We start from the raw sequence: 144179 nt of genomic DNA, 5'->3' as shown, positions 1-144179 counted from the left end.
TAGGTGCAACATTAAGAGATAGACAGCGTGCAGGGTGGGCCAGAGAAATAACTCAAATTACTGACATTGTAGTGGAAATCAAGAAGAAGAAATGGGCATGGGCAGGACATGTAGTGCGAAGAGAGGATAACCGATGGTCGCTTAGGATAACAAACTGAATTCCAAGGGAATGAATGAGTAGCAGGGGGCGGCGGAAAGTTAAGTGGGCGGATGAGGTTAAGGAGTTCGCAGGGGTCACGTGGACGCAGCTAGCACAGGACCGGGCTAATTGGAGAAATATAGGAGAGGCCTTCGCCCTGCAGTGGTTATAGACCGGCTGATTATTATTATTATTATTATTATTATTATTGTTATTATTATTATTATTATTATTATTATTATTATTATTATTATTATTATTATTATTATTATTATTATTATTATTATTATTATGTCCAATGGAGATCGGTGGCACAACTTGTTTTGCTTTCTCCACTAGAACTACGGAAACCAGAAATTTTTCTAGCGATAACGCTAGGTCCACTGAAAAGGAGCAAGACTGCCAATGTTGAAAGTACGATCCTTTTGTCACGACTAGTTTTGCTTACCACGCACCGCCTGATCACTTAAAGTCGCTCCACAGGAGGAGGCATCAGTTGGATCGTGTGGAGCGCCCAAGGACCCAAGAGCCGCTGTGGTCCCCGCATAGCCCATCATGCATATTGGTACCTTAGAAATTTGCCTCCAATAAAGGCTCTATCATATGTAAAAATTTGAGGCGGTTCTATACGTGAGGCTGTACTCAGAAACAGCGTCCGCTCCCCGAAAAAGCTTATTCGGCATATTTCGCCTTTTTACAGTACGTAGCAGTGGCCATATTACAAATTTGGGCGGTTAGAGCGCCCGTTTCCTTTACTATAACCTATATGAACCTATTTTGGCACCACTGATGCTACCAAACCCGTCGATACGCGAGTTATGTGCTTATTCAAAATAAACCAGTTGTCCTACTGCTACCTATAAGTTATGTCGCGAGCCTTGTTCCAGTGTGAGTTATCGTTTTCAAGGGCGGAAGGTAAAGAAATGGCTGAGGAGCTTAAGATAGTGTTTGAAGATTTTAAACGTCAGATGAAACAGCAGTTTCGCGGGCTGAAAGAAATCTTCGAGCGAGAACTTAGGAAGGTCATTAGAGATAAATTAAGGCCGATATGACTTTCATAAACAGGTGCTGTGAAGAGGAGAGAGATTCCGTGAAAAAAAGTTGAAGTAGAAAACGTAGTTCTGAAAGAAAGCATAAAAACGTTACAGGAGGAACACAAAGCTCTGTATTCACAAGTAAGGAGGCAGAAACCTGGACTCATGCAGAATAAGCAACATTCACTGTGCCCAAACATTTAGGTGGACGGCGAAGACAACTACCCGCCGCGGTGGTGCCGAAGAAAGCGGGATCGAAACCCCGCTTTCGATGGAGGCGCCTGTGTGCTGTGCGATGTAATGTAACAGTATGCTACATCAAGTACATCCCCGTAACAATATGTTCGCCACCTGAAATGTCGACAGTTATTCCGAGCACTAGCAAGGATCAGCTATCCAAAGTTGCTTAAAATGTCGGAACTTGTTTACTGCAGGCACTGTAGAGCCTGCAGCTCATCAGAACACTTGATCTTTAAGAAAAAAAGAAAACGAAATGAGTGTTATGCTAGATGTCTTTGGAGTGTCTTTCACGATACTTATGTTTACGGAGTATGAGCTCGAAATGGCCGAATTTTACCCGCCTGTTTATCGGTGCTTCTATCGCAATCGCCAGGTCAAAAATGGCGGTGTTTCTATTCCGGTAAAAGATAACGTCGTGTGAAATAAAGAGCAGTTTTGTGCTCTCTCTCCTGATTTCGAAGTGCTTACTTTGCGGCACCTTGATAATTTGTTTAGTGTTTTATAGAGACTGCCAGCTGGTATTTTTTGGTCGATTTTTGAGTTTCCTAGAGGAACTTTTCGGATATATGTTACGTAGTAAAAAGTGCACATGTTTTTTGGTGGAGACATGAACGTTAACATGCTTGTACAGTCTCGTCCACTTCTAGCTATAACACGGTCACTGCTTTCAAAGCGTCATTGTGTCCGACCCGGCCATGCAATAAAGCTATGTGGCAGACCTTTGAAACAGCACGCCCGGCTCCCTGTGTGCTCACATCCCTTTTGCATCGATATGTGCCTGCGTCGGACACAATGTTACTTTGAAAGCAGTGACCGTGTTATAGCTAGAAGTGGTTGACCCTGTACATACTCCTAACCAGATAGACCTGAGTCTTACACGTACTATATATGACCTAACCAATGTAATCACCCACCTGACGCGGATTATACAACGATGTTCGACATTATTAGACGTATTCATTACCAACATTATAAAGACGCTATATTTGCTGAAACTATCTCCACTGGTATCAGTGAACATCTGGGGAATTCTTATTGGTAGACAACCCATTTGCCACAAATTGGAATAAACCGCAGCCCGCTTGTAGCCAAGTTATCACCTCTTCTCGTCTTGAATCATTCCGCCGCGCAGTTGTGAAAAACAGACATTGGACGCTGTCTATGAATTCAGTGATAGTAACAATGTGTACTGTAACTTTAAAAGTAGATAAAAAAAAGTATGATCAACATTTTCTAGTAGGGCAAGTAAAAGTAGCCAAGAAAAACACGGAAACCCTGGTCAACCTAGGATCATCTGAATATGACCAACCATAAAAGTGCGTTATTCGTGAAATTTGTAAGGAGTGACGATCTAAAAATACTTGCAGGATTTAAGGTCTACCAGAATAAACTTACGTTTTCGCTGAGACAGGCTAAGAATCTTTAGTGAAATATGTTCCATGCTGAATACACGCTGCTGCCAGATACAGTTTGGTGCCAGTTCAACAGCTAAGTGCGCCCGGGTAATCATACGCTTACACTTGGCGCCTTCAGACATGAGGAAAAAGAGCTCTCCGGCGCTTTATTGGCGGAAATTTTCAATCAGCTTTTTATTCAAGAAAGGAACGATAGTGAACTCGATGGGAGTACCATTAGAAGCTAAGCTTAGTACGTGCCAGGAAACGATAGCATGCTGCCGCTATTTTGACCGCCACTCAGAACCAATGGAATCTTTTGTTACATAAATAGGACGAAGAATAGCAATTTTCAGGACGCAAATGGTATGCAGATAGATATCACCCGTGAAGTACGTTCTTGGCATACTCTTGAAAGAACGTTTTGTTGGGCTAGTTGGTGACAGTTCATCGTAGATTCAGGGCGCGAAAACACACACATACACAAGAAAAGTATAGGCGCTATGTCCCAGTTACCCTTCCTGTGCCCGTGTGTGTTTTCGCACCTTGAACTTACAATGAGTTGGTATACTCTGCCATGTTATCACCTATATCTAAATTTAATTCTGTCTACTGCACTCATTACCACAACACCAAGATCTATGAATCGGTCCTTACGTCATAATTATCTCATCTTACTAAACAAATTAAGCCGTGACAATTTCAGTTTGGTTTAGGGTGTTTAACGTCCCAAAGCGACTCAGGCTATGAGAGACGCCGTAGTGGAGGGCTCCTGAAATTTCGACCACCTGGGGTTCTTTAACGTGCGACTATGTTGATATCTCCCATACTTCAAAACGCAGTATACTGTATAAGTGATTACTGCCGGGACTATTTTCTGCCTTTGAAAAAAAAAAAAAATATATATATATATATATATATATATATATATATATATATATATATATATATATATCTATATATATATATATATATATATATATATATATATATATATATATATATATATATATATATATATATATATATATATATATATATATATATATATATATATATATATATATATATATATATACGCGATGCAATCGCAAACCTCATTGACACCACTGGATGCAACATTGTCGTACTAACTGAAACCTGGTTAAATGAATAAATACACAATAACGAAGTACATCCCATATTTCCAAATTTTGATGTTTTCAGCTGCGACCGTGTTGGCAAACGAGGCGGGGGTGCCTTAGTAGCCACACACCGCAACCTTCAGTGCCACAACTTAAATGTTGAGTCCCCTGTGGAAATATTATTTATCTGCTCAAATGCCTCGTTTCCGTCAACAGTAATCTGCGCTTGCTACCGCCCCACCGATAGTGACATTTCTTTCGTCCCCAATTTCACAGTGCCCTTCACATAGCAACTTCGAAACTTTCACATGCTTCTATTTTCATACTAGGCGATTTTAAGGTCCCCGAAATAGACTTGTCTAACCCAACTCAGCATTCTTCAGAGTGTGTTTTTATCAACACGTGCCAGACATTTGCTTTACCTCAACTAATCACCACCCCTACAAGGCAAACTACACAATCGTCTAACATTCTAGATCTGATTCTAACTTCTCACCCAGAATCCCAATCGATGCTATCATATCTTCCGGGACTTAGCAATTTTTCGGTAATCTACGCCACGTTTCTTAGCCACCTGCCCAAACCAAAAAAAGCTACCAAAATAATAACACTTTATGATAAAGGCAATTACAAAAGCATTAACGATGAACTCGAAACATTCTCCACCAGTTTTTTAATCGACTTCGAACAACGCACACTCGAAACTAACTGGTCACTTTTTAAGGACAAAATGCGCGAACTTATTTCAATGTACATTCCCACAATCACAATAACTGAGTGCATTACTTCACCATGGTTTACTAACACTCTCAAGCGTCTCAACAACAAGAAAAAAAGGCTTTTCCGATCCGCCACAAGAACAAACAATCCCCCAACACATGGCAAAAATACCACGATGCCGAAAAATCTTACACCTCTGAAGTTTTCCAAGCCAAGCATTCATTTTACTCATCTACTCTGCCTAATATGCTTCGCACAAACCCTCGTAAATTCTGGAAACACATCAATCCCGCCTCCAACAATACCCTTACACTTTGCGACAATGACAGTAACCCTATCGCAGAACAAGACGTAGCTGAAGTTCTGAACTCAACCTTCAGTTCTGTCGTCACCCACGAACTTCACGGTGATCTCCCTAATTTTCCTTTCTTTGATTTCCCGATGCCTGCTATCAGATTTGACAAAAGGGTATTGTGAAACTAACGTCATCGGCAGGTACTGACGGCATTAATGCAAAGGTATTGAAAAGCACGAAGCATACTACTAGTGTCATACTGCCTCATATCTTTCCACAATCTCTTTCATCAGGTGTTGTACCACATGACTGGAAAGTGGGAAAAGCCACCCCAGTCCCAAAAAAAGGGTTCTTCATCTTCACGTCATAATTACCGACCCATATCTATCACTAGCATTCCTTCAAAGTTGATGGAACATGTCCTCTTTTCTCATATTATGAATTTCCTAGTATCGGTCAACTTTTTTCACCCCAGTCAACACGGCTTTCTCAAAGGTTTATCCTGCGACACTCAGTTAGCATTGTTCATTAACGACCTAAGCTCTAACATTGATCTTAACATTCCCGTTGACGCCCTGTCCCTAGACTTTGAAAAGGCATTCGACAAAGTTCCTCATAACCGGCTTTTGTTAAAACTTACCCGCCTGAACCTTAATTCTTTTGTTTTAAAATGGATTCGCAACTTCCTCACTAACCGGCAACAATTTGTTCTAGCTAATAAATATTCATCTTCACGTACATCTGTTATGTCCGGCGTTTCCCGGGGCACCGTCCTGGGGCCTCTGCTTTTTCTTATTTATATAAATAACTTACCATCTAACATACGCTCTAACATCTGGATGTTTGCAGATGACTGCGTTATTTACCGTCCTATAATTAATAGCAATGACTGCCAAACTCTTCAACTGGACATCGAAAGCGTAACAACCTGGTGCAATAATTGGTTAATGTCATTAAACACGAAGAAAACATCATTACTATCTTTCCATCGTCGTCGATCCCTGCCATCATCAAAATACTTTATCTCCAACACCGAAATCGTCGCTGTATCAACGTATAAATACCTAGGCATTTATTTAACCAGCGATCTAAATTGGTCCCATCATATAACGCAGGTAACTAACGATGCTAATCGCATGCTCGGCTTTTTTCGGCGAACACTGCGCGCAACTCCCCCATCAATTAAGTTACTAGCTTATCTAACATTTATTCGTCCCAAACTAGAGTATGCATGCGCTGTCTGGGATCCTTACCAAAATAACCTTTCCAGCATACTAGAAGCAACACAAAATCGCGCGGCAAGATACATATACTCGGCTTATTCCTATCATGTAAGTGTCACTGAACTAAAACAAAATGCTCACCTTACTAACTTAGCGCACAGACGCAAAATTGCTAGACTGCCTTTTTCACAAGTTTTACCATCACCCCCTGCTCAAGTCTGTCATCAGCCCCGCCCACCATACATCCAGCCGCACGCACCATGAAAAGACCGTTAACCCTCCACCTGCCCGGACATCTGCGCATGTGTCATCTTTTTTTGTTCGCACCCCACGGGACTGCAATGACTTGCCAAACACCGTCGTACTTCATTCCGACCCATCAACCTTCAGATCATAGATCGAATGATTTATGTACTCGTCAACCACTCCTCATGTAATACCCCTTAAATGGGGCCTTTGAGGTATCAATAAATAAATATATATATATATATATATATATATATATATATATATATATATATATATATATATATATATATATATATATATATATATATATATATATATATATATATATATATATATATACCTTCATCACGAGAAGTGCAAAATTTTGTGCCTATTGTTTTGTGACACTTACACTGCATGTTTTAAATAGTTACTTGAAGTAATTGGTCTCTCCGGCATGTGAGTTTCGTGTTTTGGGATTTTTCTCGTCGTGGTCTTCATGATGGTTTTTATGATGCACATTTTCGGCTTTTAAACTTGTATATTTGATTGCATCTTGAAACTTAAATATCTCTGCATCGCGCTTATTGTACGTTTAACTTTGTGAGCTCGTTCCTTTGCATTTACAATAAAGTATACTGGGAAATGTTGCAAAACTCTCGCCTTCTTTCTTCACTGATACTGTCTCAAGTAGTCTGGACCTTCAGTCGAAGTTGGCTTTTATCCACGGCTGCTCCTCTGTAAGAAAGGAAAAATAAAACTTGAACGCGATGTCTAAAAACGGACAGTTGCTAAGATGAGTCAGTTTATCGACGGCTGCGCCCGCACAGGTGTTCATGCTTACCGATGCGGGGAGAAGAAAACGAAGAAATGAACCGTGTCAGTCGATCTACACGCTCTAATTCTGATAAACGTTGCTCAAGTTACACATAGCCAAAATTTTATACACCGACATTACTGAAATTTGCAATGCACCGTATACTTTTTACGCGGGATGGTGCGACATTAACTTTACCGCTGGTTGCGATCGTAGCTCAAGGAAGTCGTGTCAGTAATTGTAATTTAGCGCATTTTCCGTAATAAGCCAGGAAACCATAGAAATTACCTCCTTTTATCCTGTCGTTTGGTTGCGCATTGACAGCGCAGCACAACGCAGTAAGCATAGTGTGGTTCAAATCAGATGTAGCAGAAAGTAAAATAGACGCTAATGTAACAATTCAGGAAAAGAGCCCCCCCCCCCCCCCCCCCCCCAAAAAAAAATATATATATATATATATATATACTGTAAAGTCACAGGAAGGAGCACTGCTTTTTTATTCCGGTCCCTTTACGGCAGTACACACCTTTCATTCGCATTATGAAAGCAACTTCCGCAGTTCTTGCCTTATCCGTCCTGCGAATGTCGTTAAATTACCAGCTAAAAGCCAGAAGTAAAACCAGGGTCGTAGAAAGCGCGTATAAACTTTCAATATGCTTGACTAGTTTTCATTGCAAGCCACATTGTACGCCACATCACATTCGGTCGTCTGGTCCTCCGGTTCCCTAACCATAGGTAATTTACCCTATAGCTCTAAGTATAGTATTAAACTGTAGCGGATATAAATAAAATTCATATAGTGCAGAAAATTAATGTGGTCGTAAACGAAAGTGCATTTTACTTTAACACGAGTGTAGATCTAAGTGCTGACTGTTACCAAAAGCACTATAAATAGATATGAGTGAATATGGGGTTAAAGCACATATGTATATCTACTTCGCGGCGAACTGCAATTTTAGAGCCACGCTGAAGCGTGGGATCGTGTAGGGCATAGCACTCAACACGCACGCGCACATTAATCCGTCAGACCGGTCGAATTACGCAAAGCAAAGGAATTAAAGGAACGAAGCCGCGCGCTGGCACGGTAATAGTGTCCACCCTGAGACACTGGACAAAGTAACTCTCGACGGCATGCAAATAAGTTAGTCGCTCGGGTAACATAGCCGGTTGTTCGTGCATGAGTCCTCCTCAGGACCATATAACGGGACAAGTTAAAAAAAAAAAAAAAAGAGCAATAGCAGTCTCGAAGCATCTGTATTGACAGCCTGCATGGGCGGCTGATATCCACGCGGAAACGTGCTTCGCAACCACAATTCTCAAGACACGAAAACCTTGAGCTTAATCTTAAAATGCGTAATGGCCGTTCACTGCGCGAAAAGGGATGAATGGTCGGCCCTAGAATGTTGTCTTTCGAGCGCATGAAGGACATTTCGGGAGCGTAGCGTGAATAGCAGCTTCGGAGCCCTGCGCATAGACGTAGCGCACAGTCGTAACAGCAGGGTTATAACAGAGACGCAGAGCACGAAGTGCGGTAGAACGCCAAAGCAAATAACCCTTCCGGGTGCTGCCCAAGCAAACACGAAACGTCAAACATGGCAGTGGCCGGCGAAGAGCAGACCAGCTTCTTCCCCGTATTTTAATTCTACAGAGGGTGGCTATGTCGAACTTTGACCTCAGAGACCAAAACATGTATCTTTCTTGTTCTGTTCTGTCCTTTTTATTTTTTTTTTTTTCATATGGCGGGGTGCACGATTATGCGTAACACGTGGGTGCACCTGGGAGGGAAAAAAGTAAGCTCCTTTTTCATGGTAAAGGAGCGACCGAGCCATTTAAAAGTTACCGAAAACGGACCATTTCAGTCTATAAGTTCGACTCAAGAAAGCCGGTTTACCGCATTATTAGAGCCCATTCTTCCGAATTAACATACAAATCGTCAGTTGAAACGTTTACACGGCCATGAATAAAGAAAGCATCGAAACAACTCTTGCTATAACAATTTTAAAGGATTGCTCCGGTGTGTAACTTTTATAGAAGTAGCTTTATACGTTACCAGGATTACAGTTCTAGTCATGCATCGTTCAGCAAAAGCAGGTAGGTATAATGAGCGCATAAGCTGCATGATCGCTAATAAGCTAGTGTAGAAACACATGGGCTCTGTGCCAGTGCAGTCGCGGTGGCAACAGGGAAGATTGAACGATGCTGTTCGCTCGATCTGTACTGTTCTGGCCACGCGCGCGCACATCCTCGCTGATGAGGTCGCTTCATGCGGATATCACGCATGCAATTGCTGGCCGAACGTGAGAGAAGATTCCTAAGACAAGGATTTCATTCATGTTCTGTCCCATTTATATTCCTCATTCTGTCACCAGTAGCCGAAGTTCACACCCTACCGCTGCAATCGGTGGCATATGCTAGTAGGCGCGGCGAATGGTAAAAGTGAAATAGAATAGAAAATAAATATAATCATTACATTATTTCGATTATCGGTGATAATGCATCACGCGTGTCAGCGAAGCTGGGCCTGAATGTTTCAATATAAGCTTGTTAGATACCAAGATGATTTCATCGGCATTGCAATAGCAGTGTTCTGACATCCAAAAACAGGTCAATCATGCTGACTATAGTAACGTGGTTAATTGATTTTGAATTTCTGACTTTTTCACTATTGCAGTGCGGGACTTGAAAGTAATTGGAGACTTGTAGTAGGAGGTCAGCCATCACCATATCGCTTTTTTAACTTTTTGTTGTTGTTTTTTTTTCGACAGCGCGAGTTCCCTCGGCGCTGTGGCTCAATAAATTTCATCCGCCATGAGCCTTATTTTCTTTCTTTTTTTCAAAAAGCGCGCGCTCTCGAGCAATGCCAGTCACTACACGTTACTCCATAGAATACCTGCGACATGTCCTATAAGCACGGAAATGAAAGGCAAATGAGGGACTCGTTATGAAACACGAATGAAAGAAGCCAACTGTCGGCGAGGTCAAGGAAAAAGTAGGGAATTAGGTAATTATAAAGAATAATAGATAATTGCACCTTTAATTTCTAACATATCGCAGAAACCAAAATTAAAAAAAAAGGAATATCCCCTACGCTTTCCTTGGCTTCGCCGACTATTGGCTTCTTTTATTCACGACGTAACCTGCACTTGTATAGTAACTGTCGTGCAGGTGGTGCTGGTCGCTGCAGCCAACATCAAATGCCCCCCCCCCCCCCCCCCCCCCCTAGGAGAGAGGCCACGTTATAGACGCGCCGAGGAGGGACGTGGAGGATCAATTTTATTATATAAATGACTGACGTCGTCTTGCGGCCACCGGAGAGGCGAGTTTTGAAAAAAGGTGTGTGGCGGCAAAAAATTTACTGAGCCGTGGCGCCCAGGGTAACCACATTTTCGAAATTCTAAATGTTGGTATAGCTTTACCGCCATATCTACGGCCGGCTAGAAATGTTCCATTGCAACCAGGTGCGTATAATTAAGATCGGCAAAACGTTTACTGCTAGACAGTTGCTAACCAACTTACTAGCCAGCATAATCCCTTGCTTGCATGTTCGTTCTTTTTTTCTGATCTCTGCCAATACTGCTATTACAGCTCTGCTGAAGGTATACCGTGATACCTCAATAAGCTTTTATTTTAAAATTCTGGTCCGCTTTGGCCGAAACACATGTACGGTAGTTTTCCAATTTCCGTGTTGCACTGCATTCTAAAGAAAAGCTTGTGAAAAAATCGGGGTGTAAATGTATACAATGACAAAGTACTCTTTCATTCTAAGGCCACGAAGGCGGGCTACGCCCATAAGTTCACGGAAGCATTCACTGAAACCACGTCGTTTAAAAAACTCGCTGAAAGGTCATAATGTGTAGGAAACAGACCGGACCCACACGCATTATTCGCGGGCGAAAAAAAGACCTGAAAGCCGCCAGGCAGGACGCACCATAGGCGCGTTTAAATGCACTTTGCTCCTGAGATTCAGTCAGAGTTAACGGTACTGAAAACCCAGGCAACGAGGGAAAAGCTTCTCCGCTTGTTTCCGTGAGGCTATAGGTGAAGCCACGCACCGTTTTGCTCGAATCAATCGCCGTATTGATCGCTATAGATTGCTTTCAACAGAGCAATTAATTTTTAACGCCCTTGCTCGTAACTGGCACGACATAGAGCAAGACTACAAGAAAGTAAAGACACCTCTTATAGTCCTTCGCACAGAAGCAATGTGAACCCGTCTCGTCTTCTTTCTTGTTTTAGTTTTTATTTTTTACTTCGGGAAAAGGTGATATTGTGGGCAAACCTTGAAATTTTATTCTCGGCAAAAGGAGGGGCAAATAACAAATTTCTCGATAAGGGTGGGAGCGAAACGCTCCTAAGAATTTGCATACTAGGCTCCAGAAGTGAAGTCGACGACAGTCGGCACCTTGCGTAAACGGAACACGCAACGACGAGCGCTAAAGCATTGTATTCCAGCCCTTGGTCAGTCGTCTCGTGTGAAGTTCCCATTCGTGCGGCCGGTTTCTGTTTCACGCAGGCCGTCAGCGGCGTTTTAGATCACGCATCCCTAAAAAGCAAACGCAAGGAAAAAAACGCTGGGATCCTCTTTCCTCCTATCAGTCCCCTTGGGGCTGGTGGCGTCACAATCAAGTTTTCCGCCGAAATGGTAGCGCCTATTGTGGCCGACACCACGTAGCCTCGAGTCACACCTCAGTGGGTGCTCGGCGCCTCCCATACAACCGACAAGCGCATGAGGCAACTACGCGGCACTCCCGGCATCGCCGCGTCTCCCTTGGCGGGCTGGGCTTAATTATGGGCGGCACGTACGCGCATATATGTGCTCAGCCGAGATCTCCTAGCTGTAATGGTGGTGGCCTCCTAACAGTGGACTGCGTCGAACAAAACGTCGGGTCGTGTTCACGCGACAGCCACTGTCGCAAGAGCAGAAATGCGAGCAGCTAGGGACATGTTCTTGGTCTCGTTTACTCTCCGATGTAATGCCAGAAAACCTTGATCCGGTGATAAAACCGCGCACAATTTGGCGATAGCACACATGTTCCCTGTTATTGGCTCTTCTTGATTTTTTGGCACGTTAAGCAGGCTCAAATTCCGAGAATCTAGCGATAGAAAACAATAACAGGTTGGAGGCACACTTGAGCTCCAACTTTAAGGGTATGACGCTTTAGGAAAGCGTTAATGACTCCGGTTAGCGACTTCCATTGTGGATCCTCGTCCGCGTATATTGCACTTCGCAGCACGCTTAATCACTGACCCATTAATTTGTAACTCTGTTATCTCACACATACACAGTAGTGCACAGTCGTAAACTGTGTATACCTCGTTATTGATTATCGAGCACCTGCATCGCATTGTAGGGCATTGCAGCAGAGGACTACGTAAGTTGAGTATGACGTGGCAAATTAGTTCAATATATGGCAGAAAGCATCATTCAATGGTGTTTACACAACGCTTTTCGGCAAATTGTTGCAATCTTGGGCGTTCTGACAAAAAAAAAAAAAAAAAAAAAAAAAGAACGAAAGACGTCACCTCTGCAAGAAAATTCCTTGACTTTCAAGTCGTAGTCCAATTGCTTCGATGTATAACTTGGTGCCTGAATACATTTTTCGGGGTTCATGTTGTCCTGGCATAGTAAATGTTACGAAAAATGTCAGTCTAACATTTTTTCTATGCTCCTTTGACTAAATTTGTGAAAGAACAGCGCGAAATAAACCAGGACGAAGAAACACGTGAACACGGACGGGCGCATCGCCCGTCCTATGTTCACCTGTTTCTTCGTCCTCATTTATTTCGCGCAGTTCTTTCACCATTTAGCCATGAACCAACTAGCCCAGGCAAAAGTCTTGATTCTCCTTTGACTCTCGTCCTTTAAGTTGACGTTTGCTCTCAGTTATGCTAGTTTCCAGCTGTGATTTTCTAGAACAAGCGTGGCTGCCCTAGTTTGAATTGTTTCTAATTCGCCTATAAGCTCAGCTTTGGAAGGATGCCAGCAAGCACATCTTATTCAAGTATTCGTCGAACATAATCGAAACATAGCTGTGTTTTTAAGCAACTTGGAAGATTAGTGAAATTCCACCTCCAAAAAGCGAGAACTATAGTTCTTCCCTATGCCCATAGTCAATATATAGGCCTAATCAATCCTATATCTCACCTCAAAAGGATGCCTGCATTTTTAAATTCCTTGTTTGTGCTTAAGGTAATGCCTTTTGATCTAGACTTACACGGATAGCTAGTGCGTTTTCTTGTAAAGGTGACGGGAAGTTTTACTTATAATTAATGACATATCTCAATGTGCACACGGACATGATATATAGTGTCTATATTGTCTTAGAAGAGTTGTGAATCAGAACTGACACTTATCATTCTACAGTCAACACAATCCTAAAAATCCTAAGTGAAGATCATATACGAATTGAGATATAATGCATGCATGACAAAAACGTAAGTGAAGTCAACACTGACCCTTGGTGTATTCATCCTTAATTTCATACCCTACTGATGCCCTGAGGTAATAAATATCAACAAAAAAAAAAACTGCTTCTCTCCGTAATGAGAAGTATTTGGAAATCTAGCGTATGGACTTTTAATCAATTTGGTAAGGGAGAGACTGTGAGTAGACTGTATCAAATGCTTTGCGATAATCTACGAAAACGTATTTAGCGACATATTGCTTCTCAATTACCAAGGCCAAGTTGTGGATAAACTCTACCAACTGTGTATTACAAGGTAAACCTTGCATAAGCCATGTTGGTTGAGCAATAGGAGACTATGTTTGGTTAAATGAGTCATGAGTAATGCCTCGTAATGCAGCTGTATATCATCTGCTATATAATTCTGCAGGTTATTCTAGTTATGTGAGCGGGTCTGTAGTTTTGAACAGAGTTGCGCATACCAGTCTTATATATGTGCGCAACTCGCCCTTATGAAAATCGAATTTTCCTTTTTACTTCCTTTGTTTTTCCTTTTTGCTTCCTGAACAGCCTTCCTATAGACTTTTCCTTTCTTTTGACTAAAGGAAGTTTCCTTTGAGCTCACCTTGTTGAGACTTTCCTTTCTTTTGACTAAAGGAAGTTTCCTTTGAGCTCACCTTGTTGAGACTTTCCTTTCTTTTGACAGAAGGAAGCTCATTTTTAAACTGGCTCTCTTTGGCAATATCAATAATGACCTTCCTTTGTTTTTCCTCAAGTAAAGAGAAAGTTCTCTTTACTCTTTATGCATCATACCTTCTTTTTTTTTGTTCGTAAGCGAAAACATACGAAGCTCATTTTTCTTTTCAGCTAGACTTCTCGTTTTTTTTCTTTCATTAGTATACCTTGCACTTTTTTAACTTCTGAACTTTTTTGAATAAACCAATTATACATTTATCAAAATATACGAAATCGCATTCGTTTCTTTGTTGTGCAAGTAAACATCATTTTAATTTTTTTTTTCATTTTATATTAAATCCCTGCTTTTTTTTTCACGCGCTAGATCTTACTTTTAGCGCAAGTTTCTTCTTAGTCGCCACACAAGGACCAATAATATTCACCACCTTCCTTCCTTTGTCCTTAAGTGTAAAGATAACTTTCTTTTCATTCATTTCTTGTGCTTATTTTTGTGTGTGTGGCATTACTTGGTCTATTTCTTGCCCCTCTGATTTTTTAAGATAAAATATAATACATTCAAGAATTTTCATACATGTTAAAGAATGCCAGGTGGTTCTAATTCATCGCTTTCGCAGCCCGCTGGTTCGATGGCGATGCATGCGCGAGACGGCATGTACATACATCCGTGACCGCTGCTTTACGCAACAAAGCTCGGCGCAGGGCTGGCAGGGTTCGTCAGTATTTGCGTCGGCATTGCAGCCTGGCAACTCTTAAAGTCCCTTGATAAAACGAAAGTAGCGACTTTCTGTGAACTGCCGCCGCTCCGCGCCCCCTCGCAGATCCTCCTCTCTCAACTCTCCCATCGGCGCTCTTCTCAACGGTGATTGGCTCCGCGGGCCGTCGCCGGGAAAAGCGCGCGAAAAGTTCGCTCTTTTTGTGTTTTCATTTTTAGCCGGCGCCATTTTTTAGGCAGCCGCTGTTTTGTAGGAGCGAGCTTCCTAGCATTCCGCGCTTGCACTTCGCGCTATTCGCGCTGTTTTAATGCAGCGCTATACCGAGCTGCGGCATACTTATTTGCACAAGCTGTCGTGAAAAAGGCTTCGTTCTTTTCGCAATTCCGAGCGGAAAGAAGGCCACCATTCGAATAAAAAAGTGGTTCAACAACATCGGCCGCAAGCACTTCACCCCGACGAAGACTAGTCACCTCTGCTGCTTCTGCGACGTACTGTGCATTTGTTCCAAGCGACATGAAACTGCTTGCAAGCGCATCATAAAGCTGATAATCTCACTTAATTCACTAATCATTTTGCGCCGTTATGCGCGTTATTGTTTTGACTTCATGGTTCTGCTCAACGTGCTATATAATAGCGAAAGCTGATGCATACAATGCGCATACAATAGCCGCTTTAATGTCTGAACTAAAGGTCTCGCTTTTCAGCGCTAACGCGTGCAATGAAGGAGATTGTTAATTCATTAATAGGTTTATGTCGCAGGAGAGTCTAGAGGACTCTTTCGCAGAACTTGTCCACATAGTGTATATATATCCGCACATCAAAATTTTGCCTCTTTAGACCCTCGTCATCCTAATCTGACGAAAATTGATGTCCTACCTAATTTGAATATTTACTGGTTACGTCCAAATTTCGGTGGGCCTCCCTCAGAATGTAGCCCCAGAAACCCCTTAAATTTGGCCACTTCAAAAGGTGGCAAAATTAATGACCAACCTCATTTGCGTAGTGCGAATTCAGGGATTACCTCCAAACTTAGGTGGGCCATTGCCAAAATTTAGCTCTCTGGACCCCCGAAGTTTGACCTCGTCCGATTTGACCAAAATTGGTGTCCAACCTAATTTGCGTATGACGAATTGAATGGTGGCCTCCAAACCTAGGTGGCCTATTCCCAAAAGTTAGCTCTCTGGACCCCCGAAATTTGTCCTCGCCTGAATCGGACCAGAATTAGTGTCCGACCTATTTGAGTGTGGGAAATTCAGTGGTAATCTACCCATCTAGGAGGGCCACCCCCGAAATGTGGCCCTCTGAATCCCCAAAATTTGACCTGGTCCGAGTCTGACTGGAAATTGGTGTTTATAACCTAATTTGCGTATGGCCAACTCAGTCTTTACTTCCAAATTTAGGTGGGCCTCCTTAATTATTTGCCTAGTTAACGGGCGTCATGTCCATTTTCGTAGCGTAGAGTAGCCGTCGGCCTTGGACCCGAGAGGTCTAGTGTGTACAAAGAAAACAATGCTGTTTGGTCTTGAGTTGACATAGCAGTATTTTGTACGTGCGCATCCTGTCGCAGTTATCGACATAAGGCCTGTACTTCTTCCACATTTTGCCACTAAAGAGTTGAAAGCATTGTGGGTCACGTTTCTTTAGTCTAGTCAAAGCAAAAGAAAAAGAAAATATTGGTCATACTAAAATTAGAGTTGACACCAATGTGGATGAACTTCCGACAAGGTGAAGTATCGGTGGTCGACAGGGCCAAATTTTGGGGTACGGATGACGGGAAATCGGTGCCCTGATCTTGGCTCTCGGTTTCGGCTCGACGTCACTTCAAGGCTGCCGACAGCAGGAGCTAGATCCGTTTCATTCTTAACAGAAAAAAGTTGATATTCGATCGTTTTCAAGCAGCCGCGAAAATTTTTAACTACGAAAACAACTAAGCAGCTGCATGTGCACTTCGCGGTACCAACCTCAGTCTAAACCTTATTGAAAAATTTTAGGATGACCATCAAAGCATTTGTTCCAGCCTCTTGTTAACAACTATCGCATTAATGAAACTCCGCTCGTTAACAACTGCATAAACTTTACTTCCGCTAAAATTAGTTTGAGGTGAAAATACATTTAACTCAGCATCAGTATGCTGAGAATATTCAAGAATGTTAAAATATATAGTAAATATTATGCTTAATATATTATGACGGGTTGAGACACACGGTAATGAAAAGTCAAAAGGAATGTGAGGTGTATGCAGCAAGCGGTTTTTGTTCATGCGGCAAGCGCTCGTAATTTGCACTTTCATTGCGCGTACGAGACGCTAATTTATGTGGCTCGCGGTACAGACAAGCAAGTCACATGTCTTATTCGTGTCTTTATTCAATAACAGAGCGTGGAAAAAGTGCAAACTTAAGAGCGCGCGCGCGTGCCAGCCAATTTCCCGGACGGCGAAGGAGCGCTGCCCAAAAAAGCGTGCCGTGTGCAGCGCGCGCAGGCGGCGGGCGAGGATATTCGAGGAGGAAAGTGCCGGAGTGGAGGAGAGTGTCGCTACTTTCAAATTATCGAGGGACTTTAGCAACTCTTGGCTCGCAGCGACGCCAAGGGCGACGCTGTTAGCAAGCGCGGCCTGCTTCCGTCGTGATTTAGTGCACTTCGGTACGGCGCGACGTTGACGTCGCGCAAGTACGCTTTTACCGTGGTGGCATTTCCAGTGCGTTCGACGGGTAGGCGGTTACCGCAGCACCATCGATAACGGCTTCAAAAGCCTGCAGTTAAATGCACTTCAAGATGTGCCTAGTACCGGATGTCACATTGTTCACGAAAGTCAAGCTCGTTTACCTCCTATCACAGTTTAAAGACCAGCAATTAATACGTCAGCGACGTCGGTACGCCGGTACCACCCCGCACAGAAGCCGCCGCAGCCGAGGTTACGAATACTGCCAGTAAAACCAACGTTCTCACGGCGAGTAAAACCAATGAAGATTGACATGCACCACAAGAATTCCGCAGCAAAAAAAAAGGGCGCTGCAACTGCTTGTGGCAATATTTTGCTTAAATTATTTTGTGTTTTGTTACGCATCACATATTACTACTAAAAAAACAAACGTTTAAGGTTGTTTATAAATTATAAGTTTTTATTTGAAAGTTTGTGAAGTTTGCAAAAATGCATTTAAAAGTTTGCAATGGCGCTTGAGACTCTAGCGCTATCGTTTTCGTGAAAACAGCCGGCGGCATGCTTCACTATGTGTTTCATGACCGTAGGAAGTTGATTGTTCGCGTTCGTTGTGTTCGTCCGTGAGTAGTGCAAATGGCCGATCATGTCTTGGTTAAATGGGCGACCGCTCAGAAGTGGGACGTAGAAACCTACAATCAAAAGAACTGCAGGCGAAACTGATGGATAATCCAAAATACTGGAAGATTATTCCAAACCAAGGAGTACTACATGCCCAGTGGAAGGAGGGGTCGTACTCTCCTACGTTCATTCTCGGAGTGGGTAAGTAGTCAAACGTCTCTTGTCTCTTTTCGTATTCGTGTCTTAATAATGTTTACCTGTGAAACACCTTCCTTTGCTACTCGCGGTGAGTCGTGTCGCGAAGTCGTTTACATGCCCGCATTACGACCGCATTGTGTTAACCGGCAGGTGACAGTAGTGCACATGGTGAAAGAGGTAGACAGTTGATTCCGGGAATTGCGTGAAATTAAAACAAAAATGCATAATGAACTGAATTTGCGGAAATAAGAAGTAGAATAAACGCGGCTGCTGTCGTTACGTGGACCTGATTCTCCCTGTTTACACAGCAAATGGCAATTCTCGGTGTTTCGTGATAACAGGAGTAGGCTTCCCAATTTGGGCTCTATATAAAAAAAAAAAAAAAAAAAAAAAAAAACACCCTGCCCGCATCGTCGTCTCGGAACGGTGCGGCATGGAGAATGGCAGCTCCTTGATTATTGAAGCTGATTTAGAACAAGTTTTAAAGATGCCCAGGGTGCTCCTTCCGAGACAATTGGTAGTGTAGCAGCGAAACGGACGCTTTCACAGCTGCAGGCGACTGAAGTTTAAGCAGATAAAAGCGCCTAACGTGTTGTCGCATTCATTTACTTTCATATTCATTTGTTTGTTGCTTTTTATTGAAGCGTCAAACATGCTTCCTTTCTTCGCTACCAGCCATTCCTCAGATTTCGCGCAGAGAGAGAAAACTTTACAAAAAAAAAGGGGAAAAAAAACTGTGTGTGGTGGGGAGGCAGTGTGTGGAGTCTCCATTCTAAGACTCCAGTGGCCTGGGCTGCCGCTTTTGCCTGAGTTACCAGCCTACGCTGGGTTGCTAGGCCAGAGCATAGCAAAGCAAGCAGTGATATCAGTTACCAACAGCATAATGCTGCAATGATTTTTAGCTGCCGATGTAAAAGTTGCTCCCAGTGCATGGGGTACGGCCAACAGGTGGAAGGGCACCGCTCTCTCCACTTCATTTTCAATGCTGCCGTTGCACTTTGCCACTACTTCTGGATGAGGCTATCTGCCACGGGATCGCATACTCCCTTTCATAAAGCTCACGACTGTACATGGGTACAATCCCAGCATTCATGGCCGCATTTCAGTGGAGGTGAAATGCAAGTTGACTGTGTACTGTATGATGTCATTTGCACATTAAAAAACCCCAGGTGAGCCCACCACTACGGCATCCCTCATCGCTATAGCTTAAGTCGCTTTGGGACATAAAACACCATGAACCTACCATAAAGCAGAGTGGCTATGTTTTACGGTATGCGTGGGAGCTCAAACTGTTTTTCTGGAAATGCATCCTTTGTTTTGTCCACTACTGCTCAAGTGGGCATTCTGCCCACTTGAGCAGTAGTGATGCTGGATGGTGTCAGCTCGCAGTTAAACATTACCATGTCCTTTTCTGTGCCAAGGTTTGCTCAAGGGCTAATGGTCCTCCTTAAGAAGTGTTGCTTTGAACCCTAAACAGTGTCCATGCTACGTTTCTCTTGTCAGTGGTCTTCATTTGGTCACTATTTTGCTAATCTCATGTGTGGAACCAGATATCTCCACAATGCGTTATACTGAATAATTTTGTATGATGCATTTGAGTGCAAATACAATTTAGTGAATAGACCTTGCCACATGTCGTTTTGCAGGAAAGCTGCAGCTGTGACAAAATGTCTAAGCCAACAGATGCAAAAAAGAGAGTCCTGGAGCTTGAGGATGAAGTGGGGTCTGCAAAAAAAAAGAATGAAGAAATATAAGGCCGCAAGAGATGAAGCACGTCAGATGCTTGGTATGTGATCGCTTTTTTCTGAAGCCATTGGAATCCTGATCTCCATTGCCATGATACTGAAATTATTTGCTATGTCACCAGATGCTACGTAAAGCATAACAAATTCAAGTGCTAACTCCTAAATGAATAAGACCTCTTGGTCTGTAGCACGTCCTAGTAAAAGCACCAGTAAGATTATGTTGCTGCAATAAGGTTCCCCCTACACTGAGGATTAGGATTGGTGTTCCTCCTGTAGTTGTCTTTGCGACACATTATAGGTGGTGTACAGTAGTGCTCAGCTACACCGTGGCGCTGCTGCATGACGCCACCAACCACCATGCTTGCAGTGCACGTAGCAGATGAACTGCTGCCACTCCTGCTCTGCAAGCATGCTTTGTTTGTGTTACAGTGACTTGCGTGTCACATGTCATTGCTTGGGATCGGCATGCATCTGAGATTGAGCCTGTTGTCGTATGTGATAGCTGCATGAAAATGCATGGTAAACAAATGCCACTCAAGGTGAGCACCTGTGCTGATTTGTGCTGCTCAAGCCGAGGCCGAAAAACGGGCGCGGGATTGGGTTCCTTTCTGTTCTGGAGCGGTCGGTTACAACAACGCTCCAGTGAACCCGGAGAGCTGCATTAGGTTCAAACACATTCACGGGGTATAAGTTGTAGCCAGATGGCTGTGGCAGGTCTGTGGTGCTCTTGCATTACTGTGGATGGCGTATCTGAATGGAACCCTTGATTCCCTCAGATTTTAACCTCAGAGTCTCCTGCATATGATGAGGTGCATCTAGAATGAGCGCAGGAGGGACAGCAAAAAATCTAAATTTGTATGAAATTATCATATGTGGCCTCGTCCTGTCTTGGACCTTGGAATCCTTATGGCATGTGCTTCATTTTCCTGTGCCATTTTGGTCACTTAGGTGGTGTTTTTTTTTTTTTTTCACAACAGGAAATTTATACTTGTCCAAGCTCGGCACCTGGCTCAGCAATCTGCCTAACTTAACTCGGTCACTACACCATGTTAGCAAATGTCGACACGAAAGACAGACACGAGATAGGTGAAGCATGGGCTATCGAGTATCAGCTACACACTCGAGTGTCAGCCTTTGTCCAAATGTATGGCGTATTGCTGCCGCCATACATGTATATTGCATGCTGACCTCTTCAAGGCCCTTACTACCGACAAACTGTTTCAGGGATGTGATCTGACTAACTTCTGTTAAAGCGCTCACAGCTATCTCGGCAGCATCATTCGCACCCATGAATTCATTCTAAGCAATAGCAGCACCCGTCAGTTGCACTGTAGTTACAACGTCCTCCGCAGTTAATTCAATCCAGGCATTTCCACAGCGAACAAAGAGATCAGAAGTGGGATGTCAGCATTGGCTTCATCAATTGCTATCAGCATCCCCTAGATTATGTACCGCTGATAGGGCGCCTTGAGTGCGTGAGTGATGCCAGTGTCTAGCAGCTAAATTTTGAATGGCGCATTTGGTGACAGAAAAGGGTTGGTCATGCAGTCAAGGGCAAAGAAAAGGCTTTTCTCCTGTGGTGAATGTTACATGGGCTGCTGCTGCTAGTGATGAAATAGTATGTTTTGTTCCGGCTTTCCTTTTTTGTTTTTTTTTTCAGATGTTGCTGAGCTGGTCAGTCAGCTGACGGAATCCGTTAATAATGCTGCGTGTACAACACAAGCAGTTGTGCTGCCAACCGAGGCTCAGGTTAGTTGCTTTAGTCTAGTGTCTGCATGGTTGTGCTCATTACTGCCTTTCTCGATGAAACTTTTTTAAGGGTCACACAAGAACTTGGTTCTAGCTTTATGATAGCACTGCCACAAGTCATGCACTTCCATTGAGAAGTGTGCAGGGATAGGGAAACGAGGAGCTCATTATCCATGTGAATGAAGTCAGCAGTCACTGAATTCAGAGATAGGCAAGAAGCAATGCTCTTTATGATTGGTTGGCTCTTAGGGTTTAATGTCCAAAGCGACTCAGGCTATGAGAGATACTGTAGTGCAAGGCTCTGGAAATTTCGACCACCTGGGGTGCTTTAACGTGCACCGACAACACAGAGCACACGGGCACCTTGCGTTTCGGCTCCACTGAAAAGCGGCTGCCCTGGCTGGGATGCTGTTTATGAGGCTGGGCTCACAGACTGCATAATTAGTAGCATAATGATATTTTTAAATGAATGTCAATTTGATAGAAACGACAAAAGACAGACAGTGCTATTTTCTTAAATTCGTCAAAACGACCATGAAAAAAAATCCCAACTGCTTCCTTTCATTTTAGTGACTGTTACTTCATTCGTGTGTATATTGATTTGGAAGAGTTTTTGTGAAAGCTGTAGTGATCGGAAGTGCAAGGTTACTCTTGTTTATGCTTCCTGTTGAGCATACTTCGCTTAGGCTATAGCAAAGCCCTTTTCATCAGAAAAGAGATTTCCATTAGCTTGTTTAATATTCAGCAATTTCTTAGGTTATCGATCTCGGAAGGCCATCTTTTTGCACTACAACTCGAATGACGCAGCTGGTGCTCCTCTAATCAGTCATTTTAGCGACTTGGGCCAGTCATCATGGTATTCAAGCTAATGTGCATATAATCCACTTGCACCTGACAGCCACCTGCAATGTCACTCTGGCAAGTCAAAGGCAATTAACCACCATGGTATTGCCAGGAGGGTCTCCTTTGAGAAGGAGTTGTGGCTTCTTAAGCTGATCCAACAATAATTCAATTTCACTTTAACCCCTTGAGCACTATTATTTCGAGATTTCTCGCTAAAATTGCTTAAAATTACGATATCGTTAAAGGCCCCATTACATGAAAATTTGTTGTCTGTGTTGTGAGTGAAACATCAAGAGCATGGCGCTGGCAAGTGGCATGGCCGAACACACATTCTTCGATGATTTGTGTGGCTTAACGAGACCACATGATATCCAAAAGTTAGGAGGAGCTGCTAACTCCGGTCGTTCATTTGAGGTGGGAAGGTGAAATACGAATCAACATTCCAGTGCTCTTCAATGCTGAGTCAGGCTTGCTACATCTAGGCTACGCAGACATGTTGATACAGCTTGGTTAAAGCAGGGCTTTATATGTTGGGTGGTAGCCTACACTGGTCGCATCATACCCTTAAAGGCGGAGCTTAAGTGTCCCTTTAGTTTTTATTTTTACTGCTGGTTTCTATTGGTAGTGTAATAAAAAAGGAGGTATCCGAGACAAAAATATTTGAACCAGAAACTAAGTCAAATGAGCGCAGTGAAGTTTATTGCTCATTACGTGAAAAATCAACTGCCCGCCAATAAGCAGCAATCTAGTCGAGTAACATAGAGCGAGGTAACTGGAAATGTTTTACAAGGGACGACCAAGAATGGAAGCCCAGGGGGCTTCATCGGAATGTTGTCAATTTTCATCCACTGACACAGAACTCGCAATAGTATCGTCTGAGCTGTCATCATCTTCGTCGGAAGAACTACTCATGTCATCACTGTCGTCTTCACTTCCCATAACAATGCAAAAATTGGTGTCTGAGCCATCTTCGCATGGCGAGGATGGCAACGAAGAAAAGCTTCTTTCCCGCGATGACGGGCCAACAGTGCATGCGTTGCCTCTACCAGGCACCATTTTTCTCATTAAGGCTGCTTAAAAGGCTTTCAAGCGGTAGAACAAAAAGCAGTTAACGTCAGTGGTGCCATTTGTCAAATGGCGCATGACCTAAGCCACAGAGGAGCGCTGTACTCACCTAAAACTCTCAGGGTGAGGATCTATCCTGCAAGGACAAGCACTCGTCCAAAATGGCTTGAGGGCATCTTTGCAAGGACGAGCTGCTTGTCCAAAGCACTTGAGGGGTTAAATTATGAAAGCTACCTGTGCAAGCTGGAAACTAAATGTTGCCTCAAAGTAGCACATACAGAGCAGGGAGTGCATGCTTTTGCTAAACCTTCATTGGCAGTTTTTTTTAATTGGTTGAGCTTCTGATGTACGAAAAGGATGTTAGTATTTTTAAACAGGAGATGACAATGTGGGCACTGTGCTCTGTCTAAACTGGCTTTTAATGGCCTTTGCAATGTTAATGATGAGTAAATCCCTTTATTTTCTGACTTAAAATCTGTTTTTTTTTTTTTGTTGAAATGCAAGCATAAATTAGGTCGTTAAAGAATCTCTTATTTCTTGTTTTTTCTTCTGCTATAGCAATGCACTATTAGCGCTCAATCCTTTGCGGGGCATTATGTGCCCTCTTTTTGGCTAGTTACTTTAAATACATATTACACAATTGTCAGGTTACACTAATAAAAATGTTAAAAGATGTTTGGCCTGACTCAAAATTAGATTAAAACACCGCTCGGGAAGGTGTCAAAAACATCCAATAGTTTTCGTATGCCTTCATTGTTGTACTTGTTAAAGTACGGCTTCTTGAATGTGTATTTTTACTTGCAAACAAATGACCTTAATTATGCATTTTGGGATTTCTTTGATTGTTCTTAAGCTGGTCTAAGTTTTTTGTTGTTTATAAAGCCCCTTCATTTTCTTATTGCATATCAAGGAATATTGTTGTATGTTACAATACTGGTCATAGTACTAATATTTGCTTTTTGTTCTAGCAGGTGCACATTGGCAGCAATATTATGGTAAATCAGCAGTTGATTGACCGCATGAAACTCAGTGCGGGCAATCAAGCAACAAAGTTTGCATGTAACTTGGTGCGGGTTGTGTTCTCACCCGAAGAACTGGAAGAAAGCTCACTCTATGGCCGTGTCTGCAATGCCCGCAAGGAACAAGCTCCAAAAAAGGCACTGGGCTGCCCAAAATTGGATGCTGTTATCTGTAAGTCCTCGAGCTCATAGCCTGTGCATGTGATGCAAGAGCATTCTGAAATATTGTCCAAACAGCTGACTTTTCAGTGATGGTCAGGGCCATAATGCTTGCCTTAATTCATAATGCTGTGGTGCCTGCATGGCGCACACACTGTCCGTGCTCTGTATATTTAATTTACAAAAGCTAAGGAAGGCTGGATAGACTCTAGCTTGTTTATTGCAGTCATGCTTCTAATGTTTTTTTTTTCTTTTTGCAGCCTACACCTGCTTGCTCAATGGAGTACTAGCCAAGGTGGTCACCGGCAATTGCGCAAGTTTGCACTGGGATTGTGGACAGTGATCCAATTTTTTGTCGCAGGGTCTTCGAAAGCAGGCCTAATTGCAAGGCCTAAACAGAGGAAGTACATCTATTCAAATAAATATAAGCTCATACAAACAAATGTTTCAGTCTGAACCTACTTCCTTCGAACATCCACCAAATATCCCATAGTCATGATTCCTTCGAACTTCCTTTGAACCAATAATTGGCCACTGCCTGTGAACTCAACTCAAACTGACAATGGTCTGTTCCCTGGGAGCTCAAAGGAAATTCACAGGAAATTCACAGGATGGTCAGAGAAAGTTAATTCACTGTGAATTCAAAATCAGTAGCCAATTCTCAGTTCAGAGGAAGTTGCTTCCTTCTGACTTTTTTGAGTTCACATTGAACTCAAAGGATGTTCCCATTTTTATAAGGGCGCGCTAACTTGCAATCACAGAGAAAGGCGATTTCATTGAAGGACTTTTGAAACAACTACGTTAATTAAAAGAATAACGAATTCCGCACGATTTCGTGTAATAATTGCGATGGGAATATTATTAGGAACACGCGCTTTCGCCTGGATCACGTCTTTGAATAAATTACGGACACCGCTAACACAAAAAGCGAATTCCAGCATGCCGTCTATTTCTACAAGCAGTGTAACACAAACTGAACGTTAACTGGTTGGTAGGAATACAGATGATAAATTGTGGCTAAAGCTTTCCACTTTCGACTCAGTGACATCGTTGATCATTTTTTAAAAAGGGTACAGAACATGGTGTCCTTTCTATTGAATTTCACATACTTCAAAATCCTTTGTTATCTCTCAAAAATATTTAGCCTGGGTGCAAAGCATAAACGTTCCTCGCAATGTGAGGCTTATTTCTGAATTTAGTTTTTATTGCTTTCAGCAAGGCCCCAGGAAAATTGGGCGCCTCGCATTTTTCATTCAATCGTGGCTGTTTTCAAACTAGACATGCAGCTCAGCGCTACAGCAGGGTTTGTCTCGAGCTCCGCTGGACAATGTAATTCTTGACGGATACTTAAAACCTTCTCGCAGATCAATCCACACGACCTGAGTATATATATACCACCGCTTTAACCAAGCCGTACACGACTGTGCCTGCGTGGATTAAGAGTAGCGTGTCAGACACGGAATCCTCGTACTGGTCTCGGATGGTTCGATCCTTATCTCGCCCTCCAATCTTAAAGGGGATGCCCAATTAGGCAGCTCCTGCCAGCTCGGTCGTAGTGATCTGGTCTTGTGACGTCACACAACCCGGCGACCAGTCAGTGCACCGCCATATCCCCTGCCAGAGACATGCTCATGATATTTAGCTCAGAACGCCGACAACGCACGATTTTACGCAGAAGGGGGACTTTTAACCCTAACGCGTTAAACAAAATGTTGCTTCGCGCAAAAACAATATTCACAGCCTCTTTAAAGTCGGTAACAAGTTGCTATGCTTTTATTTTACACAAGTAGTTTTACATGGGACTTTTTCTGGGACAAGCAACGCCTATTATTACTTCGTAACCACATTAGCCAAAAATCTCACGTTTCATGCTAGCCAATATGAAACTTACCTGGGCGGCTCTGGGCCACATACACGGTGTCCCGCCTAAGATGGACCAAGATCAAGCCTAAGCGTTCTTACAAAATGAAACCAGATTAATGCTGTTGGGATTTAGATAAGGTATAGGCTAGCACATTTTTTTTTTGTTCTGCTAACTTAACTAACATTAACTAATGAACCTTATTAAATGTGGCTTTTTAACGCTAAGCAGTACATAGGAGAATTGTCGAGAGCCACGAAAATGGTCCGAATAAGGTGCTTTTGACGACGTAGCCTTAGCGCAGTAGTTTTTATTCGGCAAATAATGAAGTCTGTAAGTTTAAAAAGTACCACACGACATCACGTTGCGTGCGCACAATTGTATAGCGATTACATTGCTCTCATCTGCGAGTGAGTGAAGCGCTGCCAGATTCTCTCCTGTGCTGTTCAAGACATACAGAGCATCGTTTTTGTCACTGAATGCGAGAGAGACGTCAACGGTTGCTGACAGCATGCTTTTCCGGCGCGTCGGCCAAGGTGAATAGACCTTGCGTCGACTGCAGCCGCTGGCATTTATCTCTGAGCGAGCACCACGTACAGCTCCATGTGGCAACGCAGAATTGGCACGAATCTAGCAGCACTTCATTAGGCAGCGGATGAGATCGCTGTTCTACCCTGACTTCGAACTCGAGTTGGTTCGTAGTGGCCAGGCAGTGGAAACCGGACCTTGCGACGTGCATGCTTCTTTATTCGCATGGACGAGTATCAATTCTTGTCCCCATGTACACGAAATTCTATAGCTAATCTGATCAAAACAAGGGAATGGCGAGCATGCCTCACAGGCTTGCGCAAGAGTTTTTGTGGAAGTGTCCTTCTGTCGCTTGGAGCGGCCTTTTTTATAAGCTCGGAGTTTTTAAGTTGTTAAAAGAACGCGAACACAGCTGTGGAGAGAGTTAACGCATATATGATGTTATCGACGCCTCCTATGCTGTTATTACTCCTCTCGTTAAAATTTTGCTGGCAAAAGCAGAGCTTTTCTACGTTTTAGAGGTCTGGCCTATATAAGCCGAAAAGAATGAGCGGAACTTCATTTACCAGGCCAACCTCTAAGCATATATCTTTGATATGCTTTTTTTTTTTTCAGCTTAACGACGGTGCATCTGAAAGTTGCTAGCACCTGTCTCAGTACGCTTTATTTATTTTAAGATACTGCAGACCAGTATTCCGGTCCTAGCAGGAGTGGTATACATATATACAGCGCACAAGAAACGCAATGAATCACACAAAGCACCTGCAAAACTAACAAACAGAGGCAACGTAATGACATGAAAAAATGTGTTGACCAACAGCCGGAGAGACAAAAAAGGAAAACATGAAAAACATTTGCGTGACATCAAAGTATACCAATACATGGCCTAAAAAAATAACAGAGTAAGGAAATTTCCCCAAGGCATGCCAAAATTTAAGCTGTGAACGGCAGTCGCAGGCAAACTAGATCCCTCGCTACACTCTAAACTCATTCTGTTCTTTCTTTTCTTTCAGGGTGGGGATAGCTGAGCCTGTATGTGTGCCTCCCTGTATCTGAGAATGAATCCTTGCCGTGTAATTGAACATAACTGCGTGTTCGCGCGCGCAAGCTGTAGTTTCAGGTGTTCAAATCGTACGGCGGTGCTCAAACCACAACCACATCGGTGTAGTGCATGGTTGTGTTGGGCTAGTGGGAAAATGGAGGACTACGAAAAGCAGAGGATTCTAGACGTTACATTTACTGATGATGGTAGCCCTGCTCCACGCGTGCCCGGGGCTAGCTAAGGAGAGGAGAGAGCCAAGGGTGCAGGAGGAGAAAGTGTTGGCTAAGAACGCGGATCTCAATGTCGAGCATACCTAAAACTTTTTTGTCACACGGAGACCGCATTTCTCTTTGAGGTGAAAAGACGATGAGGTTAATAATGCCCGCAGTAACGACTGCGTAAGCAAACACGGGCTTTCATTGTGATCAAATGTAAACAAACCTTAAGTTCTCAGATGCCGTGGCCTCCTCAAACGAAGAAAACAAAAAACGAAGCAGACATGGCGGCAACACTTTCTTATGCAGTGGATGATGAAGTCGGCCTAACAAATGAAGGTGCACCAGAGTATTTTGCAAAGCGACCTATTCGAAATGGCGCCGCAGAAGACGCGACATGAAACTAACGGGCGATTTATATAGATGCATAACTGAATAGGAGCCGATCCAGGGTCAGAAACAGGAGAAATCATACCTGTACCCCGACTCAGATTCAACCGTGTCCTAACAGCGAGGAGAACGACATCGTTGATGAGTGAATTCTCAGTTAATGTTTTCATTAGTTATAAATAATACTGGGGGGTTACAGAGGACGAGTTCATTGTTTCGATTTGGGCCGCCGAAGTCACATTAGGTAGAAACGAAATGCGAAAAGAACCGGCTTGGTTTAGTGACTTTGTTGAACATTAAAGAAACCCGGGTGGTTGAAATTATTACGAACCCTTTGTTACAAAACCGACAGTATTAATTCAGCACGTAACAATTCGTAAACTGAGTCTTGGCTTCTGTAGCTGCCTGGAACCAAGAGCTGTGCCATCGTCTTTGCAAGCATAACCTCACGCTTTATTAATCAGCATTTTTCATTAGCGACGCATTCATATAAAATGGAAGAGGCTTGTAATTGTGGTGGCTGCAAATGGCACATTATACTGCAGTGTATGAAAATGTCCTTGAAAAAAAAAAAGAAAAACAGCCGCAAATAGTCGGCAACAACGTCGCCAGAAATGCTCTCCATTGTGAACAAGTGTAGGTACAGAGTGTTTAGATTTCATGGTGCGGAAGGAATGAGACGTTTGCTTGCCGACGTCTATTTCGGTATTCCCCAAATAATAAACGCAATGCTCTACACGTCTGTTAACGCTCCTATCTGACAACAAGCGTTTTCTATTTCCAAAAGCGCGCATCTTGTGAGCAATCTGACATGTCCAATGGGCAAAATGAAGAACTTCAAAAAAGTGCAGGCCAGGATGGTCCTCTTGACAGATGGGCCACTTATATCGCCGCGCTCAAGTTATTCCTCGGCATCGCGAATCACGGCACAGAAGACTCCTTTTTCCTAATATGATTCAAAATTTTACCAGAAAATTATTGTCTTTTTCTTCAGTTCCACCCCTCCCTTGTTTCTCATTAACTTTAGTCGATGAGGGCCCTTTACACGTCTGCATCCCGAAGTGACCGAGACAAGTCGGGGCGATCCGGAGCCACGTGTAGGAGCCCGTCGTAGAGTAAGAGTCCCTAACAGCATCGTGGCTACGTGACTAGGCGCACGGAGTCGGTGAGCAACGCCCCTCGACCCCCGACCGAAATTGGAATTTCGGGTCGTCAGGTGCCGCCTGCCTCCCTCCAAAAAGCTGACCGCAGCTCCCCTCTGATTCCTTCTTCGACAGGCGCAACACACACATAAAAAAAAAAAATAAACAAGGTAACGCGAAAGCGAAAAACCCTAGTCAGACAGGACGCAACTAGACAAAAAAACAGACGGAAGAAGAAAGCGAGCAGAAGCACAAAAGTGTGTGCGGCGGAGACCCGCTTTGTTCCCCAATCGGGGAGCGCCATCTCCGCCTCCCGTCCGCCAGGCGCTGCTTGACTCGAGGCTCTCAAGGAAGCGCGAGAGCATGTAGGGGGCAACTTGCTTTTCCGAGTGATCCTCCTCGCCCTTGGCCCTAATCTGCACCGCCCTCTGTTCATTTCATATCTTCTTCACCTTTCGTTTCTTTTTTTACTGCCATGTTTCCCGCGGCTATAGACTGGGAGCGTGCGGTGCCGGCCCACTCCCTGCTTCTCAGGCTGCCATACTCGTTGCGTTACGCTGGCTAGCGAGAACGGGAGACACCGGAGCAGCCGGGAACGACCTTGACCAGTTGCTGTCCCAGAGGGCCTACGTGCATGACCCCTGCACGGTGTTTTTATGGTGAGCTGCTGCTGCTTTCGTCTGCCAGTGAAACTGTTGTAGGTGTTCCGTGCGGGTAGTAGTGAGAGCAGCGGGAAGAGAAGGAATTGCCAGGGCTAAAAGGAAAATAGCATGCGCGCTTTTATAGTTCGTGGCTTTGTCATAATTGCATTATCAGATTCATCAGCCTTTAGCTCGCAGAAAAACAAATTGAAGGCGGTGGGAGGCTTTTAAGAGAAAAGAAAACTTCATAAACAGTCAGAAAAGACTGTCTGCCTGATAACTACTGCTCATCTTGATAGCTATACATGGCCCCACAAATCTAGTAGGAATAGTAACAAACACCGATCTCTTTAACACACCATTCAAACGTTGGCACGAAGTTCCTTAATCCTGCCCTTTTGAAACCTCAAAGTAGATCTTAGCCTATACGCTTAAGTAAATTTAAGCACATACTACATTCTGTACCATTTATATACATTCTATACATGCTTAGATCTAAGATCCAAAGTCTATTACGGAATAGGCTCCCTAGAACCTAAACGGGGCTAAGTTTTCTTTTTTTTTTTTCCCTTGAATTTTGACCTACTTGGAGTGCATATAGATGCTTGTGAATGTACGTTTCTCAATTAACATGCACCGCAAGCACACACTGCTGACTGAAACATGCCTGATTGTATCGTTAAGATGTCTGAAAACATTGTCGCACATGCCAACTTTTTCTTTTTACAGTATGACCATCATGCCCAATGTGAGAATTTAGGAAAATCTATCAACACAAGGGGCTTCTCAGGAATTCCCTTCCCTCGTCAAGCCTTTGTTTTGATTTGTGTTTGCACTGTGTCTAGTTATTCTCAATCGTTCCCGAATAAATACTACTTTAGGTCCATCAATTGCATGAACCGATCCAACGTATTGGGAATGCATCACTGTTCAGCAGGGGTTATAGTGAGGCCTAAGTGTTTAGATTCCTTTGTCAGACAATCTGTCTTGCTGGGGTAGTTTCACCGACTTCTTGTTTATTGTCAGTGCCACTGAAAGTTTGCTGTGAGAAAAAAAAAAGAAACAAAGGGTACTGCGGCTACCTGACATTGGATGCCACGAGCTAGAGGATTTTGTCATAGTCAAGCACTATCGTTACTAAATCCCTCTGCGTACGTGCAGTGGCCATGTCCTGCTCCATCCCTGCCACTACGTGTGCGCAGGAGGCGTCTGGTAAGCCGGTGTACGTCTGCGTTAGTACGTCTTAGCTATGCTAAAAGCTTCTAAAGTGGACATATGCGCTCACCCGCCGGTGGTGATGCCCACATTGCATAAAGCTTATGAGCGAGAATTGCATACAAATAACTTGTGTGAAGAACCGTAGGCAAATACAAGGCTTCATCAGACGCCGGGCATCAAAATAATAGATAAAATTGGTTCACCACTGTGTATTCGCTATTATTGTTTATTATTTTATTTACCTGCGGCTAAATGTTCCCAGGATTGTGTTCTACACGCTGCTGACGAGTTCATTCAAGCGTTTGAGTAATAATATAAAATGAATATTTTGAAATCTTGGTAAATTTTTTTTTTCGTCGTAAGGCAAACTTATCCGGCTTTTTTCATTTGCATCATTAAAAGAAGAGCTTTCTTAGATACCCTACCAAGTGCTGCAATAAAACATAGTTGTTAATTTATGGCCTAAGAAATTATTTTATGCACACATTTCCGGAATGCCTGCTTTCCTTCGATAAGGAAATAATGCTCATATGCTGACTGCCTATACTTGATTCGAGGTCAGGTCTGCCCTCACTTCTGAGCGGCAAGCGCCTCTACTGGTCTCGCTTCGACAAGACGATAAACAGACTAGCACACTGCCTGAAACCACTTTCTAGGTGAAAATCCGCCAAAGGACGATTTTCATCGTGTAAACTGAATCGCCGCGTCTGCACGAAGCCCTCGATGTTTCTTGCTCTCTCCGAGAGCTCCGTTTAAACTCACACTTACCTCTGTACCAAAAGAACGTGTATCATACGCGGAGCATGAAGTTTCCGAAGCGCTGCTTATCTCCTCCGCAATGTGTGGCGAACAACACCGGGCAACACGCTCTGGTCTTGCATAACAAAAAAAAAAAAAAAAAAAGAAAGAAAAACGTGTATTTTACCATTTTATCGCTTCTATTAGAGTTCGTGATAAGAAAAAAAAAAGAGATAAGATGGTATTTTGCATTTTGATCCGAGGCCACGTTTCTAAATAGGAGCCACGAATTATTGCGCTATAGAGCTATGTATAACATCACCTTGTCCCCGCAGGCTGGCTTCGAGTTAGTGGCGTTAATATATTCGCCTTTAATCTAATTATATTACTCGAAACGTATAAAGCTCATAGCCATAAACCAGAATTGAGAATAACGGTTTGGGGGAAAATACATTGTGATTTCTTATCAAAATTGCGACGTAACCATTCTCTGCTCATCCTTCAGGTGGTGCGATTGGGGTCATAACATTTCGCTTCCCGTATAGCCCCCAACTGCTAGTCAAGTTTGGGGCAATAGTTTACGGCAGGATACGAAACGACGGCATATGTACCTTCAATGGTATGCAGTTCGTTGTAGTTGTAGATGTCCGCCGAGAAAAGAGGCAAATACTGCACTTTCCTTTCTCCCCAAAACTGGTGAGGTTCAACATGGTCAAACCTAGTTGCTCGGGCGTTCTATTTTGCATGCATGGTTTGGCAAGAGCTAAGGAACGGTGGCACTAAAATATGTTCGTCAGTAGCTATTCAGTTAGTATAGCTTTGTAAATTAGTTACAATAACTAATGTCAATAACGAATGAACTAAAATACAAGATTATACTTGCTTCCGCCAGCAGCTACCCAGTAATATACTACACTATATACTTTAGATTTGCTCGGCTACTGAGCTAAAGTGCCCGAGTTCGAACCCGACCGCGGCAGTCGCCTTTCGACGGAAAAGAAACGCAAAGTCGTCTTTGTGCTGTGCGATGTCAGTGGTACGTTAAAGATCCCCATTTGGTGGAAATTATTCCATAGCACTCTACTGAGGCACCTGCTTCTCTCTTTCTTTTTCACTTCAGGCCTTCCTTACCTAACTTACGGCGCGGGGCTCAGGTGACCACTCAGAAGTGTGACTGCGACTTTCTTTTCACATACACCAATTCACAATTTATTTATTTGTGAAGTTTTATTTATGAGTTGTTTTATAGCAAAGGAAAGACACAATATCAATTGGACCTCTACATGTCTTATAGGCCAAAGCAGGACAGGCAGGCGACTTCCGAGTTTGTACCCCTTGAGTAGTAAGAGCTTACGCTCTAAAACCAAACCAACTAAACACGTTTAACACTTTTCCTAACTTCGAGCCAGTCTCTGCAAGACATTTAGCCGTAAATTAAAGTGCCGGTTTAGAGTTCACTATACAGTCACTGCTCCACTCTGCGCCGTCCGACTGCAGGCGTTCAAAAAGAATTAGTTTAGACGCTTAAAACTACAGCAGAAGCACAAATTATACGCGTGTCGATGTTTGGTAAACATTGAGTGGCAACCTTACCACATAAAGACTGTTTTCTTTTCGCCCTGAAAAAGATCAAAATGTTTGTGAACGGAGCCCTACCTTGACTTGGGGAACCTCATTTTGCTTTTGATGCCATGTCGAGCCCAACAATTGGCGTGACCGCAGTAAGGCCTCCTGTCCTCGCACTCGAAAAAAGAAAATGACTTCAATAACGCTATGTTATCTGGTTATCTGAAGCGCCGATCGGGATTTTGTATATATTTAACTATTTACGACAATCGGTGAAGTTATGAACTTAAGTACAAATTTTGGTTACGGAGCATAGTTAACGGTAGTTGCGAAGTTAATAATGTTGTCTCATGCACAAGGGACTGCTGAAAGCGCTGAATCTTCTTTCTCGGCAACATAGTCATGTTCAAGAACTTTTCTTTTGATATTTCGTTGATATATGCAGTTTAACAAAGTAGCAACTGGGCTTCTCTCTTCAATTCTCCGTTTTAAAGCGTCACGGCCTATCCGGTTTAGTTAATAAACTATTTTACGCTATATAGTAAGGCTATCGTGACGCAGAACCTGCGTCGTCCCTGCGGTGGCGCTATCCTGGGAGAACACTCTAAGAAAACCCAGGCGTCAGGCCACGCGTGCATGCCTACAATGAAAACAACTGAAAAGATTACTTGTGATGTATTAAACGCTTTAACTTTGCAAACTGATTAATGTTATGTAAATAATAATTTCTATGTTTTAGTCGATATCCACCCTCGCTATTTTCGGGTCGCCAGCAGAGCCCGCTATCGACTAGACCACGTAGGCACGTTGACTTCGTTGCGGTACAGGGGCGTGGTATGGGTGGCGTGTGTGCTTGCTGTTGACCTAATTGAAGCTTAGCAGCGTGGCAATGTGGACCAAAAACATTGGCTATATGTGCAGAGGAACCGCTGAAGGGAGCCATTAGCGCTACCTCGTCATAACCTTAAGTCGGAGCTTAGGCGTCGCCCTGGTGTTCTTTTATTATCCGGTTCGCGTACCTTGATTTCCCCCGTGCAGTGCACGTGCGAGATGCAGGCCTCCAAGACCCGAAACAGGTCAGGGGTCAAGTGGATGCAGCTCCAAGATAGGGGTCGAGTGGATGCAGCTAGCACAGAACCGGGTTAACTGGAGAAATATGGGAGAGGCCTTTGCCCTGCAGTGGGTATAGTCAGGCTTATGAGGATGATGATGATGATGAAGACCCGAAAGCATCTCCAGCGATACGTACAGCAGCGTCTAGTCGTAACCGGCCGCGTTTCAGGCGCGGCTACGCGAATACGCAGCACGAACCAGACAGCAGTGGAGAGACTCAATCGCATCCGTCTGTTTAAGCTAAAGAAAAAAAAAAGAGGGGGGGGGGGGGGGGAGGGGGGGTGTTGAGGATATACAATACTAGTTCATTAACGACATTTTGTAATAAACAGTGATGAGTGACACGCACACGCACGCACGCACAGATGCATGCATACGTGCACTCACATGCACACACAAGGTGCGAAAGCGGGGCAGTTTAAGCTGGCCATGCAAGAGGATGCGTACCTAGATTCGAATGTGTGGCGCATTCTTCTCGAATATCAGTGGCTGGTATAGTGACGAAAATAATGTGTGCAATTACTAGTTTCTTAGAAGGCAGGGCTCATCACTGCAACCGGGCGTGCGCTCTCGGCAGCAACACAGGTGGCTATCGCGAAATGGTGCTGCAGGTATCGCTTTTGGCACGCTATCATTTAATGCCCCAAAGTGAAATGGGCTGTAAGGGACGCCGTAATAGACGGCTGCGAAGAATTTTCGCCGGTTGGGGTTGTTAAAATGCTCTCACAACACACAGTGCATGCATACGCTAGTGCTCCTCCATTTAAACATGGCCACCGCGGCCTGGACCGAACCTGTTTCTTCGGGATCAGTAGTCGAACGGCGTTACCACTGAGCCCAGCACTGCGGGACACACTATATACACTACAATAGTAAGACACAGGCTTAACGTCGACCCCCATACGGCTGGACGAAGTCATTAGCGGATGCCTATACCAGTCGGAGGGTGTTTCGATGATTGGCTTCAGTCAAAAACACATGGCCTCCTCGTAGTACCGACTGAAGTCCACAACAAGCGAGCCATTAGAACACACCAGCAAAAAACGCCAAAGGAATTTACGAAGTTGTGAACGAAAACTTCATGATATGGAGCACAACTCACTGCCGAGTAGAAGAAGCTGGTCATACTTGGTCAGGTGAAGTCACGACCGGCTTAATTGACGGTCGCGGGTATAAAGTTGACCTCTTTTGCTGATTCCGTAGCGCAGATTCAAAGGTCTTTTGCGCGATTGGCCGGGAGAGGAACACCGTGTACTGGGATTCAAATTCATGCCTCCCGAATGTTGTTTCGACCAAATATTACTGGCTTGAGATGCACGGTGCACGTCTTTTGACCTGCCTTTGCTTCACTACCATCTCGAATGGATCGAACAGGCTGCTTGTGACTGAAAATGAGGGTGCTACCTTCTAAGATGAGAATATATCTCGTGTAATTGTGAGACGCGCAAAGTAGTGAATTTAAAATGCGAGTTTCCTCCTAAACATTTTCTCGTCTGTTTCCGAGTTCAGTGGTGGTATCTTCCTGCCATCGATCATACATGGCTATAAGTATTGCCCTGCAGAGGCATTTCGCAAGCAACTATCAACACCTTGTCGGCTTCTCATAAGTTGGTTGTGAGCAACAAATAAAAAGTTTTATTCGACGAAAAAAAAAAGAAAAACACTGCTTCTTTACAGCACACTTATCTCCGTAAATTGTCCAAGTCATGTGAAATTCTACTAAGCACGCGGAATGCAGCCCATATTTTGGGTCAGCAACAGCCACAGTACAGCTACATAAAGGCTCTCAACGAACGTGCGGTATTCCTTAACCTTGACCTATGAACTTGAAACCAACGCACGCTACAGACAGTCTGAATACCGCTACTCTGAGAAAAACGCCGATGTCCTGATATCCGTGCATCTAATGTAAGTCGCCACAAAATCCATGTCGTTGCTCCGGTGAGGAGTTGTCGCGGGCTGTGGCAAAACTCAGCGGGACGTCGCGAGATGTTGGTCGCTGTATCGCTAAGCTTCTCTTTATGCCACGATGTAAATTTTGTGAAGCAGTGTGCGGCAGGTCTATCATATTTCGGAGCTCAAACGCAGGGAGAAGCTTCACACTTTTTTTACGCAGATTCGAAAGTTGATAAGAAAGAAAAATAAGCCAACGGAATCCCCTCGAACACCTTCGCTCGCTATAGTGCCGTGATCGGATTTGACAAGTGATGCAGCCACACAAAATGAATTTCAGAAATTTTACAAGTCCGTACTTGCATGTTTTTGTTTAAAGAAACAATGCCATGTACGCATAAAACATTTTTCCTGCCTCATCCACTACCGCTAAAAGCCGCACGTAAGCTCACTCCTGAGTTTCAGAAAACCCGGACATCTTTTAAACAGTACAGTTGCAGATTTTGAGCTTGAGACAGTATCGCTATGGGACATTGCCGAGCGACGAGAGCCACATTCTACAGTCGGTACCCTTCTGGCTCCCTCGTCCTTCTCTGGCCCGCCGTGTAGGTTTGCGTGAGAAACTATATGCCTCTTTGTGTGATTCCTTACCGCGCCTTGCGGACACCTAGTAACGTGGGCTGTAATCACGCCTCTATGACCCGAGTCATATTACATTGCACCACGCGGCCAAATTGCTCACATCGTTCGTCTTAAGCCCTACCGTTCTCGCTCACCCGTTTAGTATACACTATGGTTGTTCCGATGAATAGTATAGTGTTGTTTTGCGTAGTCGAGTCGAGATACAACGAGGATTATTTGGGCAATGTGCTGGACGACAAGGACTCTGAAATTATAGAGAGATGATGTGTTGGCGTGTGCGTTGGTCTCTCGGGGTGTTCTTAACTGTGGAGTGTGGCAGCTCAGAAACGCACCGCAACGCTTTGGCAGTATGCCTGCATCAAATATATATGTCTGCGATTCTTATACTAGCTTGAGTATGGGGTCGGGCTAGTTGATGAAAAATGGTCTGACATGGTGAAGCTGTGCGAAAGCGCGTGCACGCGCGCATGCACGCAAACACACACACACACACACACACACACACACACACACACACACACACACACGCTCGCACGCGCACGCACGCACGCACGCACGCACACACACGCACTCTCGCACGCACACACGCACGCACACAAGGCGGGTACGGTACGAGCGCATGTTTGCTCGGGAATATGCACTCGATCCAACGCCGCCAGACCGCCCTCGGTTTCACGGTTGCTTTTTTTTTCACATGTAAACAACTGGCTAAGGGAGCAGTTCCACCATTTCTGCTTAATTCGAGCGGCGAGATACCTGTGCACAAGCAACGCTTGCTCAGCAAGTCAGCCGGAATACTGGTCGCACCAAACCATACTTAACCATTATACTCGCACACACGCTTGAGATGTCCAGTCGAAGACGACATTCGAGAAAGGACACTTGTTTCGACACGTTTCAGACCCTTCCTAAAGAAAAATGTGGGAGTTTTTGCTCGCAGGATATAAGCGGCTATGTTGTAGACCAAGACGTTCACACCGGGGTATAGTATGAAGGAACGCAAAGATCGGCCTACTATAGACGAACATGTTGCGCTCGTCCCGTACCTTGTCTTGTGTGTGCGTCCTTTCACGCAAATTACACTTGTCAGGCGAACAATATCGTCTTTACAAACGTGGGAGGCGTTTGTGTATGTCAGAGTCGGTTGGTGGTAAAAGAAAGGGTTATAGCCCTACTATTCATGGAAACAAACGTTTTTAAAGCAGTTTTCTTATTTCGCAGTGAACCTATGGTGCTCTCCAGTCCTCAAGAAAAAACGAGGAAATGCTGCCTGTGGAAGTATAAGGTATAAGTGAAAAGGCTATATACATTTGACACGTCACAATACGTGGCGCGTGGAAATCATCCCCCCCCCCCCCCCCCCCCACGCTAGGGTGGAAGCTTGACTCGTAGAAATGCATGGAAACAAAGCATTCAGGAATATTTTCTGATTGCACAAGAATATCTAGGAGGCAGCTGTTCGTTAGTCAGTATATTGCCACACCGCTGACCATCTTCTGGCGCCAGCAAGTGGCCGAATGTCTTGGCACGTGGCTAAGCGTCATCCTCGTCTCTCTCGAGTTTCGCTTGATTAAAAAAGGGCCAGCTCGGTTGCTGTGCTGCTTGCTACGTTTGTTGTTGACAATATAAAGAGTAGTGCGACAAAATAAGTAACGCCATCTTGAAGCTATTACTTGAAAACGTGAGTTATAACCAGATCCCCTAACAGGCGCTCTGTCAGTTGCAAGCTTTTCCAGATCACAAAACCTTCTCGTGAAGTCCGACATGTTCCCGCGTACACTACATTCCCTTAGTAGTAAAAGTCGTTCAATATAGATAGCCTCGCAGCTCTTCGTGCAAAAGAGTTTTCAAACGGCATGATAAGCGAACGAAAGATAACCACAAACCGTAGGAAACGACAGCGCTAACGATACCTCCCAGCCGCCTCGGCCGCGGCTCTGGATGGGCTCCGGTAGGCCCTGGTAAAATGGCTCCAGTGTTCGTGAGCGCCTCCTTTCTTGCAATTTTGGTGTTTGTTTTAGGTGGTGTTGGCGGTGTTGGTTAGCGGCGCCGTTGTCTGCTATTCTGTGCGATTCGTTCCGTGCTGGTTTTGAGATTATATGTAAACATATCCAGTGTGTCATCTTGATCAACTGCATCAACTACAATATAGCGAACAAAGAGCACGTCGTACTCAACCAGAAGATTGTCCGATATGGAGAAACACTGAGCGGAAAGAGTGCATTGAGAGAGTATCCGTCAGCAGAGTATACATTTATCGGGCCGTTTTAAAAAGATATCCTGAAATAACAAAGCGTACATCGTAATACTCTTCTTCAAATTGCTCGCCAACTGTTAACTAATAGTCGTCTCAAATTGCCCACTGCCTGCGCCATTGCAAACGCGGGCTGGTAGCCGGCACAGCTACGGTTTAATCACTCTTTTCTATTCCCTATTGTGCTGTTATTCACGTGTTCATAATAGTGTAACAAAAATGGTTGATATCAACCACTGCATCGGGGTTTTAAAATGTGTAAGCGACCAGAAGCAGCCGGTCTCTCACGTCACTTAATCAATAGATAACTGCATTGATTTCGCCGTCATAAGTACGGTGATAAGTACGCATTAAACTCCAGGTATCTTACAGCGGACACAATAATAAATGAATGCAAGTGGTCAACAATGTGCACCCTCAGCCAACAAACCGGTTGTATTTTGGGGGCGGGCTTATTCTAATGACCTTTTGGCTTCAATGAATTCACCACGGAATATTGCTGCGCACTTATTTCCATGAGTGGAGCTCGAATTGGTTTCTATAGGCCACAGCAGTGGTGGCCTTGTTAGTGGAATTAATGCAAGTGCGAGTACCCAAATGTTTTCCAATGGATACAAGCATTCCCCTGGCTAGGCAGGCTAGATTCTTTTGGTTATTTCAATGTCCCTTTCTGTTAAAATAAAGAAAGGCGCTCGTTCGCCTAATTGCCAGTTGGCCGTCCAAATAAAATCGCCTTCCTCATTTTTGGTTTGTCTTTGAACTTGAAACAGCTGGGACGGTATACCGTCTGATCAAATTCGCTTTTCGTAAGACTGTGTAGCCATCTGCGACGCAGAGTTGAGGACTTGTCGTCGGCAGGCCAAGCAGTATTTTCAGAATAATACAGCTGGACTTTTCGGTGAACGCTAATTGGCTTGTAAAATGTAACTGACATCCTTCGGCTGCATCAAAAGTTTTGATCCAGAACGCTTCATCTTCTCCCGACCGCTCGCCCAGAAAGCCCTTCACTAACAGTACGCCTTCGACATATATGCTGACGAGCACACGAGCAAAAGCACCTAGTGTGAGGTTGCCGGACTTGCAAATTTTATCTATGCTTGCCATCTATTGCCAGAAGGGAACGCGTAACCATGTACGACCAGGCTTTGTACGACCATGTACGATCCCTGCTCGCCTGCTCCTCCTCGCAGCGTCTCACATCTTTTCGAGAAGCAATGCCATCGCCTGGGGCGCCGCTGTCTTATACATACTACACTCACGCCGACGTTCATCTCCTGCTGTGTCTCTCGCCCACACGCTCTGCCAGTGGAGCGCGTGCTATTCGCTTGCACTATGCTGCGTCACATGACCCAGAGGCTTTCAAAGGAGCTTAATTAAATCGCATGCGTTTTCTCTCGTCGGACCAGAGTTGCAGTGCAGCCCAAGGGACGAAGGTTTCCCTCTTCCCGAAGCCCAAGTGCAGATCCATTTGCATACAACCGCTTTGATAACAAGAAAAAAGGCATTGTGACAGATAACGGTTCCTGTAGAGACACTGAAAGGATTACAATTGCACGAGGGGCGGATAACAGTGCCCGAGCTGAAAAGTAGTGGCCGCATGCTCCGGTAACGTATGCACCAACCGCACGGTTTGCGCGATGATATCGGCAAAAGCGTGGTTTCGCCCTGCTTTATACGTATATTCGTTTCCTCTTTTTATTTGTAACTCTTGTCATCTACGCTCCTGGCTTGGAGACCACGGGGATTTGTTAGAGTTAAAGCTCAATAACACTGGCGCTCCAAGGCCAGGAGCTCTGATCGCATGGAAAATTCGATCTGGCGCACCATTTGGAGAGCTTATTCAGTGGACCTGAGCAACAGCGAAAAATGATAGCAGTAGTAACGCCGCTAGATAATCGAACGACAAAAGCTAAGCGATGTTTTACTCCCCAAACTATATAGAAAAAAAAATAGGTCGTGTACCAAGGTAAACCTTGTAAAAGCGTTTCACATGTGTGGTCAGGTTCTTTAACTGTAGATAGTAAGCGTCAATATACTAGTAACCGCTACTAGATCAAAAAGCTAGTATCTTAACTAACCTCGTCAGCAAATCCTTATCACTAGCTTTTGAGATGAAATCGACAATAACTGTTTCGATAAATCCTTGCTGCCAGAACAACCACACTTTTACCTGAGAGCACATACAGCTTGTTCGATCGAAAAGCCGTCGCCGTGCCTTAGTTTTCGCTCGGGGGTTGCCGGATTTTGTCAGAATTGTTCGGACCGTGGTTGGAAAAATGAAGGGGCCTGTAGTTGAGGCGGTGCTGCGCCTTCCCTTATAGTGCGGTTCGGGTGTCCACCGAGAAGTGTGACAAATACTGCGCCTTTAATTTTTTGCTATCCTATAAAGCAATTTACGAATTAAGTGCAGGTGTCCATCGAAAAGTGAGTTGACCGTGAAAACGCAATTACAGACAAGGACAGCAAAATAAGGCACACGAGCGCGTGTACATTCTGTAGCCCTTTTCTTTCATTGCGCTTTCACGAGCAACGTGGCAAACAAATTCGCCCAAACGATTCCATTATCGAAAACTGATCAACTGCATAGAGGGGGAGGGGGAACGCTTGAGCTACGCCCTTGAAGGCATGACAGGCTTTAATGGTGGCCGTCAACAGTTCTTCTTAGTTCGCGTACACAAACCACTCACCGTGATTCACTTTGCTATTCGGTTAATCGCTCTACCCTTAACTAGGGCCTCTTTTATCTTAGACATTTTCTCATTAGCATACAGTTGTAAGTTACCACGTTATGTCCGGGATCACACGGCGTAGATATGAACCGCGCTTTATCCAAACTGCACAACCTGCATGCGTGTCCTACAGGTATGTCATGTCTGACTCAAGATCCAAAGGTGATGGGTTTGATTCTTGTCTCATCGTAACTACAGTTCTATTTTGAGTGCTAGCTGTTTATTTACGTTTATGTATTTACATGTTCTAATGGCATTTCTGTCGCCTTGCGATCTTGTAAATACGATTTATGTAATGCTTTAGCTAATTTTCAATTCGTCGCTCCATGTGTGACGTTGCGACCCGCGATCCATCTGGAGTTTCTCGACACAAAGCCGGCTGTAACAAGCCGGCTTTTTCGTTGACCAGGAGCCTTTACACCGTCACGTTAGAATAGAAAGTACGCATTCAGTGTCAAGTGCCCAGACCCAATGACAAGCGCCAGTATAGTGTTTCGGCCACAACCAACGATGCCTAGACACCGCGCAGAGACAGCATGTGTGGTTCTGCCAGAACGCACACGCTTAGGACGCGACATGTATAGTACATTGGAAATAAAGCGCCGCTCAAACTTCGCGAGCCATTGGCATCAACGAGAAACTCCTAGCGTCCGCAATAAAGCTGCAGAAAGCAAGGAAACAAAAAGTCAGGATGATCAGCGAGCAAATATAGGTAGCAAATACAAATACAAATCGGAATGAACAACACAAACGAGACACGCTCACTATGCACGCACGTATATTTTTCCTTTTTGCATATATACCTTGTAGATCAGGCATTGCCTTAAGGGCGAGTGGCTGTGACCACTGAGCTAATTAGATACTACCCTTAATAACTGACGTGGACCTACGCAAAGGTCAAGTCTATTTGAGTGCACGGCACTGTGAACGTATTAAACTGAAAGATTTTAGACTTTTCAAAATACTACCAGTTCCACGTTTTTTTCCTCTAGCAATTTTTAGGCAGTAAATGAACGCTTACTAGCAAAGTAGTAACACGTGGCCGAGGAATATATATATATAGTCAGATATTAAAAAATGACCATTTTTAAGCCCTCCTATTATGAGGGTATATTAAAAAATTAGTAACAAGCAGTCAGACTTCTCCACTTAATTTTTGCAACTTTTCTTCAGCAGCTCAGGCTACTATGCGCCAAGCCCAAGGTTAGGACATATAATCATGTGTTTAAGCGCTAATAAACCCAACCCAACCCAAAAGAACACAACACGCAACCCTTTCTTTATGACAGTAACACAAAAGCAGCAGTAGAAACTCCTCTTTTCAAGAACAAATCATGTATTTGGTTTCTCTTATTTGGGAAGCTATATCCTGAAATAACGCCTGAAATATCTGCCGTCGTGGTGCAACAAAAAATGTTGATGAGCATTTCATACGCTGAATATTTCGTCGAAGGCTGCGGCCAAATGACTAGTCGATATTTTTTGGTTCAAGTAGTACATGTTACTATATCGACTGCATTCCTTATTGCTGTCATAGACAACTAGTAGCGAGAGAGTAACTGTAAAATACAGACTGTAATGATAGCCCTTACTGCCATTTTTAGTAGGTATCACTACATCAAAAAAAAAAAAAGAGTGGAAGTCTCTTTCTTGAAAAACTCATTTTTAATTTCAGAGATTATAAGAAAGATCAGTTGTTGGGGGGGGGGGCTAAGTCTTGAAGTGTCGGCCTGCATGTAGGACGTCTACTGGTTACGAGACGCACAAGTAAGGGGAAACTTTCGGGCTTTCTCAGGACAATTTCATATGCGGTTTTTTAAATTGCAACTGAGAGTTTGTGTTACCAGGTAAACCTGCCATATGTTTTCGCAAGAACTAGCAGGAAAGTAGTAAGTGCGTGTCTCGATCTACATATTGCTATTTTGAGTCACGACGTGAGTGTCTATGCTTGAGCGGTCTCTTTGTAGAATAATTACAACATCGCAATAATATCCACGACGCCGTATCAAGGAAGAGAGCTGAATAATGGCCCAGCAAATGGTTTAGTCCTTGAAAGTGCTCTTGGTGTGCGGTTGCTTTGGCGTTAAAGATCCCTCCCCCCTTTCAATTACTTTTTTTTTTTCAGGAGTATCTGCGTTAGCTACAAACGGAAGTCTCTTTGGCTCTTTCTTTGCCCCTGCTTGCAACTTAGTTGGGCATTACAACATTTTCACTGCGAAAGCCATAGTAGTGTCACGATGCGAAAATGCCAGTGTCTCTGCAACCTCCCTCCACCAACCAGGATCACCACCCACCGTTAGGTAGGGGCTGTCCACCAACCATCACCCTCCATTCAAGACCCCCAACCCATCTTCGCGCTCAAGCTTCCCTCGAGAAACGCCTAAAAAAAAAAAAAAAAAAAAAGAAAAAAAAAAAGTATGTCAATCGATGGTCCGCTTCGACGGAAATGCACGGCGTCAGATTCATTTGCCCTCTGCACGACACGACACATCACACTGATTTCTTTACGTCCACCCTTACTGTACACTTAGCCTCGTTTTTCTTTTTTTTTTTTGTGCTTACAATATAAGCTTATCCCTCTTTTCCCTTATCGCGTCTACCTCTGATGCACTCTGCGAAGGCTTTGCTGTTAGGCCCACCGAACTCGCCGCACATCTGCGATACTTTGACTTCGCTCATTGACGGTCTCGCCTCTATGTAACTCACTTGCTTAGCACAGCACATCGCCTTCAAACTGTCGAGGGAAGTTGGCACACAAACTTCAACGGAAGAGTGGCATTCCCCGCTCTGATCCCTCAGCTCTTCGTCTCAGCTAACTTCGCTCCTCAACCCCTCTACTTTCCACGGCAGCCACATGGCGGGTTGTTCCCGTGAACACCGCTCTCCTCAGGTTGTGCATTCCTCTCCCCGCGTCATAACTAGCAGCCGTACACGGTAGCCAGCCTCTGGCATCTTCCTCCTCTCTTTTACATTAATTTCTTTCTCTCCGCTTTTTCTCCTGCCAACCAGGCAAGCCATTCTCAGAGACTTTAGAGAACAACACCAACGGACACGTTTTCCAACTGACCTAGGGCTAACGAATTAAGAACCGCGACGAAATCATATGCAAAGATGTAGTGGCAAGCAAGCTGCCCTCCAAAAGCACCACACACCAGCCACCTCCTAATCCACCACCCTGAAATAAATATTTTCTTTAAATTCTTAGTCTGTCATTTCCTCTCTCCCTAAACCTTATTTCGTTCTACTACTACTACTACTACTACTACTACTACTACTACTACTACTACTACTACTACTACTACTACTACTACTACTACTACTACTACTACTACTACTACTGCTATTGCTACTACTACTACTACTACTACTACTACTACTACTACTACTACTACTACTACTACTAATACCACTACTACAATTACTACTACTGCTACTGCTACAATTATTACTGCTGCTACTACTACTATATTATAATTATTATTACTACTCCTTCTGCTGGCACTATTGCTATTTATAACAGTAATAAATTAAGGCAAAGGTCAAGTTCCGCCTTAAAAGTGGACGCGATAGCGCCTTTACAGCGCATTTTTATTCCGCGAATACTTTCATTTTATTTTTTAACTTGGTTTTTGGTGAAAGAAAAGTGCAGTATCTTTCTCACTTCTCAGTGGGAAACTACACTTACAATTAACGGCATACAATCGGAGGTGCATATGTCGTCTGTTCGAATCCCTGTCGCAAACTAGCCTTCACCTTGATTAACAGATTGATACTAAATAGGAAACGAATCGGTATGACAGACATCAGCCTGAACTCTGCACAAAGAAAGGTTAAGTCACAATTCCGGTAATAATCGGGTCCACATTTTCGCCGACGCCATTTTTATCAATTTTAGGTTACTGTGACGGCGCCGCGTTTTTGACCGAACGAGCTTTTACACACTTCGTATAAAACTATTAATAACACATGGTAACTGTCGCATTAAGAGTGGACGCCTAAATACGTCAGCAACTGGACTTTCCTTTTTGTAAACTGAAGCTACCTTTCACTAACCAGCGCATTCGCGCTGGTCACTCCCTGCTCAGGACTCATACAAGCAAGCTGGATAACATCTTCAGAAAAGCGTTGTTTCGCCGCTTAACGAAAATGAGTACAAAATGCTAGCTGGACAGTTGAATGGACCGAACATTTTATGATATTGCATTCAAGCTTTAAAGTGACGAAAGGAGAGACAGGGTGACATGTTCTGCTCGCCATGACAGAGTCCTGCGGTGATAAGGATGTCAGGGATTAAGGAGCACGCGACACATCATGAGCGATAAATATATATCCAATAAATGGCAGTTGGAAGCTGTTCCGAATAGGGAGCCTACATGTTACGCCGCAGCGCAACGCGTACGCTCCCTAACCCAGAACAAAAAAACTTTTCGCCATCGCTTTAGTGTATTGCAATATTAGAATATTAAATTACCAGATTACGCACCCAATACTTCTGCTGCAGTTATAATGCAGGGCCAACAAATATATTTTATTTTCGCTGCCCTTAATATTGAGGCGTTGCAGAGGAGGGTGAGCTAAATGTCATATCGAATAAACATACGGAAATGAACAATAAATCAGAAACCAAATATTATTGAGCCATTACGAATGCAAGGAGGGGAGAAACTGAGGTGCCATCTGATAAGTGAGATTGTTAGGGATATGGTTTCCAAGATATCGCTTTAATTCGACTTTGGTACAGGTGGTTGAGCTTAGTGAATACACGTAGTTGACCTTATATACTTGAGCGTTGCCTGCAAGCATTTGTACTCGGATTGAACCGTTCTACTTAAGCCATGCTGGCGTAAATGTTACGAAACATGTCGTCAACTTCCTTCTGTTGATCCAGAAAAGAGTTTTCAATCTCGGGAAGTCCTAGTAAACAAAAGCTGAAATCATGCTTCAGTGGAATGTCGCAATGAATTGGTATGAAGTATGCTAGATTTAATTGGAAAGGTCTACTATACCATGTGAGGTAACTGCAGCGTGAGGTAATGTAGCCCATCGACCATCGTGTTTTCAACAGTCGTGCGTTGAAGAACAGATGTAAGATATATATATATATATATATATATATATATATATATATATATATATATATATATATATATATATATATATATATATATATATATATATATATATATATATATACACACAAGGCGGCTGCGCACAGGAGAGAAAAAGAGCTGTCTTTCGCCATGAAGTAAGACGCTCTGACGGTCTAGTTAGTACATTTGATGCGAAAGAGTAAAACTGCGCAAAGAACAACCGGACGAAGTACCCACGTAAGTTCCTTGTCTGTGTCTGCGTGTCTTTCGTCCCGTCTTCTTTACGCAGCTTTACTCACTCGCTTTCGCCCTGAAAGATGCCCAGTCATTCTTGTATGGTAAGTGAAGGGGAAAGAAAGCACTGAGCCAAAACACAGGAGTGATATTCGATATTCACTTTCTGGCGAGCAGAAGCAGCATCTTAAAAATGATACGCACCCCTTCCTGTCGCCACTACCGACGCGACGAGGTCGCCTAGCGAATGCTGCATCATTACCCTCAGATTGATGTAGCACATACGCCTTTCTCTCCGCACGGCGGTAATCCGACTGGCCTTCAAAGCACTTCCAGAGGAAAAGATCCTGAGGTAGGGGGGGGGGGGGGGGGGGGGGGGGGGGCTCACACCACTTTTGTACAAGGAAGACAGTAAACTATGAGAGAATATTGTCTGTCAGCAGGCCGCTAGAAGAGCGCTAGATCACAGTCAGCGGTGAATATATCTGAGCACATATCGATTACTGATACCCCGTCCCTTTGCTTAATAGTCATTCAGCGCTTATTCCCGCTCCTTCAGAGCAAGGTAGGGAGACAGGCCTGCGTCTCCACAACCTAGCAGCTTTTCCTCTAGTTGCCACTGTTTGTTTTCTTTTACAGCCTGAGTGTCACCAGCACCTCGATTAGGTTGTCTCCGTGAAAACAAAAAGTGCTCGCGCTGCAGCCATTTATGCTTCCGGAACGAACTTTTGGGGGAGAAAGTTGTTCCCAAAATTTACTCAAAACATTACAGTTGCAAAGCACAACAATGGGGAAAAAAGATTCTTTATGAAATGTTTACTTTAGTTGTCAGAATGAGGTCCCCATTAATTACCTCAACAAAGTTGGCACTTTTACAAATCGCGGCACGTGGTGTGTCGCGGCATTGGTGATGGAAAGCTCGACCCTACTTTCTGATAGGCAGAATCTCAGGAGGAAATTATACATTCAGAATTCTCGATGAATTTGCCAACTATGACCGCCGAAATAGCTTCAGCAAAACTGGTCCCGACATGACGGAGCATCGCTACTCAAGTCCTCGGAAAGTCGTTGGCTCGAGTGGAAATTTCCACCAGTTTGAAGTGGGGCCTCCAAGACTACGTTTCGGCTTCTGAGGCTGCCGCGTTCGTCTTGCTGGGGCGTCTTCTTCGAGAGCAGAACAGGTTCGCGCAGCACACTCAAAGGACATTACACCCCGAGACATGCCCTGAGACGTTGCTTCACGCAGTATCTGGCCACGAAGTTGGTGCAGCGGTTTGTGTCGCACGGCCTACATGGCGTTAAGCTGCGATGTCATTTTTTTTCATTAGTTCTAATTTTGTCAACTTATGCATATACATACTAAGTAATTCCTTCTGTAACCATGAGCTCTTTGTTGCAGTTGCGTTCTGAGTTCATTTTTTTTCGTTAATAAATTAGTCAAGTCATCTCATGGTAGTCTTGGCTTCAGATTTAAAAAAAAAAATGGTTTGAACGAGAAAGCGAGTCGATGTACTTGCCATAAGTGAGAGGGGCTTCCTCTGTGCGATCAATGAGGAAATTATTTTTCGATAATGGGTCAAGTGTGCTACCGTTCAGGGGCAGATTCAAGAAGAGGCATGGGATTGGTCCCAGAAATTTTATAAAGGGGAATCATGCTGACCTCTATTTTTTTTTTTTTTATGGCAAAGTCCAAGAAAAAAAAAATGGGGGCACACATAACGCACCTTAAGAGTGGGTTGAGACTGCATTAGGATCCACATGCGTTGCTGTTTTGGTGTTCATATACCATTTGTTTGTTTGTGTTTTTTTTTTTCAGCGAAAGTGCTTGTCTTTCTTCAGAGGCACCTTGTTTGGCTAATGTTGCAACTGTGTAGGTGACGTAATACCTCTTTAGAACCCTGCCATATCACCTAAAAACTCCACCTGCCATACCTTCAGCTCACTCTTCACCTTTCATTTATTAACTTTCTCGCTGACCTGCTAACTCGAGTCCCTGATTGATCAAGAGGTTGATGACGTCACAAGATCACGTGACCTTATTAAGCGCTGATCTTTAGTCGCAGTGTGCGATGTCAGGAGACCACGTGACCTTTCTCGACCAATCACGTAATCTCATCACACACGAAGGCGCTGGCATTTTCTTGAAAGGGGGACTGCCATTTGTCAGAGAAAACTCGGCTAAGGAATTCCCTGACTGGCCAAAAAGATTATTACGTCACAGTGTCTAATGAGTTGGCCGAGCGCTGATTGGTCGACGGGATGTGACTTCACTAGACCTTTAGATCTTCTATCAGTGCATTACGCTCACAGGAGCCTGATTTTTTCTCGGAATGCGGACTCTAATGTTATCCCATTATTACATGTTTCTAATGAGACGCCACCCCTGCCCTCCCCCCCCCCCCCCCCCCCCCCCCTCTGCAGCCTTCGCTTCCACAGTGACAAATAAGTCTGCCCCTTTTATAGGTGTGCCTATACTTAACGGTCCCTTGCTATTTACGAAAAGTTATGATGCCTTGCGTTTAACTGCGAGGCTACTTCAGCCTTTTGATGGCACCTGTTTCCACGTTATTAAAGTCTAAGCGCTTGTAGAGGTTGAGTGGCAACATTCTTTTTTTTTTTTCTAATTATTTAGCTACATTGTAGAACACAACTCAAAATGAACTAGGGTTAAGAGGGAGCCTCAGTTGGATAGCGAACGTTTCGACGAGAGGACTTGTTTTCGTCTGGACCATTTGCCAACCTGGTTGACGTTTTCACGCTGAAGCAATCTCAGCAGATATTGAGGCGAAAGCCTTGAATGGCTCATACACGTGGTCATGACCGCGTCCGTCCGGCCACGAGAAGAGTCACACTTCTTCGCGAGATTCCGTGGGATACTGCGAGATTGTGGGATCGTGAAACGCACATCACAATTCTCCTTGTCTACCGTGAGGATGATAGTAGCGATCACAATTACGCTGCAATTAGTGACAATGACAATGATGACATTAGCAATGACAATGACTGAGCATTTAATTGATAATGATAATGAGAGAAACGTGATTCACCAGCAACGCTCAGGCTTTCGCATTTCTGCAGTCTAGATTCCACACTGCTCTCGGACTTTTTTTTTTTTTTATACGATTGATCAATGTACTACAATACAGGCTACAACTGATACAGAAATTGAAATCTGACAGTACGCCATCGAGTGAAGTGATTAGAAAAAAAAAAAAACGCTGATAAATCTGATATTCATTCCTTACTGAAAAAAACAGACTCAGTTATTGAGGCGCCCTGGTACCCTGAGCAGCCATGAAGTGCAGTCTCGTATATTCGCAATAGGCAAGCTAGCTTTCCGAGGACGGAAAATGCTGAGAAAAAGAAATAATATTTTCTTTTCATCGTGGTCAAGTCAACAGCTCCTAAGGGAACCCTTGGTACACTGACCTCTCCATGAGCAGCCACTCTTAAGTAATGCGAGCGCATTGCGGCGTATTCTGCGCGCTTCCTGTCCCTCATGCGGTTCATCCTCCGTGCTGCCATAACTCTTCTGAAACGACATTGTCCAGAGACGGACAAGAAGGCGTTGTTCGCGCTCGTCCCGAGACGGCTCGCACAGCTGGAGCGTGGCTTTACCAACTCGCGCAGCCCCCATCGACGCCCCGTGGGGTCGCCGATCGCAGCAGAAAGCGAGAGCGGCGAGCGGATAAAGGTGAACGCGACGACCTTCGCCTGGCGGGCGTCTCCGGAGGCGGCAGCAGCCACTTCCCTTTCCTGCGCGACCTGAGCTGCCGACCAGAGCGGCCGCCACCGCTGCCGCCACAGAAGCTCCGAAGGCATGGCTCGCCTGTGCAACGCCGAGCCGCTCCTCCGGCTGCTGCTACTGCTGATCCTGCTCCTTCGGCCGATCGCTCCAGCAGAGGCAGCGGCGCGGAAGGACTCCGGAGCCGGCGCAGCTACCGACGGCTCAGGAGGGGAAGCGTCCCGGAAGGACAGTTCGGGACTCGAAGCTCCCGATACTTTAGCAGGGCGCTTCCCGGATCCCGCACTTAACACAGCGCTCTACGAGGACACTGCCGAGTCATCACAGCTCAAGACGTCCCGAGAACCTGACAAGCTCGAAGATGTCGCCGCAATCACTGCGCCTGACGAGAATTCCTTTGGATCATCGCCAGGATCCCAAAGCCCAAGCCAGACCCTTGAAGAGGAAATGCAAAGATCACCTTTGCACATTGCAGCGGAGGCCCTGGTCCAAAGTTTGGCCGACACGACGGCATCGAGCAGCAGCCCGAGTCCTCCCGAGGCGAGCCAGACGACCGATGCAGAAGAGGAGCACGAAGGACAGACTGCCACAACGACGACAGCTCCTCCGGGAAGCGGCTTCGACCTGGAATCCAATCTGCGCGCCGTCATCGAGCGAATCTTCAAGGAGGCCCTGCCGCTCGTATACCGTTTCTCCACCGGCGCCGGCTCTTCGCCCGAGTGCATGGGCGCACTGTTCAAGTGGGTCCTGGCCATTCGCAGGCTGGAGCCATGGGCGCTCAGAAGTGAGTAGCACGCGCTCCCTATACCATGCGGAAGGCAGGAGGCACATATGCGTTGCTCGATACAAAGGTCGTCGGCATGTGAGGCGTAACTAATTTTTAGGCGAGGAACCGATCAAGTCGAAGAGATGCGCCGGGAGGGCTGAGCGCTGGTCTGACGAGAAAGCGCGTTCGACTCGACACGCCTTTGAAAGTTCGAACCGCTTCCTAGAGTTTTCGCAGCAAAGCAGGGGTTTCGGTGACCTGTATTTCTTATTTCTCAGCGAAGCGACATCGCTCTTTCATTTTGCTCGAGTAAACAAATCCAAGTGAAAAAATACTGTCGGTTACCGTTAGTGTACACTGGAGCTACCTAAGTACATCACTTTATTTTTACTGTGGCTTGTTTTTAAAGAGAAGGTTGTTTATTGCATGCTACATAGCTTATAGAACCAAATAAAACACCATGGCTATTTTAGCTTGAAAGAAAATGGCTGATATCATGTGAGAGCAAAACCGGACATTTCATCAACCTTATATTTTTCTTTTTCGCGATGTATTCCATTCATTAATAGAGCGACAGCTCAAGAATGATAATCTGCTTAGATAGCGTAGAGTTTTCTATGTCGCTCCAAAGCCCCCTTGGTCGAAGAGAACCATAACGACAAACACCCTTCGCTTCATGTTCGCATTTGATTTATAGCCAATGTTTCAACTAAACCGCATTAAAAATGGTTGCTTCCGCTTCCTGATTGATGTGTATAACGCTCGTACTTGAAGTGGCTCGCTTGCAGCACTCAAGTCTGCGCAGATGGTTCCCTGCTTGCGGCTCGTTCATTCCTCTAGCGGTGGAAAAGATTTAGATCTCCGCAGCGTACTTACTTTTATTATTCAGCACCACTCGTCCGTTTCGATCTGTCCATCAAAGGCATTTTTCTTATTTTTTTTTTTTTTTTTTACGTTTGCGATACGTACGGAGACGCCAAGACATAACTTTGAAATCAAGCAGAAAAACGCGCAGTATTAAAAACTCTGTTATTATTACACGTTGCTGGAACGTTTGCAAACAGTATGCGCGCTCTGTTAATATAGTAGATAGAGGTAATTCAAATGGGTAACACTATGTTTTTTCCAGAGAAATAAAGGTGCGGTAGTGGCAGAGCTATTTCTTGGCAGCAGCACGGCATCGCAGTTTTTTTACATAATTTGGCATGTAAAATACTAGTCCCCTGCAGTATCCATTAAAATTGCTTGGCATCTAGACTATGCATGTTTTCCGTGCCATAATTACGCGAGCATATTTCATGCGAGGAATCAATGTCCGTCAGAAGTCTGACGAGTTGAATATCACGCCATCCCCACTTCTGCGAGTGCTTCCTTTTTACTGGCTGTGCCAGAATGTATTTTATATTGCTCTGTGTACTCATAGAAGCATCTTGGACAGATCACTATATTTATTAACATCTTCTACGCCAGCTGAAACCGGACGGAATCTACGCAGCTAGCGTTTTCCCAGAAACGTTGAGAGGATTCTTCGGAATTCGCCTTATATGTGACAAAGAACCCAACCACGCATGCTGCCGAGTTCCGAAATAAATTTTGCTCGGCGCAGTTTACTTGTTGTTCGGTCCACCATAACCTCAATCATTACTTCCTAGATAATTTATTTTGGAGGAGCTGATGCTTTAATAAATGATCTAGAAGTGATTGCTTGTTCTGCTGACTGCGCACCTGAACGCTTGCGCATGCATGGACGTATGTAATAACCGTTATTTATCTGTAGCAGTCACTATATTATGTTCGTCATTTGTTGCTTTGGCAGCATTAAAAAAAATGAAGAATTAGTAAAAATGTAGCGACACAATCAGTTGCTACCTTTTTGCTAATTATTTGGGCGTACTTGAATGTGTCGTTGCAATCCCTGAGTCGTAAGGATCCCTTCAGGGTTAAAGAGGAGAGCATTAGAGGGGCACATCTTCTTTGCCGAAGGTGACTGCGGATGAGAAAAGAAGTGTTATAATGATTTTATCAGTGTTTCGCATGTTCCTAGCGCTAGCTACTGCATGGGAGTATGCATATTCCACGTGCTGTCAAAGCGATATGTCATCTACGAAAACCTTAGTTTTTACGGCTTCAGCTTTTGAAATTGCCATTGTTACAAGGACGATTCCCCGTACAGGCTGGGGCACATCAGGTGAAACAGTGCGACGTGTTTTGTTCTTTGTGTTTTTTTTTTTTACTTATTCAGCTCAAGTTTAATGCCCACAAATGCTCATTATCTTAAATGCGTGCTCCCTGTATTCTGTGCAAACTACGTCACTTGAACAGCCTTTGCTTTCAAGTCCCTAATACTATTTCGGTTTTGGCCAATTCGAGAAAAAAAATTAATTATCCTTGACGTTGAGTGATGTGGAAAACTTCGAACTTAAACCAACACCGCGCTTACCGCCTTTGAATATGCCTCGGAATTCCAGCTTCTTGTACATCAAGCACTAAGCACGTAGCAAGCGCCTGGAAAAGTGTAAACAAAAAAAAAATCATTTTGCGGAAACGCTCAGACACCGAGCTTTTGGATCATTTCTGCTGTCACGAGCGGCAATCAACTTGATGCACGTCGGTATCCCGAAATTTTTCCCACTCAAACTATCAACACTGTGAGGGGGATAAAGGAAGATTCGGTTGCTCTTTCTGCTCCAGCTTTGCCAACTGCGGTACCACAAAGGACTGCGCGCTCTGTGCGTAAATGGACCAATAGTGCCGGCTGCACAGTACCTGCCTAACGAAAGGCTGGGACCTGAACATCATTTAACAGCTGCGTCATGGGGATGGAAGGAGCGGAAAGAGTATGGACCGTGCAGGAAAAAGGCAGCATTTTAATGAAACGGTGGGCACGTTACAGGCAAACTGTTTTCCAACGTAGTAATAAAAAGCTAACCCTCCCTGCTGCTTATAATATCCGCTTATAGTCAGAGGCAGCACCAATATCCTCTTACCTCTCAGAAAGATTTGTACGAGGTGATATCAGCCGTAAACTACTGTTTTGTCTCAGTAGGCAGACCTATGTTCACTCTATACTTTTCTCATGCGGGTGTCTGAGCTGGTCTTAGCCGTTTGTCGTGCACCAGTTTTGTTCTCACTGAAGAAAGTAGAAACTTATCTTGAACTTCAATCGCGCAAGTTTCATTCATAATTACACATTCGTAAATGGCATCGCGAACATGTCATAGACCGCAGTTCCGACTCTGATAGTCCAGAGGGGAATAATAATTTAGAGGATTTTGCTAGGCGCAAGCGTACATAGCCGTCCATGTTTTTCACGTGTTAGACCCTCAGTTTGCGGGACAGAAGACGGAGGCGACTGGAGCAGCTGTAGGAATTAAATAAGTATGTACGTAATTTCCAGCTTACAGGCCGCGTGTATCCTCTTGTTCGCACTGACATCGATTATAATAATTGTTGCCGAACGTATTTTTTTTAAGCTGCGCTGTCTGAAAACCTCTGTTTTGGTTTAGTACACTTGAGTTTCGGTTGCATAGTAAGAGATTTGCGTCTTAAAGTCTAAGGCATGTTCTTCAGAAACGACAGCGCCGAGAGCACTCCATGGCCATAACTTCCATTTCGTCTGAAATGACGTCATCTTCGTTAGAGCGTCTGCTTTTAGCCCCCCTCGTACACTCTTATAGGCACCGCTTTTGTCGTTGATATTGTTGTTGGGGGGGACAAAAATAACAAGCGATACGGTCCTCCCCGGTTGACTCCACTTCACTGCGTTCTTGGTGATGCCATCCACGTCGTTTCCTTGTTTTCGCATACAAGCGCGAATGATGAATGCTCGGTTTTGCCCCTAAATACAGTTGCTTGGGATGCCGTTGTTTGGTCGGTTGATATACGCATGCGCCGCTTTCGTCCTACAGTTAGCAGCGTCTCAGCATGAGCGTGTAGCTTCGTTTTTTATCTTTTTTTTTTTTCTTTCTACTTCAGTTGTGTCCTAATTCACGCTAAGGCACAGCGGCAGGAATGCGTGGACTCCTGCTCTACATCACGCAACTCGCGGAGCTCTTCTGCCTCTTTTTTCGCAAGAACAGTCTGCAAGCTAGGGTGCATGTCACGGAGAGGTGACACAAGACTGGCCCGTCGTGTTTTGTTCTCACGAAATGGCAAGCGCTAAATGAGCTGCGTGTCCGCTCTTATCTCGTACCTACAAAGACACAAGCTTGTAAGATCTAAAAATTACACTCGCGCCTAAATAGTTTCAGTTTATCAGGCAGCATGCAGCCCCTTCGTTATGATTGGCGCAGAAGCCATGACCTTGCTGCAATTGAAGCAAACTCTGCCGGACATGTTCGTTTACCTGTCGTAGAGCGGATGCCATAAATAACGCTTTTTCTTACTTTTGCGCAGCGCCTACTTTACATTTTTAGGATATACGCGCAACTAATTTCCAAGTCTTTACCAGTATCACCACATCTTTTCCAGCCGTTGTTTGAAATTTAAAATTACATCCCTGTAACAATATTATAGCCGCGCAGGCCTCGGGTCCAGAGGTTGGCATGCACCGTCCCACATATGGCTTTTAAAGGAACCCCTTTAGGTTTGAACAATTACTTTCTCGTACCATTGCAGAAAAATAAATGAATAAACACCTCTCATTCGTATACAAATTGAAGAGCTGCAGAAGAAAGAAAGCAAGAGATGAATGAATGAATGCTCAAGGCTTAATTGTTATAGTCGCCTCATAGCTCTTCATCATGAGTAGGTTGTTTTCTTTTTTTAGCCCCTTTTTAGCAAGTTATCCGGACTCTCATTTCAGCCGTGCTTTGAAAGCGCATGCATGACGTTTTTTTTTGTTTTTTTTTTCGATTCGCTACCAAAGTCTGCCGTTTACATATGGCGTCATCCGCGAAAGTTAAGCATTGTTCTTGTTTCTCAACGTCACTCCAAAACCACCACGACAGAGCAGCTTCGGTAGGTTAACATATTAATAAATCATATACTGCGCCGCAAAAGTTCGGTTTGGTTTATGGGATTCAGCATCCCAAAGCGATTCAGGCTATGAGAGATGCCGTAGTGGAGGGCTCCGAAAATTTCGACCACCTGGGGTTCTTTACGTGCACTGACATCGCGCAGCACACCTGCGCCTTGGTTTTCGTCTTTATCGAAAAGCGGCCGCCACGGCCGGGATTCGATCCCGCATCTTTGGGCATAGCAGCCGAGTGCGTACCACTGGACCACCGCGGCCGGGCGCGCCGCAAACGCGTATAGTGTTGGCTGCGAAGCATCATGCTTGGACGGGTTCACTACTAATTTCTTCCGTCTGCGATTGGCTCTTGTGCACTGTTCGGAACCTGCAACTTCAAACTATAAGCCTTGAACTATTACGACCGCCGTGGCCTGCAATCGATCCCACAAACTCGTACTCAGTATTAAAACACCGCCACTGTGGGTACAAAAAAAAAAAAAAAAAAAAAAAAGAACCGCATCGTCAGCACTTAGCGCATTTGCAATACAACAATTTCAAAACGTTCAGGGCAAGCAGAGGGACATCTGAGAAAGGTTGATTCGTTTCAGTTGCGCCTTTGACCTTAACTTGATACAGCTGCACCTGTATAAAAATTCAAATTTTCTCAGTTCATTATCACGCATGCATGTTCGGTAATCTTCGGGCTCGCTTCTTCACTTTGTACACGCACGTGTTCAAGACTTGCTATAATTCGCGCTGTTCAACGTACGGCACAAAGACAGAGGAGTGCCGGGGTCAAATCACCAGACAAAAAATGCCGCGTTTCTTCCTCGGCTGCAGTGCTATAGCCACGAGGAAACACTGTCTCCATTAGAATCTGCGCGTGGAACACATGCATCGAAGTGCACGTTACACCGCAGGAAATGTCTGCAGCCACTGCGGATTAGTCGCAGCGTTCCGCTACTCAAATCTCCGCTTGACTTCGGAAGCAAAACAAAAAGGTCCGCATATAACGGCAGGAAAAGCTTGAGGTGAGCGTATCCGCCAGTCGCTGGGTTAAGACCCGTGTAGCTTGAAGGACAGCCGCCATCGAACGTTGGGGCACTCGAAAATGAGTTAATTTCGCCAGTGACATGTAGTCGCTCACTTGGGTCCAGACTGTTTGTTTCCTGAACGATGAAGTCCTTTGTTTTGCTTCTGTTCCACTTAACTCCTTCATGACTGAAGAGAACGGGAAGCTCCACCGGGATGAAAAATAGCGCCTGTATTATATATGGTCGCGTGCTGTGGCTTTCTTGCCACGGCCACCGCATTTCAGTGGACGTGAATCGCAAAGGCATCTGTAGGTTATGCATGTCACTGCACAGTGAAGGTCTTCAGGCGGTTGAAATTATTTCGTAGCCCTGCACTGCGGCATCTCTTGCTCTCTTCGTTCACTCCCATTTCCCTTGCGGCGTGGTTCAGATATCACCATTGAGATGTGAGATAGTGTGCCTTTTACTACCTAAAAAATTAGCTGCCATTTTCATTTTTCATTATGGGCTGCACGGTGTTCGCCATTCTTTGTCACGCAAAAGACTTGCACACAGAATTCAGCTCCTGTACCGACAACGTAAGAATTCAACGTTCATATCCTGCTCATGGCTTGCTTCCAACTTTGTCTGACTCATCGATTAACTGAATGATTTATTAATTGAATGACCTATTAATTCGTTGGTGAATTAACATTTTAAACCTACGCAGAGATACTTTCCCACCATTTGCAGCTGTTCGACGTGCAGACGAAATGGGCGCCTCTAAACGCGACGGCAACGGTAGAACGCCTTCTTGCGACTGGCTGCATCCACGATTGCGTGGTTGTCTATAACTCTCACTGCTGTCATCTCGCTGCAGCGTTTGACGTTCATATGCAGACGTTACAGTAGCTGGCGCTTCGCTGATACCCAGCCCGCTGTGCACGAGAAAGAACAGAAAATTCGATCAAACGAGGAGAACGCGTGACTCGCGTTAGCGCGGGAGTGAAACCAGTTCAGTGCACGACGAAGTGGCGGCTTTCATGCAGGCCCACTCGGCGCACGCAAGCGTCTGGCCTTGATCCACCGCCCCTGTTGGCCGGCCGCTGCCTCTGAGAGCCTGAAGGGTGATGAACTGTAAACAAAGGCTTCGAATGCATAGGAAGTTAAGCGAATGCATGTGACATTTTTATCGTCGAATATACCCTCGAGGTGCAATTTGAAGAGAGGATAACCGGTGGATGCTAAGGGCAAAAAATTGGATTCCAATTGGGAAGGTAAGCGTAGCAGGGAGTGGCAGAAGATTGGCTGTGAGGATGAGGTTGGGGAGTTTGCAGGGAGGGGTCAAATGGATGCGGCTGGCACGTGGCTGAGTTAATTGGAGGGATATGGGACAGACCTTCACCCTGCTGAGTGCGTAGGGAGTGTGCACCTACGTCACAGTGGTGGTCATTTTTGTGGTGCATGAAGCGCGGCGAAAGGCTTATCGTTATCTGTTCTAACTTGCACTGCTGAAACTGTGCTCATGAGGTATTCAAGTGACGTGATGGTCGGCATTATGTGGAGCAGAGCGCGGCTCCAACAGTGCAAGCCGGAACAGATAATGGTAAGCCGATCAGATATGCCCACAGCCTTTGGCGTGCTCCAAGCACCACAAAGCGGTCGCCGTGCACTGTGACGTAGGCGCATACTCCCTAATGATGATGAAAACAAAAAACGAAATCTATAAGGTAAAATGGATTACAGGCTCAGTTGACGGCTCCGTGGAGCTATACTTATTTTACGTAAATGCTAGCGCTGCAAAGACCCCTGTAGAAGCTTCAGTAGATACTGTACAGTTTTCAGCGCGTCATCGGCTTGCTCAACTGTGGCGCAACTATGGAAAACGTGTCCTTTGTAGTAAGCATTATAAATAACGATATTGCAACTCCATGATGTCTGACTGATGGTCTGATCGACTCTAGACGCTTTGCACATGACTAGTATAGGTTTCGTCTCATCATTTTGTTTTCAGTCCCTCGAAAGTCGTTTCGCTATTCGTATAGTTATCTGAGGCTCTTCGCCAACACCCGTAGTCAGAGAAAATGCGAACGTGAAGCCCATTCTTGTCTTTTCCTTCCGCCGATGTGTGGTTATTGTCGCCAAGAAGGAAAAAAAATAAAGAAGAATAGAGCGTCATTCATTCGCGTCATCCGCTTCAAAGTGAAGTTTTGACTCTTTTGAATTACTCGAGGCAGAGATGTTTTATATATTCAAGGAAGCTAGAAACCTCGCTCTCTTGACCACGAAAACTTGTAAAGGACCCTCACCTACCGGACTTGTTTACCGCGGAGTAGGGCCAAGCCATTTTCGACGTTTTCACACCGGCATTCCGGTTGTATTGTCACTCCTCAATATGGACAACTCCTACGAAGAGCACCAGACCATCATTTTACGCCTAGTTTTATTAGGCGGGTGCATGTTAATAGTGGCCACCCATTTGTTATTCTGTCCTAACATGTGCATATGTAGCATGCATGGAAAAAAGAAAAAGGTTCTTGGCGCTAAAGGTGCTGTTTGCTATCACGTCATTTTAGATCTCTGTTCATATCTTTTTACTTCTTAAATGTGTTTTCTCCCGTCTTTTTAAGACCACTTACTAGCTGCAGAACGCACAGCTGGGTAAACACGCAGAGGCTAGTTCACTAAACTGTCTCAACTTCCTCCTTCTCATCCTTATGACGTCAGCTTCCGCTCGGCTCCAGCAAGCGGTGCGCCTCAAAAACGCCATTGAGTCGCAGTGTCGCGCCTCCGCGAGCGAGAGCCAGTGCCACGCGGCCACCCCCCACCCTCCCGTGGAGCCGTCAGGAGCGACGGCGGCGTCCACGGCCGCGCCGTAATACGCAACGACGACGGCTCGCGTAACAGCGCGTGTATCGGCGCGTATACACAGGGACAGCAGAAAGAGGGTGAGAGGCCTCGTTTTACCGGGTTACGGTTCCGCGGGCGCCGCTCGTCATGCCGTTATGCAAGGGCCGCGAGGAAGCGGGCCCGTTCCGAGGCGGCCGCTATAGGTCAAGGCTAGCCGCGCGCACAGCCGTCCGCCGAGCGGCTGATCCACTTTCTCCCTTGCATCATAGCGCAACCCCGATTTCCCGCAGCCGCTGGCGGTGACGGCTACTCGCGCCTATGCACCCTCCGCTCGACTGCCGCTGCTGAACCGATCTTCGCCGGCCCCAGCCGCGGCGGAGGCGTCACGGTGCTGAGGCAAGCCTCTGCTCCTCCGATCTGTGGACGTCGGTGACCACGGAGGGTGATAAGCCCTTTCCGTCGCCCTACCGACGCCCATTTCAGGCGGCTGTGCCGTCTAGTCTGCGGTGAACGCGATACTGAAGTGAGCCAACCATAACTTGTGGATCTGAGCTTGGTGCTGCGTGACGAAAGTGGTTACGGAACAGCGAAAGAAACTAGCGCTAGGTCTCTTCGCCGCCGCATGGGAATAAGCTGGTGTTGTAGAAATGAGTGAGGAGCGCGGTGAGGAGATGCGGTAGCTATATGATTTGTTTAGCTCGGTTCATATGCCCCGAAGCGACATAGGCTATGAGGGATTCTGTAGTGGAGGACTCCGGTAGTCTCGACGCCCTGCGGTCCTACAAAGCGCGTTGACGTTCGAACGGCCCATGGAACCGAAATTCCCCGTCGAATCCTGGTCGCCGCATGCGATCAGGATTCGAAGCAGTACAAGAGACGTTCATGGACAGCGCACCTGTAGGAACTGCGCGGCTTCTTGAAAGTGCTCAAGAACTCATGACTTGGCTTAGTTGCCTCATGTGTGTCCATGTGGCCACATATGTGCGCAGAATGGGACAGGCTGCACGATACTGATGACGGCCCCGTATCTTCTCGATGAGGGACTGGCACGCGCTGCTGCACTGGATTGCATTTGGATTGCTGCACTGCATTTATTTATTTATTTATTTATTTATTTATTTATTTATTTATTTATTTATTTATTTATTTATTTATTTATTTATTTATTTATTTATTTATTTATTTATTTATTTCGTGCAAATGGCAAGAGCACTCGGCATCGCTTTCCTTTTACCACGCCACGCATAAAAATGTGCTACATATTAGTCCCTTCTGCAGATAATCAAAACTGAGAAGTGCGTGCGGAAGGCGGAGTTGAAGTCGGGATATCTGAGCAGGCAGATCTCTGCGTAATCCTCGGGCACATTGCCACAGGTCTAAACAGCTGCTTGCTCCTTACCCGGTATCGCTAGGCGGGCAGCTTGAGCGCGTCAATTGTATCATCATCATCAGCCTGACTATACCCACTGCAGGGCGAAGGCCTCTCCCATATTTATCAACTTAACCGGTTCTGTGCTAGCTGCATCCACTTGACCCCCGCGAACTTCTTACCCTCATCCGCCCACCTAACTTTCTGCCACCCCCTGCTACGCTTTCCTTCTCTTGGAATCCAGTTTGTTACCCTAAGCGACCATCGGTTATCCTCTCTTCGCACTACGTGTCCTGCCCATGCCCATTTCTTCTTCCTAATTTCCCCTAGAATTTCAGTAACTTGAGTTATTTCTCTGACCCACTCTGCACGCTTTCTATCTCTTAATGTTACCCCTACCATTTTTCGTTCCATAGCCCTCTGGGTTGTCCTATACTTAAGTAGAACTCGTCAATTGTATGTGGACTCTCAGCTAAAAGACTCAGCGCCGTGTTCCGTGCTATTTAACATCACGCCGCTGGGAAATGGCGAGCACGGTGCGAGCATTCCGCGCACGTTTTCGCCGCAGTGCTTTCGACATGAACGCTGTCAGCGGTGTGAGCAGTGCTGAGCTCGTCGCATCAGGGAGCGGTAACGACGGCGCCGTAGGGGTCGATTTTAGCACTCCTTCCGCCATTGAGGTATACTCCACTCGGGAACATCATTAGACGCAGATCGCTATGAAACTGAGCCCTGAAAGGCTTCTGAAATCCGCTGATAACATTATTATACTGGAAGCTGACAACAGTCGCTTCCAAAGAAGCTGATCGAGTTTTCTTATCGAACGAAATGTGCTACCGCCCGCGGTGTGGCTGTCCGCGGAGTTCAACTGATGATGTCGCGCATGTATTTTTGGCTGCCTTACTCCAAAAGTTGAAAGGAAGTATCTCCGCAGACACATTAAAGTGATTATACTTGCAAAGTTTACAACTGTTAGATTGCGTATTTCATTATTATGTTAGCTTCTATATACATTGTACTATAGAGCTGTTTCGAGCATTTAGTGGCAGTGCTTACTGAGAGCATAGCCAGGGCCAAAGCGTGCTTCTGCATCGCGAATCGTGCGTATACAGCCAGGAACATGGTTATCGCCAGCTGTTGTTAGACCGGTCGATGACTGATACTGGATGGGCAGAAGACCAGAAAACCATGCGTGCGCTTTTTAAATTTAGCGTTAACCAATCGCGTAGGTCATTTTTATTGCCCAACCTTTCCGGCCACATGAAGATTCCATTCATTTCAAAGTCATATTGGAAATAATATATTGAAGCGACAGAAAAGTGTAAAAGCACAAGGCTTCATTGCAGCCTCAGTAAAAGTATTATGTGACGGACAGCGGGCACCAGTCGAACACCTACACCCATACCGGCCCTCATATTGCAACTGCCATTTCTTATTTTTCTCCTTGCCCCTTCATTACTGACATCAACCGTCGGTAACCATAGAGCTCCAGTATATATGTGGGTGCAGTGAGTGAAAAGCTGCGCGCTCCATTCACGAATGGGCAAGAGAAACAAGCGAGTTATATACTGCTTCAAAGAGCGTTTATATATGCATGGCTTCCATGGCTTTTCCATCAGATCGTGACACTGAATTTTCATTGCATAAATGCCCTTAGATTTTTGTTTTTTGTTTTTGTTTTCACGTTCCAGACAGTTGTGTGAAACAGAGAATTCAGACCGGCCTCTCTGGTATAGGGAGTTGTTCAAGATGACAAATATCTAGTGCTGTTTTTTTTTTGTTTTTTTTTTTTTTCGTGTTTCACTCGTGCGGTCGCAGCGTTCAGGCGCTCTGTGGTATCTATTCCCGTTGCTGTTACCACCTCGCCTCTGGGCTCCGAGCGGTTAGCTTCGGCTCATTGAGCGCAACAGTCGTCAACCGCATTCCGACAGCCAGTGAAAGCGACGCCGCGTACGTCAAACCAGAGCCAGCACAGCCTATCGAGAAAGCACTGCGCCGGTCAAGGACGACAGAAAAGGGAACCGTTCGTTGGGCGCTGCTAGGGATACAGCAAAGCCGAGAGTCTCGTACCATTGAGGATATGTAGGACAGGACAGGCTGGTTTGGCTGAACTACTATGGGCAATCAATCACGAAGCGGAAGAAAGCAAAAGTCGCTGTTTTCAGTGACGCAAGAGTTGAGGCCCACCGCGTGCAAAATATAAAAGAAATGGTGCAACGCTGCTCCGTCGCGCAAACTGCGCCATGCATCGTACGGTATATATGATCGCCGTACTCTCGTATGCGGCACGATCTGTGATCCTGCATTCACGCACATTTGCATGAGTGTGTATAGGGGTTGCGTATTCCTTCTTCCAGCATCGTCGCGACGGTTCTGCAGCTTTAATCAAAATCCCTTGAAAAAATTCCCGCCGCAGTCCGGGCGCCGATCAGGGTCTGCTGTTAGGTTGCCGTGCTCTTGGCTTTTTGTTTATTCACAGGTTTTCAACAATTACCACACACCCCTAGATTGTGACCCTTATTAAGGCGAAAGCCTTATACTTGGCTATGTTTGCAACAACGTGGAAGTAAAACGTGGAAGCAAAATGTAACGTGTGATATGACGTCCCATCTCGACGAGACAGGTAGTCATAAATGGTATGTTATGACAAATGGTATATAAATGTCATGTCATGCCTAGTCATGACATATGAGTGATTATAGCTTAGTGACGAGTCATATAGTCACTCGTCATTAGTCAGATTGGAGATCCAATATGCATAGCTATGGAGTCCATGACTTGTGTAAATCAGTGAAAGTCATGACCATGACTAGTGTCATGGCTCAAAAGTGCTGATTCATGATACTCTAGGATCTACTTAGCGGCAGCCAATGGACATAGTTTCGTATATCTTCAGTGCAGATCTCTGTAGTGCTCTGAGAGGTTTTTTTTTTTTTTTTTTGCCAGTTTACTTTTGAAGCAGAAATTGCTCCCACCACCTGTTGTCGAACAGCTTCGGAAGAAGTGTTCACGTTATTGTTATTGGGGGCGTATTGTTATTCGCATATGCTTATTCGTCAGCCGTGACCGAGCGGCGCATGTGGCGAGCTTATAATAATTTTGTCTCGCCCTTTCCGGGTCGTTTGTGATTGTTTCTAAACTCCTGTTCCATTCTTTCTACTTATTTGCGCTGTCTGTAAACAATATAGAGGTGCTTGCGAGCTTTTGTGCCGCTGTTTTGGAGTCGTGGTGTGCGAGGATACGCAAAACTATTAACGAGCAGTCGAGATGATTGCCGGGAAAGCGTCTTTGATTGCAAATATTAACCTAAAAGCCACCCGCTGCGATTTCGTGTCTAAGACCCTCGGGTGAGGCGTAGAGAAAGAGAAGAGTGACGGAGCAGCGTGTTTGAGAGGTCAATTATTAGCGGCATCCTCCAATGTGTCACAACGGAGCCTGAATAGAATGTTTTGACGGATGCTCAAACTTGGCGGCGTCGCTTATTCCAACCTCCAGATGTCTCTTGAACTCTGTCCTGAAACCCCCATCCCCACGAGGTCTGGGCCATCCGAGGAGGCAACCAACTTTCGTTTCCTACAGTATTTGTCGGAGTGTGACCTTGATCCAAGGTGAAGGGAGCTCTAAGGGGAAAGCAAGGAGCGCCTTCGCTCCGGCTGCGCGGTTGTCGATCAATATGTACACATCGCAGCTAGCGAAAAGCAAACGCTCTGGGAAAATAAATCGTCGCAGGAAAAAAAGAAAGGGGTGGTGTCTCTGGGTCCTTGGAGCTGTCTCGTCGCCTGTGTTAGTACACGCGCGCTTCTCTGGCGTTGTGTCGGCCGTAACAGGAGTGATCTTCCTTTTCTAAGAAAGCGCTACTGCTGCGAATAACACGATGAATCATAGTGAGCAGTCTTTCTTTCTTTCTTTCTTTCTTTCTTTCTTTCTTTACGAGCGTACGGTGCTGCTCATGGTACGCGAGGAGCAGCTCTCGTCGAATTCGAGTGAATATTTTTGCATTTGCGGCCTGGGACGCGTCCTGGAGTCAGAGTTCTGAATAAGGGCGGGGCCTGTTACGTGGCGACGAAAGGCTGACTCGCGAACCAAGCGCCAAACAACACCGAGAGAAAGGAGAATGCCCGCCAAAAGAAGAGCGGCATGCCTTCGTGCTCGCATGTTCGAGGTTTCGGGGCCAGGCCTTGCTCAGAGGTCGAGCGACAAATAAGCACGACAAAAATGAGTTATACCTTTTACTCTACGTGTACCACGATGCAATTGATCCAAAAATATAAAAATAAAAAGACAGAGGTGCTCAGAAACAGGCATACGTTGATACTTTCCGTAGCTCATTCGAAGAAAGAAAAATTTCTCCACTTCACTCTCGTTCGGTGATGTACTCGGACGGCAGGATTAATGTAACGAGCATCATAACAAAAGCAAGAAGAATGAGAATTTCCTGCGCTGATTTAAAGAAAATATAACTATGAGTATTTCAGGCCCTATTTTCGAATGAATGCACGGGCGGCAACCGACCTAACTCCTTTGACAGTATTTGTTAAAGTGTACTTATTGCCCTTGTTTGCCGAAACTGCATTGTGTTAGAATCACGTGACCACTGTTATTGCCTCGCAAGGTGTGCGACTTATTGAGTGTGCATGTTCAAGGACTTCGTGGCGGAGGGTGAAATACAATATAGTGATGTAAAGACTTCGGCCCCCATTGTCTGCGTTCTTTCTATTGACCATGTCAATACAAGGCCGGTTCTTCGAACACTGCAATGAGTGGTGCAAGATTTAAGATAATACAAAAGTGTAACGGCGAACACATTTCCTCACGTCTCTCTGCGATGTTCCATGAGATATGCACACCAATAACCGTCCCGTTGCTCGTTTAAACCACACCTGCGTCTCAATACATTATTTCATAAGGAAAGCGTGAACCAGAGGGCACTTTTCTTTTTGGGTGACTATTGTACAACTTATGCAGCTCGTCATATTGTATATTCGCTCATCCTTCTCAAGCGCGGGAGCCTACATAAGTACTATAATTCGCTATTGTGGATTCTTTTTTGCAAGTTGCAATAGGGTTTTTAAAATAATTTTTAATCGTCAGTTTGCGCAGAATCGCAACCTCATATTCATTTGCTGCTTTACGGAGCAAACAAGGTGCTTATATTGTGAGGTTATTCATAAGGTAAGCGATTGAACTGATAAAACTGAGGCATAAAATTATCCTCAAGGGTGACTCATTATAAACACATGAGATGTACACAGATCAAGTACGCAACATAAAATTTCTGGAAGTTTATCTTAATGAATTCGTCAGACTTATTGCATGAGTAAATCATAAAGTCACAAAAATGATTCCCAATAATCTTACAAGAAATGTGCTAATGAAGCACAAGTAAAAAAATCAGCTGGAAATTTCCTGACTAAACAAAAATTCATCGTTGTTTCATTTTCATCCAAAACTTCTCAAGCATGCAACATAAGCTGACTAGGAATTTAGACGACCAAGCATACACCAGGAAATCGGGGGTAGATTTTCTGCAAAAACTTCAACTAGAACTATACACAGAGGTAAACGCGAAACCCACACGGGTTCCGCTTCGTGTGATGTGGCTGAACTATAAAAGTCCTTTAGAACCTTTATTTTTTTTTTTTTAACGAAGCGTCATTCCGTTGCATTTTTAATAATAAATCAGTATGCGCAGTGAGATGAGAAAACAACCGCTTGAATACAATATGAGGAGTGTTAACATTGGAGACTCTCCCGCGCTTGAATACATTAGCCTAGAGGAATGCGTCGAAGCTCTAGCTAGATTCGTTCATCTCTGCCTGATATGGACAAAGCAGCACTTAAAGCTCGGCCCGCAGGTGTAGCACGCAGTACGCATTCAGGATCAGAATGACGCTCCCGTTTAGCCTTCCACTGCCGTCACATCAAAAGTTCTCGACATAATGTAGTTCCAAAACAAGTTAGCTTATATGCTCAATTATGTACTTTTACAAGCATTTTTTATCTCTTCACAATTACTTTGACGTCACTTATGTACGCAACTAAAAAAAATATCCAGTGTTGAAGACTTCATTTTCCTCCTATATGTTCGCGCAGATGACCAACGCGACATACATCGTGGTTCCTTATTGGTCTCTGACAATAACATCCGAACAAAAGGGCACGGCACTCCGTGCTCCCAGTTTGAAAAAAACTTGTTAAGTACTCGTGAAAAAGACAACTTTACGACGAGGTACGCTGCCGTTTATCGGCTTGCGTTTGTATTTTTGTTGCAAACGGTCGGTCGCACACGACGACTCATCGCCACTAATTGGGATACGCGGTTGCGATATAAACACAAGATGTCGCGGAGGGAATGGCGCTGGTCCGTTAGAGTCCACGATAAGCGTGTCGAATATATTAGGCATTGCATCGCGGCAAAAATGATAATAAAAACGTTTCATGTTGCACCTTGCCGTTGCATTGTAACACAAATTGCTTCCATTCGAGCGTAAGATTGCCCAACACGGCTGCAGCCAAATGCAGTAAGAAATGAAATGCCTTCCTGGAGTGGAGTCACTCGGAACAGTACTGTTATAACGACTGTTGCGACGGTAAACACGAACAGTAATATGCTTTGCTTCTACCGGTAAACCACTCGCTTATTCGCATTGAAATTTAGCACACAGATAGCATACAACTGTCTACTGTTTATTATGCTAGTTTGGAAGATGTAATTGCAAGATTAGATTAGAATTAATTCGAAATCCACCTCGTCTGCGGCATCGGTGACCGAAAAGAGGCCTTCTTTTGTGTCGCCGATACTGCAGACTATGTGGACTTCGAATAATTTTCTGATCGAATTCGGTAAACGCATCATCTGAACTGGTATTAAAAACGATAAACAGCTGTGAGTTATCTGTGTGCCAAATTTCAGCGCGAATAAGAAGGGGGTGTGACCGGTAGAAGCTATTAATGTTCGCGTTTAGCGCTGCAACAGTCGTTATATATAGTGCAAGGACCCGAGAAATAGAGCCTCTCCTTCAGTATCTCCACTGCACACTCTTTACATGCCTCTCGCGTTGCAACAGAAAATAACTGCTTGAAAACAACTGCAATTTGGCATTAACTAACTACCTTAGGGTCTCACCAACATTTCTTACGACACAACGCTGAAGTAGAAAAAAAAACAAACTCATAGTCTATCCAAGAGTAGATGTAAACATGAACTAGAGGAAATGCCTACTGCACTCAGGGCATTCCCTTTCTGCTTGGACATGAGTCGCCACTGACGGCGTGCTTGATGTGTTCACCGAGGAGTGAGATAGTTTTACGTCTTTTCAGCCTTGTGAAACGAAACCAGCGCGGAGTGAAGGAAGGCGCTTGTTGACACATGCTCCATGCGCATGGAGCATGCGCTGCTCAAGAGGTAGCGCAGCGTGTATAGACCTCGGTGGCGACCCACAAATTTTTTTTTTTTTTTTTAGGCTCACGTTCGCGCTCTTCCCGGCAGCGCGTCGACAACGAGCGCTAAAAGCATTTCTTGATTAATAACGTGACTGCTGAAGTAGTTTTCTCGCGAGCGATCAAACTTGTTTACGTTACTCCGCTTATCTTTGTGAGTGTGGACAAGTGCCAGGATGGTAAAAATGGACTTGAGGAGGTATGCGGGCTCTTGCTCGTATATTGGTTTCTTCGTGTATCCGCCGTTTTCATTTCCGCCTCCTTAGGTGGCGTCTGATGCGCCACGCTCAATCTGAATACGCAACACAATGTTGCAAAAAAAAAAATAATTAAGAAAGGGCATAGCACTTCATCGCAGGCTACACGTTGGGCCCTGAGTAGCTGGACAAGCTCTTGCATTTTGATGGTGTGTGGTGTGTCCCGATATTATCCTCTGGCTGTGTGTGAACTGCACAAAACAAATAGACGAGCACAGCGGAACATGGGCATGGCCGACACGCTGACGCAAGTACGCTTGCTATTACTGGACGGAACAGAAGCGTAGCATCATGCCCTTGGCTCACTCCGCCCTTTCCCTGGAACATGTACAAGACACAGTACAACAGAACTGAGAATTTGAGAAGATATCTGAGCGCGCCATATGTTTTGACATGGTTTCAATCCCCTTGGTGCACTCGTCTAAACTGCCTTCTTCATTGTCACTAAAGGTGCTTGCTTATGAAGCCCTTGCCGTTCAATCCATAGAATACGCCTCCATTATCCGCTGTACCCCTATACTCAAAAACATATCCATCAGGTTGAAATTTTACAGAAAAAGGGAATGCGCTTTATTTATAATAGATTTGGGTACACCTCAATGACATCAATTTCAGCAAAGGCTGAACTTCTTACCCTTACCGAAATGAATGGAGCAAATGCTCTATTCAAATTTTAGGCGTAATTACGTCGAAAATTTTTATTTCAGTACACGTTTTACGTATGTTTTTTTTTTTTCGACAGGATATGCCGCAAGACAAGGACACGCCCTAGCAATAGCTTCTTATTCCACTCCCAATAACCGCTTCAAATGTTCTTTCTTCGCTAGGACTATTACTAAATCGAATAAGCTAGACCATGAGACTGTTTTACTGCCATTTCTAAACCTTTTTTTTTCTACGTCTTGATCTGTGACGTTTGTATAAGCATTGTTGCCGTTTGCCATGGTTTATTTTGCTTCAGTTTTTGCTTTCCATTGCACTTTGTGTCCTTGTTCTATTGTCGCCTTGTTGCCTATATTACTATGCATCATATTGTATCCCGCCCTGCTAAAATCCTGTATATGATTGCAGTATAATAAATAAATAAATAAATAAATAAATAAATAAATAAATAAATAAATAAATAAATAAATAAATAAATAAATAAATAAATAAATAAATAAATAAATAAATAAATAAATAAATAAATAAATAAATAAATAAATAAATAAATAAATAAATAAATAAATAAATAAATAAATAAATAAATAAATAAATAAATAAATAAATAAATAAATAAAATGTTTGGTATTGGAAACTTCTGCGACCCCAGTTTCGATTTTGACTTTTTTTTTTAAACAACATAGTGCGAGAAATTAATTGTACAGATTAGACCTTACTTTCACAACTACCTCGTCCAAGAAGTTTACCATAAATCCGCCTGTCACTAAGCGAACACTTGTGAGCAGTGGAAAATTCGTTTGAACACAAATTAAACTCAGTTTCCGGGGTGTAGAAGGTCTAGAAAATTATCAATGGCACTTCTGAAAAACTATAAATCGAAAAGCGAACACAAGAAATAAACAGCATGGCGAAGGCTAGATTCCGCCTTCCCTTGTTGCGCTCACTTGAAACTTTTGGTGTAACTTGAGCTGAAACCCTTGTTGACCTCCGGGCCCATTCTGCTTGTTCTTGCTTCCCTGTAAACTACGCAGCAAAGACAGCATAAGGTAGAAAACAAAATAGGTAACATTTGGCCTTAGCACATTAGTATTGTCGCGCAAAATACCACAAGACATGCTACTTGTCTCTTACGTTGAATACCACCGCCAAGCATTGCGGAGGGACGTGGTATTGCGAAGCGTTATCAATGCTGCGGAACTATCTCGCCTCGGCTACGCTCGTCCGCTTAGCCTTGCCACTGTGATAAGATGGCTTATTAAAATGCGTTGCGCCAGCCACCGCAGCGCATTTGTTTCGTTTCCATTATCGCGGATTAAAGCCGTTCCTGCCTGAGCTATGCCGCCTCAGTTGTCTTGCCTAAAACACGACAACGGCTTACGCCCCCATGTCTATTTATAGGTCTTCAAAAAATGCTGTCACCTGGCCAGTTGTTAACATTAATTATTCGTGAAGTGCTTACCCCCAACTTCATTGAAGAAAGGCACTGCAGAGAAGAGCGGATTTTGTTATCTTAGATGCGTCTCGGTGATTTAAAGTGGCGTCGCTGTCACGAGGATTAAAGCAAAAGCCTTCCTAAGGTCATGGTGCGTCGGCAGGAAGGGAACACCGGACGTGACCGCTGGATACATTATCAGGAAATGTCCGCCGTTTGAAGACAGATTAAAAAACGGAAAAATGATTTATTGTGATAGTGACTAATAGAGGTTGTGATAGAGATTGGTTGTAATGACTAATAACGACTTGAAACGGCCCATATGTGTAACGAACACTACAATTGATTAGAAATTACTAAATATGCTTAGTAATTGAAAGTAATGACTAAAATGACTTCTAATGGCTACTGCCACCACTACCATGTTTTCGCTGTTCACCTCTTATGAGATATCTTAAGCGACCCTGTAATTTTTAAGGCGAAAGCCTCTGTAAGCTCACGGAACGAAACCTCGTGCGCGAGAGTTGTGCGCGGAATCTAGGCATGGGATCTTGTCAATTGCTAATAAAGGACGTATGAGGAGGGAAATTAGGAATGAAAATGATTGACGGTGACTGATAATGTATAAATGTTATACGATAGATCGCGATAGAGTTGATCAGTAATGATAATGCCTAAAAAATATAATATTAAAGGACTAAAATGACTACGAAACGACCATATGTCAATCGACGACTGGTAATGACCGCAAGTGACTGGAAATGAGTAACTATAATACGATGAGAGGCAAACAATGAGAGGCAAATGATAGGAGAGGAAGGGCAAGCTGGCCATTCTCCTCTTAGGAGATGTCTAAGATATCCTCTAATATTTTATTGCTCCAGGTGTCGTTTTCAGCTGGTAAAAAGATCACTTTATGCAAACGATAGCTGGAGTGGGAACAATGTAGCTAGCCATTTCTCGGGAAGATCTACAACCTTTGATTTGACACTTTTTCTCTCAAACCAATAATTAAGAAATAGCGTATAATTTGTTCTATAATTAACTTTGGAGGACTAAAAAAACACTGCAGATTAGCATAGGCGACTCTGAACAGCTCTTAGTTGGTTTCACTGACCTAGGGCTTACCGCACTTTTTAAAACCCTGGTCATATTTAGCTCCCACACCCGGTATATATATATATATATATATATATATACATATATATGCAGACAAATGAAGGGGAAATGAGGGTGCTCGTAATGATACATGAAGGCAAGAAGCCAACAGTCGGCGAGGCCAAGGAAAGCATTGGCGATTGTACTTTGTCATTTTTTTTAATCTTTACTTGATAATCACATAAATTAATAATGTCATGTGTTTAGGGGAAAGATAAATAAACACAAAGTAGAAGGAAAAACAAACGTGCCGATAATGGGAACCGAACCCACGACCTGCGAATACCGCGTCCGGTCGGCCGCTGTCCCCCCTGCTACTTTCTTGCGTATCAATGTTGTCTGTATACGAACCTTGAAAGTGTTCACCAGCGCCACCCTCAACTATAGATGTGGACGTGGAACGTCCTGTGTTACCGCAAGCGTCACGTAGAACGTGATCAAGAGCGAGGGCGAAAGCTGTGCTAGAACCCTCTTACGCTACCTATGGCTTCAAGACTGCCAGAACCGAGACCCCCGTAAGCTACAAGCAGATAAATGAAGGGGGAATGGGGTACTCGTTATAATACATGAAGTAAAGAAGCCAACAGTCAGCGAGGCCAAGGGAAGCATTGGGGATTGTACTATGTCTTTTTTTTTTTAATTTTTACTTGATAATCACAGAAATTAGTAATGTAATGTGTTTCGTGTACAGACAACATTAATACCCAATAAAGTAGCATGGGGAACAGCGGCCGATGTAGCTCAGTTGGAAGAGCACCGGGCGCGATATTCGGGGGTCGTGGGTTCGGTTCCCACCATCGGCACGTTGTTTTTCCTTCTACTTTGTGTTTATTTATCGTTCCCCTAAACACATTACATTACTAATTTATGTGATTATCAAGTAAAAATTAAAAAAAAAAGGACAAAGTACAATCCCCAATGCTTCCCTTGGCCTCGCTGACTGTTGGCTTCTTTACTTCATGTATAATAACGAGTACCCTCATCTCCCCTTCATTTATCTGCTTGTAGCTTACGGGGGTCTCGGTTCTGGCAGTCTTGAAGCCATAGGTAGCGTAAGAGGGTTCTAGCACAGCTTTCGCCCTCGCTCTTGATCACGTTCTACGTGACGCTGGCGGTAACACAGGACGTTCCACGTCCACATCTATAGTTGAGGGTGGCGCTGGTGAACACTTTCAAGGTTCGTATAGGGACCGGGCGCCCGTTGTATGGCGCCACCGTCGCCTCGGTGGAACAGCGCCGCCCGCGGCGGAGTGCCGAAACAGCGGAATGCCGAGGCAGCTGAGCGGCGCAGTCGTTTCAGTTCTGCGAGGCATGTTTGAGCCTGTTCCTACCCGTCGTTTTGCGGTGTGGCTTTGAGAGCTTTGAGCTGCGTTGAGTAATCGCAAGGAGTATTTTTTGACCGGGAAATCTTGAAGAAGAAAAGGGCCGTTCTCGGCAGGGCGTGCGTGTTTTTTTTTTTTTTTGAAACCGCCCGGCGCATGGTGTTTCTGTTACATACTCGAAAATGCCGCGCCCGTGTTTTCACCATGCGCTAGGAACACCTTCGTTAAGCACTTGTTAAGGCGACTTCAAAGACGGGAATTGCGCCTGCACTGCGCGTCCATCTTATATTAGGTCTAGTCGAAACCTGTCTGATGATCAAATACCGCCGAGCCGTGTAGCCGTGGCGCCGTAGTAGTGGTAGTTGTAATAGTCAGCGTTCATGTAAAATGAAAAAGATGCTGCACCTGTCTTTTTTGGTAATAGCTATAGCTCAAACGATTCAGAGTAGAATAATAGCAAATGACATTCCAGTTTCAACCTTGCAACGAGAGCTGTAAAATGAGAAAAATAAACAAGCAAGACAAAAGTAGGATCCTATTTATGGTTGGAATAGCAAACACACATATACTTCCAGGACTTCCTGCACAATTGCGCTACAATAGCTCACTGAACCCGGCCTTGAGACTATCAAACTTAATCATAATATAAGCCAAATGAGTAATACCACCTCAGCATCATTTTTACATATACGACAATGCTCTTGTTGAACACGTCTTAGCTGCTACATATAATTGACTTAGAAAATATTATACTATACATGCCTTCCTCCCGACGTGCTGCGGAGGTTGTGAAAAGAAAAAAAAATTTTCTGCTAGCGTTCTCTCAGCGCAAGAAGTTCAATGCGATTGACCGCACCTGCCTTGAACATCTGAAGGCAATAGTCCAATACTGTCAAACTGTTAAGTATAATCGAAAAAAAAAACACAGTTTGATGTGTTGTAAGATAAGCCACCGACAACTAAGAGAGCGTTCTATTGTTAAAAATCCCTCTGATGGCTGGCTCGTTCGCTAAGGTGGTCTACTTTCTCAGTGTACCACGAACTTGCGGGGCCGATACCTAGCTGACCTCGATACCTGATGAGTGTGAGGGGACACGACCATGTATGTAGTTTTCTATTTGCACGTAAAGGAATCCGGATAACTGAAAGCCATTCCTTTTACAATTTTGTCACTGCAGCTTGCCGGACTGCTGCTAAATCTGTTTACATTGGCCATAGAAGCAATTTCTGAGAGAGGTAAAACGGCCTTGTCATACTACGCCACAATCAGGAAATCGCACGTTCACTAAAACGCCGATGAGAAACATGTATTTAGGCGGGCCAGGAAACGGACGCTGCTGAGAAAATACGTAAAGCCGTGTCAGGTGCAATGTGAGTGCGAAAAAAAAAAACTGTTACATATCCTTCGAAGTAAAAAAAAAAATGCTACGTTTATGCTTGTTTCAGCACATTAAATTGTTTTTTTTTTTTTCTTGTTCGACTTTTATATGAGGCTGATAGCAGATTTTGTGACCATGCGGTATTGATTTAGCTGTGAAATGAGTGATTTTATTAGGCAAAATGGGCTTGCCACAAACAAATGTTAACAAATTTTAAGAGTATCAATGCAGAGCTCTCAGCGCATTTTTATTGGTTGACAAACGAAAAGAGGAAAAATGACAAGATCATGGTAATAGGAATTGTTCATGTCTCCTATCTGCTCTTTCTGTTAAGAGAAAAAAATAAATTATCTTTGACTATGTCAGCGAACGTATGTGCACAAACATTTTCTCTGCCCATCACTGAAGATCGTAACGCAGCCCGAACGACGATGGTGGAGCTGCCTTTTCTTTTTCCGTGCTGGGGTTTTCTAGTACGCAGGCCTTGAAATGCTAGCGTTGTAACTTACGTTTTTGGGTTACTTCGATTTCCAATTGTCAATAAAGTTACTACAGATGAAGAAGTGCAGCTTCGACTCCGAGACTTTCGTGCCGTCACTCCTGGGGAACAGAAGGCACAGAGCATCCGGTAGCAAGCGGAATTTTAAAAATTCGGCACTTTCCATGACCACTCAGTAACCAAATACGTAGATTCGTGCCTTTGGCTTTCAAAGAACCATGCTTAGGTCACCCGCCACTCATGCTTCTGTGGAAAGCCGTAGAAATGAATCGACTTAAAAACGTCCGACGAGTTTGCGTAGCTGCCAGTGGAGCCAACAACGCACCACGTTTCGCCAGCTTTTATTGGCCAGACTTCATTTCACTGGACATATTCACACAACTAGCCCAACTTTCTGTTCTCTTGAGGATAGTATATTCACGCACAACGTGATCTAAACCTTAGGATTTCCAATTTCCACACGAACCAACGGCAAACAGTACGCTCCAAAGCGCTGGCAATGCGCCGGCGCATTCCGGCGTTTGAGCGATGCGCCGAGGGGCGGCGCCACCCGTACAGCTGTCCGGTCCCTATACAGACAACATTGATACCCAAGAAAGTAGCAGGGGGGACAGCGGCCGACCGGACGCGATATTCGCAGGTCGTGGGTTCGGTTCCCATTATCGGCACGTTTGTTTTTCCTTCTACTTTGTGTTTGTTTATCTTTCCCCTAAACACATTACATTACTAATCCCTGTGATTATCAAGTAAAAATTAAAAAAAAAGACAAAGTACAATCCCCAATGCTTTCCTTGGCCTCGCCGACTGTTGGCTTCTTTCCTTCACATGTATATATATATATATATATATATATATATATATATATATATATATATATATATATATATATATATATATATATATATTCCTCCTGTAGTTATCAAAACCTTAGGGACACTGAAAGTGGGTATTAAATGCATTGTATATACGCTTAACAATAACTTATAAAGCGGAATTAAAAAGTGCGCAATACAGCGGGGCGCCTTTAATTTCATCCAAGTACGGTGCATCGCTTTCTTTTTGTTTTTCCCCTGGTCCAAACTATCTGAAACACCCAGCACATCTATGTAACTTCGTGTGAAGAAATTGGCAACCGCTTACAGATTCGTTCGCTATCCACTGGCTCTTTTGCGTAGAGGAGGAGTGCCAACATTAACGGAATCGCAACTGCATGCCGCAGCAATAAATATCGGGAAGGCGTCGGTTAGGGTCATAGCGTTATGCACTCACATCAGCGAAAATCCTTTCCAACTTCATATAAAAAAGAAATAACTGCAGGTTATTTCTTACACGTGTTCCTACACACGATTGTATCAATTTCTTAGCCATCGCGTTCCGAATGTACGCCGGATATGTACGTGCACCCCCGTCTCTCGTTACAGTTCGTGGAATATTCCGCTGTCTTCTTCGGCGTATCGGCAATGCTTTGCCACCTATCCTTCTACACGGTATGTCTCGTGTAGCAGACAAACCTCATTTTCGAATTTGCTCATATTTCACGGTAAAATGCGTAGAAAATAAGGTGCTGCCGTTTGTAAGCAAGAAAGAACAATAGAACACATTTAAGTGTGTGCGTAAAATGGACGCCAAAATTCTGATTAAGACAAAAATATAGGCATGCCAGGTTTCAGGCTTAACTATAGGCGAGTGCGTTCTCTGTGTACTCGTTTCGTGTTATTTCTATACCGTGGTGGCAGGAATGCAACATAGAAGGAGCTATTGACACCAGCCATTTTACAACACAAAGTCGCAGCTCAGAATAGTGAGCTCCTGCTTGCTGGGAGACCGACGCTCACGCGACAGTCAGACTTCGCATGCAGTAACTTTGTATGCCGCGATTTCCTTGCACGACGTCTTAATATCGGCAAATTGAAAAATTTTCTGTGGCAAGCTTTTTTTTTTTTTTTTTTTTTTCGATCCCCGTAAGATTGATGAAGTGAATCCACCTATAATAAGCAAAATGCAACTACACAAGTGTTGGAAGTGCTGCAGCTACACGTTAAAGTTCTGGAAGATATATATGGCGGCTGCAGAGCAACCATAGTTCTGCATAAAGACTAACAAAATTCCCATATAGAAAGGTGTTAAGCAAGGAGACACAATCTCCCCAGTACTATTCACAGCTTGCTTAGAGGAAGTATTCAGAAACTTGGAATGGGAACAGTTAGTGATAAGGGTAGATGGAGAATACCTCAGTAATCTGCGATTTGCTGATGACATTGCCTTGCTAAGCAAGTCGGGGGATGAACTGCAAATAATGACTGATAACCTAGACAGGAAAAGTAGAAAGGTAGGCTTGAAAATCAATATGCAGAAGACTAAGGTAATGTTCAACAGCCTCTGGAAGGAACAGCAGTTTACGTTAGGTAGCGAAGCACTGAAAGTAGTAGATGAATATGTCTACTTAGGACAGGTAGTAACCGCAGATCCGGACCATGAAAAGGAAATAACAAGAAGAATAAGATTGGGATGGAGCGCATTTGGCAAGCACTCGCAGATTATGACTAGCAGCTTACCGGTATCGCTTAAGAGGAAAGTATACAACAGTTGCACCTTACCTGTACTCAACTATGGGGCTGAAACGTGGAGACTAACCAAGAGGGTTCTACTTACATTGAGGACAACTCAGAGGGTCTTGGAACGAAAAATGGTAGGGGTAACATTAAGAGATAGGAAGCGTGCAGAGTGGGTCAGAGAAATAACTCAAGTTACTGACATCCTAGTGGAAATTAAGAAGAAGAAATGGGCATGGGCAGGACATGTAGTGCGAAGAGAGGATAACCGATGGTCGCTTAGGGTAACAAACTGGATTACAAGGGAAGGAAAGCGTAGCAGGGGGCGGCAGAAAATTAGGTGGGCAGATGAGGTTAAGAAGTTCGCAGGGGTCAAGTGGATGCAGCTAGCACCGAACCGGGTAAATTGGAGAAATATGGGAGAGGCGTTCGCCCTGCAGTGGGTATAGTCAGGCTGGTGATGATGATGATGATGACTGACATTCTAATGGAAATCAAGAAGAAGAAATGAGCATGGGCAGGACATGTAGTGCGAAGAGAGGATAACCGATGGTCGCTTAGGGTAACAAACTGGATTCCAAGGGAAGGAAAGCGTAGCAGGGGCGGCAGAAAGTTAGGTTAGCGGATGAGGTTAAGAAGTTCGCAGGGGTGAAGTGGGTGCAGCTAGCACAAAACCGGGTTAATTGGGGAAATATGGGAGAGGCCTTCACCCTGCAGTGGTCATAGTCAGGATGATGATGATGATGATGATGATGATGATGATGATGATGATGATGATGATGATGATGAACTGCACAAGAAATCATAGCAGCTAATATTAAAGCGTAGACATTGTACTGGGCCTATTAAGAGCTGTCCGTAAAGACAAGGACAAAACTTAAAATAAAAGAACTTGCCCTGAGTTCTTAAAATTTCTGGAGCAGGCTGGGTGGTAGAGGATGGATTTGGCCAGCGCCAGTCCCGCGTATGTCGATGGAGAATGGAGAGCAAAATACGTGCATGGTTTCCGGAATGAAAGTTCTAAAGTTAAAACCATATATAATTATGTGTCGGTCCAGAACGTTTGTTGATGACAGTGGCGGGATGTATCCTTGGTGCGTTTAGCATAAGTAAACACATCAAATTTAGGGTGATCAGTTTGACTGATGCAAGAGAAATGCGATAGAATAAGCGTTCGACTCCTTAATCGTATAGTAAGGAGGAGCACATTAAAGACATTCATTGCATCCTAGCCTTTCGTTATATCCGAGTTTCTTTTTTATTTCTCGCGTGTTTAGACTCTCCCACGTCTCCTACAGGAGGAAAGAAAGGAGAGATTTCGTTCTCTCCATTATGCCACTTGCCAATCGTAGTAGGTTGCTGGTGGCATTGGCTTCAGGCGCAGGCGTACATATTTCGTCTTCGTGATCCTCCTAACACTTTCGCATTAGAGCCGTAAGCGCTGAACCATTGGTTTGGCGTTGACGCCAGCGCGACATAGGAATTCGGTTGTCGAATCCGTATATACTTGCAGCGACTGCAAATGAAACGCACAGCTTTCGTACAGTCTGCCAAGCTTTATAATGCAGTATGTAGCGCACGTAACCCGTGCTATGGTGCATACCGATAGACTCGCCTGGTAATGTGGGTGCCTGGTTTCTCTGGGAACAAAAAAAGAAAGGAGAAAGTTTGTTTAAAATGACAATTTACGGAGTTTTTCTTTTTTCTTTTCTGCTGAATGTCGTTTGTAAGCTTTTTAGCTGAGGTGAGATAAAAAGATTAAAATTCTCAGGTACTCGTGTCCGCCCTCTACAGAAAGAGCAGTGCCGGTGGCCGCACGTCCCCCGCCCCCCCCCCTTCCCCCCCCCCCCCCTTCCCCGGGACACTTCCACATTAAAGAATTATTTAGACTAATTTCGCCATGGGTGGTTCTTCACAGTATTTAAATTTCACACTCCACGAAGAAAGGGGGGGGGGGGGGCGGGCGAAGGCGATGATAGCTTGCCTGGCTATCATTTTTGAAGAAAATAAATAGTACTCGATACGAAACGAGGCACATAACCGAATCGGAAGAGCATCAGCTAAAATCGCTGAATTTGAACATTTTTTCCATTTGTAAACTGTTGTTCATTTCTTAGGTGAAGTCGTGAAGAGAGAAAGGTATTTTTTAATTTAAAAGAGGCGACCACTTAAATTTATGAGTTTCTAGTCTACTATCTGAGTGATGTTCGAGAGACCCAAAGAGAGACCGTTTCGAAAGTTAAGCTTGGTTAAGTGGTGGGCTTTACGTGACTCCGAGAGCTCTGTTATGTGCCCACCGCAGCGGCGTCGTGACTCACTTGTTCGGCTACTGAGCCCAATATCGCGTGCTCGATCCCTAACTAAGCGACTGCGTTTCAACGAAGGTCAAATGCGCAGACATCCGCTCTTTACGGAGGCGTCCCTCTTAACCCTCAAGGCCGCAATAGAGCGTAAAAATGCATCCGTCAAATAAATTTGTTCGGTATTTCAAAATTATATGTCTGATTATTTTGTAGCGTGTGCATTTGACAGAAAAATTTGGTAGGATGTGGGGGTGTGCGGGACAAAATATTTCAGCGCGGGCACGCAAGCCAGTCGCCTTAAATGCCGACAGGTATAATGATAGGACATGCTGCTAAAAGGGAGCCAGGGGACGCTATAGTAATTTGTTCGCGAGCACATGCAACCCACAAACTTTTGTTGGTGACTGCTCATGTTAGTCTGTAGTCATACATAACAAGTCTCCTTATATGCTTATCGATATAACTTTTGGAGCGTTCACTCAGCGTCACGCATCGATCTACAGCTTAAAATGAAGAAACTTTCTCGTTGGTCCTCCATACAACTAAGAAAAAAGAGAAGAGCGTTCTGAATTTCACCAGGCCCGATGACTGTCATTTTACCAATACTAAGGAAAAGGTTATTCTATTCCTTCTTGCGATTTTATTCGAACACCAAGGGTTTTCATATTGGTGGCGAGACAAATAGGACAGCCATATCTAACCAACGTCACCAAGAAAGTGAATGGGCTTTCGTATTAGTACTTTATTCGCCTTCAGGATTTTTGAGGTGGCTTCTGTATGAAGGTTTGCAGCGAAGAAGTGAGGAAGTAAGGAAGTTATTTTTGATAGTACGTTGTTCTTTTTTACGTATCATTCTAAGCAATTTCATTTGTGATTCTTTCTTTTTTTTTTTAAACGATGCATCACGGGTCTTCAAATTTTAAGCTTCAAATGGAGCCCGCTTTGCACTGTGATAATGTGTTCTGGAGGTATTGTCAACTCTTTCGGCCTGCCTTTGCAGCGAGTCGAAGCTGATTGAAATTTGTTCCGCACAACGTTCATAGATGAATTCCGTCTCAGGTGAGGTAAAAAGGGGCCCTATGACTTCCGCGATTATCATGAACAATACTCATAGACGCTAGAGATTTCTGGAATAATTTGCACAGTTCCTACATATATGTCTCAATCTATTCATATATATTCATACATCGGAGAGTAATAACTTTGTTACTGCCCTAAATGGTCATCCAGTGACAGATTTCCTGGCGTATGGCCTAGCTCGCATAAATATTATCAGGTGAAGATCAAAAAATTACAAGAGTTCAACGCTGCTGAACCGAATATTCAGCGAAAGCAATAGCTGCGGGTGACCGAGCGTTCTTCTTCTTCTCTTTTTCTTGTTCCTCAGCCCACATATAAAGCCCCGCTTTAACCAAGCCGTATGAATGTGCCTTGGTGGCCTATAGGGGTAACGTGAATGCCAGGGCCCTAGCAGGCTGATTCTCACATAACCGTCCCATGTGAAACGAGAGACCCAAGTTGGCAGCTCCTGCCAGCCCACATATAAAGCCCCGCTTTAACCAAGCCGTATGAACGTGCCTTGGTGGCCTATAGGGGTAACGTGAATGCCAGGGGCCTAGCAGGCTGGTTCTGACATAACCGTCCCATGTGAAACGAGAGACCCAAGTTGGCAGCTCCTGCCAGCTTGGGGTCGTCTACTGGGGTCGTATAAAGGTCGAAGGTCAATGGTGATCACCGCCGGGCCACGCTGATGGCTCAAACTGCGAGCAGTATTGTTTTCGCGACAAAATTAGCGGGACACTTCAGAGGATACGACGCGATAGCGGGCTGCTGCCCTTTATGGCGTTCAGCGTCGCATTTACTGTGACATACAGGCGCGTGACTCGTGGTACGTGCCGTCACTCGGATCACCCGCTGTCATGCCAGAGAAGATGGGCTGCGCGAAGCGCTTCTCCAAAGAGAAAGAACCCATGTGACGACTGCGTCAAGAGACGGGAAGTGGAGAGAACCAACACTTACGACATGCCAGTTCGCGCAACTTAGCGGTGTCCAGATGATGAGGCAAGGTTCCAGGATCACCAATGCGCGCCCATGTCAGCCGAAGCCGCCGGATGCCAGGGGCGGAAGAAACGGGGTAGCACTGTTAAAAAAAAAAAAAGAAAAAGAAAAAAATTAAAAATGAGAGAGAGAGAGAGAGAGAGAGAGAGAGAGAGAGAGAGAGAGAGAGAGAGAGAGAGAGAGAGAGAGAGAGAGAGAGAGAGAGAGAGAGAGAGAAAACTGCAAGGGTTAAATGTTTTCGAGGGAGATTGTCGACACTTAATTTCTTTTTATGCTGGTATTGTATTCGCAGCGCGTGTTCGCATACTGTACGCAGTCTGGCATGTTTCGCGCGGCATGTGGGAGTTGCAATTGCCAAAATCTCGGTTCGAAGCCATGCAGTTGGCGGTGCACATGTCGTTGGTGCGAATCTCTTTTGCGATCTACACCCCAACTTGACTGAGAGAAATGCTACATTCGACGAAAATTTTACGGCACCGCCGAGAAAGCCGTATGGAGGTGCAGCTCAGTGCAGAGTATATTAAACAAACGGCCTGTATACCGTTTTGTCTTCGCCTCGGTCGTGGATAGGTCTGTGTCACGAGATTATGCGGCATACATACTGTTTATCGTCCTCTTCTTCAACATCCAGCGACGCGCAGGGCATATATGTAACAATATAGATTGCATTATGCGGCTGCTTGATGACGTATTTTGCCCATCTGCGAGTACCCTACAGACACCGTCGGCTTTTCTAGTCTTTCCACTTAAAATCCAGCCCTTCGCTTATCAAGCTGATTGCTAATGTATCACCATCTTATCGATCGTTATTACAGCGTTGCATGCGAGTCGTCGGAGTCACGGCTGCAGGAGCGCCTATCTATCGCTCGGTGAAGGGTGCTTCCGCATAGATGACTCAGTAATACATAAAACTTCAGTTGTCTGATAAAAACAACTCCTACGTAGTACGTATGTACGTTTAAGTGTATTGAATACATGCGCGTGTGTGTATGTGCGTGCGTGTTACATGGAACACCGCATACACAATGTTACAGCGTAAGCATCCGCCCCCTTCGCATTTTATCAATGAAAGCCACTCAACTACCCGCGAATGGCGTTCAAGCTACGCACAGCGGGGCGTTTGTGGCAGAGGGTCAAGCACCCACTCTACGGCTATAGCGTGCAGGCTTGGCGAGGAGGAGCAAGCATTGCGCGTTTTCCCGCGGCTGTCGGCGCCTCGCGAAAGTGGCGGTATCGGAGCTGCCCATCGATATTAGCAGTGCGTGTCGACCCACATTTAGGTGATGCAAGGCGCCAACCTCGTTTGATAGGATGATTGCATTGGGATTTGTTTACGGGTGCGAAAACGCCGCACCGTACCACGTGTGCCAGGGAAGCACAAAAACGAGAGCAAGAAAAAAAAAGTACGAATAAAAACGGAACGGACCTGAGGGGAAAGTGGGCGAGAACAGTTCGAATCCTCTTTTGTCAAAGGGCAGCATATTGTGGAAGGAGGTGCAAGGACATACCGCCGCGTCGCCGCCACCGAGTTGTTTCCGCAGTTGTGCAGTGGGTTGTAGCTGGGATTACATAAAACACCTATCGTGGCGGTTGCATTCCTTTGTGGTATATGCAACAGACTATGCGTGTGCGCAATCGTTTGTAACTCAGACTAAGGCGTATCTTTTAAGCGCGTCGCCGCTTTCATACCGAGGTTACCGGCGGGGACTACGAAACGCTTTCACGTTATACTGTCACACTGCGCGCTTCTCTTATGACGACAGTGCGACACCGTATCCGGCAGATTTGTCATGGCGCGCCGTTGGAATGAGCCCGCCCCTGTCACGCTCGTCGCTCAGTTTGCGTTGAAACTGTACAGGCGAGAAATTCTTTTGGGGACGTACGCTGGACCTCTCCTGAATTGGTTGACAGCATTGCGAAGCATAGACCAGATTTTGTGCCGATTGCCGTGCCTTTGCGCGGCCGTTTCCTTGGGGACTACGCGGGGCTGCGGCATCTCCGCTGCCGCGCGTGTATACGCGGTAGCCACGATCAACTAGCCTTTGTGCGCTAGCGATTATTGCCGAAGATATTTACTCCGCACGATTGTTTTGAAGCAAATTTATTTGCTTTGTCGTAGAGTTAAAAATCGACGCATTATTTATGGGATTTAGTTAGACATTCACGTTAATGGCGCTGGTTTTCAGCATGCTTCCGCGATTGCTGCCGTTTCGGTACCCTGCAGCTGAGAAAAGTTTCTGAACAATTGCAGGCATATTGCTCTTATGTGCGACTCACATATACTTCTCTTCCAATGCGCTCTTCATCCTTCCTGGCAGCCATAGCGAACCTCGCAAATTAGGATGTGTTGTCTCCTGTGTGGTGGTGCGCCAGTCAGATCAACAAATTATCGCTGTATGCTCATCTCAGTTGCTAAGCTAACATCAGACAAGTTCTGTTGTTTCTTGTTTCTAAATAACGCCAAATTAGGATTGTTTCTTTTTATGCCTGGAAAATATACAGTGCCTATCAAACTGTTGCGCCTGCAGTCACGCATGATACATCTTTTTAAATAATGGACGTAATTGCATTGTCGTACATGCCAAAGAAAGGAACAACAGCAAAGGAATGCTAGCTGGAATATAACAACTCAGTTTTCGTCCTGTATTTGGAGATTAGCGTCCAGAAGTAGCATCGGCTCTGAGGCACGCCGTAGTGCAGCGCTCCGAAAATTCCGATCACCTGGGTTTTCTTAACGTCCACTGATATCACACACTTCACGGGCGCCTTCCGTTTTGCCTTCATCGAAGCCCGGCCGTCGCTTCCACGGTCGAACTACGCCTTCGGGCTGAACAGTCAAGAGCCATATCCACTCAGCCACCGCTGTGGGGCACAATACCGTTTCGCCCCTTGTATTAAGTCGAAAAATTATTAACAGAGTAGCCACGTCTCGCGATTTATGCAGCCAAAATGTGTGTATATTTTATTTCGAAACCATTGGTGTGTGTATGAAAGCGCTGCGTAGCCGTTTGGGCCAGCGTCATAACATGTAATGAAGGGGTGTTCTTATTTATTTTTTTTTTGTTACATCTCCGGCAGACTAACAGATACTACGCTCAAATATTTTCTACGCCGACTTCTCTTTGAAATGAGGAACTTAATAATTCGGATGCCTGGTGATCCCGCTTACATTTCCGTAAAGGAACGGTAAAAGACAGCCAAAGATGAACCACGTACTGGTAACCAAAAACACGCGTTTTACCCCAGCAACCTTCAGCGCGAAGCTCGCCGCGATCCGGTCACCTCTCACACCAAGGAGTCCGATACAGAAAAGCCACATCCACATGCACAAAATCAAAAAGTGAAAAAAAAGAAGAAAATACATGTGCTTTTATCACATGTGAAGGGCAGCCGAAAAAAAAAAAAAAGCCAGCTCATTTATGCGTTTAAACGGTGATTTCCAGCTTCTAAGCCGCTTGGTAACTACCCTCGGATATCGTGTAAATGGGGGAACAGCGTGCCTCAAATTGTTGCCGTACTCTCTCGAACAAGGAAGAATGATAGTAACAACGCATAGAGTTCCTTACACTACCTAGAGGGAAAGCTGAGGGCGCTGCACTTCAGCCACCATGGGCGCGCTAAGAATCATGGGCCGGTGTGCTACTTGTTGCGGGACAGTCGGTTTTTCTCGGGTACGTGGAGTGGCGTTACTGCGAGGTTTCTTTATCGTCATCATCATCATCTGAAGGTGCGTACATAGACCGCGAAAAACATAGTAGCGAAGGCGCAGAAGCAGACGTCGCCAATAAATGGTTTCTGTTTCCCCAAATGCCACTAAAAACTTCCTTAAGTGATTGTACAACGATAAATATTTTCATAACATTTTTTTTTTATTTCAAAGTTTGCCTATTAAGTGCGAAATATTGGTATTTGTGCTGCTCAAAACTAAGCCAATAGGAGAAAGAGCCATCGCTTATATTGGATAAATCTCACACTGGCATTCTGTTTCTCTCTCTTTTTGCAATTTATAGTCACAATATTCAATCTTAGGACGTTGTTTACGGTAGGACAACGTTTATCTTTGCATTAGTCTTGGCCAAAAGTTGTAGTTCTGCACTCGGTAGCTCTCCGGCCCATGATGCTTTGAGCGCCCATGGTGGCTGAACTGGCCGTCTGGAAACTCCATGTAAACTCCCACAGACGGCAGCACAGCTTTCCCTCTAGGTAAGAGTAAGAAACTCTATGTAACATCGCACAACACAAATCTACATGTATTGGTTGTCGAGAGCGTCAACGACAGCACTGAACAACGCATGGTTGCAAACACGTATTGCACGCAAGATGCTCGCCCAGGCGACCCGCCGTCAACGGGCCACGCGTGCCCGACAGATGGTGCCTGGTGTCGAGAGTAGGTAGCGAGCCTAGCATCACGTTGCGCCGCAGCTCACTGAGAGTAGGAGCGCGTTAGTAGTCTGTGCAAGGCATGGCGCGAGGACAAACAAAAAATCTGTTTTATATAGGGATCATTCGAAAGTGGCCAATAATGTAAGCTATTTTAGCAGTAAATGGACCATTAATACCAAGCTATGCGCCAAAATAACCACGCCGTTTCAGTGTCTGTCTCAGTGTCATTCAGTTCTGGGTAGAAATCGTCCGGGCGATACGTATCACCCATTTAACGGGCCTAAAGCGATGTTGAAAGAAATCATTTTCTGTCACTGATTTTGCTTTCTCGGTCGTTTTTACAGCCACTGAGAGCCTCATTTCAAATGATTTGATCTAACCCGTATGCAGGGAAGCGCGTAAGCCTCCGACGTTTCGCGCGAACGACGGGAAGCCAACCTAGTACGTGTACCCTGCCACCTACGCTCAGCTAGCCACCGTTTTCGAAACCTTTTCCATTCTTAACAACCGCTGCGTTTGGTTAGGTAACGTGAATAATGTACATGCTACCGTAATCGCAAAAACACAGGGAACCATTCCGGTAAGCACTTCGAGATCTTAACTTCTCTTAGCATGGACGGCGAAAATTTCCCAGGCGCAAGAGCAAAATACTGAAAAGCTCTGTTGAATTATTTGTTTCTTTAGGAGCTTAAAAGGAAACTGCACCGGTTTTAGATTTCGATGAGTTTCGAGCTGTTTAATTATTATAGCTTGCACATTTGAAACAGTGGCACAATTAGCGATTAAACCCGCGACGGCTATTAGGCTTCACCGCACTGCACCGCGACGGGTGGAGGACGCATGATGACGTCATTAACGGTACCGGTACGTTCCCTGCATAAAAACTCTTGGTTTGAAGAAATAACAACAAGGCTCCCGAAAACAAAGCCCTAGAAATGTTAATTAGCACCGTCAGAAAAGGCGCAGCAGGACGTGGACGAAGGCAACGAACATCAGAAGTATTATCGTCCGTGACGTCATCACTGAGCTTCTCCGCGGAACTTCAGTGTTGTGAGAAGAAGTTCAAGGTTTAATCATTGATTATGCCATGAGTTTGAATGCTAGAGTAAAAATTCCTTACATGCATTATATAGATCTACAGGCCTATGTAGATTTGAATCCTTGAGTATAGCGAAATTCTCGAGAAGTGATGCAGCTGCTTTTTAAGTTTCCCGCTTATGCTTATAGCTATGTACAAATAATCTAGTTCAAGTTTCTTCGTCCTCGCCTTACGCTTTCGCGAACGAGCCGTTATCACATTGAGACCGCGTTGTCAGAGGACCACCTCTTTCAACCCGTGTACTCTGCAGTACAACAGCATCCCGTGGACATAAAACCGGGCAGCGTGCTACCAAGCCGTCAGGCATTTCAGTGTTGAAATAAATGTGATAACGCTCACGCATTAGATACCCTGACCAAGAAAAAGCGAATGTGGTTTAAATTAAACTTAACGATCCAGCAAGCCCGCTCGTAAATGCACATGAAAATAAGAAAGCACCAGTACAAAAAGTATACAGAAGCGTCTCTTTTGCCTTTGTATTGCTGCGGTTTTTTTCCCATCTTGAGAAATGAGTCGGTCTGCAAACGCTTGGTTTATGTATGCATCGTTCTAGTTAATATTTTCATTACGCTGGCTGGCGAAAGCTGAATAACTTTTGTTCGTGTACAGTTCCAAACAATTCTGTGACGAGATCAGGCTCAAAGCTTTATTTGATTAAAGCCGCAAGAGACGCGAGTAAGAACGACGTTGTGAATGCAGAGTGTATGCGTACGCCGAGAGTATCATGTGAGATGCTGAGCGCGTGGCTACTTCTCTGCGACGCGTATGCAGTGGTGGACGCCATGGGCCGCCCGCCGGCCGGCATCTTCGAGGGCACCATCACGGACTTCGGTTCATTCGACCAGTGCCTCGAGACACGCGCCCAGGACTCGTGGGGCGACGAGACCTTCCGCGGCCAATACTGCTCGCTATTCCTCAAACCTAACATCGACACTAGCCGGCCCGTCAGCTTCCTCAGGAACAGCCGCAGGGTAAGCGTTATATCTCGCGGTCCAACAGCAGCGCTGGTCACATCGATGCAGAACACAGCGTTCGTTCGCAGAACCTGAGCCGCATCATGAAGTCCATCTGGTTCCCGGGGTTCCGGCTGGGCATCTGCGTGCCATCCGCGTGCTCCCGGAATGACATCGACGTGCTTATCAAATCCGGTGGGTACAAGTGCTTTGCAGCGTGTACGCGTGAACTATTGCGTCCGTTGTTGAGCGTCAACTTAGCGTTACGCGGCCCATGCGAAACGACTCGCACTAACCAGTAGTCACAGCAACGATGTGATTTAGTCCCATATTGTAGAAAGCTTATCCGATCATAGTGTAGAATGCGCAAGTGATCGAGCCTGTTTGGTAGCCCATAAGGTTGCCTGCAGAGCCAAAAAGGGTGTAAGCTACACAATCTCATGTACTGCTTCAAGAAGAAACCAGCCTCAAAGAGGCTAGCCTACAGCAACGACGTATAATGCGTTATCCCTTAGCCTTCCAAAACAGACTATAAACAAGCGAAAGCATGTCTTTAGAGCTCCTCCAGCGCAAAAGTCATTAGCTCCTAACTTGTTTACCTTTGTTTTGTCTTTAAAATGCTCAACTGGGAACGAACGCGTTTCCTCGAGTCACCCGCGCTCAACGTTACCGGGAGCAATGGTCAACATACAGTCGAGATGCTCAAGCGACCATGTGTTTCCGGAAGTCAGGACCACGGGTGTTTATAGTGTTAAATATGAAGCCTGAGACTAAGACCTCTTCAGAAAAATGCTACAGAACAGCTCGCTCAGCTACCGTCTTTCCAAAGTGACCAAGTGGGATTAATATAACCTATGTAAAGACAAACGTCTGAGAGGTGTGAATATACAGTGACACGCGATGAACTTAACTGTTCGCCGCCGCCTGCAGCACTCCAAGGACTCCCCTTGGAGTCTTTTCGCGCAAAACGTCTAGGTGGCAAAATGTGAAACACATGAAAACAGTGAACGTAGTTACATTATATAGCTTACCGCCAGGGCTTTGTGTACTCTTACCATTGAAATAGGAGGATTTTCTCATTGCGCGTACGCCTGCGAGTATGCAGGTCGAGTCGAGGTGCGAAATTAAAGATCACATTACCGAGTCCACAGTTTGCAACCGCTGGAGATGCCCCGGAAGAGGCAACGTATAGCCACAGAAAAGGCTTCTTGCTCAGAGCGAGAGCGTTAAGCAAGCTTCGAAGGGCGGAATTCACCAGGAAGACTACCAATGATTCACTGTATTCCTATCATCGGTGAGAATAGGGCCAAGCTTGCCCCGAAGGAAGACCCTTAAGACCTGAAGAGATCGTTTTTGTTATCGAATGGCAGAAATCAGTCTGCTGTCAGAACTGTCATCTTTCTTCCTCATGAAATGCCGCTCCGCCTTCCTCGGCGTTGCCCAAAGATTCCCATATATACAAGCAGGGGCCTCGAAATTGTTGTGAAAACTTGAACATCGAAGTTGCTGCCACTTTACTATAGTAAGCATTTTCCCAATTATATCTACAGGAACGCATTCTAGGAACTCTTTTAATTGTCCACATTGACATCAAGGCTCATTTTTGAACCACGCAGATGGATAGCAAACGTAAACAAACAAAAAAAGGAAAGAATTGCTCCCCTTACGCTCAGGGACCGTTGATCACTTCAGCCAGACGTCAGTTCAATGCACCGTCAGGTCTATAGTTGTGGGTGAAAAAGTTTGCCGAAAAACAGTACGCCATTCACCACTGGCAACACAGGGGTCCAAATTGCCAATGTGATCTACTAGTCGCCAACGGTAACACGTATTCCTAGCGTCCTATACAAAGTGATGGGTGCTAAGTCCCCGCAAAGCATTAGAACAGCTGGGCATCGGTCACAAAGCTGCTGTAGAAGCCCATCCAACAAAAACTTTCGCGGAGGCACGTACACGGATGAAACGGAAAGTCTTCGCCAGCCGAGCTGTATCTTGACAGCCTCGCGGTAACGTCTGAACGAAATTCGGTGACGCACAAAAAACAAAAAAACATGGGTAATTTTCCAACATATGCGTAATGTGTGTAGTTCAGCACTTCTTCCAGGAATGGACTTTGGGGTGCAGTTTTTATGGGACAATTAACATACACCACAGAGATCAACTTGCGAGTAGGGCTTCCGAGAGCGCCATTACCGGAATGCGGGTTTCTTTCAAAAATACTTTAAGTTAACCCAATTGACTAACATGTTCAGTACAACTTGATGTGATCAGTGTTCGGGAGCCTAGACTTCACCGCAGTGGAGCCATGAGAAGTCGAGACAGGGAGGCAGGAGCAGCGAAGGAGGAGGGTCGAAGAAAAACGTTTTATACAACTTTTTCATGATGGGATATGTACAAGTTCAAGGAAGAAAATGGAGCTATCGGTGGAGATCATTTCCGCCGCTTAAATAAGGTCGGTTATCCCCAGTTCCCTAGCTGGGAAACAAAGTTCATCTGTACAGTTCAACCAGTGGGGCCACGGGACGTGCGACAACAGGGCCTCGAAAAAACACGCACAAAGTCAACATACCCTAATTTTTCTTTCCTAGTTTGAGTGACGCACTCCGTAAAAAGATGTATACTAAGGCATAGTCTAGACAACCGCATTTGGTTTGCACGATTTGCTGAAACATGACACTGTCCTTTTTGCATGTGAGTCCGGGAGCGTTCCGGTTGCTCGGGAGGAGAGGCACTATTTTTTGATACAACTCATGGAGGAAGGAAACAACTCAAGAGAGGCCCTGATGTCATTTTTTTTTAAGCCGGCGCGGCCGCGCCGCGACCTGATGCTGCAACGTCTCTCCTCCTCCTTTACCCTCCGCATTTTCTTTCTCCGCGACGCTGACGTACCTAGGGCCCTTAGCAACGTTGTTGCTAGTGGCCCGAGGTTTCATAGCAACAGCGTCGCCGTTGCTAATGGCCCGACTTGGCTAACCCTAAATTTTGACGCCACTTTCGCCACACTTTCTCCAATGCATTGGGAATGGCAAGGGCCTCTTCTAAGTTGTTTCCTTCCTCCATGATACAACTCGAACGTCTGACTTGCACTCGAGGGGCTATGACATCTGGCAGGAATGTGGTCATTCAGTAATGTGGACAGATTTTGCAGAAGCGACTCGAGCATCAGACTCGGGAAACAGCTAGATTTTCATCTGGTGGTGACTTCTCTGTAGGGCACTGACGCGGAAGGTGCAGCCACCGAAAGTCGCTGATTGATCGCCGTCGTGGTTTGCACAAAGTCCGCTTTGCACGCAATGGATGCCCCCACACCGATTTCGGCGTTGACACCTGGTGTAAAATTTGGCCGCTTGTAGAAATCGCTGGAACCCTGGACGACGGGGAGGTTTCTTGGTGAATTCGGTTGCCAGATGCTTTTCTAAGCCAATGTCGATTTTATCACAGCGTTTATCACAAAAATGCACAAATTGATTAAAACTGTAACTTGGATGCTCTAAAAAGCGAACTAAAGGAGAAAAAAAAAATAAACTTCCATGCTTGCACAACTTCTCTTCGCCATCGCTTTTTTTTTTTCTCACAGAGCGGCCACTTCTCGCACACATGGCCCTTGTTGCCCGCCTAGATATAACGGCATCAATGGCCAACACCTCAACTGCCGAAATTCGTGTGACGGCGTATTAAGACAAAGCCGAGACAGCGGGCGCTACACTCCCCAGAAATTGCTCCTCATGCAGTTATTTCTGCAAAGAGAAATGTGTATAGTTAGAAGCAATATGAAAAGGAACGCGGGAGCGCGTGGCCTCCACGCTTTGCAAAGCGCTGCCACCGACAAATGATAAGAATCAGGTGTAAAGGCGCATGAAAAGTAAGCTTCGACGGCTGCTCTTTCCGAGCATGTCCCTGGTGCCACCTATTCACGTCTTTTTTTGGTGGCAGCGCTTTGCGAAATGCGAAGGCCACGCGATCCCGTGTTCTCTCTCATATTTCTAGTTGTACACTTGTTGGTATAGGCTATGTAAAAGCACCGATGAAGACTCGCGCACGTTGGTGTTCTAGAGGATGAAAATTCTTGTAAAGAAATTACGTCAGCTTCAGTGCCCATGCTAAAGTAAATTCTGTACGTCAGAAGGGGCCGCCTATAATAATGGGGGTGGTATGCAGCGGAAAACATGCCGTCTAAGTTCAAGCATTTCTGGGAGGAGTAATGGCCTCTGCTGTCGCACTGCAAGCGTGTCGAGGGAGACTCGACGTGAGCTGATTGATTGATTGATTGATTGATTGATTGATTGATTGATTGATTGATTGATTGATTGATTGATTGATTGATTAATTGATTGATTGATTGATTGAAAACTTCTTTATTTACAGAGTCTTGTTGACCATGTGGGTGGGCCGCCTAGTCCGGTTGTCCACTGGGCAAAACTTTCAAGAGCTGTTTCTCTAAAACTTACAAAGCGCCTGCTCATGGTTGAAATTAGATACTGGTAGCCAACCATCAGCAACCGCGATATCAGTTTTAGAATTTCGAAAGCGCTAATGGGCTCACCGCAGCATCAAAACAAATTCTGGCCAGCCGTCTTTGCCCGTGAGCCCTAAACCATGTGGTCGTATAGCACTAGCAGCCAAACTCATAAGCGCGTCATTCGACAGCGTACATGTCCAGCAGCCCATCCGGTTCGGAGCGGCGAGTCAGTGCGGCTACGCAACCATAAAAGTAGTAATTATTGCATTAACTTTCATAATCCGTCCCAAGTTTTATCATTTTTTTGGTTGCGTACTGGGTTGGTTAGTTACATCCAGTCACCAGCAGTAATTCGCCGCCGCTTTTATTTCTCTTTCCTCTTGTTTTCGGGGCTGTGCTGAACGGGTTAGCGAGTTTGCACACAAGGCACGTAAGGGAGCGCCAGCAGTCAGAGCTTAACGAATGCGAGCTGGTTGTGCCACGTAATTCCGATATTATAATCGTTGCTCCGTTTGCGCGATGTACCGCATAGCGCTCGTGTACGGATTTTTTTTTTCTTTTCTCCTGAGTCCAGTTGTCGATTCCATTGACTGGGGGCGGAGGGGGGGGGGGGGGGGTATGTATATATATATATATATATATATATATATACTTCGTTCTCAAACTTGTTAATCGAATCGAATTTCACTTTTCGTAGCCATTTTCGATCGTGATTGGTAGCTTGCTTTTTGCGCCAAGGTGCGGTACCAAACATAGATGGGTCGTTTTGGATGTTTTTGCAGTGTCTGGTGCTTTCTCTGAAAGCTATCCTCCGTTATTAATCAATTCACCTCAGTTGAGCGGAGAACATGTAAGCTCCACGCAACCGGAGGTCTCCCTCGTTGCTCTGTTTTGACCATCCCGCGCATAGTGAGAGGTATCGAGGATCACCTCCTCTACAACCACGCTGTCAGTGGCGGATTTGAGAGGGAAGTGAATGGTGGGTGCATCCTCTTCCTCTCCAATTGAGAAACTTTCACTGGGATAAACTACGTGAGACACCTTTTTTCTTTTGGTGCTGAGAGCCACAAATGCAATGATCAAATAGGACAACCCTCCCCCCCCCCCCCCCCCCCCTCCAGCAGCTTCTTCCAATATCGTAACGGTTGTTACACTAAAGAATTGCTGTAACCGCTGATGAACGAGGGCACCGAGCGAGCTGAATCAGGAAGGCTGGCAACAGGAACGGACGGGCACTTTAACGTCCTCTACTTCGTCCCATTTCGCTCCTTCTTCTAGCTATAATGCACGTGTCACTGCCCCCTCCTCTGGAGCATCGCCCCGATGCGGTGTTACCGTCAGACAGAAGAGCGGGAAGAAAAAGCGTTCAAGAGTTACACCAATGGTCTGGCATCACTTGATAGACTGCATGCAGCCTGAAAGCCAGTCGGAGGTTCGCTCGTAGTAGGGCTTCAATATATTAGCCCCTACACTGAGTCCGCCTAAAATTGGAAGGGTAGTAGTATGCAGTTTTATGGTAGTTTCATGTCTGTCGCTGAGACTGATGCTGTAAAGAGGCGAGTGAAGATAAAATTACACGGGTACACTCGTTTCCTTACGTCCTTAGTTTCGTTATTAGTTCGTCCTCTGTTTCGCTGCTTTTACGACGTCTACAACTTTACTTTTAATTCTTTTGTACTAAAGGATTTTCGAGCCGAGGCTGAGTGGGGCCTTCGACAATGCTGAGCTGGTGGCACCGCTGCTGAGTATATCTACGCAAGCAAGGATTTCGAGAACTCACCGGGAAGCTCTACAAGGTTGCCTCCGCCGGTTACGCTTGAAAACACACGTAGTACCGGCATAATAGAGATACGGCAGTAATATAAAAGTCTCAAAATATATGACGGGTCAAAACATGCATGAATGTATGCTTGAGTGACTGTAATGGTAGGCAACGCGCGACGCATAAACAGAAACAAAAGTAGACATGCTTGGAAATAGAAGCCTGGCTTGCGGACCATCGCGTAGTTCATTTGAAGTTAAGTGCTGTTTGGTTTATATTCGGTCTCTGTGTTGACACCGGCCTTTCTACACCGGCTCACTACGACATGGTGACGTGTGTACGCGCTAAGTGAAGCTGACAGGAACCCTCGTAAACACGGCCTCGCGCGTTCAGCAACAACAAGCTCGTCGTTGACGCATTGGCGCTCCTTCGGCCTCGCCGCCTTTGACACATGCAATACATTTTTTCGCCAGCAGAAGGCAACTGCCAGTGGCGCCCATAAAGGGAAGAAAGAAAGATAAAACAATAATGCATGTCTTTGTGGTTTGCCTAAGGATGCGTGCCTTCCGCGAAGACTCGTGCACAGGCTCGCCCGGCTGTTTGCAGGCGCGGCCGCCGGAAGCACCAACGTTACCGCGTACGCTCAGCGCGTGGCCTTGGATCCGCATGGTCGCCTTATGAATCCAATTCTCCCGCGCGGACTAACTGAGCGAGGGAGGCTGTATTTGACAGCAGAAACTTCGCTCTTGATGTAAGAGCCCCCCTCGGCCGACCTCGCGGTTCTCTTAATGACGACGCAGCTTTCTCCGGCTTCGGTCTATCGCTTATATGCTGCTCCTACTTCTTTGTTTTCCTTTATTTCTTGCATCTTCTGAAGCACGCGCGCGCTCAGCCGTCACTTCGGCGGCGACAGTTTCCGTTATTACCGGCAGGTCCTGCAGCGCAGATTTAGCCCAAACTTTGCAGGGATTTTCCCCGCGTCTAAATCCTATTCGTCATGCTATGCGAACTTCCTTGCTTTTGGTTCCGTATTTCATTCTCGGCAGACACCAACATGAATAATGAACTCACTATGCAGCGCGTGCCGCTAGACGCGTAGCCGTTCCGCTGCGTTGACCCTCTCGGTGGCTAGAGCGTTCGACGCTTAAGTTCAAGGTTTTGGGCTCGATCTTCCCGCATTTCGATTCAGCTACACCTCAAATATGCCGCGTACCTCAAATATGCGTGTTGCTTTGGTGCGCATCAGAGAGTCCTCGGGGAGTCGGAGTTCTTCTGGTGCAGTCAGTTTCGGCGTGATTCGCACGCACAAAATCTCATTAGTCGTCATCGGGCCCCATTAGGTGGTTTTCAAGCTTTCTGAATGTTAAAATTAAGTAACCGTACAAACTATAGCTAACCAACGCTCGCAAACAATCTGCTTCCGCGGCGGTGGCCAAACTTCTGCCTTTCACTACCCTGATTCAAACTCAAAAACAATATTTGGGGATCATTCAAAACTCATTTTACCTTGCACTGTTATCCATCCATTTATTACTACTCTCATGTTTACTGCGAAGAAAAGTTGCAAGCATTTATAAAGTTTGCCGTTCGCCTGGTGTATTTATCTAATTGCTCCCTCACATTCTTTATATTTTTTCTTCCGACTGTGCACTTCCCGCTTGCGAGTCTTGTCGATTTCACGTTTTTGAGTGTGCGCAGTTTGTGTCTTCTGCTGTCCGCGTTAGCTGAATTGTACAAGCAGCGGTCACGGACACAAAGGTGAACGGTATGGCAGACAGACAACTCAGCTGCCAAGGGAGATAAAGCGCTCTCTGTCGCTGATTTGTGACTTTTTTTTTTCTCTCTCTCTCTCTCTTTCTGTCGCAGCCTTTAAGAACTACGGCGTGAATGCATCAGTGCCTCTGTGCGACGTGCAGAGGGACATACAACTGGACAACCTTCAGCATGCGGCGCTGTAAGCACCTACCGCGAGTACACGAGTTCTTGTTCACCAACTCCTTGTGCGCAGCTGCGCACGATCAAGGCCTGACCCAGTGTGTTTGGAATGCGGAAAGGGAGATGCAACTGGCGAACGCGTTTAAATCTGAATGCGTCCACAATATTTGCGATTTCTCCTTTACATCTCCGTGCATACTTCATCTCTTCACATATATAGTCACCGGGTACAGACAAAAGTGTTAGCGAAGCTAACTACACGAGACCATGTGAGAAATATATAGCTCCGGAGAGCGCATGCAGTTGGCGATATAGAACTGGTTGCAGCGTTGACCTTTGTTTCGCCACTTTGTTTTTAACGCGACATTTGCAAGGCTTCCGCGCAGCAGAAAGTCAGGTGTCGACGTTGTAGTATAGTTAGCGTTAGGAGCGAAAAATCGCATGCATGCCTCTGGCAGGTGATAGTTGGAAGGTGCCATGGCCAGGCACTGATTGGTTGGAGGGTTGTGTGAAGTCACGAGGCCCCATCTATTTGAGATGGAAACCACACCGTCCGCGGGACCCTTGGAACCCGAGACAAACCACACAGGCACGTTCTAAGGATTGGTGAAAGCGGCGTTTGAAGCGTTAGAACTCTATATTCTCACCGTTAAGAGAATACTTCCTCAGCTCACGCGTTTGAGACTCCTGATTGACGTACAGGGTACCACATTTGCGAAGCGCTCGGAAAGGCCTCTCCTTGTTTACCGTGCGCTTACAGGTTGTGATTGACGATTAAACAGATGACGCCCGTTTTGAATCTAGTTAGTAACAACACCACATCAGCATTTAGAAAACAAAAAGGATTATTGAAGAATCCAGGGTAGTTGTGGGGTCATTTGGGACAAGTTAGTTCTGAGCAAACCAGGGAATTTCTCGGCGGTACAGTATACAGGCACTAATTTCCAGATGCTGGAGACTAATCCCTAAACGCGACAATTTTCCGCTTAATTTAGAGCACTTTGTACATTTCTGAAAGTCTGTGCATGGAAAGTATCCTGCTGGTTTTCGCGTTCTGGCGCTTGCAGGATCTGCTTGTGCATGATCTTGAGCATGGTGGTCTTGGGGACCCTGGTGGACGTCTTCCTCAGGAACCGCCAGCACAAGGACCGTAAGCCTCGTGCGTGCCATCACTTCCCTTTGCTCTTTTTTTTTTAATTCGTTGGACAGTAACGGTGCTGTCCAACAGGTTTTGCACAGAGTGTCTCCCATTACACTTTTCTTTCCCCGGGCCGAAACAAGCGCTGCTGTTGCTAAGGTGTTTCGACAGCTAGGTGGGTTCAGCCGCTACAGCCATTTTAAAATCTGACACACGGCCCGTCTTCTATCAGAAGTCTTCCCTCACATATGAGTAAAAATTTTTGAAGCTGGGCCGTAAAACTGTGAAATGGCTGGAGCACCAGCCAGCAAGCGGAATTTTTCCAGAAGCTTTTCCTCGTCACGTTTTCATTTACAGTCGGAAAGTAGTAATTTCAATATAAACGCCCATGCTCCTAGCGTTTCGTTATGGCTTTCTCGCTCCCACATTACGACATGTGGTAATTTCCGATAACATGCCGCGTTAATAAGAGGTCTGCTGATGCGCACACAGAAGCGGTGATGGCACAGCGCCTCGTCGCCCTCCCACAGACGCCGTCCTGGGTGCACTGACTTCCTGGTCCGCCTACAGCAACACGTTGCGACTGTTCGACGTCTCCGACGATGGGTCGCGGCTTCGGGCATTGCATGGCGTGCGTTTCCTCACCATGCTGTGGATCATCCTCGGCTACTGCTACGCGCTCACGCCCATTCCAAACCGCAGTGAGTGGACGCGCACTTTCGCGCATTTCTATCAAAAGTGACGGTCATATTTGCGAGCGTACTTGACCTAGTTCACTCCGAATGCGAGCACCAATCAGCCACACGAACTTACCGTTGCACTCAGCATTTCTAACGAAGAGTACAAACAGGGGTGAAAAGAAAAGAAAAAGAGAAGAGAAAAAGAGGGAGATCAGAGCGGGTGCGCGATGAAAGAAGATTCGCGGATCAGGAAAAAACTATCCGCATGGAGTGTCATTCAAAAATGTCTACATGCGTTGAAGCCAAGTACAGCAATAACGGTGTGCTCTATGAATAATCAAACACAGCGTGAAATGACTCTATTCGATGCGAAGATCCTTCATATAACGCCTCCCCCCCCCTTCTCTCTCCCCCCCCCCCCCCCTGGAAAAAGAAATGCAGAGAATACGGCCGCCTGAACTGACACCATACAAATGCGCCATGTGCGAAAAAATAATAAAGAGGGACTGTTCGATTCCTCTCAATTTTCATTTAGCGTTCAAAACAACTGCCTCAAGCTATGCCGCATGCATAATATCGCGTCGACCTGAATTTTGCACCCGTGCATGCATAATAACCAAGACATACTGGCCAAAGCAAAGTAAAATGGAGCAGGGGGTTCAACTGGGCTCAGGTCTGGTTGGCTATTCCCTATGCATGTACCCTGTGGCGTGTTTGGTGTTTTGCCAAGCACACAAGACATATGACAGCCGTCTTAACGCGGCTATTGTTAGTGTGTTCGACGTCCAATGAATCCACAATTACGGAATATAAGTAGTTCGCAAGTCCACCGACCATCCAGACGATGACGATGTGAAACACCTCAGCATGAACTTGACAGAACCTAATGTCGTGGTGGCCTTCGTTTTTGCAGGACGGATCTTCAACATGTTTGACTTCGTCAAGCACACTCCGTTCATGTTCATAGCCAATGCTTACCCGGCGGCCGACACCTTTTTCTGCCTCAGGTATGTTCATGCCCACACTTGCAGCAAGCAGAGTTTCACATTATAATCTCGCAGCCCCCCCCCCCCTCCAAAAACAAAAGAGAAGAAAATAAAGAAAGTAGGAGGGTGGACGTGCTTCTGGGATGGTATACATGCGCACTTAAATTTGTTGCCTATCAGTGAACTAGTGAGAGAAGGGTGCAGTAACGAAAATAACACCGGTATCCCTACAATAATAATAAGTGACTGGCACGATTGCTTTATTTCTGTAACCATTACATTTGAAGTTGATAGATTCCAGTGGGCAGACGCTTTACCCTGGGCTGTCGCTCGGCTTGTCTAGAGTGAACTGCCTGGAAAATTGGTCTTTGACTTCGCAATGTGTAGACGAAGAACGCCTTGAGCGCTGACGCTCCACGGCCAAAGCTGGTCTTGCGCCGTACGAATCAACCGATCAGATATAATCATCGCCATCGTCGAAGTCCTTGGGCAATGGCTTTTAGCGTCATTTTTGTGTCTCGCGTGAAATCAGGCAGCCGGGGGGGTAGACTATAGACCTTTCCGCTTTGTGCTGCCATCACAAAACTTGAGGGCTGACGAGTTTTCTCTTCCTTTCGCTCCTTCAGCAGCGCCAATTGTTACTTGCTAAGTGCTTTTTGTAGGGGCTTTGTAAAGCACATCAAACAACTCATTTTCGATTAGCCGCTCTTTGTGAAGACGCCAGCGAGCGAAATTTTGCAACAACCAAGATAAATGGCTTTCCGATGTAGCGTCCGATAAGCAAAATAGCGCAACTCAGGCATTATGGTATGATGACATCCCCGCGGATGACAGACATTTCACACTACCTTTTGTCACAGCCGTGACGCCCAACAACGCCGCGCTTCTGAAGGCGGTCATATGCGCAATCATAGTGGTGTTTTTATAGGGACAAAGTTTTATGTTGTTCGAAACAGGTGTGTTAAAGAATGATTTTATGTGCAAAAGGCGCGCCATTCAAATTTTAGATGTAGTGGCTTCGTAAATTTTGATTACTTGCATGGCGTTTTTGGTAAATGTGTGCGACCGTGATAACATGCCGGTGCACCGTAAACATCGGGATCGGGACCTCGCGCCAATTTGTTCACGTGTTCTCATTATACAGGTACCATACTGGCTGTTCTGGTGAAACAGTGCAATTAAGCAATGTATTAGTTTACACACTTACGTGGCTAGTTGCATAATTGCACAATAGCTGGTAACACATCAGGGGGTACTTATACTGGCCACATCGCAAACTATATACCTGGCCATAAATGTGGTAGTATTTCTATGCCAAATTCATCTCATAGGCGCGTCATGTTTGCTACATCCGACTTTCACTTTTGGAAGAAAAAATCTGTTAGTTTCCGACAATATTTGTCTTTTAAATAGCTTTTACTGTGCTTTTACCTGCGCGATTCCAAAGAACTGTTCTCTTGCATTGAATTTCCTGAAACATGTACCTTAATGGTTTCAATATCGCTGCTGTTTTTCTTATAATTAGCAGCAAAGAGAGCCAGTGTAAGCCTTATTTTCCAGCATTTTTATAATGCTTAACGTTAGAGGGCTCAGTCCCGATGGGTTGCATGTGATGGATAAAATCTGCGAGCAAATTAATTTCCTGTAAACATATATGATTGCCAGAGTACGCGGGAAGCGTAGCTCTTCAGCAGAAGAGTGAGAAAGACTTCTCACTGAACTTCCATAGCGGTCGACTTGACGAACGTATTGAAGTTCCTTGCTGTTGATTGCCTACGTTAGTTTTAAACACCACCTCAAGTATTTAGGCTCGGAACTAGCTCAATTACTTTAGCATAAAATGCAGTTCAAAACGGGTATAAGTTTTATACTTCCTTCACGGAATCGCTATACACAGCGTACCTTCTAGGAGATAAAAAGCATGGACACTGAGCAGAGCTCAATTTGTTCTTAGCGAAATTCGCTTCTGTGTATTTTCCGCTAAATATTTATTTAACCATACTTAACTCTCCTGAAAAAAAAAAAATACAGAAGAAGGCACCCAGTCGCTTTAAGAAGTTGCTGGACTCAAACAACTGGTAGCAACTCATTACATTCTTTCACTGTTTGCTATAGGTGTCTCTTTTTGCGAAAATCGGAGCCAGTGCGCATTGCTAAGTATGCTTATTTTCTTTCCTTGTAGTGGATAGCTGAACGCAATTCGAAAAGTTCGGATGGATCTTTCTAGTAATACATGCATTAGGAAGGAGTAAAAATAGACTTATTTTTCCTGCGTAACTGCAGGGCCGGAATATGTTTGTTTTTTCTGAAGGAGGGTTGGGGAGGATGGATTAAGCAAGGCAGAGTGCAGTATTTTATATTCCCCATATAAACCCTAGAGCTATATTTAAATGCATTACAGTTTTTCCGCGTGCTTTTCGTGTAAGCGTTCCACAGCGCTCACGCATATTCCAACATCAATTTCACCTACGCATTACATGCTAAACTTTTCGTACTAACGGTAACATTCTTAACCCATTTTTTTCTTTTTTTTTTAAAGATATAACTGCTGAAAAGCAAAGGCACGAATATGTTAATGCAAATTCACTACTACATGTTATTCGAAAGGGTTGCTCCAAGGCATTTGAGTTCGTTAACTTCCTGAACCACGCTATTGGCAAGGTATAATAAGTAAATATGGTGGAAAGTTTTCCTCTCTCGATGTATAGTAGAAGAGTTCCCATGTTTATTACTAAGAACACTGCACCTGAAAAAATTCCCGATGCTTGGTTCAAAATTGTGGCGCCTTCTCCGCAAAGGATTCAGTGATCACCGTTTAGAGGTGAATGGTGGTTTAGATTATAAACTGGTTGTGCCCCGCCGCGCCGGTGCAGTGGTTATACTCCCTTTCATACGTCAGGTGCAACGCAGCGAAAGCTACGTAAGTAGTCCGCAAGAAAAAAAAAAAAAGGGAGGCGTATCACTACGCGCTCGTTTTGTGGCCGAGTGGTCTCTGCGGAAACGGGCTCTATTCCGAGCATACACGTTTGCAATAACTTGCTTCGCATGCCGGGACATCTTCGCAGTGTGGATCTTATAGAAAAAAATCCGCTCCGAAGAGGCAGTCGAGGTCGCGGAGGGCACAACTGGCAGGGCTGCGGAGCAGCGAAAATGCGACACGAAAAAAAAACGACAAACAAAACATACAAATTCACCGAATCCGATCCTTTGTCCCTAAAAAAAGTCCTTTTAAGGAGTTGATGGCAAATGTGAAATTTATTAAGCTTGCAGACAAAGCAACTATTATTTCCTCTCGTCAAGAGCAGGCACTATTTTTCATCGTGGATGCGGGGAGCGCAAACAAGACCTCTAGCTTTGGCAGTGTTGCACTTGATGTATGAAACGGAGTATAGAGCGCTCAACTGCAGTGCCCAAAGATGCGAGATCGAATCGCGACCGCTTTCAATGGAAGCCAACAGCAAGGCGCTCGTGTGCGATGTCAGTGCACATTAAAGAACCCCAGGTGGTCGAGATTTCTGGAGTCCTCCACTACGGCGTCTCTAATGCCCTGAGTTGCTTTGAGGCGTTAAACCCCATAAACCAAACCAAACCTGTTGGATTGGAGACTATAATAGTGTGTTGCCGCACAGCAGTACACTCTCGAAATTGCAATAAAGTGCAGGATTTCGAAACTCAAAATCCCCGCACTTTATTGTTTGGCTAGGTTATAACGGGCCTTGTATTTAAGAAAAACACATATTTGTTTTTAGAATGTGGTAATCCATCGGTTTACAGCCCGACTTCAGTATGCCCTCAGTGTCCCTTTAGACGCTTTGCCATAGACAAAGATCTACGCTTGAAAACCGGTATACGTCTACGTCAGTACGACTCCGGCAAGCTAAATGTCTCTAATATGTGTTCCCGTACAGAAAATATCTGCAATACGCCATTTATACCGAAATACGTTCAGCGAAAAAAAAAAAATTCTGTTCTTCAGCCGAAACCTGGTTTGGAAAGAAAATAATTGGAGGTGCATATGTCGTCTGCTTGATTTTCTATCGCGAACTGATGCTTACTTGAATAGTAGACGCATGGTAAATTTGAAGCGAAATCCTGTGACAACCAAGAAGGCGGTGTCTGAAGAATGACTGCGTAACAATTTTGATACGAAAGAAGATAACTAGCCGCACCACATTGAGGTCCGTTATTAGTGACCATGTGCACATAGTGGCGAACACGAGAAGGAAGAATGCCTCCCTGCTGCAGTGGTATCAGTTCTGCATGCCGTGAGTCGATCAATCACCGTTTCGGTGGCGAAGCAACGGCTATTGCACTGCCAACTTTATGGGTGCCATCGAGTACTACCGGCGACGACAAACAAATGTTCGTGTGATGAGATTAGTAAAACTTCCGCCTTAAAGATGGTCTTCACTGACAGAAAGCGAAGTTATACACAATTTTATGGTTTTTAGAGGCAGAAAAACTTGCGAAATAACAGAATTAAAAAAAATGTGTATGCATCATTCTGTTAGCTGTAACAGAAAATAAAAATCTGTGAAATGCAAAAAGATTAAAGAGAAACAGAAAGCGTAGTGTAACAGATAATTTCTGTTCATTTACAAAATTTTTTCTTAATTCTAAACAGAAAACAAATAGTAAAATCACAGACAAATAAAAACAAAACAGCAGATTAGAAATTGCTGCAACCAGAAATTTTTTCTGTTTAAGAGTGCCGCGTTCTCGCGTATTGACAAGCGCCTATGACTGCATTTTCCAGTGGGTTCCTGTTCGGCTACAGCGTGTTCAAGCAGCGCCGAAACCTTAGCAAGTGGCTGCCTATCCTACTCATCCGACGATACGTGCGGTGAGTCGGCGTAGCAACCATCTCGTTAACCTTCGATGTCCTGCCCTGTTTTTGCATCAGTGAGCTTTCATACAGTGTTAACCGTTCAGCTGGATGACTATTTCTATGGTTCTTTATTTTAGCGCATTACCGGAAAGAGTGTTGGTTTCTCCAAAAGTTAGATGTTTGTTAAGTGATTTAGACGTTCTTGGCCAGGAAGACATGCTGGAAAATTGTCAACGCTCGAAAACGCCGATAGTCGTAGTATGCCATCATTGTAATCGTTCGCAGCTCTGTCTTCCAGATGTCTGTCACGTCCCAAGCTTTTTGGAGGTTGTGCGCAACCTCCTGGTTGAACAGCCAACGATGAACGGCCCGTGACGTTAGTGCGTAGAGATTGCAAATTCTTTACGTTGAAATGAAGGCTTATATAGACTTTAAAAATTCAGGGTAAATAAGGCAGCTACCACTGGGCCTGATTTGATGAAACCACATCATTATTGGTGAAGACAAGATAATCTGAGTTAGTCGAAGAAAATTCACCGCTGTGGTGATTGTCCACCAAAAGCAGCAGGGAATTGGTGTCGCTTTCCGCGCTCATATGCCACTTACTCCTATCCGGAGTAGCGATGTCTGGAGGCCATTAAGCTGGAAAATGACGCTCTCTGGCGGGGCTCTGTCCTTCATGCAACCGGGGGGGGGAGACAGGGTCATCGTGCCGTCCTTCTGCCTGCTTCTGGTGTTCTCGCTGCTCGGCCTGGTGTCGTCGGGGCCCATCTGGCGCGACAACTACGCCCTCCTGCGCGGCAACTGCGAGGCCCGCTGGTGGAAGATACCAGCCCTGGTCAACAACTGGGAGTACAGCCTCGACTCCGTGAGTGACGCACGCGCCCGCCAATGGGCCACCCCAAAGAGAGTGTACGGCCAAAAGGAACACCAGTACGATATGTCTCTGGCGTTGCCCAACTTTTGTTGTCCGCCTTAAATGAGATAATCTACACCTCTATTACCGAGTTACCGACATTCTAGTGGAAATTAAGAAGAAGAAATGGACATGGGCAGGACATGTAGTGCGAAGAGAGGATAACCGATGGTCGCTTAGGGTAACAAACTGGATTCTAAGGGAAGGAAAGCGTAGCAGGGGGAGGCAGAAAGTTAGGTGGGCGGATGAGATTAAGAAGTTCGCAGGGGTCAAGTGGGGGCAGCTAGCACAGAACCGGGTTAAGTGGAGAAATATGGGAGAGGCCTTCGCCCTGCAGTGGGTATAATCAGGCTGATGATGATGATGATGACACCTCTATAGCTCATTCGTAAGTACTCGAGATAGAAGCATATCTTTGACATATTATGTGCTTGATAGCTCAAGTAAAGTCGAAGCAGATGCAGAAATTCATAGCCATAGTGCTGCCAAGCGACGCACAAAACGTGGGGCTTCTAGACTTCTAGACAGACTTCTAGATAGTGCAAAACTTCTAGATAGTGCATTCTTCAACGCAATTTTTTTGCGCATGCCTTAAAAGTTTGCTATGAAACTCAATATATCTACAGATCTCCCCTCGAAAGGCTCGTCTAAGCCTTCGCCATTTTTCTAAAGCGAAAACATTTATAGTCTATGCCCATGGTGAAAATCTCGCTTGAGCGAGATGTGCACACGAGATTCCGCGAGATGTGTCGACCAGACGTCGCAATAGGTTCTGACGTTGACATAATTTCTCCGTTCATGACGTCTCAATAGGTTCTGACGTCGGCGTAGTTTTCCCTCGCGGGTAGTCCTTCATTCTCGCGCATGTCGAGGATAGAAGTCCTGAGATGTCGGTGTCGCCGACGATGAAGCCAAAGAAAAAAAAAAGGAATGAAATGAAATTGTCACAAGTACAAAAACACGCAAGACAAGAGCTAGAAGAGAAGTTCGCCATTAAGCCCTTAAGGGAAGATAAGTGCAATCCTGTAATTTCTATGGCACTCCTAACTACTCTATGCGAGCGAAGGACACAGAAAGATTTTAACTGGCATCAAAAGACTGGACCATGCCCTCGAATATATCGGTAGCCGTATCCTACAATATATGCCAAAGTTGCCTCAGAATGAAAACTAATTTCCAAAAAAGCTGGACTTGAAGGCACAAATCACCCTGCTGGCTCAAACGCATCGCTTGAGATTATCCGAGTGTTTCTTGAATGAGGTCGTGGGGAGGAAGCTGCGCTTGACGTGTGTGCACTTATCTCACAACGCTAACGCAGCGTGATCCTTTTATGTACTATATAAAAAAAAAACAGAAAAAAACTTCAGGATTGAGTTTTTTGCGCTTGTTCTGATGGCGCCAATAATGGGTGCTTTACATCGTTAAAATCGATTGAAGATCACCTCTATATGTAATTTCAGTACATATTAAGGACCTTTATCCCTCGTCTAAGCCATTTTCATTCCCCACAGCCCGAGAGGAATGCGCAGGTAAAAAAAAAATAATAATTTTAAATAGCTTAATAAATCCGGTTTGCACGGGCCCATGCCATTAGACACATCGGGTCCATTTAGCGTTCCATTTTATGCAATTGTGCACTAAGCAGCTATTACAAAACTCCACTGGGACGTGCTTGTTGGTTTCGCGCGATGTGCGCTTCGGTATGTAGATGTACGGAGATGCCACGCGCCTGCAAAAGTACCATTACGCATTTTTATCACAACACAGGGACGCTAGCAGAGGTTGTTCACTTAGTAGTGGCAGGTGATGTTGCAGCATTCGGGGAACATTTTATTGAGACTGTAGCCTGCTACATAAATGCGCTTGTCTGACACGGAAGAAATATCTCATAGTGCACTGCTGCGCTGTGCTGTGTGTTAACATTCAGAAGCGACGCATGGGCTCTGAGGGACGCCTTAGTGGAGGGTATAGTGGTGATAATAGGTTAATTTTGACGAACGATATCTTAGATGACGGATGACGAGTGGGGTTCGACGTCTCAGACTCCATTGCAGGCTGCTGCCATATCCCAATCTTGGACCTGGTTGCTGTGTAGTGGACGGCTCCGAATTTAATTACACCGCCTGCATAGGGGGACCAAATGGCAGCTCAGTTCATTTTCCGAGGTTAAAGTATTATACAGAAACTTAAAATGTAAATGTTTCCCTTGCGCCTGATCATTTCAAGCAGCCGTTCGACATTTAATTTCTGTGAAAATCGATTTCAAAAGTTCACCATTACTGTGGCCTCAGTTCAGACGACGTCTGCATCAACTTATGACGCCAAAAACCCTGTTCGCACATTAGCGCCCACTGATTGCTTCATTAATAACATTTTCGGCCTGGTATTAAGGTATACCGTCAGGGATACATAAAGGAGTCATTGTCTTCAGTAACTACTTCATCCATTCAACGCACATACGACGGTTTTTCTCTTGCTGCTTGTCGCATCGTCGCTGCGTCATCGTCTTTGACCTTGACTGCGGACTCAGTCTCAGTTTTGGCTTGCTGTTTTGACTGTCTTAAATAATAGTTCTTTTCGGCACGCATAAAAAAAAAAAAAAGTTTGTTGTGGCAGAGACCGAGAATTGTAGCGAATGTGGTCTGAGTCATCTGACTGTCAAATCACAATATTTGAGAACCCCTGCAACTCTCTCTAAATGTTCTGACATTGCACAGCACACGGGCACGGTTTTGTATTTCGCTTCCATCAAAATTGGATCGCTGCGACCGTAATCGAACCTGCGAGTTTGAAATTAGCGGCCGAACGTCGAAGCCAGTGATTCACTGAAGCAAACAGTTATATTTTAAAGCTAAGTGGTCCTTGACCAATCGCCATGTGGTTGTACTTCTAAGACTTTCCTGTAGCATCCCGTGTGGCACTTTAATGGAGAGGACGCTAGATGTCCTCGCTGACGCTTTCATGACTGCTACTTGGGCGCTTACCGCAGTCATCATCATCATCAGCCTAAATATACCCACTGCAGGGCGAAGGCCTCTCCCATATTTCTCCACTTAACCCGGTCCTGTGCTAGCTGCATCCACTTGACCCCTGCGAACTTCTTAATCTCATCCGCCTACCTAACTTTCTGCCGCCCCCTGCTACGCTTTCCTTCCCTTGGAATCCAATTTGTTACCCTCAGCGACCATCGGTTATCCTCTCTTCGCACTACATGTCCTGCCCATGTCCATTTCTTCTTCTTAATTTCTACTAGAATGTCGGTAACTTGAGTTATTTCTCTGACCCACTCTGCACGCTTTCTATCTCTTAATGTTACCCCTACCATTTTTCGTTCCAAGACCCTCTGAGTTGTCCTCAACTTAAGTAGAACTCTCTTGGTTAGCCTCCATGTTTCAGCCCCATAGGTGAGTACAGGCAAGATGCAACTGTTGTATACTTTCCTCTTGAGCGATACCGGTAAGCTGCTAGTCATAATCTGCGAGTGCTTGCCAAATGCGCTCCATCCCAATCTTATTCTTCTTGTTATTTCCTTTTCATGGTCCGGATCTGCGGTTACTACCTGTCCTAAGTAGACATATTCGCCTACTATTTCCAGTATTTTGCTACCTAATGTAAACTGTTGTTCCTTCCCGAGGCTGTTGAACATTACCCTAGTTTTCTGCATATTGATTTTCAAGCCCACCTTTCTACTTTTCCTGTCTAGGTCATCAATCATTATTTGCAGTTCATCCCCCGAGTTGCTCAGCAAGGCAATGTCATCAGCAAATCTCAGATTACTGAGGTATTTTCCATCTACCCTTATCCCTGACTGCTCCCATTCCAAGTCTCTGAATACTTCCTCTAAACAAGCTGTGAATAGTACTGGGGAGATTGTGTCTCCTTGCCTAACACCTTTCTTTATGGGAATTTTGTTACTTGCTTTATGCAGAACTATGGTTGCTGTGCAGCCACCATATATATCTTCAAGCACTTTCACGTACGGCTCGTCTACCCCCTGATTTCGCAATGCCTGCATCACCGCCGAGGTTTCAACTGAGTCAAATGCTTTTTCGTAGTCAATGAATTCTATGTATAAGGGCTGGTTATATTCCGAGCATTTTTCTATCACCTGGTTGATGGTATGGATATGATCGATAGTAGAGTACCGTTTCCGAAACCCTGCTTGATCCTTTGCTTGATTGCAGTCTAAGGTTGTCCTGATTCTATTAGTGATTACCTTAGTAAATACCTTATACGTAACAGATAGTAAGCTGATTGGTCTGTAATTTTTAAGGTCCTTAGAGTCCCCTTTCTTGTGAATGAGGATAATGTTTGCATTCTTCCATGGTTTCGGTACCGTCGATGACACCAGGCACTGCGTATACAGGGTGGCCAGTTTTTCTAGCACGATATCACCCCCGTCCTTTAGCAAATCTGTAGTTATCTGATCTGCAGTAGCCGAATGTAAGTTGACAGGTGTTTGTCATTGAGAATGGAGTGAGAGAGAGAAACCCTTTAATGAAAAAAAGAATTTAACCGATGTCTAGAATTCACAGAGTGGGATCAGCGCTGCGAAGCGTAGCATTGAACGGCTGGCTAATTTCGCCTGCAGACTTGTGTGTTTCAGTAAGGTTCTCTTAATTCGGTCCCTTCCTCTAACCCTAAACAACCCCCTTGCATCGAGGTGCATTGCATGTGGGAGTGGTGGAAGTCTGCTGTCGTCAGAGCGAAGCATAAATGGTCTATAGGTAGCGCTTGCAGGTCGCTTCATGAGCACCCAATTTGCGCTGGTGCGTTTCGAGCGACTCAAACCGCCGATTTACAAAGCTGGCCGGCGCCAAAGCCAATTACGCGCTGAAGAAGGAGGGAAAAAGGGAGGAAGGTAGGGAGAACGGGAAAGAGAAACCTACTTACAACGTGCTCCGGCATGTTCGCCCCAGCACTCAATGTTGCTGATACCGGATTCCGCGAGACATTTGCAGTGAATGCAGCTGACCCACGCACGCAAAGCTAACTGCACGTTCGGGTATAGAAAAATTACGAGGCAAATACATTTCGCAAGGCATGTTCCAAACCGAACACAAGAAAGTTGAAATGAACGAGAGCCGACAAAGTGGACACATAGAGAAACTCTGGAGAACAGCTTGTAAGTGGGGCCAAGTTGGGGCACTACGCTATATTTCCGAACTAGTATTATGCTGGGCACAGGCAACATCAATGTATACAGTAACTAACTCACCTCAGGTGGATCAGTTTATTAACCAGTCCAATCTAATGTTTTCATCCATTCCGGATAAGAAGAAAACAACGCGCAGGCGCATTCCTCAAGTTAAAGCAATCATCAAAACCGTCAGAATATCAGCGGAGGAAGCATTCTTGATTTAGTAAAAAAGTAGATGTGGACTTCACGTCTCTACTGTCGAATTTCAACCCGAACGCGAACGCAACAGTTATGGCCGTGAACATTTCCTTTGCCGTCCTTAGCATAACTCGTCTAAACCTCTTTGTTAAGCTTTATACCAATTGTTCCACGGCGTGGCACGTGAAATTCCAATTATTTCCTCGTGTTATTCGTGTTATCGATCGTCATCGCGAAGTTGGAATTATACTATGTTACATAATTGACCTTGCAACGTTCATCCTGCGAGAGGGATGTCGGCAAAATACCGCCATCAGTGATAACCAGCCTCTTCGCACTACACAGTTCACCTTGTGTTTTTACGTAGATAATATAATAAATTTGTGATGTATAATTTGTAATATATTCAGTAGCATTTTCATATTCAGGGGAATATTCAGGAGTACCCTAAAGGAGGATTATTTTGCATTCTCATTGCAACAGTTGAAACATTTCTTTTTTTCTTTTAAACAATACCTCTCGAAGTCCTCTGATAAAGTTAAACCGCGTACCCAAATGACAAAAAAGAGACCCAGACATACTACAAATTCTACACTTCATAACTAGAATAATACTAAGTAAGGAAGTGTGTATGAAACAGCAGACCCTTCTTCTAACACTTTTCGACCACTTACTGGAGCTCCGCCGCACGCTGCTACTTGCCAGTGGTGCATACGCCGGTACGAGATGATATGTGATGTGCTGCTCTGATGTGCCTGCGCGCGAAAGATGAATTTGTGTAGTAGAGGGAGTGGAACAACGATATGCGAAAGAATTTCCGTCTTATATCAAGGTCCGGAAGATTTAAGGATTGTTTTATTGCAGTGACGTTTTGGTATGGGGAGCACGACCGTAGAATAAAGCGGGCTGCCTTATTTTGCACAGATTCTATGGAGCTAGATAATATACCTTGATGGGGATGCCATACTACCGAACAATAATCTTAAGACGCTCGCATTAGAGATGTGTAGGCCTGTAGCTTGGTATCAGGGCTAGCTAAGGATAGACGACGTTTGAGAAGGCCTAATTTTTTCAAATATTTGCCAGTAATATATTCTATGTGGCTATGCCAATTGAGGTGCGGGGAAAGAACAACGCCTAAGTATTTCAAAGTTGATGTGTGCTCAATTACACAGTTATTTATAATATAGTGGTTTACTGGAGTTTTGCGAAGTCCCGAGAAATTCACCGGTTTGGTTTTATCGGTGTTTATTTCCACCTGCTAAAGACTGCACCAATTACTTAGCCTATCTAGATCTGTTTGCAAGGCAACAACACCTTCAGGATCAGCTATTCCCCTATAAATAACACAGTCGTTGGCAAAAAGACATATGGAGGAGCTAATGTCTGTCACGATATCATTTTTATAAATTAAGAACAGAATAAAACGAATCGTTGCGGTACACCTGATTTAACATGCTTAGATTCCGATATTTATTCGCAGATACAGATTGTTGCCTGCTTGCTAAAAATTCTTCTATTCACTTTGTAGTACTGTGATCAAGTTGCAAGTTATGTAGTACCTTTTTGAGGAGGCGCTTTGGGCTACCCGATCAAAATGCTTTAGAAAAGTCAATAAAAATTGCGTCAGTGAACAAGGCGCTGTGGATTGTAAGATGGAAATCTATAACAAATTCAAATAATTGGGTTTGACAATGTTTATTTCAGCGATGAAAAAACTCGCCCCTTTTGCTTTTTGCAAACATTAATGTCGCTAGACGTCAGCACCCTATTGTGATAAGTACAGGCCTGAGCAAATGTTGTCATGCTTCTTTGGTTTTAAAATATGACCAAAATGCAAGCCACGATGAAATATTCTACGGCTATTCTAGCCCACCGTTTCACGCGGGAAAAACGCTAAAAGAACGCCGATGTATTTTGTTATAATTTTAAACTGTGACTGATTTCTCAAGGCGGCCAGGGTTACCTCGCACAAAGAAAGAAAGAGTGAATTATATTTTTCAGCAATTATTCTTGACAAGAAAAACAAAATGTTGCAAACTGACAGTGCATTCCATCGTGAGAGAGAGGTTACGTATGTAAGCCTCAAAGAGAAGAAGCTCAGCCGTCAGGTAATGAGGTAAATAAATTGCATAACATAATGAAACGCGCGGTATGGGAAATATGCCTATAAAGATCCCACAGGTGCGCATATGGCGCATATTCGTCGCCATAGTTTAGAGATCGTTTTGAACAAAATATGCGCGAATAGGTACTGATACGACCAAGGTTCGCTCCGCAGGACAACGATAAAGGTAAAGCTATAAAGGCGACAGCGTTCAGGCAATTGGAGGAAAATTTTACACGGAGATCTTACGGAAGAACGGGTAATTTTGTCAGACGTGAAGAAAAACTCGTCAACTGAACCTCTGTCACTCATTAAATACAGTTCTGACAAGGGCGCGAGCCTCCGTGAATTTGGCCAAACTCACCCGCCAGGGAAATTGGGAGGATCATCGGTGATGCCCGAGCTGAGATGAGGAGGTGAAAGCGTCGAGCGCTGGACACTGCAGATGGCTCAATGCCCAGTCTCGACACCTCGACATCATTCGCACGTCACACTCAGATAACTTCCTATCGGTTTCGCACTTTCAGTGCTTAGCGACCATGTAACGATTGATGCTACCTACCAGTGCCAAGTTCCACACGCCGGAAAAATTAAGAAAAAAAAAATAACCATGTACGATAACCATAACGATGCAATCATTCGGTTTTGCAACTGGTTCCTCATTGATTTTCACCGGCGCTCCAAAGGCACCAACTGGAAACTTGTTAGGAATAAAACGTAAGAACTTATCCATGAGCATGTACCCGCAAACACTGAAGCCGAGAACGTGAGGTCCCCATGGTTCGACAACACCGTAAACTGTCTGTACAAAAAGAAAGAAGCGATTATTCCGTCAAGCAAAACGGTAACCAAGAGCTTGGAATAAATACTACGATGCAGAAAAAAACATTTGATTCCGTGGCAAAAAAAGAAAGAAAGCGATTGTTTTATTCATCCACCCTGCCTTCGATGCTACGTAATAATTCTAAAAAATTGTAAAAAATGTATTAAACCCTCTTATTCCAAGCACCTGGCTTTGCTAGACTAAGGCGGAACCCTCTGTCCCACACCATGATGCTACCCGAGTTCTAAATCCAACTTCTTGCTCTGTGTTTACTCGAGAACATGATACCACACCTTGCCAGCCTCTTCTCATTTCGATCACCCTTCAATTTGAACATCGCGGAATCATAAATCTTGTTGAATCACTGAAACTTATTTCATTTGCTCGTGTGGATGGAATTAACGCAAAAATATTACTCAACACTAGGCACAATATCAAGTATTATCCTATCTCATGTCTTCCAGCAGTCCCTTTCACCAGGTTTGGCTCCACAGGATTGGAAGGTAGGCAAGGTCATTCCAGTCCCGAAAAAAGGTCCTCCACAGCCACCTAGTAACTATTGGCCTATATCTCTTACTTGCATTCGCTCTAAACTAATAGAACATTCTATTCACTCACATGCAGTAAGCTTTCTATTAGCTAATAAGTTCTTTCATCCCAACCGACACGGATTTCGTAAAGGTCGCTCTTGTGAGACACAGCTAGCATTATTTATTAATGACTCAGTTGTAGCCTTGATAATAACATTCCCATTGATGCTCAATTTTTAGACTTCGAAAAAGCTTACAGGCAAGGTTCCTCACAAACGGGTATTCTTAAAGCCTTCGAGTGTTAACCTTCATCCGCACATGAATGGATCTGTGATTTCTTAACTCACCGTCAGCAATTTGTGTATGCTAACATACTGCTTCTTCCAGGACTCCCGTACTCTCAGGTGTGCCACTGTCCATGGTTCCCTACTATTTCTAAATTATATAAACGACCTCGTTTCAAACAATCCAGCTATCATTCGCTTATTTCCGATGATTGTGTTATTTACCGTCCTATTAACAATATTGCCGATTTTCGTATCCTTCTAACTGACCTTGTAAACATTGAATCTTGGCGTAAAAAGTGGTTTATGTCTTTGGATGTAAAAAATAAAATAAATTTCCTTCCACCGGCGACGTTCTTACCCAACACCTGTCTATGTGCTTTTGCGGCTCCGTTATTTCTCCGACGCTATGATGTATAAGTGCTATAGGAATTAACATCTCGCATGATCTTTCCTGGTCCGTCCATACCGCAGCTATTAGTAACGAAGCTAATCGTGTCCTTCCTTGCTTACCACGTAGTTTGCCGTTGGCCTCTTCGTCTATTCAGTCTCTCGTCTACATAACTGTGGTTTGTCCTAAGCTGGAATATGCATGCGCAGTTCGGGACCCTCACATTTCTTATCTCACTGGAGCACTTGAATTTGCCCAAAACCGCGCTGTTAGATTCCTCCACTCACTTAACTCATATCATTCTAGCGTGACTACTATGCAATCAAGAGCTAACCTTCCTGACCTCGAGCTGTGACACAAAACCTTCTGACTCACCCTCTTCCACAAATTTTATCACTTATCTCTCGCAGATTTGAAACCAGCTCCCCATGTCTCTCTTCGCACTAGCCCCCCCAAAGCCGTTTACCCCCTCGCGCACGTACCACTGCGCACCTGCACTCTTTCTTTGCCCAGACTGCTGTCGACTGCAATAGCCTGCCTGCCGACGCCGCACTCCACTCCAGCACCGTCCATCTTAAAAACTCAGTCGAAAATATTTTGTCAACCAACGTTCAAACCAATAACAGTTTATTTTGTGTATTGTGTTTTCCCTCATGTAATACCCCTATATAGGGGCAGTTGAGGACTAAAATAAATAACTGAATAAATAGATGAAATTGTAAAAGCGGGGGAAGGCGTCACTACATACCACGCAAGCACAAGACGGATTGATTTATCGATAGCCAGGACCGCTTAGAGATGAAAAGCTCGATATCAGTCGAAATTCTAGCTAGTTTATCAACCCAGGCATCAAAGAAGAAGAAAACGTTACGCGGCGGGCTCACGCCACTGTCCGTTTACCGCTTATTCTTCGTGCTCCTAACGCCGGCAGCTGAGGAAAATGTTAGATGTTATGCATTTTCCTTCCGGCGTCACGCCGACTCCTATGGGAACGTCGCGCAGCAGCTGGTTCCTGTACACAGCATCCTTCCCGCTTCGTGGTTCCAGAAGATAAAATGCGCTAGAGTCTCCAGCCATTCTTCCTTGCTCCCCGGTAAGGAGTAGTCTGATCGTTTCGGCCGTGTACATAACTCGATTTCATTATAATAAGGAACCGGTTACTCGCGTCAAGTGGCCGGTCCGGGCGAATTTCGTTTTAGGGTCATGTGAACGCTGTCAGCGGTCAGGCGGAGCAGCTGTCGGGTGGGTTCCAGACAGCCTGATAGCGGGGAACGGGGTTGGCTCGCCAAGCGTCCTCTACAAACGGCACTTTGTTGCCTTCGCGCCTGGGAATATGGTTGTCTGCTGGGTAGAACAAGAGAATAAAGCCGTTCACTGCTCGCGCGCCGGCGCGCCTCCGATGGCGCTTCACGGCCGCTTTTATTCGCTAGTATCAAGTTGGTCTACTACACGCGCCGTCGAGAGTTGGGATAACTTTGCTCAACCCAGCGCTGGACTGGACATGCTTATGTAAGGCTCATTGTAAACAAGATGCCGGACGTGGCAACAATTTACGGCACTTTGTCTTACATCAAGGCGTTCTTTGCTCTAAGCTCACGTCTTTCCGATAACAAGCTGAACACAGCAGTACCTTTTCGGTTTCCCGCGACTTTTTCTTTGTAGAAAATATTGTGTGTGAGTTGTACTGCCCGCTTCGTGCCGACATTGTACCAAGAAATGCAAGGTGCCATAACCATGTCAGGAAACTCCAAGGCAGCCATACAAGGCACAGACTAGATCGAAGAGAGAGAGAGAAAGAGACACATGAAGCTTAATCGTGAATTGCTCAGTCAGCATTATCTTGGCCCACCACCGGTAAGCATTTATCATGCGATCCGAAACACACAGCACACATGTAGCTTACAAAAATGCGTGATCGAAAAGATGAGAAAAAAAAAGTAAGACATATGCTCTCTCGATCGCATCCTTGCGGAGGTAAGAATACTGGTCAAAGAACTGTGGTACCCGCACTGCGGCGGGTGAGGTGGCGACGCGTGTTCGATTTCCGCGTATTCAACTTTAGTGACTGGAAATACGAGGCAGTTGGTCAAGGGTGCGTCGCCGCCCACGCAAATCACGGTGCACGCGGATAAAATATATACCTCACGAGCACGGTCTTCGGTTCCAGATCGAGGCACACCCGATCGGTAGCTGGCGTGTGTGAAATTTATTCATCGCAGGCTTCATTCACTCACCGACGGTAAAGTGGCGTGAGTGTTCTTGTTCGACCGTTATGGAGGGAGCATTTGCATTTTGGGAGTGAAAGAGAGTAGGAGGGAAAGTGAGTGGCTATTGCACCGATGTTTGTTTGCACGCCTTTATCACATCGGGCTGGACAACAAGCTGTGCATATCGTCGGAAAGGGATTGCTTTGACTTCTTCCTCCGGATCCCAATTCTTTTTCTCCAATATCGATTTCTCTTTTTTATTTTCTGTGTTGAATGTTTGTCTGACGAAATATTATAGGGCCCAAATAAGCCAGAAATTTACTCGCTCGCTCCTCTAGGTGTCAATATACCAAATGAATAAACTACTACGATATCATTGTTTTGCACTGTCCTCAAGCTATTGATTTAATCGTTTTTTTACCTGATGTCAAAAGGAACCAGAAGCGCAACCACGAACAGCGATAGCACAGGTGGTACAAGAATGGTAGTAAAAGGAATAGCTCTAACACAGCTGTGTATCTTTGAGAGGACAGAGTAAATGCAACATGAATAGAAGAGCGCCCGTATGAACACTTCTAAGTCATCCCAGGTTTTTTGGGTATGCACTCTATATGTGTATACATTGTACGCAAGCAAAATAGATTGTTCGACGAGCGCTGTGCACTGCATGAGCATGCCTTGATGCAATTTTCGTCATGCCATGGCTGTGAAGCGACATCAGACACACTCGGCACTCGCGGCAGAATGGCTTGAGTGCATGGAAAGGCACATGACCGTAAGCTTAGCTCGGAAACCATCATTCGCTGTCAAATGTGGAATTCCCTGCCCCTCAGTTAAGAGCACTACTGGAGAGCGCTAAACAAGCGACTGTGTTGTTCGCTTCGCTGTAAATGGGTATTTACCAGCTTACTCCGAGCCACGGTGCAAGATATATCCCTACACCGTGCTCCGAGTAAACAGCGCAGCAGCTTAAAGGTAGCGGCAATGTTCACAGAACAAACCTAACTGCATGCAACACTACGCAAGGCGCGCTCTTCGTGAGCCATGGTGCAAGTGATCGTTCCAAGCTCAGTCCCTCGATTAGGTAAACACGAGCGGGCGTCGGTAGTTGTCGGAAGCGTTCTGGGCCGTCGCAGATCCAATTGATTGCTTGGGAAGCATTAAAGCGGAGGCTGCAAAGGAAAAGAGGGGGCGGGTACGTCGGCCGATGCTGGGCTCGATAGCCAGCGCGTTGTCGGTCAGCTCGGACGAAACGAGAGCGAGCGCTGTGAGGCCATCGACGACAGGAAACGCAAGCAGACAGGAAAGCGAGCGGCGCGCGTTACGCCAGACTCGGCAGTTCCGCGACGAGGCCCTGCCGCCCTTGACCGCGAACACGGCGCGCGCGCGTTCGCCCGACGACTTTCTGGAAAGCGCAGCGCGACGAACGGGAGCGGCTAGCTCTTGCCTGCAGTTCCGTGCAGCGCACGTCGCCACCGAAGAGAGGACATTCCAAAGCAGCCCCTCCCCACTGTCGTCTCCGCTGAGTAACGTGGGCTTGTTAAGAGCCGACCTCACTGCGGTGGGCGCAGAGTGGCAATGCCAGGCAGAGACCGGCCTCGCCTGTTCCGCTAAAACGACCTGACCAAACTCCGTGCAATATTTAGTCGCTTGCGTTCGCATCATTCGTCCGCACCTCCTCAATACCCGGCGCCTGAAGGGTCGGATTAACGGTGATGAGGACACGGTTCAAAACAATTAAGAGGACCCTTATAACCCCCTGTACCTTACCATGACCCCCGTGGTCATGTTTAAGACTTGACGCGTTTTTGAATTTCCTGCAGAGAACACACGCCATATTTACTCGAGTCTGCGGACTGTTTATAAACATCGCCTCAGCAAATACTTTCCTGCAGAGCCCACAGACAGACTGCAGCCTTTAGACAGAGCTGTTCCAGGAAATGACAGGACACACCAGGTCCTCCCTCAAAAATCAGAACGCGTCGATTCGTGAAGAATAAATTTCTGGAGTCGATATTTTCATGGCTAATTCGATAGCGCAGGACAATTGGCTGTGTGTGAGCGCAGACTAAGTAGATATAGGTCTTCTTCATTGGCGAATTCCTACCGTAAATAAGCGACCAATCATCTAAATATTCTGTGAATTCACCCAGCAAGACGAATTGAAGCTCTTCTAAGGCAGTGCTTGGGCAGAAACTGCGATATCGTGTTCTATATATGCTCACTTAAAGTGCATAAGTAGTGTTTATTTCTGGAAACGTTGTGATAACTTTTTCGAAGAGGTGACGCCTGTGAAAAATGACACTGTTACTGAAATGACACAGCTTAAAGTTTTACCACGCTCAAATAATCAGTAGTATATGTTTACATTTATTGCCCACACTTACAAAGAATGTATGTACAGCCGCCCTGATTTTTAACAATATAGCGCGAGCATCGACCAAACTGCTGGTCAGCGCCTTACAACGGCGATAAGCGTGCAACACGGCGAGAGTTCGTGCATGCGCAAGAATGTGGAACGTCGCAAACAGATATTGTGGCAGGGCGCGTGTTTTTGTGATCCGAACAGCGTAGCAGAAGACGCCCTCTCTTCGTGCGCGTGCGCGAACTCTCGCCGTGTTGCACGCTTATCGCCGTTATAAGGCGCTGAGCAGCAGTTTGGTCGACGCTCGCGCTATATTGTTAAAAATCAGGGCGGCTGTACTTTTACATTTCGCCCATAATTTACACTTTTAAAACAGAAGGAAGTACTTTGCATGTATCACATACCTTTTTCCATTTGCAGAATAAAGTAACATTTTACGATATAGCGTATGCAGCTCGTTCCAACGAGAAGCCGGCGCCACCGTAGACGGTGGTTATAAAAAAGATACTGTGACCACTGAAACTAGAGTCGACACTTAGGCTCCGCCCGCAAGTGACAGGGCTAATGGCTCCCGTTTGCGGTCTCCCCATGCGAATGCTGGTTTGCGTACATACATGTTCCTTTAAAATAGGGTGAACACTTGAGCCTTGCTATCACGTCTAGGCCCCAATATAGTCCGACGTAACGCACGCGCGCGCGCCCGCCGGCCTCCGCGACGTTGTCGGCGGAAAACCGAGGTCTATAGTCCAACGTCACGGCGTGATGGACGTAGCGAACGCGAGCTGACGCGGCCCAACGTCGCCGACGCGTAAATAGTATCTTGCCTATTTCTCGCCGACCGCGCCAGCCGCGCCGGCCACGCATCCCAGCATTCCTCGCGCGCAGTGAAGATGGCGTCTTGCTATGTAGGCAGCGACCGCGCGCGCGTTTCAGACACTGTTGCGGAAGAGCTGCTAGAAGGCATTCGAGGGCAGCCCTGCGTCTATGATACCAAGTGGAGTGACTACAGAGACGTTCAGAGGGGGAAAAAATGCCTGGGATGCAATCTATCAGCAATATGGCCGGGCACAGCTGTGAGTTCTTAGCCGCAGTGCGTGTGCCATACCCGTTTTAATGCAGTGCTCTAGAAGGTGTAACGATGGTGGTGTTTCCCTTATCTGCAGTACATTCAGTGCAAGAATACCAGAAACTGCGGAAGTGGCTTCGCATAGAGTTGTGACCGGTACATGCCGGAATCGAAGGCCGTACTCGATTTGGCCACACGGAACGTCAGCGGTTCAACAACCAGGGAATTCGCGAAATTGATGGAATTCTACAGGAACTGCGGCCGACCGATAAAGGGATCCTCATTACTGTTTCATCTCTATCTCTTGTGTAATCGTACATGTACTTAATTTATAATTAGTTTTCAGTAAAACACGCACGTACACAATCATCGTTCCGTCCCTAGCCGTCGTCGACACGGGCAGGCCGTTGTTGGGCTGGACGTCTCCACGGCTGGCTGTAAATGCTTTGTGCCATTTGAACATTCACAGTAAACACATCTCATCATTGCCTTGATCACAACAGTGATTAGTTCCTCGATAAGCAGCCAGTTCCTCCCTGCAGGTGCCCTGTCGTCTGCTCGAAAATGCTTGTGCTCATGCGCGCCGCGGCGCCGTGCACGCCAGCCGCGCCGGACTGTAGAAGCGGCAGTTTTTTGACGCGCCCGTCGTAGTTGACGTACCGTGGCCGACGTCGCCGCCTCTGCCAGTTGCGTCGAAAACGTCGGACTATATTGTGGCCTTAAGCATCCATGTAATGGTTTCTTTTTCTTTTTTTTTTTTACGGAAACATTTATTTCTCTCCTACACAAAGAAGAAAATGGAAGTTTAAATATTTTACAGTAGTTCAACATTTAAAGGTGGCGTGCGTTCGTATAATGTGTCTGCCTTTTCCATTCCCCTTTTAAGCAAGTGAAGAAAGGTATTTACGTTTCTATAACCATTCTCGAACTATTTGCAAGGAGAGTTTATTAATGAGGTCTTCAGTGTTTACCTTCCTCAGAATATCAGCTCTCAGCTGCGGCCAATTTCTGATATGGCTATCAGCAGAGTCTTTCAATGCTTACGCTCAGAATAATCAAATACACAATTGACCTCGACAGCAGTAATCATAGAGGTCAGTTGTTTGCCAGCTAGCACGAGCTGACTCCCGACTGAAAGCCAGCTATAGAACGCGTTGATTCCACTTGGCCACCGACCCGCTGACTTCCAGCTGATGAGCATTTAAAACCATTTAATCCGAGTTAAGTACCAGCTGGGACCAACTCAAATCGACTAAATCCACTTAAAACCAGCTAAAACCATTTCGATTTTATTTATTTTTTTTTCATCTATTTGGGCGAGTACAAAATTTTGTACTTTGGCGAACTACGAGGCTGGCTTTGGAATTAAGCGTACGATGCAACGAATAGCTTTTGAAGCATTCGACATTGCAATATATAAGCTTCAATTTCAACCGTAGGAAATCAGCTAAAAAAAAACAAAAAAAAACCGTGGTTCGACTATTTTTTGGGCCGAACCTCGAAACTAGTCATTTCTTTTTTTTTTTCTTTTTTCTTTTTTTTTTTTTTTGTTAGCTCTCAGAGAGGGGGCTCCTGGTCCCTGAACCCTGGATAATTTGGCCCTGGCGCCTGGTTAACTTTACTGCATTTTCTTTTTCCTGACTACTGCGCAGCCTCTCTGCGCACACAACCGTTAAGCTTCTGAAACACGAAGCCAGCAAGAACTAGCGATCACAGCGGGCCTCTGCGCGTCCTTGTTCCAGTGGTTCCGATGCTTGCGGCGCGATGACAGTGTCAACGTCATCGAAAGAGGGCATGGCCACTGATGCTTTTTCGAATCGCCGCACTGCTGTGGCAGCACTTCGTGCGGGCGACTGACCTTGCGAGAGATCGTCAAGCAGGGCTGAAGGCGGCAGCGCGCGACGCATCCATCAACGAATGATGCTTCTTCCCCTCTGGTGCGAGCCGTCGTCGCGTGTGCTCGCCGGTGCGACGGCGTATGCATGCATCGCTATGGAACATTGCGTGAGCGGGGAGACCTTGCGGCATTCGCGTGTATAGGACACCAGAAGCGGCGCGATTCCTCACTCTCTCAAGCTTTCCGCCACATGCAGATAACACTCCTCGCGACAGTCTTACAGGTGCGTTTTTATTGAGCTCAGAGGCAAAACATAGTCGGTGCGCAATGTGCTGTTTGTTTTATGTAGTAACGTATAATGGGGGGGGGGGGGGGGGCGGGGGTCTGCAGAGAAAAGAACTAAAGTTTCCAGCCCGGAAATGAGCCACGGTGCTCAAGAAAAGCGCTTAAATCAAGATGAAAACTCAAAGCTAAACTAAGCCGATATAATACCTTCAATCAAGCAATTCAACATCAGAACCGAACACACGTACATTATTTGGTTGGTTGGTTGGTTGGTTGGTTGGTTGGTTGGTTGGTTTGTGGGGTTTAACGTCCCAAAGCAACTCAGGCTATGAGAGACGCCGTAGTGGAGGACTCCGGAAATTTCGACCACCTGGGGTTCTTTAACGTGCACTGACATCGCACAGCACACGGGCGCCTTGCTTTTCACACGTACATTATTTGTTTATAGTGGCTATGACCATAGAAAAAAATTGGGGGGGGGGGGGGGGAGCAATGCAAAGATTGGATAAACGAACCGCTATGACTTTCAGTGAAAGTCTTAGGAATCGCGCTGCAAAACAAGGGGTAGAGCTTGCAAAACGACAAAATATTCGGCCGTGCTCGCAATTCAGACAGGAAATTGTGCCGATGTCCCGGCATCATTGCTTATAACAGTGCACCATTCTTAGAAACAAGCGATATTGATTTAGAGCGGCGGCCGCCTCTTAGGAAGTTGAGCGTAACGCATTAAGGAAAAGAAAGAAAAGGAAGCAGCTGTTAGGTGGTACTCAACGGTTGCGACAATGAATTCTGGCCATGGGTATGTGCCATTATAAGGAGGGAGAAGCAGAAGACTAGAAACTGGTACACCACCGCTGAAAACATCAAATGAGGAGATAAAAACGCGCCAATGGCATCGTTAATCTGGAACATGCAGCTATCGAATAGTCAAATCATTGTTGAGTAGTGCGAATATGTATATTTTTTGGATGGACTATAGTGAACTCATGGGCCTAGTGGCTCGAAATTTACCCATTTGGATTATCCAGCGTTTCTGGCAGAGCCCATTTTCCCAACCTTCATTGCCTTTAAGAGTGCCACATGCTCTCCCATCGTGGAAGAGGCTTGACTGCACACTTCAGATAACTGTTTCTCGGAGTTGTAGTCGTCTCGTAGTCGTAGTCTCGTAGTCGGGCGTTCATCTAGTCCGCTCTGACGTGTGCTGCTGGGCGGATTTGTTTGCGCGCAGTGCCTCCCTCACTTGTGGTTCTACGCGGCCGACCTGCAGCTCCTGGTGGGTTTCACACCTGCGGTTGTCCTACTCGTGAGGTGAGTCAGCGAGATCCTCGTGCCTTTCGGCTCGAAATGCGACACAAAGCCACGCTCTCTGTCACGCGTCTGCCGTGCGGTCGTGCTTCTTGGCCAAAATGAACCAAGTCTTAGCAACAGCAGAGGCACTTCAACTCGAAATAAGTGCATTCATGACAGCCTATGCATACAGAAAAAAACTACCGAACAGTCTGAATAAATGTGGAATCACTGCAGAGGCCAAGTGGGCGGACATTTTTTTTTTTTTTTAGTTTTTTCAGCCTGCTTAATTCGCAGAAAACTTTCAGATGCCCCTAGCATGAGCCGATAACTAATCTTGGACGCTTCAAATAATTAGTTTTAGAGTTTGCTCTTAACAGGCGTGAAAAATACGTCAGTGGGGTCTGTTCAGGTGGACTATACGTCAAGATGGAGATTGTTTAGCTGGTAGAATGCAATTGCAAGACGAACGATTAACTAAACAATTTGATTATTTTTTTCTTTTTGATCTCAGGGCAAAAATTATTTAGGAAATAGAAAGCTGCGAATATCGAATGGGAGCCCGTTTTTTATATTTCCCAATCTTCAGCATTATTCGAGATACAGAACGTAAATGAGATGGCTTACCAACGTTTCACGTTGCTGCATGCGGTGTTATTTATTATTTATTAATATTAATTTATTTATTTATATTTATAATTTATTTATAACAGGTAATGATTCTGGGATGTAGAAGGTACCAGTTCTGGAAGGCAGTGATAAGACATTTTATAAGGTTTTACTGTTTATTGCTCTGCTCAACTCCGTTTCTTACAGTATTCGCACTTACTATGGGTACTATGGGTATATCATATGGTATGGTATGGTATGGTATGGTATGGTATGGTATGGTATGGTATGGTATGGTATGGTATGGTATGGTATGGTATGGTATGGTATGGTATGGTATGGTATGGTATGGTATGGTATGGTATGGTATGGTATGGTATGGTATGGTATGGTATGTTATGGTATATGGTACGATATATCAAGCTCGAAGGCCAACTAAATGTAAAAATGTAAATGAAAGATGTTTGAATGATCAATTAAAATGTAAAAAAAATAATATAAAAATTTAAATTTAAATTTAAATAATTCAAGCACATTTTCCTTTATCTGAAACAGTTTTTCAGTATATTGAGTAGAAGTAATTTACAAGAGTGGAAACCTAAACTGTGTTCCGGCTAAACGAGGACGACACGACATACCGTCCAATGGCGTCACAAGACTCGCTGTGTGTTCGGTGAAACTTGCTACTGTTTGCGACAGCTGAGAACAAAGCAAAAGCAAAGTGAATATCGGCATTTGTTCGTCCAGCTACGTCACGCTATATATGCCCTCACAAATATCCTCGACTGAAGCCAGAAAATGCGAAATTTTAAAATGAATTTGCTCGGCAACAAAATACCCCCACAGTAAACTACGGCACAAAAGTGCCTTAAACTGCGAGGACCATACGGTGCAAATTTCAATCTGAAGGGCGAACAAATTCTTCGGGCGATATAAGCTTCGCCTTGAGGCAAGAAGCGATAGCACCTTTAACAACGCCTTTTCATTCCGCTAATTTTCGCCATTGAGAAACTGGCACAGAGATTTGCAAAGGGTTAAATGTCTTTAGTTGGTTTCACCTCTCCGTACATATATGTCATCGGTTAGAATCCCTGCCGCAAACCAGACACCAACTTGACTAGCAAATGGATGGTGAATGGGATGGTGAATATAGCGCCACCCAGAACGCTGCTCAACGAACGGTTGAGCAACATTTTTTGATCCGAAATCACAAGCGTATGTATTTGCCAACAGGCTTTTTCTCAGTTGTGGGCACGCATTTTCCACTGCCGCCGTAACCCACAATTGAGAAAAATAAATAGACTAGTTATTCTTAGTAATTAATCTTGTAATCACCAGATTCTATCACACGAATCATGATGTGCGCCTAGCTGCACAACCAGCTTGCACAGACCATGCTGACGTATCTGTCGTGTCCCTTAAAAAAAGTTAGTTTGTAAACGGTTACAAAAACTTCATATCTCGAACCACGACACATTTTAAAAACCGGGCTCGCCTTCGTTGTTGGCTGCTTTCAAACTTGCAATATAATATTGAAGCCTAAAATGAGAATTAAAATGTAACTAGGTAATTTAGGTACATAACCATATTTTGTTAAATTCGATCACATAAATAATGTCTACTTTGCCGTAACTGCATATACCGCACCAAAATATCTTTCATAGAAAATCAGAATTGAACGATTTGGAACGCCCGGTATATGTATGCTGTTCTCAGTCGCCTCACAAGTCGGCTGTGTAAATCTGAAAGCTGCGGATCCCACTCGCAGCATACAAAAGATTGTCACCAGGTGTAGCACAACAATCCTGGGACCAAGTGTGTGCTACCTTATACGATGGGATGCAAATTATAGGATAGGAAGGGTAGGCCTTCGCCGTCCTCCTCTTAAAGAGACATCTAAGAGGCCCTCTTTTTCTTTTCCTTCTTTCTACAGTTGCAACAACAACACATGCAATGCTGCTTGTAATACGCCATCTGCACAAACATACGAGGATGTGTTTTTGCGTTTAATAAATCCTGGGACCAAGTGTGTGCCACCTTATCGGTTGTATGGGTTTGCCGGTGTGTTTCAGGTGGCCCAAAGCAGGTATGGCGCTGACGCTAGCTATGGTCCTGGCGTGCAGCGTGTACATCGCCCTGCAGACGCTCTATAGCGACCTCTACCCTGTGGCCATCTACTTTGCGGAAGACGTCATGTACGTGCACTCGAAGCGAGACTCGAAGCGAGAGGGCTTCTCTGCCGCCATCGCTGTTTCCGGTGACCGGTCGCACGATTTAACAACACTATAATAGTTTCGCGTCTCATACGCGAGCCATATACTATGGAGGCAGAAGGCATAACAACACATTTCCTCTCGCTCCCTCTCCCGGCTAAAGACAGCGCAAAGAATGAGGCGCAAGGACGGAGGAGTTGCAACGTAGGCATGGGCAGCGGACCATGACTGCAAACTCGTGACGTCAGCGTTCATCTGTGCTTGACTTTCTTGTCCCGCACTGTTTGTCCGCTGCCAGGCCTGACTACATGCCCTGTAAAATGTTGAGGTGAACAGGCTGTCTGTGCTACCTTGCCTTTCTGAAATTTGTCTCACCGTGAAAGTCACAGCTGCTTTCGTAAGACAGAGAGGACAATTTTCAAGGGTGTTCGCACGGAATAACGAAAAGTAACTTTTTCGAAACTGGTGGTCTGCTCGGCAGTATGGCCAAGTGCACAATAACCAAGCCCGTATAGTCAAGGAAGGTTCTCGTGTGCGAAGACTATGGAGGATGCGGTCCATGGCATACTAGCGCGAACTGTATACCTTCTACAACGCCGCCAAGTTTTAGTGACACTATTCGACATATATACCTGGGAGTGCACAATGACTGCCCTATCATACACGATGGCTGCATACGTATCTTGTTCTCGTGTCGCATCCAAAGCTCAGTTAATCGTGGCCTCACAGACTGCAGATTGTTTGCCTGGGATATTCGAAATGTGAATAGAACGCGAGTTCTTCTTTCTGTAACTATAGATGCTAATATTTCATTGACCCCCAACAAGTGGGCAGTCTGATATCTGTTTTGTTTATGTTTCATTGAATTTGTTGTCATCGAAACTATTTACCTCCTTGCTCATAACATTTTTATTGCTCAAATTAAACGACGATGTGAGCTTTGCAGCTGACTCCATGAAAATATTCGAGCCACGACCACCGACGTTCCTCGCGACCACGTGGTGTCTGATTTATAGGCGTTGCGTCTCGCTCACCCACACATTACTCATAACAAATCATACTCGCACGGTAACATTTTTACTCGCAAGGTGAGGTAAGCTTTAATGTGTTTAAGTTTACCAACATGGTGCGCGAAAAAGGTACTGGGGGCGTGCTTCGAGGCGTAACGCCGTTGGGTTTGCATGCATTATGGTCGCTTTCTTTATTTCCCTTTTCGAACTCCAATGTGGTAGTTGTAATCCCTTTGTCTCCTCAGCTCTGGCTTCGAATGACATCTGATAAATGCGCACGAAATCAGGTGTGCTCAAGCAGGATAAATCGTGGTATTTCTCCGCTCGGCTCCTAATGCATATATTGCCTTAACCTTCCGCGCTCAGACTTGACACGTTGCCTGCACTGGAGGCGTTTATATTTTTTTGTCTAACCTCAAGCGATAACAACTTTTTCATTTCAATCACAGCGATACTTCGTTCCGGCAAGATCAGAAAACCATGGGTCATTCATTCTCCGTCTGTTGCCTTGTCATTGAGGCTTGTATTAGTCACACCTGTTTATGCAATGCTTAATACGTGAGCTGTAGTCGTGCTCGGGCAAAATTGCATCGTTCGGAAATTCTCTTATTAATTTGTAAGAGAAGCATAGTTCGTTACGCTTACGTCATTGCCTCAGAATCTTAAGCATTTCGCGACTGTAGTCGGCTAAAGGACTTCTCCAACAGAGTTCTGCGAGGTTCGGTCGTGAGTCGTGATACTTTAGGTCACGATGCCGTGTGGACGTCCGATCGCAGGCGCGCACCAGCAGAGTACCTCCTCCGCGCAGGAAATCCCGGCGTACGCACACGGAGGTGTTCAAGCGGCCCTTCTCACACGCGGGCGCCTTCTCGCTAGGCCTGCTGCTGGCCTACATGCTCCGCTCTAGGACCCACCAAGAAGATGCTAAGAGTTCCGGCTGGGGCCGCGGTGCGTGGCGCGCTGCCGGCTGGGCCGCGACCTCGGGCTGCGGCCTCGCGGTGCTTCTCGGGGTCGAGCAGTGGCACAAGGGCCTGCTGCCTGGACCCGCCGTGGCAGCCCTATACGCCTCGCTCCACAAGACAGCCTGGGGGCTGCTCGTCGCCTGGGTCGCCTACGTTGTCTGCACTGACCGAAAAGGTGACCGCTTTTCGCACTGGGCGCGCGTGGAGAGGTGTTTTTCGACTCTCATGCTTTCGTATACCTGTCATTTCAGCGAAAATAAACCAGAAGGATTGATAAACTAGATAACTAATTTTAAATAAATCGGTCGTTAACTCTGGAGTTGGATGCTTTATTGCCATTGTAAGTTTGAAGCCGGCCATTAGTAAAACGTCGTTTTTACAATTTCGAATATGCGACTTCCTTTTCCAGTGTGGCTCAAGGGATTTCCTAAGCTGTGCGCCCTTTTCGAAAAGCGCACGCCGCGATGTGATGCCGATCACCATTTGTCAGCGCCATGTGACCTTCTCCATCATTCCTGCGCTGCGCTGCTCGCCGTAGCTCGCTACTGGGGAGAGAAAGTCACATGTTGTCTGAATGGTACCTTCATCTCCCGCTGGGCCCCTCGTGAAGCTACTGGCGGTGCCGAACGATACAGGAAACAAACACGAGAAATTGCAGTACGTTTATGCTAAAAGTAGAATTCATACGCTAGCGAAATATGGGCAGAAGTAAACTCACAAATCCGGAAAAGGATAGGCGAGAATGACAGGAAACTACACAAATTGGTGGTTATCTGGGTGAAAACACGGACAAGATGCAGAGAGGTTTTTCTTTCTTTTTTTTTTTTTGCGCTGCTGGATTATGAATAACAGACAAGCGAAAGTATCAAGAAAAAAAAAGCAAAAAAATAAACCTCATTATCTGCTGCTATCTATGTAGATGCCGTTCCGTTGGTTGTCGGAGGCGACTCCCCCTCGTAACATGATTTTCATTGGGGCGTATCAACACCTTGCCTCTTGAGTTCATACTTTAGTCCGCCGCATATGATTCCATTTTACTACCAAGCACATCTCGCGGATTCAGCCTACGTCGTGGTGCCCGTATATCGATCGAGGCGAAACGTTAAACTCTCGTATACCGGTATTTTTGTGTATGTGAAAGAATTCTTGATTTAATCCGACCATCTGTCCCCTCACTATGTCGTGCTTAAAAGCTACGTCCTTGGCTGTAGTGTTTAGCACTCAGTTGTTTGTCTCCATGTTTATTTATTTATTTATTTATTTATTTATTTATTTATTTATTTATTTATTTATTTATTTATTTATTTATTTATTTATTTATTTATTTATTTATTTATTTATTTATTTATTTATTTATTTATTTATTTATTTATTTACGCTTGTAGCCTTCTATATTTTCGAAGGAAACGTTACTGGAGCATGTGATATGAACGATCGTTAACTACCGCTGCAAGGGACCCTCTACATTGGGCAGATATTCGATACCCATTGTCGTTACCGAATATCTGCCTATTGAACACATTGAATTAATTTGCCTCTCCAACTGCTCGTTCGGAAAAAGGAAGAAAGAATTACTACGCGAAAAAATTCCAACTTTTCGAGTGTATCCTTTAGTCGGAGAGTGCTCAAAAGCATTAAAAAAAAAAAGGAAACGCAAACTCAAAATATTGCAGTGGCAGCTCAAATAAGCCATTTTAAACCCTGCAAAACCCCGTTCAGACGCAGTCGAGAGAGTTAACGATCTCCACAGTGGCGTTAATCATTTAGCCGGTGAGGTATCCGGTTAAATCTTTGCATGCATACAGTAGGCTATCATACGCAATGGAAGCAAAGGGGGAACAAGCATACTTGTGCAGTGACCCAGTGCAAGAGCAAACTCTGAATGAGCAAGACAGGACAATCGGCAACATTGATTGATCATGACGGAAATAATACATGCCTACAAGCCCTATTAATCACGCGCCGTAACTATGCCCTATATGAAGCTGTGCTACTACTGGCGACAGCCCTGAACGCTTTGTCGTGTAATCAATGAAGCTAGCGGAAAAATCATGTACCGATAATAAAATCTCGGCAGATTTCGCTTGAATATTATGCACTTCTTATGCAATAATGGCAAACTCCTGTTTATGATGTTCATATACTTTGTATATGTAGGTCAGCGTTCGATCAAGTCTTCAAAAATGAAAAAAAAAAAAAAAATATCCGCTGCCGACCCTTGCTTTTTATTATTTTTTTTTTTTTGACAGTTTGAAAAGGGGTACAGGTTTCAGAAAACTCGGTAAGAGGCAGGCGTCTGCAGTTATTTTTCCTGAAAATGCGCTTTGTTATATTTAGGACGAAAATAGTACGGCGCTTTAGATGGACAATGAACGTATTCGACATCGCGCAGCCCGGCTCTTTAGGAAATTATCAGTCACATCTGGCTACGTCAGAGATATTCACTTTCGGGGGTGTTTTACGGGGCCGCGATACATCAGGCTTCTCATCCGACTAGGCGAAACCTTACCGCCACGTTTCTGTGCTCGCCACGTCGTGAGTCAGTCAAGGTTGCAGCCGTAACACGTGTACTCCCGTGGTGCAGGCATCCCCGCACGGTTCCTGTCGTGGGGACCTTTCGTGGCACTAAGCCGGCTGTCGTTTAGCGCCTACCTGCTGCACATCCTGGTACTGTTCGTGCGCTTCGGGAGCATCCGAGAGCGACTCTACAGCAGCCACTTCATACAGGTTAGTGTCACATGGCCTATGGCTCGCCGCCGCTACATCCTTCGCAACCTGCTGCCCAGTTGCTGCGAGCTTCACATCATCTGCCGTTGATCAGATCCATCGCGTTTTGTGCATGCCTTCCCATTTCATGTAGTCTGCGAAAAGGAATAGTAGGGGAACAAATAAGGTGAGGCCGCGCTTGTCCGGAGATGTTGCATGGGGAAGTTACCGTGCACCGGAGGCCACTGGTCCTGCGAAACTGCTGGGTATGCGAGACTTATAGTCTTGCCGAAATTCGTGACACTTCAGTGTTCTCAAAGCAGGAAATGGTATCGCTAAGTAGCGTATATCGGTGCGTGGCTGAAAGAAGGCAAAATCAGGGATGCTGACAAACACTCTGAGCACATTGCTTCTCTCTCTGAAGTGCTTCTTTCATGCATGCAGTAATCAAGAAGCCCTTAACGAGCACCCATATCAACTTCTTGTTTGTGTATTTGCTGTACTTGTTAGAACATCTAACCGCTTGCTTGCCTGAATGCAGTCCTCGGAACAACGGGTTTAGGGTATCTATAGCTTCGCAATTATGGGGTCGCACTCAGCAGCAGACTCACGAAGGCGATGCTCTTTTTAGGGTGCTGAGAATTTTTAAAAATAAAGCCAGCATACGGCGACGAGACCCTTGCGATAAGCAATGTTTGACAGCATTTCTGCTCGAAATAACAAACAACTATTTGCTTCCTACTATTTACGCGTATACATCATAGAGAGTTTGTCTCTTGCAGTTGCTTGTATTACATTAGACAGTCTGCATTTCAGTAAGCTAGAAAAATGTCCAAGGAGTCTATAGGAGCTTGGAAGGGAGCTCTTTTTCTCCTCTCTGAGCAGTTTTATTTTTTCGTGCATTTTGATGGTTTGACGATTTGTTGATTTATTTAGTGCTTACAAATCAGAATAAAGAGAAGGAAAAGCTTAACGCCGCGAGCTTGACGAGGTCTTCACTCTTCGCACATTTTCGGTAGCATTGCGATGCAATTAAAATGTACATGGAAAGCTTTAAAGATGAACTGCGATGATACTCGGTAATGCTCAATTTGAGCACAACAACTCTTCACACCATTTTCGCTCTCGAGGTTCGTCTTCTTCGCGCGCACACGCATGCATGTTGCATTTGCATGTTGCGTTTGCATGTTGCATATTGCGTTTCGCTGTAGAAGATACCCGCTCGTTCTTTCGTTCTTGCCTGCGCTTTCCTACTGGCATCAGTGTACAAGTATACATGTCACGCTAAAAGCAGAATGGCGTTGTGCCTTCCTAACAAGGGGGAGCAAATAATTTGTCGATGTCAGCACCGCCGCCGTTACACAACGCGGCGCGACTGCTTGCTTACCGGAGACCTCGGAACATTGGTGACCAGAGGCTGCGAAAACGTTTGCCGGCAGCGCTGTCCGCACGTCGTCTCGCAATCATATTTTGTAGAGGTATATCACGCATCATCCTGTGCACACTCAACGAAACTTATCTACCGTACCCCCCCCCCCCCCCCGCCCTCTGTTTACCACCTTACACTCAGTGCACATTTTCCTCTTCAGCCGCTGCCCTCCTCACTCCCCAGCCGCATCCCCATCCTCCCCTTTTCATTACCGTGCTCTTGTGCATTCGTCTTTCCTCATAACCTTCGGTTTTCATAATAGCCATCCTTCGATTTTTTGTAACACCACCTTCACGCTGTGCATCATTCAGTCCTTGTGATAATCTCCTCCTTCCTTACTAGCCCCTCTCTCGGGTTCTTCCTGTGGCAGCCACATTCCAGTTGTGCATTCCCCCGCTCTCGCCGTGCCCAAGCCACTAAGTCATCACGTGCTTCTCTCTCCCACTTCTATCTCTCCTATATGGGGGAAGAGATTTTTGTTTTTTGTTTCACTCTTTCACGTGGAGGTGGCGCTTCGTAGTTCCTTCCACCTGCAACAGCTAGCAGGTAGCCACTTGGTCCGACAACGGCGCCGACGGCGAGAAGTCCAAAAACGGGCCCCTAAATGTTGCCTACCAAAATTGCACTTTTCCTTTAGCGGAGAACAACTGCTCCGCGTAAACCCTCGTTACTCAGCATAGCCCGCCTGTGCTAGAGGGGCGAGAATATAGCTCGCTTGCTGTTTTTTTTGGGGAGGGGGATAAAAAAGTGCATTATTGTTAACAGGAGGCTTCTCTCCAACCACGCAGATGTGCGAGTTCATCGTGGTGACGGTGCTGTCGTACAGCGGCGCTTACGTGTTCCACCTGCTCTTCGAGGCACCTAGCACGCAGTTCCTCACTATGGCGACCTCGGCCGTGGCAGGACGACTACTTCTGCCCGAAGACCCGCCCACTCAGAGACGCACTGGCAGTAGCCAGGTCGTCCACATAGCGGTTAACGAAAAGCCGCCCAAGGAGGCCAGTGGATCCGAAGGGCTACAGGGTCCAGGGCCAAGATCCACTCACCTCTAGAGATTTTCCCGGCGCGGGAACTCAGCAGACCACCAGCTTTTGGTGCAGTTAACTGGGAGTCTGCACTATTTCACCGAAGTCTGGGCAGAAAAGAGCCGCTTCATTTGGCGACAAACTCGTGTGTGACGCAGAACTTTGCACATAAGTGAGGCACATGCTGCGAGTCTGACGTCGAAGTTCGGGCGCTTGCACCCTATGGCAACATCCCCTACAAGCATGTGCCTAGAAAGTGCACGTGAGCGCACGATATCCCGATTTCGTCAGGAGGGAATGTTTCCACGGATAGGCGGCGCCTTGGCTTTTGTCAGGTATATTTCGATGACGCTTGTACTGAGGGGTCAGGAATGTACTTTGTTCAGTCATCGGTTGCTGCTGACCGACACGAGGCACCATCGTTCGTGTGCGCCGTACTAAAGTTCCAGTGGGAGCAACGATAGGTCATTCAACTCTAAACGGTACCCACAACACAAGAGCTGAAGGTTCGGAAAGAAAATTGAGATTAATCTGTCACTTAATGGAGTTTCCACCAGAGGAATTGGAAGCGTTATTTGTTACGCATTTGCAAGTACATAAATATGCTCAAAGTCTTTGCTGTCGTAGAGGTACTCGCGATTTGGTTATGCTTTTCGGAGATGCGGCACTGCAAGCACCGACAGGCGGCTCGAATTGCCCAGAAACCAGAATTGTTCGCGCACGGCACATAAACGAAACCGAAATGCTCGTTCGTAAGACGATTCTGGAAAGCGCGTCTCGCCACTACGCTGGATACATGACTAACGGCGCGTCACAATTCTGGCTGCTTGACTTTGCGCACGGCTTCAACGTAGCGTCGCGCTAGCGAGCGGCTTCGGTCCAGGCGTGAACTTGCTTCGCTCTCGGCGTCCAGCTTGGACGCCTGCGAAATAGTTCGGCTGAGGCAATCAGGGCCACATACCTGGTGTTGTGCTAAGTTCCCCGCTTGCGAAACACACCGCGAAAGCTGGTTCTAAAGATAAAAAAAGATCGAGGCATCTGGGAAAGCGTGATCTGGACGGTACAGGTTCGCAAAAGGAAGCAGAGATGGAGAACGTAAGTGAAGCTTCGTTCGCTTCAAGTTATTTGGCACTGCTTCTAGTTTGACTTGCTTAGGAGAATCTTTTCATCCTACAAGATGATGCGTGAACTTAATGCTTAATAGCGCATTAAATGGGGCTGGTTGGTTCTCCATCACCTCTCATTTGTGCACTGTGTTCATGCGAGAAGATACACTTCCTTTCTTTGAGCCTCAGTGTGTGAACATTGAGCAGTGAAGAGTCCAAATTTTTTTTTCTTCATTATATCATGGTGTTAAAAAAAAAAAAGGGTGGCCGATGCTTAGCGGTCAAGACGGATTCACTATCGCGGGGTCGCTGGCTCGATCGCCTGCCACGTATCGACACTTTCTTTACAATAAGGGAGTAATTACTCATTGCATCCACCCAAGCGCAGCCATACGACTACAAAGGAAAGCTATACAGCTTTCTCAGAAACTTCGTAGTTAAAGACCAACAACTTTCTTTACAGTTATCGAAAAGTTTTTAGAAGCGTGTGTGTGAAATAGATTTTCATGCGAGCCACGCACGCAGTACAATATAGTTCAGAAATGCCAGACGTTGTCGGGTTGAAACTGCTGCATAGTTGGCGGTTGCCGAGAGCGAACACGCCGGGGCAATTTGTTTCAATTGAAGAAGCGTAGGTTGTTGGATCAGTTTATGCATAGTTACGTGAAAGTTGTGTTTCCAGCGTCGCTCTGTGTACTATATTTTTCATAACATTTTTTCGAAGCTAGGTTTGTTCAACCCGTTCGTTCGGTTGATTATTATTATATATGCATATTAGGCTACCGTTGGATATTTAGCATCAAAATCTTCAAATCACAAAAATAAGTCAACTGCGAAGCTGTTTGTGCTCGGTATAAAAAGCCCACGGAATTGGAAATATCGCAGCCAGGGGTACCTATATATATATATATATATATATGTATATATATATATATCATGACGCCTTCTAGTAAAAACTGTTGAGCGTTCTTTCCGCGTAAAGGTCCCCAAAAGCGAGCCGATAATTCGCATAATTTTTCTGACATTTTTTTCATTCCCTAGACTTGCAGCGACTTCGGCTGCTTATTTTTCAAGCGAATCCTGCCTTACGACGTCGTGCGACTCACGTGACGTCATTTGTGCGGGTGTTGTCATTGACTGGCCATGCAGTGAAACAAACCTGTACGGGGTTTTTTGGCGAAAGATGTGAAGCGAGAATTCGGGAGCAGGCGACGGGCGCGTCACTCCTCTTTGGTCCGGCAGTGGTGGGAAGTGAGCGCACCAAAAGGAACTAAACTACAGTCGCACGTATTGGGGACAGGAGCGCAGCATCACAGCAAGCAGTTTTTATTACGTAGCTTGCCGCTTAGCCTAGTTCTCCCGGTATTGCTTTATCGTCTTTGCCCTATCTGAACGCTCCACTTCGTAGCAAAAAGACTGTATTGGTATGTACAGTACGAAGCAACTGGCTCAGGTATGGTCACCCTACGTGCCCTGGTGTCCGCTCTTCGAAGTTGACCAACTTGGGTAACCTAATCAGAAGCAATGCACACTTCCATCAGATCCGAATCCATCCAATCATCAACTTACTGCGGCTATTTGTGTTTGCTCAGTAGCTGTTCAGTGTCAGTAGCTGTGGCAGTCGTGTGGTGTCATCACTATGGTGACCATTTCACGAGTCGGCTTGCGCTGGTCACTCGTCGCACCTTGTGAGTAAGCGTCTACAATTTTTTTTTTCTGACTCTCTCCGATGAGTGAGGTGAGGCTTCTTTACTCACACAGAGAAGGAGGGTCGTTTGTAGTCTTCTTTATGCCTGGTGCTGCACAATCTTGATTAAACATTTTTGCAGGCTGGTGGGTGGGTGATTCAATACCTATCGCTGTCATCTTCCTTACCGTAAGTGCGAATCGCTGCAGAGAGCCTCTGAAGGGTCATAGTTCACCCTCCGGTCGAAAATAATATTTTCATCGGTGGCTGTGAGGCTTCTCTCCCGGAATGCAAAGCAGCAAACATTTCTTGAAAACAAAGTAAATAGTACCGCAGTTACTGCCACCGCAATCAACCGAATTTGCGGTGTTTCTCTCCTCTGGTTCCCTCGCAGAGGGTTTTCCCTCCCCTGACTGACCGTCTAGCCTCCGCCATGCCTCCGCAAGTCAAATTCCCCTTACTTCATCATCTGCGTTTAACGGGGGGCGCGGTGCCTGCAAGAAGGCTTTAGGAACGGCGTAGCACACGGAACGGCCACGGGGCAGGGACACCGTTATCGTGACAACGAAACGGGCGAGAGAGAAGCGCGCAGCGAGCGGCTCACACAGTGATCTCCGCCCATCATTGATCAGTCAGTCAGAGAGCCCGATTAGTGGATGCCGTCCTGAGTACTGACGTCACCATCCAGGATTACCCGCCAGAGTCGAGAGCAAAGAAATTCGCTTTCGAAGGGGATCATAAGAGAACTTTGATTTATTTGCTACTTTCCTGCACGCGGATCGTTGTAGTGTTTTGCACAGTCTATCACCGATTAGCTGATAGAAGCTTTGCGCTTGTTTGTTTAAACTGTTATGCCCTCGTCATTGGCCCTTTAAAGCGCAGTCGCTATCAATGCGCCCCAATGGTGCTAGATCTCTGGGGCTTCGCGCGGTTCCTTCAGAGCGTAAAAAATAACGGGCGTTCAAAATAAATTTGTATTTAAATTAATTAACTAATTACGCTGATTACATTTTTTATTTTTTGCGCGCTCAGCAAATTTCTAATAAAACTGGCAGTCGGGATCTTCGTCGTTAGTAGATGCAAGCATGAAAAGCTTTGCAGGAAACGGGTACTGCTTTTCAGGGCGTCTCATAGTAGAGGTAGCTGCACTCAAGCTTTGAGGACCCATCAGCAGCTTTTCTTACTTGAACATTGCGCTCGGCCTCCATCGCTCCTTCTTAGGTACAGCGCCAGTAGTAGTAGTGTAAACAATTATTTGAAGCAAGGAAGAATTAGGGTATATTGAGTTAGTGTAGAAATATGGACCTGAGGTGGTCTTTGTCTCTAGAGCCCCGTTGGCCTCCTCCGTCGCCTTGGTCCTCGTCTCCGGCATGAGCTGTGTGCTCGAGTCGGAGTCGGTTCGGAGGGCCTCTGGCTGCTCTAAAGTGTTTTAGGTAATAAAGAACTATTTTCACAGTCCCAGGTGACAGAGTAACACCGAGGCGTAACACCCCCCCCCCCCCTTTCCACGCACTCTTTTATGCATGTACTGTAGGCCATATTTTATGATACATAACTTTGCTTGGATATGTGCTTATTTGCAATCGTCTGAGCGAGGTGGCCTGCTCTCTATTGAGGTTGTCCGCCGGAGCAACGTACTTTTATGCATTCCAGAGCGCTGTATGCCGGACGAACCGGCCGAGCACTGCAGTGCGGGTTGGTGACAACTCTTCTTTGGCACATGTCCTTTCTTTCGCCCCGCAGATGAGGCGTCGACCAATGAGTGAAGTTGTATACTGCGCATTTCTCTGTCCCAAAACTAATGCTTCGCAGTGCAATAGGAACGAATCAAACGAAACAAAAGCACAGCAAAAAGCAGTCGGTGAGAGCTGGCTGGCACCGAAGCGTGCGGTCTGCTTTATTTTTTTTTTTTTTTTTGCTCTTTGCTTTCGTCCACTGCGCACGAACTTACAACCAGTTTTAAGCAAAGTTGTCATTGCTATTGTTACCCTTGTTTCAAGCTAACTATACTCCGTTTCATACATCAGGTGCAACGCAGAGAAAGCTACGCAAGTAGTCCGCAAAACAAAAAAAAAAAGAAAAAAAAGAGGCGTATCACTACGCGCTCGTTCCGTGGCCGATTGATTTCTGCGGAAACGGGCTCTATTCCGAGCATACACGTTTGCAATAACTTGCTTCCCGTGCCTGGATATCTTCGCTGCGGATCTTAAAGAAAAAATCCGCTCTGAAGAGGCCGTCGAGGTTGCTGCGTTGCGCAGCGCGGAGGGCACCGCTGGCAGGGTTGCGGGGCAGCGAAAACGCGACACGAACGAAAACGACAAACACAGCGTATAAATTCTCCGAATCGGATCCTTTCTCCCTAAGAAAAGGTGTTATGGAGTTCATGGCAAAAATATGAGATATATTGAGTTTCCAGACAAAGCATCTATTATTTCTTCTCGTCAAGAGCAGGTACTATTTTTTATTGCGGATGCGGGGAACGCAAACAAGAGCTCTAGCTTTGGCAGTGTGGCACTTAGCACAAGCTGCTGTGACGTTATGGTGGCTGGTTAACGAACCACAGAAAAGTAAAAGGGAATATCTGTTTCTGCAGCAGTCGTTTGGCTGATGCGGATACTGCGAAACGCACGCGGCTGGCGCGTGTGCAGTGACCGCCGTCTGTTAGTTAAGCGCTACCACGCGAGCGTCAGCACGCATGCGCAGATCACCCGGAGAGCGACAGATGGCGCCACGTCCCTATCAATTTTCAGCAGACTCTGCACGTAGGAACCAATCAGAGCTTGCTATGCTGACGGCACGCGGTAGCTGTAAACGGCCGCGGTAAGCGGTAACGGTATCGCGCGCTTCGGCGGCCCCGCAGTACCACCAAGGCACCAAGGGGCATGTTGCAACATATTACAAAGGGGGCCAAAAGCATTGCACGCTGAAAACTTTCTTACAATAAACAGGTAGCTCAAAAGGTCGAGAACAGAGGAAGGGACACAAATACGAACATCCCGCCGGGGCGGCGCAGTGGTTACGGCGCTCGACTACTGTTCCCGAGGATGCGGGATCGAACCCTGGCCTCGGCGGCCGCTTTTCGATGAAGGCGAAAAGCAACGCGCCCGTTGCTATGCGATGTCAGTGCACGTTGAAGAACCACAGGCGGTCGAAATTTCCGGAGTTCTCCACTACGGCGTCTCTCATATCCTGAGTCGCTTTGGGACGTTAAATCCCACAAACCAAACCAAACCACAAATGCGAATTAACGCTACTAACAACTGGTTGTATTTCCCGCCGCAATTAAGGATATACAGGGCTACACATCGCACGCGCACATCACAATATAGCAACCGCGGCCTTCTTAACAGAAAAGGAGATCTCATGACATATCTAATGATCGCTGAAAGAACGGGTAAGAAAATAATCAGCCGAGAAAGGGCATGAAAAACAAACACCGAAGAATTCTATAGAAAGGTGTTTATTTGTGATGCCCTTTCTCGGCTGATTAAATTCTTACCGGTTCTTTCAGCGATCATTAGATATGTCATGCGATCTCCTTTTCTATTAAGAAGGCTAAGGTTGCCCTATTGTCATGTGCGCGTGCGATGTGTTGCCCTATATATTGTTAGTTTCTGCGGGAAATAAAACCAGTTGCTAGTAGCGTTCGTGTTTGCGTCCCTTCCTCTGTCTTCGTCCTCTGGCGCGCTACCTTTTTATTTTAAGGATGTCTTACCAACTAGCCCAGCAACAAGTCTTAATGAATCATGCTGAAAACTCTTCTCGTACTTTAAGAGCTTTAAATGTTAAGCGTGGGATACCGTGTGCAGAGATGATACCTAACTTAACGGTCCTCCTCGCGAGAATGACTGTAAACTGGGCTTGTATACGGCGGGCGCTGCGCTTCAGGACTGCAGCGCACAGAAGTGTTTTACCAATATGGTTAGCGGTTAACGGCAGGCTGCATGACTGCAGTTAACCGATTTAACGCGGATTCCATCGGTGCTTCTTTAGCATTCAGCTCTGAGGATTTATGATACCAGGAGCGCTCCGAAATATGGCGCGGTGTTTAACAAAATAAAGTCTTAATAAACGGTGCCGCCGTAACACCATCAGAGGTCATATTGTGCGCATAAAAAACACCGTTCTTTGCCCAGAGCACTATCGTAATCCTTGCCCTACGCAAGCCGCACACCTCGTACCTTGAGCGCATTTCCGGTTTTGTACATCCTGATGTCCCTCTACACGTCACTCGAAGCGCCGCACTTTCATTGAAGGGCGTCACTGCGGTAGGTTTTCTTCCTACAAGCCGATCGTGCGTGATCGAGCGACAAACCGCGTGAAGGTCGTGTTTCCATTCCAGCGCATTGTTCAACAACTGCCCTGGATATTCACGAAAGGGTGCTAAGAGTTCCGGCAAGATGGTGCACGCACAAGTTGGAATGATATTTTAATGACGGTTTTTACTACTTAGGCGCGCCTCAGATGAATTGTGCATGTGATGTGACACGCTGACTTGGCTTGACAAGGAGCCGAGTGGTCACTAGTAATAACACACGTACAGATACGTTTGTAACAGATTTCGTCGTGTAGAGTGTTGACTTTTCTCAACTGCACGCTGAGTAATCGAATGTAGGTGCCTTTGTGCCTTCACTGAAATATTGTGTACCTGACTGACTTGGAGCCTTTGAATTGAGTAACAGATCAACACGTGGAGTAATTATTCAGAAAAGTCTGCTTCCAGTCTCCTGTATCTCGACCTATAAGAACCAGTTCGCGACGCCTCTATGTATGACATATGTAAGATCAAATGACCAGCCCGCGAAGGAATGCGCATATTTTCATTTGCTACCCACCTCATCGAAGTATTCTAGTTTTTCATACTGGATGGTATACACTGCATTTCGCTAGTCACATACTTTTATCCTTTTTTTTTTTAATTTTGCAATAAACATTGATTTGCGCCCTTTGACTGACCCCTTTCTTATTCAAGGAGTATCACAAGGTGACTGATTTGTCCGACGAACCGATACACGTCATTCATGCGCCGAAGCAGATGAAACGAACACGGTGTCCTGGGAAAAATAGAATTGTATTTTGATGACATATATTTTCCGAAAATTTTTCTTTTTTGTTTATTGACCTAGATTATCAAGTCCATGAAAAACACATCTCGAGCTTTTCCTCCCTGAATTCGAACGAGCAGAGAGTTTCACGGCGCGCAAGAATGCGCACTCGTGAACGCAGCGAGAAGTAGCGGCACGGCACAGTATGCAGAAAGCATCCCTCCCTACTTTGTGTACCTTTCTTCGAGTAACCACTACAACCTTCACCGTCGCCACCACCGGCTTTAAATGTATACTGTTATTTTACAGCCGATATCGTAGCATTATGTTACCATTTAGAAAACAGCTTTGTCAAACAGCAACGTTTTGTGTAGTCAATTCATTTTTGATGCACTCGATTACTGCATGGTAACCCGTTACTGTCTCTTCAAAAAAAAAAAAAAAAGGAAGTATATTTGTAACCAACGGCACAGCCCTAAGAATGTCAATTTAGCTGCAAACTTTCATGCTAGCGGAAAGGTTCCCCTCGTGACAGAGCGACAATGGATCGGCTGTGGAGAAACATCGCAAAACCAGGATCTTGAACAGCT

General features: G+C 45.3%; 2 protein-coding genes across 4 annotated transcripts; both read left to right on the top strand.

Moving 5' to 3' along the window:
• Positions 1-18255: 18255 nt before the first annotated feature.
• LOC146202387 (uncharacterized) lies at positions 18256-25525 on the top strand. 2 transcript variants are annotated; one of them, XM_084588142.1, is made up of 5 exons: positions 18256-18505; positions 20149-20288; positions 21908-21996; positions 24873-25095; positions 25343-25525. In XM_084588142.1, the coding sequence occupies exons 2-5, from the start codon at positions 20186-20188 to the stop codon at positions 25423-25425; spliced, it is 498 nt and encodes a 165-aa protein (XP_084444268.1). In that variant the 5' UTR covers positions 18256-18505; positions 20149-20185; the 3' UTR covers positions 25426-25525. The 2 variants fall into 2 exon arrangements, with proteins under 2 accessions (XP_084444268.1, XP_084444269.1); XM_084588143.1 differs by having other exon boundaries at positions 18257-18505; positions 24876-25095.
• Positions 25526-52177: 26652 nt separating this feature from the next.
• Positions 52178-138058, top strand: LOC146202386 (nose resistant to fluoxetine protein 6-like). 2 transcript variants are annotated; one of them, XM_084588139.1, is made up of 14 exons: positions 52178-52907; positions 90392-90591; positions 90663-90768; positions 98661-98748; positions 99797-99888; positions 100398-100568; positions 101461-101554; positions 106290-106376; positions 107064-107229; positions 125739-125818; positions 128479-128601; positions 130438-130766; positions 133176-133318; positions 135515-138058. In XM_084588139.1, the coding sequence occupies exons 1-14, from the start codon at positions 52199-52201 to the stop codon at positions 135776-135778; spliced, it is 2652 nt and encodes an 883-aa protein (XP_084444265.1). In that variant the 5' UTR covers positions 52178-52198; the 3' UTR covers positions 135779-138058. The 2 variants fall into 2 exon arrangements, with proteins under 2 accessions (XP_084444265.1, XP_084444267.1); XM_084588141.1 differs by lacking the exon at positions 128479-128601.
• The last annotated feature ends 6121 nt before the right edge of the window (positions 138059-144179 follow it).

The sequence above is a fragment of the Amblyomma maculatum genome, chromosome 1 (genome assembly GCF_055883805.1).
Source record: "Amblyomma maculatum isolate TAMU_Amacu chromosome 1, ASM5588380v1, whole genome shotgun sequence".
Lineage (NCBI taxonomy): Eukaryota > Metazoa > Arthropoda > Arachnida > Ixodida > Ixodidae > Amblyomma > Amblyomma maculatum.
This window is presented reverse-complemented; position numbering and strand designations above follow the sequence as displayed.

Excerpts from the sequence above, each read along its gene's own strand:
- LOC146202387 (XM_084588142.1), top strand. The coding sequence starts at position 20,186 with ATGCAAAAAAGAGAGTCCTGGAGCTTGAGGATGAAGTGGGGTCTGCAA. Across the intron at positions 20,289-21,907 it reads TGAAGCACGTCAGATGCTTG|ATGTTGCTGAGCTGGTCAGT; the intron begins GTATGTGATCGC and ends TTTTTTTTTCAG. Across the intron at positions 25,096-25,342 it reads AAAATTGGATGCTGTTATCT|CCTACACCTGCTTGCTCAAT; the intron begins GTAAGTCCTCGA and ends TTCTTTTTGCAG.
- LOC146202386 (XM_084588139.1), top strand. The coding sequence starts at position 52,199 with ATGGCTCGCCTGTGCAACGCCGAGCCGCTCCTCCGGCTGCTGCTACTG. Across the intron at positions 98,749-99,796 it reads AACCTTCAGCATGCGGCGCT|GATCTGCTTGTGCATGATCT; the intron begins GTAAGCACCTAC and ends TGGCGCTTGCAG. Across the intron at positions 106,377-107,063 it reads CTCATCCGACGATACGTGCG|GGTCATCGTGCCGTCCTTCT; the intron begins GTGAGTCGGCGT and ends GGGGGGAGACAG.